Source organism: Strix aluco, chromosome Z (genome assembly GCF_031877795.1).
Source record: "Strix aluco isolate bStrAlu1 chromosome Z, bStrAlu1.hap1, whole genome shotgun sequence".
Classification (NCBI taxonomy): Eukaryota; Metazoa; Chordata; class Aves; order Strigiformes; family Strigidae; genus Strix; species Strix aluco.
Window position 1 is genome coordinate 61,604,752 of NC_133971.1, and position 140,711 is coordinate 61,745,462.

The following is a 140,711-nucleotide window of genomic DNA, read 5'->3' on the forward strand; positions in this document are numbered from 1 at the left end:
TGCACCCTGATGCAGCTCGGGGTTTTGCAGCAGAGTGCTACATGCTGGCATTCGGTGGGGCAGCAGAAGCACGCCAGACCTAGATGTTCTTGGGGGCATGCAAGCACAGAGCTGGAGGCAGTGGAAGAGTCAGAGTTTTGGAAGAGTCAGAGAGGAAATCTGACCTGGAAAAGTTGGTGGGTGTCAGACACAGTTCGGCTCCATGAAGAAGCAAGGGGGGCTTTCAGCTTGAAAGCTCTCTGGCTGCACCCCCACCATGCCATTCTCTGCTTTCAAGGGAGGCAGCCTGGGGACGCATGTAGAAAGCCAGTAAGTGTACAGCACTAGGAGAGATCAGAACAACATACTTTCATCCTGTTGGAGTTCTTTTGTTGCTTTTGACAACAGTACAAATACCTTATGGCTACAGGGCACATGTCGGGGATACATCACAGCAACGTTGGCACATTTTTTTCAAGTGAAAAGCAGTTTACCCAGGTACAAGGTGGATCCCTTGAAATCTTTCCATCAGGCCTTTCCTTGCTCAAATGTGTGGGAACCACAGGGTGATGTTTTCTGGAGCACCCCTTGCAAAAGCTGGGACTCGCCACACTAAAGTGCAAAGTCAGGCAACTCACCTGGTGTGTTGATAGTTTAGTGCCAGTAATAATAACCGCATCCAGTACTTTGCAGACTGAGCAGTGCTGGCTCTAGCACATTATCAACAATGTAATTTCTAGCCTTAAAACTCGGGACTATTTCTTGCTTTCATTACTCAAGGAATAATCTTGAACTCAAAATACTTTGTTATAGTTTTGGTAAATCCTTTGGTTTTCAGTACCCTTGTCCCTCCTCTTTAGCTTTGTTGTAATATGACATATTCATGCTTAGTAATTTCTGTGTTAGTGAATTCTTTAAATCATACATAAAGAATTCAAACACAATCAGAGAAGAACTTGAATATTTCATATTAAATCTAACTGGTTTATGATTTCTTACATAGTGAAATTAATAAGGAGCCTTGGCCACTGCTGTATAATTTATGTTATGCTTAAACAGGAAAACAGGGGCTAGTGCTTAGATTTGTTTGAAGTTCTGCTTTCCTTTTCTCACCAGGCAGGATGAAAGGCACTGCCAGAGCAGAGCTAACCTCCACCCTCAATCCAAGCAGCCCCTATTTTTGTTTATTGTGGGTAACAACAGATTTAAGAATAGTTAACACTATGTACTGACCATGGGCAAATGGCCACAATCTGCCTGATTCTTTGTCTTTATTTATGTCTTTCCTAACTATTTTGTCTGCTAATCTTCATGCTCTGCAGCCAGCCAGCACGTCCTGACCATTTAGTGGCAAAAAGTGCAATAAACCTCTTACCTCTGAATTTCATCTTGGGTATAAACCTTTGGATCAAACCCATAGTCTGGAGGTGTGGGAGCCTTACACATTGCTTAACATAGCAGCTATGTGAACTCAGGTGATGACTGTGGCACAAGTGACCACAAATACATCTGTCCGGTTCCACTGCTTGGTCTGAAACTGGGGTTCTGCACCGAGCTAACAGAGCAGCACATATGCTAGAGGTGTTAATTGTAATTGCAGAGATTCAGCCAGTTGTGATGTTTTTTCTAACGGCAATTCAGAACTAAACAAGCTGAAAGCAAGAATGAAGGATAAGACCAAGAAGGGATGATCTTCATAAAGGATGTGAAGCAGTCAAAGTGCTTGAGGCAACTAAAAAAGGAGTGTGACACAAAGTAATATACTGCCTTTTCTAGGAGAGGGGAATTCACCTTCCATACGTACTCACAAATTACTGGGTGACCGAATTACTTACTAGCCTTTTTGTGCTTCACTTTCCACCTAGAGAATAATAGCATGGGGCTAGGATACAAAATGTGGTCAGCTAGCACAATGATAAAAGCACTGAGGGGCACAGATAAGCACGGAATGACATACTCCAATGAGACACTGCTAGAAGTAATACCAGCAGCCAAATCTGGTGTTTTCTCACACCAATCACAGCCAAAAGGGGAACAGCAATAACCATAGTAGCATTTCACCATTCAAAGTAGGACAGTGCAAGGACTGCAGAAACTCACCAGGCCTCAAGGCATACGTGCTGAGGAAATGTGGATTAAAAATTGTACTTCAACAGGAGGTACCTGAATGGACAAGGATGGACATGGGGTTTTATCTCCCTTCTCATTTTAATGTCCTTTGGAAAAATCAGGGTTCCCAGTAGTGGAATGACAAACCTGAAAATCCCATTACATGTGAGTGGATTTGGTTTTCTTCATTTTTGTAAAGCCATTTAGATGAGAGATGGATCAGAGCAAATTTACAGGGGAAGTCTTCTAGGTTTGGTGACCCAGCGAATCTACAGTTCGTTGCCCACAAAGCTCAATTCTTCAGTAGATGTCCTCTGCCTTTAGCGTATGAATGATCTCTCCTTCATCTTGCTGGAGCTTGAGTCAGTTGCCTCCACCATGATTTCAGCCTCCAGAATTTTTCAAGTCAAACTCCTTAATGCTTGAATCAAGTGGATATTTAAACACCACAGAGTCAAGAAATAAGCCCTGATGAGTCAGAGGGAAAAGACTGCTCCTTTGATTGATCACATCTGTGACTCAAAGCCAAGTGCACATTCAAACAAGTTAAACTGTCCCCAGGGCTCATAAAACACCATGCCATGCCTTTTGTGGTTTGCATCAAAGTCACACCAGCCTCTGAAAGCCAAGCAGTCTGCAGATCAAAAGGATTAGTATTTATTACTACTGAATGTACATGGCCGAAGCCCCTGCCCTGGAGAGTTTGCACTTTGATAGCATAGTCAGAACTGGCATGCACACATGCAGCTCCAGCCTTAGTCTGCTTCAGGGGAAGCTGAGGGTGAAACCTCCATGGCTCTTGGGCACAGAGGCAGATAATGGCAGGGGTGTGCTGGAGCTGGCACCACAGCCTCCAGGTAGCTCCTACATTCAGGACCGGACCCTTCTCTGTAATCATGAGAGGCTCAGCCCCAGACTGCATGATCAGCACATGTGAGCCCCTGCAGGAGTTCTGCAGCTCCTAACGCTTGTCAAGGAGGCCCTGTCAGTCAGACTGCACACTGAGCTAAACATCACGATATATCTGATGAACCACAAGCACAGCAAGAGCCCAGAGGGCTGCAAAATACCTCTAGGGACTTGTTTGTGCCAGATCTCTTAGACAGTTCAAGAGGAATTAGCTAAATATGTGAATCAAATTGCTGTGGGATTTAAAAAAGGGATTCAGCTTGCCTCACTCCAGAAGCTAGGCTGCATGGAGGCCACCCTGCCTCTGAACTGGGGTGCCCACAGAGGTGTTCAGTGCAGTGCAGCTCACCCATTTTAAAGCAGAGTTACCTCACTTGAGGGGTGGCTATATAGTCAAGCCCTTTGTGGTGGCATCAGCTCCCGTGGGGAAGTGGAGCAACCTTGAGTCACAGTGGAGCTCAACCATTATGTTCCTGAAAAGCAGTTCCACCCAATGCATGCTGTGGCTCCAAAGGTTGGTCAACTCATCTTACCTTCTTGACTGTGTACTGACAAACCCTAAGAGAAGTTGATGAGAGACCAAATGAAAAGTTAGTGAACAAGCAGGTCAGTATAAATGAAGGGTGCCCATCCCGACAGGCAGATACATATCCTGGAAACAATGCAATGGTTCCCAGTCTTCACACAAGAGGCAGTGGAAGTGCTGTGGTTGCGAGACTTAAGCAGCAGATTGACTAGGAAGCCAATGTCTCAAACTCCCCAGCTCCAGTGCTTCTGACAGCTGCCTGTGGTGTCAACCGGAGGGAGTTCAGTACCCCAGGCTGCAGAAGGGCAGCGTAGGTCACTGAAGTGAAGTCCCAGAGCCTCAGAGAAGCCGTCACAGATGGAGCTCCCAGGGAGGCTGAAGCTGGACCAGAAGCACATGCCTTGCTGGCTGGCTGGGCCCTTTGCTGAAGAGGGTTTCCCATCCACCTGCAGAAATTCCCTTTATATCATTGTAGCCCAACATTTTCAGTCTCTCCAGTACCTTCACTGCACTCAGAGGGTTACCTGCTCACCTGCAGGTGAACGAGCAGCTAGGTGTTATGTACCATAAGCAGCTGCCTCCATGGCTTCACAGTTCTTCTCCGCTCCCAAAGTTGGAAGTTCAAGCCCCAAAACAGATCCAACAAGGAATGGTCAGAAAACTAGCCTGCAAGAATTTTGGAGAGAAAAAGAAAGCAGCAGCAAAGGAAAACAAAGCTCTTCAAGGTTTCAATGTACCGGGTCCCCATCATCTGCCTACATTTTGCCCACACACAGTTTAATCAGCGTGCTGGGGAGCCTGGCTCTCTGCCAACAGGAATGCGGATTCTGACAATTTGTCTAAAGTGCAGTCAGAAATTGCAGCTAAACAGAAAGAGAGCAGGTTTGGGGTTTTTTTGGTTTTTTTTTTTTTGGTGTGTGTATATGGGCTTTTTTCCCCCAAAAAACAATTACAACTTCTAACTGCCGCCCACACCTCAGTTGCCTGAGAAACGCAGCAGCGTGGGTATGGTTGTGGTAATAGGGACTCGTACACAGTGCTTGCTATCACTGGCTGGCTGCAAGGCCTCCCCCTGTCCCAGCAGGATGTTTTAACCCAAACATGGAGAGTATTCCTGCCCCAGGCACAGCCTACTGCAAGTTCCTGCCATGGTGAGCTTCTCTTTGGGAGAAGCCAAGGGTGCAGTAATTGGTGTCTTTATTACTCCAGTGATTATGCTGGTAATGGCCCTGGCTCCATGCACCCCAGTCTCAGTACTTGTACTTAAGGGGTGCCCAGCACAGTTGAGCTCGGGATGGGATGGGATGGGAAGTGGTGTGCACCAAGAGCTGGTTATCACACAGGCACTTCTGACTTGATGGGAGCATTCTCTACACCCACCCTCACAAGTAGCATTCCCATCATCACCTTGATCAAAACCACTTCTCAAATGACAGGGCATGTCTCTGTGCTGAAGACTGTACCCACAACAAGTGTCCAAAGACACCCATCTTAGTTAACCAGTCCTAGCTGGATCTACCCTGAAAACAGAAAGCATGCTTTTTTACACTGGGTAGCTGGGCAGAGAGGAGAAGGTTGCTCAAGCTGACTAAAAATACCTTCCCAAATTGGTGACAAAGCATCTCTACTGCACACTTCTGAGCTCAGCATCAAAAGGTGAGGCAGATCAGAAAGATGATTTCTGGCTGAACAAGGACATTTTATTGGGGGCGAGAAAACAACCAACCACGCATCCACCCAAACCCACGTATTTTGAACAATCTCTGTATAGTGGTGAGGGGAAAATGGGCTTCAGCTTGGTTTGGGGTTTTTTTTTGGGCTACTCCCCACCCAGCAGACAGCGCACAGACCCAGGAATGATGCTGCCTTCCAAGCTACAAAGTACAGGAAGGACTATTTATCTTCGCGACCTCTGAGCAGTTTTCCCTGAAGGCCATCACACAGCATGCTCTCCTGACCCCACGGCAGCCCTGACAGTGTTCAGAGAGCCTCTGCAAACAATGGGGGAGCGAGAACTTTTCAGCAAAAGAGCACTTGGACAAAGGGAGGCTTTAGGCAACCTTCACAGGTGGCTACTCCTTTCTTATTAATGGATTGTCTTTTTCAAGTGATAACTGAATCTGTGTACTGTTCAGTTGTCTCCCACGTTTTTTCTTTGCAGTCTTGTTCAGTTTTCTTCTTGCCTCCAGTTTTCAAACAGTTCCTGGTTGTTCTCCTCTTGGGCAAACCCTCCTTGCCATTTTTTTCCACAGAGTTTTCAGTCCCTGGTGCTATATGCTGCTTTATTTTGCAGTCTTCTAGCGATCTGTGCAGTACATTTCACCTACATTTCAAGACTGCTCAGATAAAGGTCCACCAGTGCCTTTACACATGCAGATAAGTACTGTCTGTTCTTTAGGAAAAACATGATGCTTTTGCACTATAAAAGTCTGTCCCTGAGATTTTAATTCACAGATATCGCTTTCCCAGTATGTCCTTTTGACTGTTAGTTTTGCATTCTCAAGACTCATCCTTTTTAACTTGTGGCTTGTGGTCACTGGCAGAGCTCCTGAATAACTGAAATATTTTAAAATATTCGTACAAACATCCTTGCAGTTGTCTAAGTCATTAAACTTATGGCTGAAGCAAGCTAAGACTAGATAAGAACTGTCCTGGAGCCTTTCTCCCTATGTAACTTATTTCAGGAATAAACTACTGATACAGAGAAATGATTACTTAAGACTTATTTACTTATTTACTTATAGAAAACTGCTTAGCAACTTATTTCCTTACTTATAACAAGTTACAGTATTACTTATAGTATTTTTAAATATTGTTAAGAATCCCGCTTGCCCAGACTGTTCTGTGGAATTTTACCAAGGACTACTGTGTTCATCAAAACAAAGTGGTTTACTGTGAAAATCTACCAAGAACTGCAGTGTTCAGCAAAATAATTATGTTTTTGTCCTTGAAGAACAGGTGTAGTCTAACTAGTTGGGCCTCAGTAATGAGTAAAGATAGCCATATACGGATTGTAGGATGAGTAAACCGGCTGAAAAATATTTTTGTGGTTCAAGAAATTGGCTAAGAGAATCTGCACATGCTCCAAGGGAAAAACAAGGTGAGAAAGACTACGAGCCTTCCTCCCGAAGACGCCCCCCAGGAGGCAATGCGCAGGTGCAAAGATAACATAAACTGCTGACAGCAGCCTTTTGAACTAACCCAGCCTTACTCATGCATATGTATATTTGTGTTATGCAATCCAATGAATATGTATATCCACACTCTATAAGTTTTTGGTAAAAAGTGCTGTGGGTGTGCAAGCTTTGTGGAGAAATCCCCTTGCACCCCAGTCGGAGTAAAACATACCTGCTTTATAACTCTATTTCGAGTTGTAGAGTCTTTTTTCCGCAAATCACTACCTTCACTTAGATTGCAAGATCAAGATGTAACTGATTTAGGAAACTACAGTGTTTAGTGATTAGGCAACACATAGCTAAGAAACTGATAAATCTATTAAGTAATCAATGTACTGATTATCAAATAAACACGCTGCTATTGCTAATCTGAAATTATACTATTTTCCACCCTATTACACACAATTATAAAGCTGTTTATCTAACAAGCTTGAATTTTATGAATCACACACATCTACTATTCACTTACAAATCCACTGCCTTTCCCTCCCTACATGACCTATCACCAGGGTGGAAAGGTACCCCTCCATAACCCGCTCTCTCACCCCAAGTTTTTCAGACACAGACCTGATTGAAAGCCCAATGGGGAGTCCCACCAGCTCAGGTTTGCAAGTCAGCATCACTGTCATCTGTAGGCACCTGCACTTCACCTTTCGGAAGATTCTCCTGTCCTTTTTCTACCTTCTGTCCTTATTTTCTACCTCATTGATTACCTTATTTTCTGTATCATCGTTTCTATTTCTGGAACAACCTTTTTGCCACCCTTGTACCCCTTTCTCTGTCCAAGCTCCTCCCTAAGACACAACATGTCCCTTACTACTTTCTCCTTGCTGGCCCAATTTAGCAACATCTGTACCAAAGTCTGGTGTTTCCAAAGTTGTTACTGGGGCAATCTCAACCTTATACATTATTACTGATACATCCTGCCTGGGTACAGGGAGCCAAAAACTTCCTACAATTTCCTACTTTATAATAGCAACACATTACCTTACTGAGTCTCCAAGGCAAATCAGCCTACTTAGCCTTGATTCCACCACCTCATTCCTGTTAAGCTCATCTTCGAGCCTTGTTGTCAAGAGCAAAACAAAGACTCACATCATATATGTACCCAATCCACCCAAAAACTAGCTGTAGAATTGGTCCAGAAGAGATGCCCTAAAATGAATAGGACCATGACAACAAACTCAGCATGGTAGCTAGCTGTTGTGCAGTAGTTTATGTTTTCTAGGATAGCCCTTTTTCTGGGAGAAATGGCTAGTATAGTGGCTAGCATAAATTCTTTTGAGAAACATCAGTTTAGCAACAAACATGGGAAGAAAGAGCTGGAACATATGATGGCCTGACAGACGAAAACCTGGGTCATAATCATATCATTCCCCTTTAAGCTCTACCTTAAAAGCTACTGGGTATTTTTGCCCTTTCCTTGCCATTTAGGAGGCCGCATCAGTACATTAGTGCTCTGCTGGGTAAGAACTTTCTTCCCATTTCTAATCTAGAGATACCCATAACAATTTCAGACCAAGTTGGGCTAAGTCACTCTCTCATGCTACATTATTTATAAATAGTCAGAGAGATTTGTAGCTTCTGTAGACTGTGGAGGTTTCACCTGCATACACAAGCTAGCCCTTTCAGTCTCCCTTGATAATTATATTCTGTACTTGAAAACTTGAACTGAAAATGGAAAATGAAGAGAATATAAATGCATCTGTCTTTCACTTTGCACCTGTTCTGTCATTTTGTTATAGTTTAATGCATTGTGAGCAACATGACGTGATTAATGATTCCAACCAGAAAACCACCAGAAAATGCTCAGCGTTGGCTTTGTCAGCTAGGAAGATAGGAAAAGATGTGGTGATCAGCATGGACATTAACATTCAGACACAATTAAAACATTAATTTGGGCTTAGAGGAGCATTTAATACATCTTTGTAAAACATTCCCACCCATCCTCACCACCATTTTTAATCTTTTCATAAAAGATGTACTAATCCAGGAGCATGCATTGGAACCAAAAAGCCTGAGTACTTTGAAGTAACCAGGATGGAGCAGCAATGAAAAAATCTGACATCCGTTGGCATAGTGTGAAAAAAAGCACATAACTGTCTCAAGTGCTGGAGGTCTTGCCATTCATCTAAAGGCAACATGCTCAGTCTCTAGGAAAAAATGTAAAGAAACAATCATCACAAGATGGTCTAACATTCACAGAGATCTTGGTAAGAAAAAACATGTCTTTGCTACTATTGTCTCCAAATACAAGCTCCCCGTCCTGTTGTAAAGCTTCTCCAAGCCTCACCTGGTATTGGACATGTCCAACACTATGTCTATTTGCCCTGTTACTCATTTTCCACACAGTATCCTATCCTCCCACACTGAGCCATATCCAACCCAAGAAATGCAAGCACAAGGATGTTTGCTTTGTTTGTTGTACCGCCTGTTTCCTCTCACTTTGGATAGCCACCATTTCTTACTCACTCCCACCTCTTGTCTTTCAGCACTCCCCTTTTACTTTAGTGTCTGACTTTTCTGCCTCTCATGGGTCTTTGCTTCCCATCCACTAGGCCAACAGCAATTCCCAACTTTGAGAGTGCCTTCATCAAACAAACTACCTCATAAGAATTTTGAGGTCAACTCTCAATCATTTCTGAACAGCTGTTTGCTGCAGCCTCCCTCTTCCAACCCCTGTGCTGATAAAACCATTTTTAATCAGTTCATTCTCTTCTCGATGTCTCTTCACAGCTAAGTAGTTGTAAGTCTGAAGGCTACACACCCTGTAACAGCCCAGAGGGGAAGTCATCTCTTGCAGAGGTGCAAAGGGTTCACAGCTGACACAGGTTCCAGCTGCCCTCATATTGTGCATGCAGTACCACTGGGTCCATCAGTTACCCCAACCACACGCCTCCTTGTGCTTCCTTCAGTAATGACCATTTACTATATATTTGTGTGGGGCTGCACTGGTCTCTGCCCTGGTATTCAGGTTCAGTCTGTTTCTGTCATGGAGACAGTACATGCACCTTCCAGCTCAGGAAACCTTCAAACTGCTGACCGCCAGATGTCAGAAGGGTGCGCTGGGGAAAGGGCTGCACGACTAATTGGTCTGTACCTTCCGGGAGCGGGACACGCAGAGGCTGCTGTATGAGCTGGTAAAGCCACCTTCATGTTCTTAGTCAAAGGAAACAACAGTAAGGGCTCTAATGAAAACCATTCAACTGCAGAAGATGAAATACGTTTGGTTTATTTCTTTCTAAAGTTTGTACATATACATATATCATTATACATATGTAAGATCCTTCACTAGGGTTGCTTGATTTCAATTACATAAAAATTATTGGGAAGCTTGCAGGCTCTTTGTTGCCCGTAAGCAACATTTATTCCAACTTATAAAAACACAGAAGAACAGAGTTATAGTCAGGAACATGGACACAAGAGAGAAGTCTATATCTCACAGTTTCAATACATCAAAGGCAAATTATTTGTCTGTATACTGTAGGCTTACTTTATCAGCAATGATAAAATAGAGGAAAATATTTATATACAGTCACCTCAAGTGAAAAATAAAGCAATGTAAACTTAAATTCCAAAATATTATTTTAAATGATATAACAATATCCCCAAAAGTCCTTCTTCCAAGGGAAGAGGACTGATTAAGTGCCTTCATTTATCAGGAAATTATCATTCTAGTACCAGTTACATGAAGCAGAATAAGGGAGAGCATCCTGTGGTACCTGTAGAAAAGATTGACAACTCTGCTTCAGGAAAGCATCTCTGTGTAAGCAAGTATACGTTTGAGTCCTTATGGACATTGGCAGCACGTGGAAACATCTCCCATGAACCAGGGCTTGACTCTGACCACTTGACCACTGAGTAGTATGCTTTTCTGGCCATGCATGTTCCATGGGACAAAACAGGGTGCCCTGGTGGTAGGATAGCCTCAAACCTGAGACTGTGACCATCCCAAGTCAGAGCAGCAAGTTTCCCGCTGCTGGAAAAAATTTAGTGATTACCTCAATGCTATTTCACAGCAAACCAAGAAGTTACCACAAAGCAGTGAGATTGGGACTGCATCTCTAGTGTGTTGCATGAAAAACACTCCAGTGATTCAGTGATGAGATTAGAACAAGTTCAAGGTTATCAGAAAGAAGGTAAGAAGGTTCCTACACTTGTCAAAAGGGATAGGAGGCCACCCAGAGGAAAGGTCTCACAAGGACTGCTGTCAGGCTACACACATGTGCAAAATGTTTTTCTGCATTACCACTACCAAGAGTTACAGTTCCCATATGGATACCACGCAACAATAACTGAAAATTCAGTCCCCTTTCTCAGGCTAAGGGAAAACAACACTGCAACCGCTCAGGAGGGCAAATGACTCTTCCTAACTGAGACTCTGAGTGAGACAGTGCTTACCCTCATCTTACCAATATATCACCATGAGACGCAGGTAACCCAAAGGTGAAGTTCAGCACTTGAAAAAGAATTACAGCTCACCCAAAGCAAGGTGATGGGGATGTCCCTCTTTGTTTCATCCCGAGCTGCGGTCCACCCACATCTCAGTCCTGCAAGACACAATCACTCTGGCCATGGTCCAGTGAAGTACAAAGGCATGGCTTCACTGGGGTTGCTGAAGTGCTTCAACATAACTGCATGATAACAGTTTTTTGACTCCAGGTTAAGAATCCCACCCTCAGGCTTTGCTCTCCCCTTCCAGGGATAATATAGATAATGCTAGTGTTACAGTGACTAGAGTGCAATAGAAAAACCCACTGGGTTTCCTTATGTCTTTTTACTTAGATCAGCAACTTGTTAAAAGATTGTTTAAGCCTCCCAAGGGAAACCTCTGGGAGGTAGAGAAGATGGCCAAGAGATATTTCAGCCCTGCTGCTCTTTTCCCTGCTGATGAGCCAGACATTCTTCTGGAAATCTGTACAGTTGCAGAAATAAACCCTCACTACTGCTGTACGGCTGTATCTGCAGGAGACATCACAGGCACCTGTCCTGGTTGGACACTTTTGGACATGATGTCCCCCTGGTGAATTTTAACAGAGCGAGGTCGACATTTTCAGAAGTAAAGCTGTGTATTAGATCCCCAGAGTGTGATTTTCAGAAGAAGTCAGCACGGATGCTCCTGGTGCAGGCATCGGCTGACATCAACAGGGAGAGTTAGCCCAGTGTTAAACTAGCAGAAAATCCCACCCAGTAATCTTTGTTTAGAATCTCAAATATATACCTTTGCCTTCAACGTGCAGAACAACAGGCAGCCCATGGTGGACAACACACGGAGATCAAGGCAGCTCAAGGGATACCCTAAATCTGAGAAAGCTCTGACGACTGTTTAACCTAATTTGAGAACAACTAGAACAACAAGCATCCTAACAAAGTTTGCAGCTGCTGAAGTGCTTTGACCAAAATAAGCCTCAGAAAAGAACAGCAGGCTTTGGAGTGCTGAGCCACAGAAGCCATACTATACCTATGAAATACATACACACATCTATAGGTATCACTTAAACACGTTCACCAAGTAATGTAAGTCTCCGATGGTACCTCATGCAAAGAGTAATGATTTTAAAGTTTTCCAGCTGCCAAAAACCTCTGTTCTTTTAGCCAAGTTATAATCCCAGCCTCGAGTAAGAGGACATAATTGTCATCAATATGTACAAATTTTTAAAAAACGCACAGCATACCCCTGTTCTCATCCTACAGTCTTTCAGAATTTGACAGCACTGAGCATGAGGCTTTCATAAGCATGTAAGTGATTTAAGACTTGTACCACTGATAGAGTTTGCCCTGTGCAGTGACACAGACTAGATATCATCGATCTCCCTTCTCTCAGCAAGAGGCTCAGGGGAGTCAGAGGATTTTGTGTCAAACAAGTCTCCACGGCAGCTTGACTAGCTGCTCTGTGGTTACACCAGGATATTCACTTGGTCCAAGATGAAGCTGAAACCTCACCTGCTTAGGCAAAAAGCATCTGGTTGTGCTGGTCTCATTTAGGTGAGTTACACAGAGGATCACTTCCATAGAGTGGCTACTCAATGCAATGGTTTATGTCAGAGAAAAATCCTGCCCTTGTAGTTTGTAGCTATGCAAAGATTGGAAGTGTTAGGTACTTCTTCTTGGTCCAAATAAACCTCTGGCCTGTACCTCAGTTGATTCCCAGCACACATTTAACAGCAGATACCACAGGAGGTTCCCCACTGTTTAAACATTTCTAATTTTGACTGAGTAGTTCGTTGTTCAAAGGGGAGGACAGAGAATGCTTTGGGATGGCCTAAATTTGCTCCTCCTGACCATGGGACCAAAGTCAGGTCAATGGTGTGGCATTTAGGAAAGCTGTTGCTTGCATTTGCTAAGGGAAGTGCTCTAATAATTAAAATACAGCCTCAATGCAGCTAACAAAACAGATGAGCAAGGTACCTTCTCTCAGGCAGGGCTGAGCCTACCTCCTTTCACTGTTCAACTGGATGTTGCCAACAGGAGGGCAGATACTCCCACATGGCACCTGGACACACTTCCCTGGAACCTGTCCTTGCTCTTGCTTAAACAATGGGATGGATAGTTCCTCAAACACAAAGTGTAGGTGGAAAAGGAAGCCAGCATTTCTAATTACCCCCAGCACTGAGGCAATGCTTGAGCACACAGTCGCCAACAGGTGACCAGACATTGAGGGTGGCACTGGCTTTCTGACCTACCTTCCTACAGTATCTATGCCCTGTGCACTGGTGCTCAGCTTAGGTGATATCATTTCTCTGGAGGCTGACAAAGCCTATTCTTGCTGGAGCAGATGTTCAGGTCCCACAGAGTGATGCTCCAGGTGAAGCAGCTCACTATACTACACCTATGCTGCTGGGAGAGCACTCGGAGAGAGGAGAGGCCAGGCATACTGCTTCTATATGCACTAAAAATATCCTCTAAAAAGCACAAGCTGGAGAGCAGCTCTTTCAAAGAAATTTCTGAGACAGCTTCTTTGGTTCACCCCTCTAGGAAGCCTAGATATTGGATGCTGGGAACACATGCTGGGGAGCTCTGGTCATACTCTGGAGAGAAATGTGGAGTTCATAACTGCCCTCTCAAAGCAGATGTGATGTCCCAGAGCCTGAGTAAAGCAATACTGGGGAAAGTTTAAACAAGCATCAAGCTGGAAGATTGCTTGAGATTAGGTGTGTATACTGCCTTTGCCCTGCAAAAGTAGCCAGTGTTTCCGACAAGCTGGATACCATCTCTCTGTGATTGGGAGACACTGGTTGAAAATGGTTTTGGTTTGGTTTTGGTTGGTTGGTTTGTTGGTTTTGTTTTTTTGTTTTGTTTTTTTTTTTTATACAGCTCCCCAAAAGGCTGCAAAATGTATGGCCTGATTTGGAAAGTACCCAACTCTTTGCAAAACAGCATTTCATAGTTTTGTCACAGCATGGGTTGCCTCTGCCTCCAAGACTTTTGGAAAGGAGACTAGGAATGTCACAAGTGTCTGGTCTGAGGGTGGGACGGGGGACCTTGCGTCCCTGCAGCATAATGCTAAAGGATCATGGCAGTCAAACTCTGTCTCGCACTTCCCAGCTATAACTGTAGCTGGAAACACAGGATACCAATAAGCAGAATGAAAAAGCTGTTCACAGGGTTATCCATTCAATGCAGTGCTGCTTCAGAGCAGGTTTTCTCATGGCAAGATGGGACAGTCAAATTTTCTGGATTTCTGCAAGCATGGAAGGAAAGAGACCTGTTATACAGAAGCAGCTGAGGTGCTAAGATGACAGACAGGAGCAGCTTGACAGAAAAGGAGGAGGAACTGTCAGACTAACTGTGATAAGGCCAAAATTGATTTAGGGATGGAGAATGCAGACATGGTAAGCGGTACACCGTATGCAGAGAAAAGCCTTCCTCACTTTCAAGAACGTTGCCATGCAATGCTTCCAGAAGCACAGTGATAACCCTGCCACCTTTGACTTTCTCCACTGCCACAACCACCACCTCACTGAAGGGGCTGCTCTAATCAAGCAAGAACCTCACTCCCCCACTGGAGAAAGGCAAAAACATTGGCTCTTTCATGCCAGAAGAATAATCAGCCTTGTTACCAGAAGGCACTGGAGCTGTGAAAAAATCACTGAACGATTCTGGTCTCTGGAGGTCTGCTGGTCCGAACTCCTGCTCAAACCAGGGCTGCGCTGAGCAGTGTTCTCCAGGAGAGCCCCCAGATGTGGACAGACCACACCCTGGGAACAGGCAGGATCAGAGGGGAAGCACTTAAGGGATGAGCTTAGAAAGCCCTTAGAAAGCTTCTGGTAACCATTTACAAGTGGCTGGCTACAGATGAAAAACTGTCTGAGTCGGCGTTGCAGCTGAACAGCATTTCCCCACAGCTCCGCTACATTAATCACTCTGCTGACTGAGTTATCTCTCTACATCAATTAAAGACACAACATAAATACTGGATTTAAAAGCTGTAGTCATGTTCACTGGTCTGTGCGTGATTTATCTGCAAGAGGCACACAGATACACAGCCAGCCCAGAGAGTCTCTTTCGCAGCCATTACCGAACAAAAACCATCTCAACCAGACCCCTGCATCCTGCTGACTCACAGAGGAGACTGTGGTTTTGACTTCAGAAGAGTTTCTCACCTGCTTCGGCTGCTGAGTGGGGAGAGGGGAAGGCAATTTTGTCCTTCTCCCTCACCCCTCTGCTGTCAGATGCAGACCAAGTGAGGTCCTCTCCTGCCTCTCCTCCCTCAACCAGGGAGAGGAGATGGTCCAACCCCTGCAGGGTGAGCAACCAGCAAAGCTTCAGAGCAGGATGGGATCCTCCAGGACCTCTATTTGCATCTTGAGAGGGGGGATGCAAGGAGCCATTGGTCCCATCCTGCTCCCCTCCTTACATCCCCACCTCTCAACACACAGGCAGAGGTTTCGCCTGAGTGACAGTTGCATGCTGCAGCAGGGAGGATGACAAGGAACGATGACACCTCCCTGCATCACCAAGGCAAAAGCTGGCTTGCACACACATATGCTCACAGTGGTCTGACAGTAACCTCCGGAAAGCTACAGGCTGCTTCACTGGCATTGAGTTCAGGTGCATGGTGGGTCTCAGAGGAGGGCTGAAAACCAGCAGAATATACTTACACATTGCAACAGGAGCTCCTGAGTCACTGAGGTCAAGCACTGATCTCTGATAAAGGCAAACATTTCAGCAAAGAAAGGCATGGTACCAGGTACCAAGCTATCTGGCCAGACTCTCAGTGGTGCCACCCAGGAAGATGCATCGCTGAGACCTCCTGGGAACCTGCCCCCACCCTTTACAAGAGCATCGAGAGGAAAAAAAAGCAAATTACAGTACTGCTTAGTAGATGATCCTATCCCAAGGGAGTTCAGGAGCCTTAGGCGTTCACAACAGGATCACATTTTTCTCTCAGCCTCCAAAATACATGTTTTCACATGGGTGCCTGAGATGCCTGGAATTTGTAAAGCAATGGAGTAAAATGGCATTAATTAATACTTAAGCAGAATCTGGCAAATTCTCAGTAAACTAATCTGCATGCCTCAGCAGTCTCACCAAGAGTACTCCAAGCTCAACAAATGTTTAATGACTAAAAACCACAGTGAAAAACTGTATTTGCTAACCCCAGATGAGACTTAAAGAATAATCCATTTACAAGTATACATGGAAATGGAGAATAAATAATGAAAAATGAAAAAAAAAAAACCCTATGATTTTTACAGTTCACTTTTTAACTTTTCCTATTGCTTAAAATCATCTCCTCTGCAATGACTTTGAGGAGGAATTATCCAGTTTCTGTGTCAAAGATGGGAAATGTATTTTACAGGAATAATTTCTTTTTGAGCTCAGCGATTTAACTGCAGTCTACATCAACTAGAATATTTTAAAAGCCGGGGGAAAAAGTTAAATGTCACCTCTTTGCCTTTTAAAGCACTGCACTCCATAATCACAAGAGGTTTGCTGGGCATGTTCCAGACTGCCTTCAAAAACCTCACCAAGACAACCCTGCCCTGACAGCCAAGCAGGGCTTATTTACAAATCTGCATTTTTTTTTTTTTGTTTCTGTTGCATGCTTCCTAACACCATTATCTAAGACAGGACAAGTTTTCTTTGTCAAACGCGCATTTGGCATTCCCCAAATGAATTTCTTCTTCTGTCTCTTCTGCTTGTTTGTTTTAAACCACCAGAGCATGATGAACAGCTGCAGGGATCTCCTCGCTTTTTTCCCCCCCATGAACTGTTGATCTACAGCACTTAGATTAATTCAAACAATCCCTCTCAATGAACACTATCATGCACCTGTCTACACTGAGTCTCCTAACACAGCATGCTGCACATCACTTGGCTCCAGCAGCAGAAGGCATCTCTCTTCTTCAGGAAGAAGACTGAACATTTGCTCCACTGTAAGTAAGCATGTACAACTTCTGAAACCCCAGTGCTTGGGAAGCGCTGACAGTTTCTATTCTATTCTCTGCAGCTTTTAGCAATGTTGCCAGGGTTAAGGGCCAACCTCCTGACTTCTAGCATGGAGTGGCCACTCTCAGTAGTAGATGCCAGATGTGTGTGCATCCCAACATCACACATGGGAAGAGTTCCACCTAGTTTTGCTGCTGAGCTGCAACTGCAAGGTTTGATTTGGTTCAACACCTCCCGGCATCTAAGAGCACATCATCTTTGTTACAGCCAACGGTGAGCACAACACTGGGAAAGCTGTCGCACAGTGGTTCTCGGTGGGGAAGGCAAGTCACACGGTGCCTGTTAAGGTCCTTCTCTCTTTGATCACTCTCTGTCCTGCCCACTGAACTGGCAGTTCAGTAATCTAGATTAATTGACTTGGACCCTTCAGGAAGTCTGGGAGAGCACAAATCTAGTCAGGTGGTATTTTTTTTTGATGTGTGGCCCTTTGACTATTTGGGCTGGAAACACCAGCACATTTCTAAACAGTCCTTGCACTGATCTTGACGTTTCTTTATGCATTAAGAATTACATCCATCAGGAAGGCTGCCCTGTGCCAGCCACAAAGATAATGGCAACAAACAGTTTTCAACTGGTCCTCAACATTACCTCCCAAGGTGCTCTGCAGGAAAGGCCAGTTTGGCTGTACTACTCCACTTAGGGGAAAGGCAAGGCGAAATGCGAGAGATATCCAAGCTCACCCAGAGGGCCAGTATCAAATCTGAGATTAAAACCCAGGGTGTTAAGGAACAGATGAGCCAGCACATTCTGCAGAGCCACAGTGCCACCCAGGCAAGAGAGGCTAGGAAGCAGAAAAATGATTTCTACATCATTCTTTCTACTCCCTGTGCCTGAAGACTTCTGGCCACCCTGAGGGTCTGTGGCACAAACAGGGGGCTTTCAGGTATGGAAAGCTCTACTCATGGTGGTCTCTCCCTGTCCTGAGCTCCCCTCTGAAAGCCTGGTGCAAGGTACGCAGGAGCTGCAAGGTGGACTGGTTCCCTGTGGGTGGAAGGTAGGACCTGTCAAAGCTGAGGCTGCCTTGTGCTGGCCTCCAGGCATGGAGTAGCCAGGACAGCATCAGACTGGCCCGCAGCAAGGACACATATGTCCTTTCTCTGGTCTGCACCAGCCTCTTCCACCTATATGTGAGCTAAAGCAGGAAAATGGAGAGCTAAGGACAATCCCTTCCTGAAGAGAAAAAGCAAAGTGCTTTTTGTCACTAGCAGAGAAATTGCAAACACCTATCTGTGCACACCAACAAGGAAACTCCTGGAAGGGGGAGCATCAGGGCACGATACATCATCAGGCTCTATATAGCAGCGAAGTGAGAGCGTATGGTTAAAAATTACACAGAGGCCCTTTGTCTTTAAAATACAGTGCTAATGGCTGGCATCTACAGCAGCATCCTCTACCAATACATTTAAAGACTAGGTAGTCATTACAGCTGGGTAATCCCCTAATCTCCCTGACTGCAGAAACAGCACAGGTTTGGATACCCCCCAGCCTGCTAACTCAGGAAAAGACTCTTTGCTTGGAAGGAAGCAAACAAATTATTCCAATGCTGTCATCCCAGCACTGCCACAGGTTTCCAGGTTTCATTCCTTCGTGCTCATAAGTCCAGGGTCAATGCAACAGTGACTATTTACTGTAGCACCCACTGCTAAGTACCATTGTCAGGAAACCAGTATTCCCAGCACCCTAGGCTCTAGTCAGCCTTCTGCACCTGCCCTTTTGCACAGCTTTTCGCACAGCTACAGCTTGCATTCACAGCACTGCAGCATTTGTCCAGTTACTTTTCCCACCTACCACGTAAATAAAGTGACAAGTGACTTGAGAGATGAAAGCCACGTGCCGATGGGAGGAGATAAACGGGGAAGAGACAGAATATACATCACAGCGCTCTACCCCTTCCCCAGCTCCTTTAAAAACAGAACAACACAAAAAAGTCCCGATGCTTCAATTGCTAAATGATAAATTAACAAAGCAAAGCAAAGCAGGAGCAAAGACATCTCCCACAATCTGCACAGAAACAGCAAAATATACAATAGAAAATGTCACTAACACCCCATTCAGGCAGATGCACTTATTTTTCATGAATGACAGGTAATTAAATGGAAAAATTTTGACCACCAGTACTTTCCTGCATGGCTGTTCCCCTAGTTGTCATTTCCATCCTAAGTGACCTTCTGCTTAATGCTGGGTGTTTCTGGCCTGTAGTCCTTCCTCTCCGAGACATTGCGCTTCACCTTGGCACTAACTGGAGACTCCTGATTCAATGAGGGACTCGAGTGGGATTTCTTCAGTCCTGGCACATCGTTCTCTCCTCCGTTCAGCAGCTCCTTCGCCCCTTCTTTCAGGAGGCCAACATAAATCTCATAGCGATTTTTCTGGGAAATGAAAAGAAAGGCCTGAATCAGTCTGGAAGAGATTCTGCAGAAGCACTTGAGAGACCATCTGGGTAACTGAATGGCTTCTGCTGGCCTTGAAAGCCAGGAACCTTATATGGATGTGAACAATGGTGCCTGATGTGGACATGAACAATGGTGGCTAATGTAAATTACACTGCAAAAAGGCAGGCTGAGCTCAGGGGTGCTGTGCAATTAGAGGCACTCAGTTCTGCAGCACACAAACCCCAGCGTGCTGCTGAACGGTGGCTCCCAGCTAGTAGGAGTGCATGGTGATTTCCAAGTAACAACACCAAGTGAGAGCTTGCTGACCTGAGTGATGCTGAGTCATATTCTGTGCTCACACATATTGAGATGTTATGTGCCCCACACAGGCATGGAGATCAAAGTGCAGTAAACTAAGGGACAACAAAAATCCTGCTCTGGTTGGCTACAGCTCTCCCCTGCAACCCTCCACTCCCACCAGCAGGTCCTGCTTGCTTTGCTTCAAGCTCACCACAAAGAAACAAAGCAGGGTCCTGCTAAGCTAAGACTCTACCAGCTTGGCCACCACTGAGCCCATAAGAGAATGGTCTGCAAGGTCAGACCTTAACAAAAAGGAGCAGATGAGAGGGCTATGACAGTAGCATGGCATGTTCCCCTGACAGGGCCACTCATGGTGAACGATGTCCAGAACCTTCTATTTTTCCAATTGGAAAAAGTTCACTTTCACTGTGCCCCATGCTCACAAGTTCACTTTCACTGTGCCCCATGCTCACTTGCTCTGTTCCTTGTCTGGAGTGGAGCTTTCCTTCTCCAACAGGAATATTTCACTCTGTGTGCCACAATAACATTTTCTGCACAGAACATCTTGGTAACCAACAAAATAAGGGTACATTAACAGAAGATGCCTGCAGGGCCTCAAAAACAGAAGCCAGGGCAAGAGGACCTGAAAACAGAGCAACCCACCTCCCAGGATTTTTTTAATAACCTCCCCCTGACACATCCACTGAAGATGTGGTGCAGGCATTGTAATTAAGGTGACCTCAGTCAGCTGGGGGCCCAGGGAAGGATGACATAAACAACCATACTGATTGTTATATTTCAAAGTGGCAAAATAGCTGCCAAGCTATTATGTTCCTGACAGAGGAAGAAGTGCTTAAGAAAAATTCTTCCAGTTTATAACAAAATAATAAAGTTCTGGTAATAACACTTATTTGAGGGCAGGAAGTCAAAAAGCTTGGTAACTGCTTCAAAGTTAGAATATAAACCAAAAAAAAGAGAGAATGTGACTGGGTTTCTGAAAAGTCCTGTGAATAAACAAAACTTCATAGAGGAGGATCATAAAAGAATCCACCTAAAAATTAAATTAAAAAGTATTCTTATCAATTCCATATCTGGAGCTTCAGCTCCACAATGTGCGAAAGAAACACATGAAGCAGGTATGATGTGTCATTCAATAAAAAAGGAAATGGAGAACTAGCAAGCACAACCCTGATGATGATGCACTGGGCTGATGAATGATTCATCACACAGCAAACGGGACACCTCTGCAAAAGAGAAGACAAATCAGTGCTCTAAGCCTGGGATCATCAAGGGAGAGAGGGATTTCACTGCCATACGGACTTCTGCTTTCTGTTGGTCCAGTAAACACCATCAGGGTCACAAAACCAAGCAATCAGAATGGCAATCCAGGACCAGTTTCTACCCTGCATGTCTGCCAATGGTCATTTGCCCTGCACTTTGTTGGCCCATCATTTCTATCACAATCAAGCAATGCATTTAGAAGTGTCTATTTTGATTTCAACTGCAACAAACTTGCTTTTAGTGATCTAACTAGGTATTGAAGCTGGTGAAAATTTTTCCTTAAAATAAATTAATCTGGAAAATTCTGTCAAGAAAGTAAAACCACAGAAGTTAAAACCATTGAAAAACTTCTACAACATTATCTTCGAAGAATGGAGAGGAGATGAGGTAGCTACGCATCAAATTTCTAGCTTCACCTCTCACCTGACAACATTCAAAAGATCTCCCTCAGACAGCAAGCAAGGATAAATGTTCCTTCCTTTATGTCTACAAGCAAAGGCACCATCAAGAATAAATGTTCCTGGCTGCATTCCTGAACAAGGACTAGGCACTTCCTGGTTCATCTCCCCTGAGAAGGAAACACCTCATTTGTCTTTCATCAGGAATAAGAACGAAGGGAATGCCAGTGGGTGAACAAAAAGGAATTACAAGGGCCTACAGAAATCTGGCTTCCTTCCTAATGGGACTATGCCGCTTCCTTTGGGACTTGCACGCCCTTTTAGTGTGGTTCTGGAGATGTATCAGCATGTACACAGATGCAAGGTCTGGTCTGCAGTCTCAGCCTGAAAGAGCCAAGTACAAAATACTGCCTCACCTGCCTCTTGCCCTTTTCCTTTGACCCCATGCAGCAAGGTCTGTCACCAGCTCCTGCCTGACCCTGACAGTGTATTGTTCTGAAGGGAAGGTGAGGAAACCCCAAAACCAGGGGAACGTTTCCATTAAGGATTTTCATATAGCTCACTTTTTTTTCTTTTAAACTACCTATTGATAGTTCAATATGGCCTGCAAAATCTGTGCTAAGTGTGAAGGTAACACAGCATTGCACAGCAGCATCTTGAATCACCATCTCTCGCACACAACTGAAGTTGGCACCACCATGTGCCTGCTCAGACAGGCATTCCTGCAGTGCTGATCACGCATCTGAACTGCAGAGTACAACTGCTGTTCAAAGGTCTCACTAGGGAAGAAGACGTCTTTTGTTTCCTGTGCTCTGCTGGTTCTACTTTGTACTGAGGTACCTGAGGAACATTTCTCTAAAAACCGCCATGATAAAGTTGACAGAAAACAGAACGAACCCACAACAATCTCCTCCTCCATCAGTCTTCCTACAATCTTCCAACAGCTCAGACCTACATTTCATCCTAAGTCATCATACTTCTAGAAGTGATAGAAAATAAACTTTGTGTCAGGGATCCAAAGCCAAGAAACTCTTTGCTCCCTCAAGTTGCACAAGACCCCTTACAGAGTGAAAGTGTGTGGCCTGCTCTGTACATCCGAGTGCTGTGTTAAAAACTGACATTGTGCCATTGAACGCAACCCTTTGATCTCAACGGTTCAGCCAGTTTCCAAACCCCCTTACTGTCGAATTCTTAGTCCACATTTTATCAGCATGATTTCCTGCTCATAAAGCCAAGCTGACTACTCACAATCACCTTCCTGTCTTTAATGTGTTTGGAAGTGATTTCCAGGAGAATTTGCTCCATCACCTTCCCATGGACAGTGAAGCAGCTGACCAGCCTGTAGTTCCCTGGACCTTACTTCTTGCCTTTCTTGAAGACAGAAATAACACTGCTCTCCTCCAGCCCTCAGGGGCCTCCCCTGATCATCATGACCTGTCAAAGGTAATTAAGGGAGGCCTCACAATGATCATCCAGATCATCCAGTTCCCTCAGCACTCATGGGTGCATCCCATCAGATCTCACAGACTTGTGTATGTCCAGTGTAAATATTCCCTTACTTGATCATCCTTCACCAAAGGGTAAGTCTTCCTTGCTCCAGATTTTCCCACTGTGCTCATGTATTTGTGACTGATGAAGGCTGGTCTTACTAATAGAGACCCAGAAAAAAAAAGCCATTGAGTACCCTGGCCTTTCTCAGCTCTTAGTGACCAGGTCTCCTGTCCCATTATGGGCTGCAACTAGGCCCATATTTTCCCTGGCTGTACTGCTGCTAACATACCTGTAGAAACCTTTCTTCTTGCCCTTCACATCTTCTGCCACCACAAAATGAAATATGGCTTTCCTAAATGTGATCCTACATCCTCGGACAGTATCTCTATTCCTCGTGTGTCACCTGTCACTGCTTCCACCTCCTGCACACTTCCTTTTTATGGTGGAGCTTTGCCAGGAGCAACTTGTTCATCCAAGAAGGCCATCAGCCATCTTTGTTTGGTTTCTTGCTTGTCAGGATGAACCATTCCTGAGCTTAAAGGAGGTGATCCTTGAAAAGTGACCACTCTCTCAAAGCCATCTACCCACCAACCCCATATCTAATAGGATTCTTCTAAGCAGTTCCCTGAACAGGCCAAAGTCAGCTCTCGTGAATTTCAGGGTTGTGATCCTACATTTTACTCTGACCCCTCCTTTCAACATCATGAAGTCCAACATCTTGTGGTCACTGCTGCCATGGCTGCCCCTGACCTTCATATCCCCAACCAGTTCTTCCTAGTTTATAAGTGAGAGGTCCAGCAAAGTGCCTCTACTTGTATGCTACTTGGTCACCTGTGTTAGGAAGTTGTCAACGAACTCCAGAAATGTCCTGGATTGCCCTTTTCCTGCTCATCCTGACGTCCAGCTCACTGGTACACAACACAAATGGCTCTGATGAGGCATGTCTATGACAATAATTTTAGAAAAGCAGTTCCTTCAGAACATACCAATGGAAGACAATAATCATGATCTGCATTACTGTAGAATGAAGTCATTCCTTAAAGATTGAGGTGTCAACACACTAGGCAACACATAGTCTTATAAGACAGTTTCTGCCTGAAGACCTTATCATCTCTTCAAATAGATATATCAGGCAAGGACAGAGGGACACATTTTTACCCTCTATTTTACAGACGAGGAGCCAAAGGTCACAGGAAGTCCTTATCAGAAAGAGCCACATCCCAGCTTCTGGGATTGCTGTGACATATCTAACAAGAACATATTACTCAGTGAAGTAAGGTGAAAAATGTAAAACTTAAGGACTGTACCCCAAGCATAAGACCATTTGACACATCCACACCCAAAAACTAAAAGTAATAATGTTTCCCATACATACTTCAAACTCCAGATAGTGGTCCTTCAGTTTGTAATCATCTACTTCCTTGCCTTTAAGCTTCTTGTCAGGAGGATAGGACCGATGTTCAGCAAGCTCAGTGGAGATCTGCTTCAGCTTAGCTTCATGGGACTTCAGCTGTTCATCCTTCAGAAACACATTAGGCACTTAAGTGACAGAATCTAAAATATTTGGTAAGCAAAGGAAAATAGAGAGAACCCTGTGCAATAGTAGTTTCTTTTTCTTTCTCTCTTTCTCTCCTTCTTTAACTAATTCTAATTAATTAGATTATGTCTGTTATCACAGAGCTCTGTCCCCAACAGGTCTCTTGAAGGCACCCAAGCAAAGTGGCCAAGTTTGCAGAAAAACTCAGCAGCTAGCAGATGCCACCGGGAAGGATAGCAAACCTGTCATCCCTTGCCTTGTTGAGAGCAATGGAAGCAGCGTGCTGCAGAGCATTACTGACAACATGACACTTCTGCTCTAATAGATTTTTTGGCAAATTAAGGCTGCTGCACATGCAGTCAGACCAAGGACTGAACGAGACAGGCAAAGACCCTGCCTCAGGTCTTTGCAATGTAAAAGTAGTCCCTTCCAGATCAGAAAGGGCATGGAGTAAGGGCCCTTCCTTCCGTTTCTGCACTGCCAAACACACTCTGGTCTGTGGTTTCCATTTGTTCAGAATAATACAATACATCTAGAAGAGGAAGGGCTGTCCAGTCCCCAAAAGGTATTTCATTTTGCTAAGCTGTTACCAGCTTTTATCCCACTGTGTAGTTGGACAAAGTGAGGAGATGCTACTCTCCCTTTCTAGGCAATTTCCTTTATCATAATCCCAGGCCCACTCACTTCCTCCCGTCCATCTGTCAGCTAACCTTCCCTCAGCTCAGAAGGTTTCCAGCTCCTGCAGCATGGCCTTCTGGCCATTTCTAGGCTTGGATCTAAAATTATGTTTGAATTAGGCAAGTCTAAAATATAGACATGATCATGCAGATCTCAGTGACTTAGCCAGAGTTGTAACAGCAGGTAGTACCCAACTCAGCTCCTGCGTATGTACCTAGCCTTAGAGGAGGGGACAGCTGCCAGTAGTTGTCCCCCACTGGCATGGCTGCGCAGCTTGGAGCTTCAAGCCTAGCTTGGACATGCCTGCACTGCACTGTGAGTCACACCAGGGCTGAGCCTTCCAGCTCACTGAGCTGGAACGGTGGAAAGGAGCAGAAAAGGGGAAAGCTTCTACAGAGAATTACAGTTGAGCCCCAGCTAATCTTGTGTTTCAACTCTTTTGCAAGAGAACTGAAGAAAGAAACATGTGGGATAATTTGCCTCCGCCTGTACATGGGTAGGGCTCAAACCACTCACTATTGGCTGCCAAAAATTCTTGTTGCTGTTAGTAACTACCCTGGATCTGCTTGCTCTATTAGAGTGCCCAATCACTCTTTACACTGTGCTGAATCCCTGGTCCCAATGACATTCTGTTGCAGTGAATTCTACAGCCTGATGACAGGATGTCTTTGAGCAGCTATTAATTTGGCACTTGTAATTTCCAGGGCAGCAGCCCTTTGGAGCTTTTGTGTGTGCATGAACAATCTCAGGAAAAAAAAAAAAATCCAACCTAGTAGATCTTTTCTAGACTCCTTGTTCCTTTATATATAGCTTTGTTACATCCCTCTTTGGTTGGACTAACCAAGATCAGACACTGATCTGCTTTTGAAAGCAAACTTGGTACAATGATCTTGCACAACCTGTCATGTCTAACCTCTCCCCCTCGCACATGTTAGGTTCTCACTGCATCCCGACTTCTACCTGACCAGGAACAGGCTCTCTGAAGAAGTACTGTCCATCAGCCCACAAAATCCTAAACAGCAACCACAGGGATTTGACAATTCATATTTTTCTGCCTGTCAAATGAGAAGCAGCCTGCTGGCAGCTTTTTCATACTGACAGATGAAAGCAGACATGTTTCTGCTTGCCTTTGAAATTATCTGCTTTGAACACTTAACATTCTTCTTCCTTAGCTAAAACAGCTTATTTTATTTCACTTTTCGGGTCTCCCCTTCTTTAAGACACAAACCACAGGGCTGTGTTCTATTTTTTTCCTTTCCACCTTAAACAGAAACAATGAGAATAGGAAATAACATGCTAAATGGAACAATCACACACAACAATGATGAGTAAAAAAAACTTTGTTTGGTGACTGAGGGTAAATTATTCAAGCTCCATCCAGTATTTCAAAGATGGTATGCACAAGGGAAAGGTAAAACCACGAGGATGAAAAGTTAGTATTATTCTGTATGAGACATGTTTTAAACTTTAATCCAGAATAGAAGATGGAAAGTCAATCACCACTTTGTAAGAAGAAGGGCTACTGCCACAGAGAGGGAAAAGCAGGGGCGACATAAAAAACCACCCCCTTAGAGAAATGCAGATTATGAGATAGTGGTTTCTAAGGAGTGTTGCTAAGCTGTGAAGATGGTGAAAAAATGAAGCAATCCAGCATAGGCAGATGACTTTAAAAGCTACAGGAGGTTACCTGTAAAGTATATACCTAGGATTGGGATCTATCACCTCTGTCACTTTGTCTACATGATCAATGCAATCAATACCATGTTCCTGACAGTGCAGGAGGAATTGCAGGCATGCATCACAGCTCCCAAAGTACACAGAGCTATTGGCACAAGCATCAGACACAGTCAGTCTGAAACAAGCAGAATTATGTGTTTTTTCGTGCTAGAAGTAGTAGAGCTGTGAAACTCCCTACCACAGGGTGTTGTGGAAGCTAAAAGCTTGTGTGATCACAAGGGGAGACCAAAGACATTCAGGTAAGAAACAAGTTTATAAGTATACATTAAACAGGAAATCCCTCAGCAGATAAAGGTTCAAGTCTGGAGAAATATATTGATGCTTGCCCGATGCATCAGCTTTCCCCTTTTATCACCCCAATAAGCCAGAGACCAGGACTATATCCATTTCTTCTGAAATGAGTGGCAACAAACACTCAAATTCAAAAAAAACACCAGTCAGACAATATTTGAAATGTCCTCTGCAGAGCCATAACTGCAGGATGAAAACTCTGTATCTGGTACTAGGAACATTGGTGATTGTTTCTTTTCTTCAAAAATATAAAACAATTACTTCCAAATCTGCTTCTTCTCTTCTGCCACTTCAAATCTTGCATCAGGAAACAAGCAAAGATTCACTGTGCAAGCCTACTTTTCCTAGGAATGCTAATGGTGATAGCCACAAAACAATGCCAAGGAGTACTGTCCCGTCTCTAGCCAGCCACAGAAATTGCTATCACCTACCCTCTATATAAAAACAACTCACCTGAGATAGCTTCGTTGTAGTGGCTGGCAGGAGTGGGCGACTAAATTTCTTCTGAGAGCCAATTGCTGCTGGAAATGGTGGTGCAGAGAAGACAGCAGCCACACAGTTAATCTTATTGATCCAGGTCTGCATTTCTTCTTGGCTCCTGTAGAAGAAACACGTATTAAGCACCTGTTGACTCAACGTCCTCTACCTCTTTTCCACCGCTTAAATGGCATTTTAAAAGCGAGAATAATCAGAACTGGACAAGTCTTAGAGTCTGCTCAGTCTTCTGGTCTGTCTTTGCAAGCGGTTACTGTCAGGTATCTCAGTCACAGGCTGGCTTGTGATTAGGTCCATAACTCACCCTAGCACGCATCTTTTCCTAATCCAATCCAAATGACACAGGTGACACAGCCAACCAATGCCCTGATTCAGACATATCCTAAGGTCTCAGCTGTGCTGGACACCACAGATCTCTAGGACGTTTCACATAGATCTCAGTAGAAAAGGGCTCATGCACAAGACTGATGCACAGGTTTTTAAGTCACAAACAAAAGGTAGGTCATCTGTTCTGTCTGGATATCACAGCCTGAAGAACTTAACCAAATTATTCTTGCATTAAGTAGTAATTTTGTTTCTGACCAAAGCGTATCTTCTAGAATCCGTCTAGGACCCGATGACATCAGGAGACAGACAATCCAAGACTGCCTTTGGTCATTTGTTTCAATGATTAATCACCCTGACTGTTAAAAGTTTGTGCCTTGTTTCCAAACTGAATTTCCTGGAGCTTCAGCTTCCAGCTGCTGCATCTTGTTATGCCTTTCTCAGCTAGATTAAAAAGCCTCTTAAAACCTGGTGTTTCTTTCTCATGAACTACTTGTGCACTCTAATCAAATCACCACTTATTTCTCGTCAAATAAACAGATTGAACTTCTTAAGCCTCTGCTTTAACCTGTCCAAGCATGAATTTACCCCTCCTTCAGTACTGTTTTCTTTCCTCAACAACTGGCACAAATCAGAAGAGAGCACTTACTGGGCTTGGAAAAGCAGGACCCTCCAATCTGCTGTTTTAAGCTTCAGGACATTGGGTTTCTTCTCATAGTCTGTTGCCTTGGATGCTAGTGCATGATGCACACTAACTGCATTCTTCAGATCTTCCTCCGACAAAGCTTTTTCTGGCTTATATTCATCCTGCAGGAGTTAACAGGGGAAAATGGCATCTTATTTCTCCATGTGCTACTCCCTTTTCCTTTAATCCAGGGAAAACCCTTGTTCCATAGTCATGAATAGTATTAAAGTATTATGAACTGAATGCAACCTGACTTGAGCAGTTGCAGTTTCCACTACCTTTAACATCTTTTCCTTTCTCTTTCTTGATCTCTTTGCAAGGGAGAGAACTAGTTCCACTACCTGCTTGACAGGAAGAGGAGTAAACAGGGAGTATTTGACTATCATAATAGCTGTTGCCTATTTGTCTTCATTTCAGGAATCCTTGATGGCCAGCTTTCCACCTCCACTGCTCAGCTGCTGGTTCCTGCTTGGGTTCCCATCCTCCACGGCTCAATTTTTATTTTTCTCAAACAACTACCTTTGTATGTCCTCCTAGGTAAGTCCTCACATAGTACAGAAGCCTCCTTACCAGTCTCCACAGAGCAAATACAGCAACCTCCTTTAAATCTCTCTGCTCAGGGTCTGCAAATGGCAAGCACAGGACTGTTCAGGTTTTTGACACAACAACAGTACCACTCCTAACACCAAATGACAAAACCAGCGAGTCAAACTCTGTGTTGCAAGTGTCAGCTTCGGAGCAGTCTTCGATCTCCTGAGTGACAGAAACTGGATGAGGGCACAATCATGGTGTAGCCAAAAGTTCAGTTTAAAGCCAACCTGATTATAAATGGCTTGGGAAAGACAGGAGCTTTTTCAGGAAAAGTCACTTGCCAGCAATTCTGCATAAACAACATTTCTGAAGGAGAGGCCAAAGCAGCCTGCAATTGATTCCATTTCTCACCCTTAGTACATCACAGAAATCAGTCTCATCTGAAACACCCCCAAGGTGGGGGTGGGGGGGCAGCAGGGGCAGGAGCTGAAGGCATCTGTGCTCTCAGCCAGGCTGGGTTTGGTCAGGGCTCTCCAGGATGTTTCAACAGATGGAGAGTCACCAGCTGTGGTGACCACTTCCCAGAAGGGAAGACAAAGTGTCCTGCTCCTCTGCCATATCTCATCCTTCCTCACAGAGGTCCAGCTAGTGCAGGTCCAGAACTTACTGCTGCTCAGACACTTCATCAGAGGAGATGCAGCTAATCAGCAATACTGTCACAGCACCACCTCCACTTCAGGCCAGACAAGGGCACAACCGACCACAGATCTGACAGGCCTAGCAGAAAGGCAGAACACTGCCACACAGATGACCAAAGGGTAGCCTTCAACCTAAACATCTGTGACATAAGGGGTTTACAAGGTCTGGTAGCGAGCGAAGCCAAATGTCCTTCCTCTCTCATACCTTGAGTCACAGCAAGCTTTGAAGGAATCTCCATATCATGACGGACTTTCCCTACTCCCACTTATATCATTCTCTAAACCTTCTTCAAGGAAGATTTGGGAAAGTCCGTAGTCAAATGACAAGAACTGGAGGAGGCTGTCCAACATCTGGCCCAGCCCAATCTTGAATATGGAGGAAGCAAGCCCCTAGGTCAAGCCCCTTCCTTCATGACTTCAAAAGCTAATTTTTTGGTGGTAGTTTGGGGGGAAATGACTGGCTCCACTTCCAGGGAGACTGGGAAAACTTCAGGGCCAGGAAATTAATTTAGACAGGCCTCAGAAACATGGTATTCTGGCTTTCCTCAAATTACTGCCTAGAGACAATGTAAGCGATCGCCTTGCCTGTTGTCTCCCAGCTTCCTCTGGGAGATACATCCAAAGTCCACAACCTGCTCTGGTGTCTAAACCTGTTCCAGAAGAATTCCACATTTGGGCAGTCTCAGAGGCAGTCCTGTCTGAGAACCCCTCCTTACTGACAGAGAGCGTTCATGATAATCCTTGCTAATCCCATTGGATCAGCTGGCTGCAATCTATCCTGACAGCTGGGGGTCTGACAGCTTCCTCACTGATCAGCATACCGGAAATGTCTCCACACAGTTGGCCAGCCTCAGAGAAGGCTGGAAGGACATGAATGTGCTGTCAAAATTCCTCCTCTAAGGCCTCCAACTCTTTTCAACTGGAGGGAATGCAAGAGGAGCAGGAACATCTGTACCTCCTACGCCATCAAGGACAGCACATGTTCTAACGTGCTGGTGTCAGCGTGGAGGTTGAGCTGAAATGGAAGGCACCTCACTAAGATTAGACCAAGACAGTGGCAATATATGAAGAGCCAGAAAGGAACTGTCACCTCTCTGTCAACTGAAGGCTAATGTGAGTGTTGCACACAATGCAATGACATGCTGAATTCATCCTTCTCAGACTCCCAGAGAATGACTTTCCCACATCATGCTGACCCAGAGTCAGCATGTTTCTAAATCTGTTTTTGATAGACCAGAGAATGGCATTTGGCTTTTTATCAATCAATGTACCGTGGGTGGATATCTCCACTCAGTTGCATGTGATGGCTGCAAAATTCTCTTTCAGAAAGTCTCGTCATCGAACACGTTACATCATTCTAGCCTTTCTCTCTTTTCTTTTAATATTTTAATAGAGGAAGCACATTTAAGAGAAGTTCTACAAAAATATCCGAAAGCCCACAAGGATATGAAGTGCCACATCAAAGAGCAAAGATGTTGCAAACCTCACAGAAGAGTTTGAACAAAACACGAAGGTCCGTAGCCTGCAGTGCTTACCCAGAAGCAATTTCTAGCAAGGAAGCAAGTTCAGCCTTACATTCTCTCCTTATAAACCTCTCTTCTGTATGCAAATCACATCCCACATCAGTCTAGTGAACAGACATTCTGTCAAGCTGCTACTTTGCTATTTCCTCCTGCTATGAACAGAGGGCAGGAAATTAACCTTGACCTGAGGATGTCCAGAGACAGGGCCAACATCCCAAACATGTCAAACCTCTCAATTTATGTAATACTATGCAGGCCTGTTTAGTTGACTAATTGTGAATGTTTCCACTGAGCCCCTCCAGTGGCCTCTCTGCTCACTCAGAAACCATCTCTCTTAAATCACTCATTTAAAAATAAAACAGTATGCAGCACAGGAATTAGCACTGGAACATTTCCAATGGAAAAAAATAAAGTAAAATGTGGGCACGGAGACACGATTGCCCAGATAAACTCCCCAGTAAATCTCAAATGACCACTATTTACACAGCACTCTCATACATGGACTTTGACAGCAAAACAAGGAGAGCTGAACTGGTGTGCAAACAGAATGACAGAAGAACTGGAATCACACTGCCCACTGTGGGAATCACAGCTGCTACAAATAAGTATCACAATAGTGTCTTAAGGGAACAGCTGAGTTACAGATAAATACAGAAAGCAATAGCGCAGCGGTTTGTACATGTGTTTGTGTGTACACAGTACCTAGAACAGCGAGATTTCTCTCTCCCCTGCCTGAATAGCACTCAGGGCAATGAAACCCACCATCACAGATGTTACCTCCACAGATATATAGATAATATACAGATAATGAGAGAAAGAGGGAAAATGTATGTGTGCATTTATGAATGTACCCTGCCCTACAGCACTCCATAACCAGGAGATAAGGCAAACAGAAGCAAGGAAAACCCTTGCCCATGACTACTGTCAGACCTATGCATTTCTTCAAAGCAATCAAACTGTTCTAAAATGCTCCTGAATTTTCTGAAGTTAGGATAATTTCAGTTTCCTGGCATATTGCAAAAGGAAACAACAGCTCAGCGACTTTTACTACAACAGCTTGGTCTAGCTGTGTATTTTAAAAGCTTGGCACCCTCAGTTTCTGCAATACCACATCCCTAAGAGCAAAGTTTATTTCAGGGCTGATGCAAAGCCCTAATGGACCTTCTGGAATTGAAGAGAAATCAGAGGATGTTTCACAGCTGCAGCATGAGGCATTGTGGCTGAGCAGGGTCCGGAGGCACATTGGGGAGGTTCACAAGCCCATCACTCTGGAAATGAGTCACTTCCCATCAGGGTTCTCTGTCAACCTTTTACAGCACTAAAGTAAAAGTCTTGCTTGTCACTGTGCTACAGTAAGATGGCTTCGGTGCAAGTGTCTTCAGGACCAAGTGGGAGAGGGCAGTTTTGCAGAGTAAACACCCTGTAATCACTAAACTCAAGTGCTGTGACAAGTCCAAGGTGTGCAAATAACAAACAAGAACAAGAACAGCAATGTATTTAATTTTGCAAAGGTTCAGTCTGATGTGAAATTACTCTGTTGCTCTCCAACGGATGGAGGGTGAGAGTGGGGGAAGCACCATTCTGTAGAAAATTTGCATGCTATATCAGCATCTCTACATTTTGTCAAACAGAAAGTTTTTTAAACCAATATGCTTAAAAGTATTTAATTAAGACTCTAAAATAGACCATATCTCTATTTCTTCCCCTTGAAAGCTCATTAATCCTCCCTAAAAGATCAAATAAGAAATTCATGTGTTATTAACTTCTTACTTCTTAGGGAACCACGCAGTCTTTTCAGGAGAACACTAAAGATGATCTATTTCGGAAATCAAAGCAGGTGACCCCATTTCACCCAGGAAAGGGCAAGTACAAACCTGTCATGAACGCCACTTTAGTAAAATCTGAACCTGCTACCAGCAAGAGGACCAGAGGGAAGGCTCAGCTGCAATTCAGCAGACTTGTTTCTAGTCTCTTGCACTGGCTTTGAGCATGTCACATCCAACTTTCAGCCCAAATCTTCCATCCTGACTGCAGATTGTTTTGTTTGTTTCAGGATTTCAGCCCTCTCATAAAGGTACTGCACCCAGAGCATCCACCTTGTCTCTCTTCTCAGAGACTATCCAGGCTGGATCCAATGAAACTAACAACTTCAGAAAGCCACAGCAGGGGAGGAGGAAATGGCAGTATGCACTCGAACTTGCACTCTCGATATTTGCAAAACACAGTGGAAATGTTAAAAGGCTTTCAAAGGAGCATAGTTGTACAATATAGGACAGCCTGGACAAACACTACCTACTTCATGAATATTCCACCTACAGTGGGGGGGCAAAAAGCCTTAACAATCTACTTAGCTGCTACCATTTACTTGATTTTGACAGTTCTCACTCATATGTTGTATTTCATGTTCCAAGAATATGGTTAAAACAGTACTATAATATATTTAAGTTTGCACCAAAAAGACTTGAATGGTTTCAGATGACATATTTTTTTAGACTTCTCGCTGTCAGGGAGCAAAGTTTGTCAGAAATCAGTGTCTCATCTTGCTTGGGGCAGGGGGTGGGGGGAAGTATCCTTTTATCCTTCAATTTTGCTGTGGAGCAGAAGCTGCAGATCACTACCAAGGCCAAGCTGCCATTCAATTGTTTTGCAGATGGTCTTGCAGGCATTGCAGAAAAGTATACTATGAAAAGATGGAAAAGGAGGACAGTGTTACAGAAGGGAAAGTCATATGTATGAAATGAAATGTTAAAAAGCAGCCTAGAGGAATGTGTGCAAGACAGAGATGTCTTTGCTGGTGAAGCTGGCTATTTTTTCAGCCATGAGTGACAGCAATGGTATGAACTGGAACTGATAGTGTGCATATGTGGATGGGGACAATGGAACTGATCTTGAAATTGTGAAAAGGGGAAGGGTGTCAATGAAAGGATTCATGCCTGAATGTGTATGTAAACAGGGTGGGGGGGGCAAAGAGAGCAGCTACAACCATGTGTCAGAGGGAAAGGAGCCGGAGGTAGGCTGTGAGAGCAGAGAAGATGCCTGCCTGCTGCACTATCTCTGTTTAATTAGTTTCCAAAAGACACTGATTTCCCCTACCTTCTGCAAGTACAGGACCGTTCCCTTCAGCACAGCATAAAAGGTTTTCCAGCCTCTCTTTCCCCGGGGAGCTGCAAAGAAAGCGAATGAAAACCCATTTAAATTGGATCCATTTTTACACTTTGTCTAGGCAACAGGAGAGCTACATTAGTCCCATGTTAAACCTCCTTTGTACTCTCCTTTTCAAAGGACAATGCAACTCAGCACAGTGCCTGCACATACCTACTGTGTGAGAGCATAATAAAACAACCCTGACGACAGCCCTGGACTGGATCAGAAGGGACTAGCAGCAGTGCAGAAAGCAGGGCAGAGAGATCCAGTCTTTGTGCTCTTGCAGGCAGGCACACACTGCCCCTACACAGTTAGGTCTGAGCTCTGCACCATGGCAGTTTTCAGAAGGAAACGCCCTTTCTCCATGCCGCAGCAGTCTGGCAGGCACTGCTCAGGACCAATGGGACACTGCTCAAAAAGCAGTGCATCTCAAGAGCATCCTTCACCCTTGTCACTGCTGCACACCTGAGTTGGCACTGAGTGGTCAGATGGCTTCTTAGTCCCTTCCCCTCTTCCTGCAACCACAGGGGAAGCCAAAGAAGAGAAAGGAGAGGAGAACCAAACAAAATCCTAAGAAACAAAAAAAAAACCCCACACCTCAAGAAACCTGCAGTAAGTTAGAAACTGAAGAATGCAACAGAGACAACATATCCAGCCCACAAATTCCTAGAAACAAGCAGTGGGGAAAAAAAAGAAAAAAGAAAACAAAAGAAAAGGGGATTCAGCATGAAGGTTCAGTTTGAAATTCAGCTGCAATAGAGGAACAGAAGGCATAGGCTGTACAGTCACAGTGCCAGAGACTAGAAGCCTACATCTAAGATCACTCTCCACCAAGCACACACCACTGACCAGCATCCACTTGGCTCTATAATGAAATCAATAATCCATGCACAACTAAAGCATCATGCTATAAAAGGCATCCCATTCTGATCTGAAGACAGCAAGCGATGGTAAAGAGGTTATCAGTCCTTGCTCCAGAGGTTAATCATTCTAAACACACGTGAAGGGCCTTATTTCTCATCAGCATCTGTTCAGTTCAGCTTCCAGCTATTGGTCCCTGTTACACCCTTCTCCTCTAGACTGCCTAAGTGCTTTAGCCCTCTGTACTCCTTCCTGAGAAAATACATATAGCATGCTAGCACATCACTTCAATATCAATTCCGCACAAGCTGATCTCTGCCCTGCAACAACTTCATTAGGAAATGAAATACGAAAAGGTCTAACTAACTTCCAAAAATTGAGTTTCATTTTACTTGCAACTGGAAGTCAGAATGTAACTTTTTCAAGAGCTGTACGACAGTGAGAGACAGACCTCTAAGATGCACAGGAAATTTCCAAAAACATGCCCAAATTACATTACTCAAAAAAGATTATCCCCCAAATGCCAGCATCCAGTGTTCTGAATAATGAGCAATTCTGATTACTTATCATTAAAGAAATAAGTTAATAAAGGCAACTAGATACAGTTACTTATTAAGGTTAAATAAATGGAAGTTTAATAGAGGAACCTATTCAGAGCATCCAGTCATCACAAAGAATGAGGTCAGTTTGATTTCAACATCTCTGTTTGGATTTAGTTGTCCAGCTGTCAGCCTCCAGCTTGAAAACCGCAACCTCCAATTGTAACATCTAAAATATACTAGCAAAACACACAAACACCAAAGAGCTTAGCCCAGCTAAGAGAGTTGCAGTTACCCAAAAACCACCACAAAGTCAGACTTTGCCTTCAGGATTCAGCCAAACAGTGAGAACCACAAGTAGGTGATCATCACAACAATTGGGGAAAATACAGATGCTCTGAGTAGTCTGCTTCCAAGATCAATAGTAAACAAACAAATGAAGATATTCCATCAACAAAACACACAGACAAATCAGAGGCCTTCGAAAATTAGTGCACCACAAACAGAAGTAGGACAAGAAGAGGATAATTTAAGTAGGAGACGCAGCAGGATTATTACAAAAAAGGGGCAGGGAGGAACTGCATTGAATAAATCTAGCTGCTACCAAAAGCTGCTGAAGTTCACTGGGTATGTGACCCGAGGCTGGGAAAGTAGGGAAGGGAACAGTTACAGCATCTTCCAAGAAGAGATAAATAACAGCCTTCCTTTAAAGACAGACCCAGGGGGGAGGGAAGATTTAAAACAATCTGGTGTCACATAAGGAAAAAGAGAATTATCAAACTACTATGCAACAGCTACTATAATTCACTTGAAATTGTTTTCTCTTCTGTAAACCATGAGATTCATTTTCTTCTAGCACAAAAGATTAACATTGCTTTGCTGTATCACATTACTTATTATGCCCGTGCATTAGAGCTGCTGCAAATGGGACTGAACATTGTAAATCCTGGCCTAATAGTGAGAGTGTGATAATCCAATTGCTGCGTTGTTTGTTATTGCTGCAATTTCCCCTAATGAAGCAGCACTATTTGCCTTGAGAAGCACATGGGCTCATTGTAAGTAGCAATATGCAGAGATAACAAGAAAATGAGATGCTAAGGGTGAAAGATACTCACTTTTCTTTCCATCCATATCTGCATGGATTTTCCGAGCCAGAAATCCAGTTTTATACACAGCAGCATTGGGGTCATGAGGGATGTCCAGAAACGGGTTATTTGAGTTGCCAATTCGACTGACAGCCTTCGTCTGGCTTCCATTATCCTTTTCATCTGTACCATCTGAGTGAGACTTTTTTTTCTCCTCTTCATCCCTTAAAAAAGCAGTGAAAACCAATCATGAGCAAGGGGCTGACCAGCAAAGTTTCATTTCAGGAATTCTTGCACACTCCTTGTCAAAACACACTTCTGTCTTTATAGAGGGCCCTATTTAGGGAGAAACCTAGATATATATCAAAATATAGTTGGATTATAGCAAAGCTTCAGTTCACCTAGCTCACCCAGCAATTTCAAAAAAGCCCATGTTGCTCTTTTACAGTCTCAAAAGGCAGGATTTCAAGAGTGTTCTGTGTCCTCCAACCTCACCTATTTTTAATTCTACCTGAGTGCTAAAATGGGAAATATTTGCCTGTTGGGCTCTCCTGAAAAATCTCCAGTTTCTTCATGAGTTCACATGTAGATGAAAAGAATTAAATTACTACAGATCACTGTGGCTTACCCCTTAACTTAGCACACAAAATACAGACTCTACCTACTTCTCCTTATTTTCCTCCGCAGACTAGCGTAGAAGTAGTAATTTAAAAATAAAAACTACACTGGGTGAATTATGTTATCTGTATTTTAGAAACAAAATGCTGCTCAAAATGTTACTTATTAGGGTAATGTATTCAACACAGCTCTTGGGGACAACAATGCAACCCATTTCAGCAAGTCACAAGCATTGCCTAACTGACAAATGCCTTTTTACTAGTCATAGCCAAAGGCAAAAAGGACCAGGCAAACTAGTAAACAAAGGGTGTCCATCACAAGAGTAGGATGGTTTTCAGAGAACAGGCCACTAATCTGAGTGGATGGTATATCTGGACAAACCACAGTTAGTGTCAGATTACAGAGCAGCCCTGGGTCCTTTGAAGTCCTCACACATTCCCCTCCAGGTGACTGGGAAAGGTATGTCAGGGAGGATGAAGGCTGTCATTGGAAAGTCATGGTAGCAATGCTTGTCCTAAAACCAGCACCTCATTAAAAAAAAAAATCATTATCACTTGAGTAATGATAGCTAATAGCAGGGGTGGACTTCAAACTGCTGCGTCTCACCTGACCCAAGATGATCAGCAGAGAAAGCAAGCTGAGGCAGACCTTCCAATCACGTGCATGCATTTAAACGCATGTATCGGATGAGGATTAGCAGGGCATAGGTCAGTCCAAAAAGCTCCTTTTGGGACACACTGCAACCATGTCTGCTTATGGGAATAACCATCCAAAGAAATGTCCTCCAAGAGCTGCAGGCTAGAGCCATAGTCTGTGTTATCCTGATCTCTGCTGAAATGGTCTTCTAGGGAATAACTTAGTCTGAGGACATACAACAATAATAAGGTGGTTTGACAACACGGAAACCAAATCCAGAGACACGGAGACTATATTAGTGAACTCAGCAGCACCAGGGAATGTTCCCAGGCATTTGACTTTGATCACCTCATTCTACTTTGTGCTTGGCATGGTCTCAGCCCAGCACACTCCCAAACAATTTCCAGACACCGTTTAGGAATCAGCACAGTCAAGGACCAACCCAACAGGCAGTACAAAGGCAAGTATCTTCTTTCAGAGAATAAGACTTTTCAACAGTATGGATACAGATGCCACACATCAACATTGGGCCTGAGAGTCACACAAAGGTGCCAGACAGTAACAGTTGTAGAGATATAGCCAAGGTGGTGCACCATACCTTCATGGTGTTGCCTTATTAAGAGGAACAAAACTTTTACCCGAAGATCTGATTCCTGCAACTGAGAGCAGTCCTTGCATTTTTCAGCCTATCAATATGTGTTTTCCCACTCCAGAACAGAGCGCTGCAAAAAGTTTTTGTTGCTCAAAGCATGCTTTGATTGAAGCCCTCTCCCAACTGAAAAAGTGTATGAATTTCTGTCAGTTTTGATTGTCCCCACCCTTCCTGTGTCTGCCTCACTTCCTAGCTGCTGGCAAGTCTGGACCATTGTGTGACACATGTTTTAGATATATGTTCATTCCAGGAGCAAATTCTCTCAATACAAGTCTGTGATACGTAATCCAGACTAAAATCTCTCAGAGGACACAAGCACTCGGGCTGATTTGTCACACAGAAGTGCCTTGTGAATTCTGGGATCTCAGCCAAGGACACAGTGGATATCTCCTTGTCAGCAGAGACCTACTGCAACCAGTGCCCTTATCCAAGCAGACACAGGTATTGTGATAAGCAATCCTGGGGATCCTGGACACCACTAGTGTTGGGGGCAGTGCTATCAAATTCAGCATCTCTGGGGCAACTATTAAACAAGAATTCTTTAAAAGACAGACAGGGCAGACAAGGACAAAATGGCATCTGTTGTCATGACTGCTAGTAGCACTGAACAAACCTTTAATTGGTCCTTTAATCTGTCATTGAAAATGGGACATCCTTAAGACTCAGAAGACTCAGGCACCTGTGAGAGTGGAGTGCTCTGACAAGATGCATTAGGTCAAGATGCACAAGCCAATCTGTAAGACGCAATGAAAGGAATCAGAGGGGCAAAGCAGACTCATTACAGAGAATGAGAAACGGATGAACAGCTGAGAAAACAGAACTAAAAGGAGCCTCCATCTTCCTCTGATCTTGAGTATGAAGCCCCAGTGGAAATAAAACCAAGAGATCCGGGACTTACTTCACCAAATACTCCATGTTGTTTCAGTGGTCAAGCGTAAGAAGAAAGGACGATTGGGAGGAGTTTCAAAGCAGCAAACAGTTCACATATTAGCCTTTGCTTACATACCTACCAAAGCTGGCTGAATAGATAGGTCCTGGATAGGATGTAACAATTTGACCTTACTCCTCACTAGCCTTTTGGATATGGTTGCAAGAAGGAAGAGCTGCAGAAAATTCAGCTGACTTCTGTATACATACACCTGAAAACTGGTCTTTGTTTGAAACCCTATCCTGTGAGGGACGCAACTACCTCCTCATCCTCAGATGGCTCTCACAGATGATTCAACTCCTGTAACATCCCCAGCATGAAGGCCTTCAGTGATGCAGGGATAAGAGTCAGTGGGTGGTGTCTCTGTGCAGGTATGTTAAGAGTCATGGATCTAGTGTTACACAGGCAGAGCTCAGGTCCTTATCAGGGGCAGGCTCAGTGCCTTTCTATTTGGTACAGAAAATAGCACAATCTTTCTGCCTTTGTGGAAAAAAAAAAAAAGAACATGTTGGTTCCAACACACCTTTCAGTAGCAAGACATCATAATGAGGGTCCACTTAGGTTTGCAGAAGTCTTAAGAGATTTTCTGTCTTTGATCAGCAGAGGGAGATCATTGCTGGTCTGGGTCTGGAAGCGATTTCTCTGGTGACCCCTCTCTGTGATGACTGAAAGGGGCTGATGGCTGTGAACGCTCTTGTAGAAGGGATGGATGGAAAATGGGACCTACTAGTGTCTCTGCTCTGCAGGGTACTAGCGACAGGAAAATGCTATCACCTGTACAGTTTCTCCAAGACTCTGCTTATGATGTGATATTTGCAAGGTTTCCCAAAACAAGGAGCTTCAGTTCCACCTCCCTTAGCTTGTTTCTTTGGAAAAGGACCTGCAGACAGAGCAGTAACCAGGGCACTGGCTGCCCATGAAAACCAGCACACCAAGGCCAGGATCTGCTTGCTCTATCCCTTGAAGACACAGCATTGAAACAGCAATGTTTTCCTTCCCAAATGCATGATCACTGGCAACCAGAAAGAGTTTGCCTCTTATTCTTAAACATGCAAATTTGAAAAACATACAAAAATGCAGATGTTGCCATTTTGGTGAAGAAATATATTTTTGCCTCTCCCCAAAAAGACACTATAGAAGAAAGTCCCTTTTTTGTCTTCTGGGAGAATACCACTATCCAGTTCTCTCAGTAACAAAAACATTTTTGTATGCTCTATGGTCTGATTTGAGGCTCTGCCTTGGAAAACTTGAAGTCACTAAGCTGGGAAGGTAGAAAATAGAAAACTTATACGACATGGCAAAAGGCTGGGTTTATCCATTTTAAAAATAGCATTTAAAAAAATATTCAGATTTGTAACATATAATGATATGAATCTGTGGAACTGATAGCATCTGTATTAGGAAACTGAACTGAGAAACCAGTGGACAGAAGTTTTGGCATCTTTCCCAAAGGGAGGAGAGAAGAAAGGAGAGCCAGGTGATTACCACCTGACTCCTCTCTAAAACCAATCATGAAGTTGCAAACAGGAAACATCCTAGAACTTGGAAGACAAAGAGTTAATTATAATGGGGAAACATTTCTCAGTTTGACCTAGAAAAAGGTGAGCTTCAGCACAGAGGTCATTATAGCCACCCTGGTCTCAGTGTCACAGTTTGCCACAGGAAACACAGAAAGGATTTGGCAGCAGCCCTTTCCCACCATCACTGTCTCAGAAAGACCTATTTTGGTTTGGCTGGAAGGAGAAGATTTTTCAGTGCAGTCCAGAAAAACAAAAAAGAATATACCATGTCCATGTTTAAACTTCTCTGAAAAGAAAACTGTATCATTAACTAGTCAAAAAACAAGTGATTCTCCAGAAAACTGCACTGTCCTGCTGAGAGAAAGCTTTCAGGATACAGCTAGCTCAAATGCAGCCATTTGATATTTGCAATCTTGTAAGCAGCGCTTTGGGATTTCATATGTTCATTCTAGATCACCATTCAGCCTATTTTAAGATGATGATTTTGTTATTCCTGTCACCTTCAACAGGAATTAGACATAATATTACAACAACAATAATGTTCACCACCACATTTCCATGTAGACATCATGAGAACAAAACATATTTAGCTCTGGCGCCTTTGAAATCAAACTCATTTTTCTTCTTCAGTTTAAAGCTGGTGATGCCCAGTGCAAAAGTCAAAGGACGAGAAACATCTACAAAACCTGGGCCATAACATTACAGACAACAGGACTGAAGGGATGTTAAGAGGTCAACTAATCCATGTCTACCTTTAAGGCTGGATCCACTCTTCCTAACCCATTCTGGACAGAACGGCCAGTTCACAAAAACCTACAGTGAAAGCACTTCCACAGCTCGTCCAAACAAATCTATGTCCTGGTTTAAAAGGTTTATTGCTAGAAAGCTTTTTTCAATGTTGAACCCAAACTTCCCTTGTTCCAAATTTAAGCCCATTTACAATGGGTGTGAAGAGTAATGCACACTTCTCTGCAACAGCCTTGACACATTGGAAAAAATACACTCAGGTCCCTCTCCTCAGTGCTCCCTTTTCCGACTAAACAAACCCAACTCAATCACACCGCTCATGTTCACAGGATCTTGAATTCATTTCATGTATGGGTAGCATCAGGGTTGAAGAACAGGAGTTCACCATTCGACTATGAAAAAATTTCATGGAAATATCAAGTCCCTTAGGGAAATTTAAACAGCATGAAAAATTACAACACAATTATTGGAGCTACATGCACTCCTGGGGTGGTTCCAGTGACCTCAGCATACTGAAAACAGGATGCATTGGACTAACTGGATGAAACAGTACGTGGCTTCACTGCAGTCAGTAGGAACTTCTGTCAAGGACTTCAGTGAGGTCCAATCACTACTTAGTACTTCACTTGCTGTTCAAAGAAATGAACCACAGTCCAAGAGACATGAGAGAACTAGAACTGTAAGCAGCAGAGAGAAAATATGGAATGGGACAAAAGACAGAATAATCATATTTCTCATGGTTAGTTTTCCCATACTGCTTTTATCTTTTCTCCCAGGACACTGAACAACAAGGCAGGCAAGAAGAAATGGCAAGCAAAGTAAATGGCAAGCCAAGTAAATGGTAGAATATCTTCTGGCTGTTCTATTGTGAAAAGTAACCAAAAGACTTCGGGGGTGCAGTGCAAAGTAAGGAGTGTGCATTCAGGACCCCACATTCACCAGTTGAGGGTAAATTCCAGGTCAGGTCTGTTTATTTTACAGATCATGGTACATGATTTGCTTTTAACCTTTTGGAGAACTTGAACCTGGAACTACTGCAGAAGAAGAACTGTAATGCAATTTTCTCTTCCAGAGCTGTACTCATGCTTCCCGGTTCATAAAGTATAAACGAATACTACTATTGAAAGTCTCCAGAGCACATCGACTGATTAAGGTGCCACTTCTCTTGACTACAAGATTGAAGTCAGTAGTAGCCATTTTTTCTGTGGGCTTTGGATCAGACTGTAATTCTACTGTAAATGGACAGCAAACTATTTAGGACCACACACACAGCTCGTAACTAGGAAGATAAGGATCGTGTAGCAGTCTTTCTCCATCTTACTCATCACTGTTATCCTCCCCTGCCTATGGACTTATTGCCAGTCGTTAATCCACCAAATAATGTACTGCCAGAGCAGCTCTTAAACTGTTGCTCAGCTCATAAAGAGAGAGTCTTAGATCCTCAAAGGGATTCTGGCTGAGGGAAAAGCATTCCTTCAAGGTGCCAGCATCCCAAGGGAGCTTATGCTGAGTTTTGCAGCCCTATTTTCACCTTTGCCTTACCTCCCACTCTTCCCCTGCCAACTGCATCAGAGAAGCAAAGGGATACTCTTTGGAAAGGAGAGAGGATCGTCCTCAGTTCCATCACAGAAAAACTGACGATGTCCCCTTCCTATCAACCCTTCTCTGCAGATCACAACAGCAGAGCAAGAGAGTGATGTGCTTCCTCCCTCTAGCTCAGGCAGTCCTGGGGCTCCTTGGGTTGATTACTTTACACCAAGCACACATCTCTGTGAAAGTGAAGAGAAACATTTTCACACTCCCTTTTCCAGCCAGCGCTCTCAGTCCTAAAAGTAAAGGCACAATCTCTTTGATTATGCCCAGAATGAGCTTTCTTTCTCAGCATTGAAAGTAATTGTCACATCAGTCCCAGCTATATGTCTGAGCTTCAGACTGGAATGGACAATTGGCCCCTTTGAGCATTCTGCTAGGACAAGGTGGCTTTACACCCACATCCCAAAGCCTTATTTAAGAATTCTGATTTCTTCCTCTTCCAGCCTGCTTGCAATTTTTCCCCAAACAATTCATTAGCAAGGGACATGGACTGGACTATGTAAATGTCGAAGCAGTTACTACCTAGACAGAAGCAAGCTATCTCATAAATCTCCTTGACTGAAGCTCATGGGAGCATAGCCAGGCCTGAGTCAGTTCCCACCTGGAGGCTGCCCAAGTGTATTAGACACGGTATGGTCTCTTGGCAAGAGCTGGAGGAAAATTCTGACATCGAGAAAGTCACATAATGGATTCTGCTAGATCTAAAGTACCTATGAGAGAGTGTCTTGCAAACAGGTCTGGTGTTGTGACACATAAGATTAACACATCTTCCAGGTCCAAGACACAGGCTGGGAAAATGTCACCCACCATGCTTCTTATGAGGCTCATCTGAGATGGCACTTGGTGATTCCTCTGAGCAGCACACCTTCCTCACTACTTTGACATTATCTAACACACTTCTGAACAGGGGCTGCAATCCCAGTTGAGACCAGCAGCCCTTTTAAGTGAGGTCGCACACCCTGACAAGAAATTCCTTGTTTTAAGTTCATCATCTGCAACTGAAAATCAGAAGCCAATGAGCCTGCAAGATCTATGGCAGTTGTTAGGACTTCTAGCACAAAAAGTGCAGGAGCATCCATCCCAGACACACATTGTTCTCAAGAAAGGTGAGGTTTCAGATATATAAATCCACACAGGTAAACATCTTGTACAGCCAAAAGAGATGAAAGACATCTTTCTTTTATTTTACACCAAAATCTACTGTCCTGCAAGCAGCAAAATCTAAAGCAGACCCTTCTGCTGGCATACCTAGACCACATGAAACCTGAGCACAGAGAAATGTCAATTTAACACAATCAGAAATTAAAGCTCTTTCTTGCCTGCAGTATTTCCATGGTTAACAAGTGTTAGCCTGTCGAAAGCAGCAAAGGACAGGGGGAAATATCAGACTTTGTCCAATTGATCATCTTTCATATTAGGTTGTTGTCAAGTTATCCATAGTTAATCAGGAGACAAACCAAGACAATAAACCAACATCAAGAAACTCAATCCAAGATGTGTGTTTCTATTCAGTGGTTCTGACATAATGTACCAAAAGATAAAGAGAGAAGTCAACTTCTGTTTTATTTATGCAGTCATAGAACAATGGAGGATTTAATTTCTCTCTTTTCAGCTGAAGTTTCCTACTAAATGAAACATCCTCTTTCCTTACAAATGCAGTTGGCTCCTATCATTAACAAGTCCCCTTGTTGGAGAAACAGATGAGGCAGTATTGCCAGGTCATTCATTAACAGAAAAGAAAACTCATTACGTACACTGGCTGTCTTCTAGAGGCTTTGGAGCCCACTCAGATGGTGACATAGGAGGTATAAACAGATTACTACACAGGTACTACTTTTAAACTCCTAATTTTAATTTCTACACAGTATACTTACACTGCCCATTCCAGCTTCTCATTCTTGATTGAGTTGTAGAGGGCCTGCAAAGGGAGAGAAATGAGATGGGATTATTGTCTGACCCCTGCTACATATACATTAATATGTTGAGAAAAATTACCTAGCTAATACCAGCAAGTGAGCTGTCTCTGATCAAGGAAGTACCATATATGCTGATGGTAACACTGTAGTCTTGAGCAGAAATCTCATCTAAGGAAAAATTATCAGAATGCAGGGTTTGAGATTACAGTAATTTTCTCAAACAGGTTTTTGGGTTTTGTGGTTTGGGTTTTTTTAAAATAACCCTGTTAGGTCTGCAAAAGCTACAAGACTACAGCCTTGAAATTCAAGGTGAAACTTAATTCCTGATAGTGCAATTTTTTTGTCACTGACTTTAACGGGGCCAAGAGTTCACTATATGGGCTTACCTTTAAAACTATGCCAGAATAGCTACTCAAAGCCCCTGAGCCTCACAGACACCTGAATGCTTTCCCAGTCACACACCCAAACATAAACACATTCTAAGTGCAAACCAGAAAATGAACAATAAGCAGCTTTCGTGCTTGAAGATCAATGTCTTGGTCTGCTGCCTGCTAACATTGTTACTCTTTCAATTCATAGGAAAAATGTCAGTAGGTTTGACAGCAAAGGTCACAATTTGGTTGTTGATACCAGCCTGCAAAGAAAAGGGTCTGGAGCTGACTTAAGCCTGGGTGGACATCAGACAGTTGGGATGGATTTCTTTTGAGAGGAAGTAGATACATCACTTGAATACGTGTGTCTGATTTCAGCCCTCCAGCAGCTGATGCATACAATGGATAAATGCCTGCTATTACTACAAGCTAATGGAGTTCTTCAAATAGGCCACTTCTCTCAAGTGAAGTATTTTGGTATGGAATGTCCCTGATTCTCGCACTTATAATCCACATTTGTAATTTACCTTATATACATAGATAGATTTACTCCCTCTGGCACATAACTCCTACACAGCCTCAAAATATGTTAACGTGTAGAAGAACTGTTGATGCACATGATTACCAAAAAGTAGCACATCAAGTATGAACAAGCCTGAAAAATCACATACTATAATAGCTATAACACACTCAACAGAAACATTAGCATTTAAATAGCTTTAACTCTGACCCAAAACAAAAATAATCTGGAAAACTGAAGAGTTGAAACTAGTCTTGTGCACATGCCACAGATGAACTTGCAATGAGAATCCCATGAGCATATCCCACTGCTGATCCTGTGATCCACTGGCTCCTTTCCAAATCTTGTACAGTTTATTTGAAGATCCTTAATATTCAGCTCTGTGAAAATCTGGTTTGATTGAACCAAACACAAGCAGATCAAACATACTGGTACAACTCACCCTCACACTGATGCTACACATGCAGCAACTTTTAGTTACAGTGTACCATAAAAGTAGGTTTCTCAGAGCAACAGAACAGATATGACCACCAGGAGGAATCATCCCACATCCTACCCATACTGAGCTAGCAGAGAGAGGTCCCCACCACTCAACAGGGCTTTGCTGTGCTACTCACAGCAATATGATGAAATGTTTCCAGCTCTGGAGTTTTGACTGTCTATTTCTATGTATCTTATCTTCTTCACACTTGTATAATGAGCTCTGATCCAAAGGAAAACAGCCAAAAGTGAAGGGAAGGGCATTGCTGGAAGTTTGTAGGCACTTTCCTTAATTTTCAGGTGAGAGTTACCAATAGATTTTAAGACCACCCTGCAGGAAGAAAGCAAAAGAAAAGGCTAACATTTCTCCTACCATGCAGCAAGCAGTTCAGCAGAATTAGACACACCTCCGTTTTTCTGCACAAGCTGATGTTGACACTGGGGTCACTCAATATTTTTTATTAGAAGCCACTATGTTTCTAACGATTTGGCCAAAGCCCTCCTCTTATTGTTTTAATCTGTCCTTTTCTTCCTACTATGATTCAAATACGCTCTTACATGTTGAGCCAGAAACTACTTCCAAATATGAAGCAAAGAGGATGCATTTTTTCCGCAGCTGCCTCCCCATTTTTTCAGAAGCAGCATTTTTTTCCCCCACTGGTTGGAGCTTTTGAAACATAGCAAAAACCTGGCCTGGGGTATCAGAAATGCCTTATGCTGCTCTCTGGCCCAAATGCTTACAAGATTGGGTCATGACCTCTGAAAATTAACACTTGCCCTGTGCAGTACTGCTTTTTATAGGCCTTTGCTGCTATGGAAGTCTCTAGGGATCACTGCAGCCAAAGAGCAGGACACACAAAAGCAGCACTCCAGATTGGTGCCTGAACAACAAATGCCCCAGGCTTTTGCCTTGTGGAAAGTGGCATGTGTTTGTCCTGATCTTTACTAATGAGCCAGACTTCATCTTCCTTCTTTAGGGAATAAAAGACACCAACCCAGTCATATGGCATACATCTGACAAAGGACACAGTGTTCCTCACAGAGCATCAAATACAGCCTCACAGAAAGTCTCTGCTATTTACAAAAAAAGAAAGAAACCCCTAGAGAGTATCCACAGTCTGGGCAACTGTATACAGGGCATGTTTGGTGTGTCTGTGGAGGATGTTCAGTGAGACCTCAGTGAGAGGAAGTTCAGTGAGACCTCTCAAGGGATGGAGATACTTGAGCTCTCATGCCTGGCTTCCAGCCCACCTCTGTCAGAGACTGCTGCCAGGCTGTGCACTCACCACTGGACTCAACAGCCTTTCAGAGCTGCTTTACGTTCCTTCTCCAAACAATTTACACTTTTAACATTTTCCTGATACCTACTGGGCTCTCACATGATCTGGAGAAGAAAAATTTCCTCCTCTCTTTATTTGCAACCAGTAAAAGACGTGTACAGTCCAGCACCTGCTCTATCATTTATTTCATGGCTGTTTCCCAAGGCCCTGATTCAGACAGCAGCTCTTCAGCAGACATTTCTCCAGAGTATGATTAAACCAAACAAACTTGGAGACAACCAGTTAAATGCTTCACTAAATTGCAACAAAGCTCATCAGAGGTTATGGTAGGGACATGACTTCCACTGTACTTAACTAGCTGCAAGGACAGGTTTTATTAACTCATGTTTTCTCTCTGGGGGGGGGGGAAAAAAAAGCTCTCATTTACAGTACTCCTACAGTTTGACAACAGTAACAGCTTCTTACCTGCTAGCCTGGGAAGATTTTGGCAAATTTGCTACCTAAGCCAGAAAACTGGAGGCTGGACCACAGCGGGGAATGCCAGAACAATGCAGTCACGGGTCTCATCTTCCAAGCTGGACCGATACCACTTGGAAAGGGGAGAGACTTTCTATCTCTTTTGGCACCCAAGGCTACTGTAGGCAGGATCCAAATCTCCAGCTACCGACTACTCAGCAGTGTCTGCCTTCACTGCTTCAACTCAAGCTCTGTTACCCAGACTGCAAAAACCTACTCCTTAAAGCTTTCCTCTTCCTGAGAATTGCTGATCTCTGGGTCCACCACACCTGAGGCCCAGCACTGCTCTCAGTTTCTTTGAGAAACAAATGCCTTTTTGAAGGGAGAATAAAAGAAATTACCTATTGCATAAAACAAAATAGCAGGCAACATCTTAGACACCTTCCTTATTTTAACTCCAGTGCTGTTTCCTACAGCTTCAATTTGACCCTTAGCAGACTGCAGTGTAAAAAAAAAATGGAATTTGTTACATGTTTGTGGGATTTATATTTTTTCATAACCTAGGCAAGAAACTTTCCTTTCTGAGTAGAAGCCTGTAACTCTAAGAAGATGCTGAATTCCATCCCCATTTTCCTTTTGGTAAGCAGGTAGGTCAACTAAAAGTGCAGATTTTCACATGCTCTCACCAGTTGGTACTTGCATTCCAACTGGAAAAAGAAGCAAAACTATGCAGCAAGTGCCTCTGAAAACTTCTGTTGATTCTACAAAGCTGCCAAGAAAAAAAAGGTGTCTCAGCACCCCTCACCTCCCTCAAAACCTTGTCACATGCACAAACCACTGGACCCATTTAAAAAGGCTGCTCTTGGCACCTGCTGACTATGCTGCCTCTACATGCAGAAGCAGTGAACAAAAGAAAGGCACAAACAGGTGTGCACACAGGGACATAACAAATTACCCAGATACCTTGGTAAATCATTTAGGTGGCAAGTCAGCACAGGGTCCCCAAAGCCTGGCCAGCAGAATGCAGGTTGTTGAAGAGGTCCTGTGGCACTGTGCAAGTCCTTCACTTGAAAAGCAACACAGGACTGGCTCTTGAAACAGACTACTACTGACTTTACGCACACACTAGCCCATCCAGAAAAGCCTGCCAAGAGACAAAGGAATACACGGCAGGTATTTCTTATACCTGCTCCGTGCACAAGAGAAGGAGCCAGAAATGCCTGCTGTAAGCAGGTGAACAGGCAAAACCAAAACAGAGAGCCAGCAGGGATGACCCAGTCTGCCTTCTCCCATTTTTATTTCCCAGGCTCTCTGCTCATACCCAGTTCCACCCTGATTTCTGAAGTTGTCATGGGGGGAATGACCATCTGACCATTACAAGAGATACCCCGGGTGGCTTTTGCAGCCCCCAGCACAGGGATGCACTTGTACTCTCTGACCCAGGCCCCTGCCACCCTACTCCTGCAGCCACAGTCAGAATCAGTCTCTCTGTCTGGGGACATTTCTTCTTCACCTATAGCTGGTAGCAGCACAGCAGATCCTAGGCAGCCAAGGAAGCCCCAGTCACACCTCTGGGCAAAGATGTGCTCAGTCAGAAGTTCAGCACCTCCCCCAGTCACTCACCACCCATCCATTGGCTCTGCCCCTGGGACAACAGCAGTCAGCCAGGCACCAGTCCAGCTCCCACTGTACGTGGTTTATTAGAGGGGAGAAAAACAACAAAAGTAGCAGAACTCTACCAAAATAAAACAGGTTACAGAGGCAACAGATATGAGACATCGCAGGTGTCTGCATGCAGTCCTGATAGGTGTTAACGTGCCTTTGGACCAGCGTGTGTGTCTGTGTCATTGCTTTCTGCCAGGTTTGGATAAGGTGCAATACATTGTTATATACCACTCCCACTTTGCTGTTTAGGTGACTACCTGAACGTTGACTCTTCCCCAGAACTGTTGCTTCAATACAGATCCATACTGCTCCACCACCTCCTATTCGTCACCCTCCCCCAAAACCCAGATCTTGAAATTTTCTCCTGTCCTCATGCACGGATCTGTAACACCTGGCAAGGTGAGGATGAAGGCTCTGATCACTGAGTGCATATAGTTCCTTGTCAGTCTCAAAGCCCACATGCCCCTGATGTCTTGCACATTTTCCCCCTTCTGACAAGGATGCAGCAAGGATACCAGAGTAGTACCCCAAGAAGCCTGTGCATTAGTGCACAGCACAGCATGTCTGCTGGTATCAGTCTCAATTTCAAATTCCACTGGTTTGTACAACAAACGCTCTTCTAACAAGCCAGCATACATTATTCATAAAACAGCTCAGAGCTGTTCAGCAGCATATGGAACCGATGAATGTTGTTTTGGTGTGGGTGGAGATAGGGTTGATAGGAATGTTTTAGGGGGAAGGAAAGGAGATCATTTCACCCAGGGAATTTCAAGTGCGTCACCAACTGGAGGAGAACATTTCTAAGAGAAACTCCTCTGTTAAAAATCTGGTTTGTCAGGGGGAGAAAGAAAAAAAGAAGGAAAGATTGTGCCAGATACATCATCATAAAACAGAAAAGGGTGGTTAGCTGGGGCTCCTGAGAGCCAAGAAATTAATGCCACACAAGATATGTGTCCTCTGTAAAATCGATACATGGGGGTTGCTCAAAAAGATTTGTTCTGTACTTGCTGGAGTTTCATCACTGTTATTGGTAAAGGCAGCATACTGAATTATTATGGGTGCACAGAGAAAAGACTAGAGAAGTGTTTTTTGATAGTGGAGCACCTACACAGCCTATTTCAGAAATTGTTTTATTGGCCCTGCGCATTTGCAGGCAGGATAGGCACAGGCACTCTGCAATTCAGTCCATGATTGTAGGAAAACAGGCTGTCAGGAGGAGAGACTCCTGAGCACGCTGGGTCACACGGATCATCTTAAGGTCCTCTGACTCACCTTGCAGGCAACTTGGGTTTGAGCCTACTTTCCAGAGAACAACGGACAATGGTAGATCAATTCACAGTCTCTTTTTCCCAGGTTCTCCTGCTGGCCTGAGGCCTGCCTGTAATACACATCCAGGATGCATCACCCTAGTGGAGCCTCTATACATACATGTGCATGCTTGTATACATGTGTGCACAGAAGCACTACCTGATATTCTTTACAGAGATGGTAGGTCCTTGGGCTCTAAATGTAGATGTAATTTGTAATTACATCTTTGATGCTGGCAGCAGGCAGACCTCATATGCAAGGCACCATGTTGGTGCTTTGTTCATACTGACTAGACCATAAGGATATATAATACTCACTAGCTCAGCAAAATAGGCTGAGTCATGTTAAATGCAAAGTATCAGAGGAGTATGTTTCTGAGGCACAAATGGGTTAAACCTGTCTGCTGTCCTAAGTCAGCTGAAGCTGTCACAGAAACAGGTCTTGAGCATTTTAATTACTTTGTATGGGGAGCAGATAAAATACAAAGCAGTCCGGACACAAAGGGCAAAACATCCACAGAAATATGGAAGAGGACAAGACTACAAATCAAGCCCTGCTTGAGACTGAGAGGACCTACGGGGCACCACTGCCCAGAAGGCCCAGCCTAGAACTTAAAGACATTTCATGAGAGGTGACACACAGTCACACACACAGACTTATACTGATAAAAAGTATCCCTGCTGCACTACACATTGGCAACAACTTCCAGGTCTCTTCCACCAACAAAAGTACAGAAGAGCTAAAGCTCAAATATAAATCAGTTCTCTAAATCAGTGACATCTTAGCAAAATAGAGGGGCAGACAAAGAACAGAAGGGGGAAAGACAGGGCTGCCCAAAATCACAAGACAATCAGTGGCATGCAGGGATCTTCTCAGTCCTCCCTAACACAGCTTTTACAGGTCTTAGATGCTCCACAGATACAAATGCCTTGTATGAAATAAGAAAACAGTACTACAAGCGAAAACAAAGCTGCAGTATGCTTCCCAACTTACTGAGCTAGTCAGGAGAAGTAGGTATCTCTCACACAAAAACCTACAGCACTCTGGAGGCAGAAATGTGAATCCCACAGAGGGATGAACACAGACCATTCATTACTGCAGTTGCTAACTGTGTCAGACACCATCCCTGGGAGAAAGTCCCTGCCCTGAGGACATTACACCATGCATAGACAGCAGACACAAAACCTGGGAGAGAGAACAGAGGTACAGAGATTAAGTGATTCACCCAATGTCAAAAGCGCCAAATTTCCACCATATGCAGAGACTTTTCATACATAAAACCTCCTAGGGAATATCATGCAATTATTCCCATGCCTAGGGTGAAAGTGATCACAACAGCAGGGTCGCAGAGCACCTGCAAGATGCAGCCTTTACTTTAGCATTTGCTGGAGTAGCAGATACTGCATCAGCAACAGCCCAAGAATGATGGTCATGCTATTTCTCTGCCACAACCTTAGCAGTACGCTATTTCTTAGTTATGGTCAACAAGGCCCTCAGAAGAGAGGTTCCTGAAATTGGACTGAATAAAATATTTATTTATATTTGCACTACTCTGCCATTAAAGATCTGCAGCTGAGGCTCTGAAATATCGTAAAACCTGTAAGCTGGCAGAGAGTGATGTGCTAGGAACTACTGTGCAGCATTGGGATCTTTTCACCATAGCAGAGGAGGTGTCTCTCAGGACAGATATGAGATTAAGGGAAGGGACAAGTACAGGAAGATTCATGTATGTACCCACTTCTTTGCATGCACACAAACACAAGACATGGTTAAATGCCTTTAGCTGACACTCCGAAATATTTCAGCCTCATTCAACACACCTTTGCAAATGGTTGCATCTTCTAATTCCAAGCCAGAATCAATTTGCAATAGGAATGAAATTAGAGCCATATTTGGTCACTGCATAAAGTTCATCTAACCCTTGGAGGCATGAAGCACCTTTGGGAGGGAGACAGCTATTAAAGCTCTTGCCAGGGGTTCCCAGGTGCCTCTCAGTTATTGAGGGGGAGTGAGGAATGAGGAAAGAAGAGATACTGCATGGAGTGGGGGGTTGTTTGCCTCGGAATCAAACAACTGGGCTGGGCCAGGAGAGGAGATGCTGCACACAGCCACTGTAGCAGCTGGGCATAGCCCATGCTACCAACAGCTACAATACACTAATGTATTCCTATAAACACGCAAATGATGCCTTCTTAATAAATACTTGATAGCAATATTTAATCATGCATGCAAGTGAGATGATATTTTTACCTAGCACCCACACCCACTAAACCACAGAGCTGTAGAGAATGAGCAAAAACTGTTTTTCTATGGAAAACCATTCCCGTTAAACGGATAATCCCAAGGACATCACTTGCCAACTCTGGCACTTTTCCCGAGAGCAGAGCTCCAATTAGCATTCTCACTAGGAAGTTTTCACTGTTTACTATTGCACTAATCTCAGTGACAACGCATTCCTCCAAGACCCAATCACTACCACACACCAGACCTTTTTCTCCTTCATGTCTCTCCTCAGGAAAAAAATGTCTAGATTTGACCTGACCTGTGATCAACGCAGATCCTCCAAAGCCCTTAATTCCTCCAGAGCGTAACCTTTTCAACACTACCACCTCCAATCCTAGCCAAGAGAAGCACTATGAATATTTAGTTATTTACCTTGCTTTCTTTAGTAGAAAACTCAGAGGAGTTGGAGATTTTCATAGATTTTGACCGATGGGACTGCCGCCAGAGAGATTCTTCTCGAGAGTATTTCACCGAACCTGTGGCTCTCACCCGGACTTTGCTGGTGCTCTGAACACTGTTAACTCCGATCATTTCCAAAAGTGAGCGTATGGGACGGGGAAGAAGAAAGCTAATGGCACTTTCCAATCCCCTGCAGAGGAATTGAAAAAGGTTATGTCTGGAGAGCCCAGGCTCAAGCAGTCAGTATTTGCTTAAAGCGCACTAGGCTATTTTCTCCAGCATCTTCAGGCACACTGTTCCAAGCATTGCTCACGTCATGGGGAGGGAAGAAAAAGAAGAGGCTGATAGAAACTCCTCCCCTGCTCCACTCCCCTCTCCAGCATGGACTCCCCCTTCATACACACCAACAGCGAGAACAAGAGAGGTGGAGAGAAAGATGCTGGAACAAATGCCAGCAGATCAAGAAAGAGATTCATTTTTCAGCTCACACAGCCACGCTTCTCTGCCTGCAACAGCCTGCCATGCTCATTAGCGCCTGCAGTAACAAAGGACACCATAAAAAGAGTCTTCAGTCACCTGCCAGATACAGGCTTCTGGATTTGAGAAATACCGATGGATTCCCAAAGCACTGAAGACACAAGTGAACTCCCACAGCACCGTAACAGTTCTGGCAAGACCCTGAGAGATGCCCCAGCAAATTTCCACAACTCTAAGCATTTGCACTCATTAGCCAGAGTCCTTGGGGTGCCTTCCTAGGGGGCAAGTGAGAGCAAGACCACTTTCATGCAGTAAGAGGGGCTTAGGGGAAAAGAGATGACTTTCCCAGGGTGACCAGTGCAAACCAGTGGCAGAGCTGTGAGCAAGCAGCAGGGAACCCATCTTCCGTCTCAGCATCCAGGAGAGCTGTAGCTGTACTCCTCCATGAGCCAACCGCACGCTCCAGTGGCTGACCCCACAAGTGATGCTGCTCCTGAGCGGCACCCTGTTCCTCCCCTGCAGGAAACCCACACCGCCTGGGGTGGGGTGTCATGGCCCACGCATGCCAGCGGCACCACTCCAACCCACAGGAGCCCGGCTCTGCGGGTCAGGCACAGTCCCAGCGCCTGGAGCTGCTCTCCCCTGCGCAGGGGGCGAGGGGAGGCCGACATCAATGGCAGCCGGCGCTCTTACCAGGGGTGAACGCGCTATGTAGGAGAAAAGAGATGTTTACCTCAGTGTTGCAAAAGCACCATCATTTCTGGCTCCTGGAGACCCAGAGCGCAGCAGACTGTGCATTGCCATGGCAACCTGCTCCGACGCGAGAGAGATCCCTCTCTGCTCTGCTAGACAAGGGGTTGGGCAGCGGCCGGCAGACACCAGGGCAGGTGGAGCCGCTGTGCAAGCATCAAGGCAGAAGCAGACAACGGGGACATCATCCTGAACTCAGAAGAGGCACACGGCTTGTGCAGAGACAGCACGAGGAGCTGGAAGACTGTGCAGCACAGGGACCTCACCGCGAGCTAACACCTGGGTCAGCAGCCTGACATCTGTCAGTCCACCAGGCAGGGCAAGGCCAACAGCAGCAGGGTCGCAGTCTGGGAGGACACCAGAGCCCCTCATCCCACTTCCACCACGACACACAGGGAGCTGCAAGTCTGCGCACATGGCCAGGGACAAGGGGTTGCTGCCATGGCATGCCGACACAAACGTCCCGCCGAAAGCTGGGTGAAGGGGCTCCCGCCCCCATTCGTGCCCAAGCCCCATTCAGTGTCAGCTGAGCCATGTTAAAGCAGAGCAAGAGTTTGCTCACCCTACGCCATGTGCGCAACAGCACCCACAAGTAGATAAGCAGATGAACTGAGTGGGGTCTTCCCCTGTTTACACCTTCCCAGCCTCTTGCAATCAGGGATTTATGTCCTTAGACAGGAAATGGCTAGACAGCCACATTATGGTCCTAGGTGCATTTTTGCTCATAAAAGACACTGCTGTCTCCCCAGTATGCAGCAGCCCTTCAGTCAGCAGTCACCCTTTGCTCATGTTACCCCCAAGCATGCTACAGGTGCAAATCGTTCCCACAGATTGCATTAGGTGTAGACCACACTGAAGTACAACTGTCAGTGGAACAGGGAAAAAGGAACCTAAATATCAATATAAAAAATTGATCCTGGTGTGACAAACTTCTGATTCCCCACAGAACCTGCCTCCGTCCTGCTTGAGGTACAGACTACTTCCCACCTGGCAAACTAGCAAAATGCATTTTCATTTCTACAACAGTCAAGTCTAGCAAGCCCACCCCTACCTCACACATTAAGATCAATTCTCAGACATGCTCCAACTTTTTTTACACAAACCTCTCACTGGTAGGGGGTCCCTGAAGGAACAGAGGACCCTCTTTCTCTGGCAACAAGCAACTGCATGCTCTCAGTTACTTGTGCCACTTCCCAGAAAAGGTTTTATGTTCCTTAACCCATCTGAAATTATCCACTGCTAGTGGAAAAGCTTTTCAAAGAAGATCTCTTCTTAGAGGAAATTTTCACTGCAATCAAATGTAGCTCCAGATGAGTTAAGCAGCAGGTCCTGACAGGTGCTACATAAATGGCCACAAATCACGCCCTATCCTAGCAGCCCCCTGCCTAGAAGATTATTCTTACTCTCAGATTTGAAAGGCCACCTCCCCAAGCACCCTCAACACCTATGAAATAATTATATTCCCTAAATATCACATGCAGACCTAGGCTAATGTGAATTACATTGAGTAATTTCATTATTAAACACAAGCTAGACTGAATCACAGCAACATTTCTCGTCTGTTCCCACAGCACCATTGCCACTGCCTAAGTGTGGCAGTTCTCCACCTAGCATCCTCTGAGCTGAGGTTAGCAGATCCTCAGGCAGGACAGGAACCTTAATTCATGAGGGAACAGGTCTGGTTCAGCTGTAACCAGGCAGCAGTCCAAAATGCCAAGGGTGACAGGCTACATCTTGTTCTTTTTTTTTTTTTTCTCCAATGGAGTATGGAAAATACTTCTCAGCTCACACTCTCTGAGAAAGCCTCCTGAGATCAAACTTTTGAAGCCTTAAATGTCTTCAGCTCAGATTTCATCGGTGTCTCTGATTTTCATCTGCAAGTGATAATACAATCTTGTACTCCTGACTGAGCCAGTAGCCCCATGTACACAGTGACTGTCTTCTTCTGGGGAAAGACCACTCTTCAATATTAGAGAAGTCCCACCATTTTAGAAATTAGCATGCACACAGGATTGATTTCTGTCTGTAACTGAGCAACACGGATTCCTGAGGGAGAAGTGTGTTGTTAACATAAATAGAGGGACAGAAAGGATTTTTTTTTTCAAGAGGGGCTGAAATGGCTGTGCAATACCAGAAAAATCAAAGCTGTCCACTCCCAGGGGACCCTCCAGGTGTGTTGAGAAGCCATGATCTGCCCCTTGATCACCGGCCAGCAAAGAGGCAGTGGGAAAGGGGCAGAATGAAGATATTCAGTCAGTATTTAGTCTGAACAGCCCAGTGACACCACTGGGGTGACCAAAAGGATGGTGACCCTATTTATAGACAGTCCCTCCAGCAGCTCTGAGGAGCAAACTGTAAACCATCAGGAGAATTTCAAACTTTGGGACAAAACAAATGCAGGATGGGAAAACCAGAGACTCTTCTATTCCTTCCACCTCAGCCTTTTAAAGCCACCCAAAAGCATTTCACCTGTCACAGGCACTATGGCAGACTACATCACCCATAGAGGAAACAAGCAGCCATTCCAACTTGCTGTGCAATAAGCTCCTTCCCATCTCTTCCTCCCACCAGCCAAATTTTCCTGGGAGCCCAAACATAATCAGTCCTTGCTTGGTCCTCCTAACATCATTCAGCAAACTAACAACACAAGAAGAAAATCTGCAGAATTCAAAGTGAAATTCAATATTGGCTTTTAGGGAACAAACCAAAAGACTTATGTCTGAAGAACTCCAATGTCCTCACACAAAGCCACAAGAATCCATTAGCATCCTTCAGGCCTGATCCCAGTGACAATGATAGCACCACCAAAGCCAACAAAATACATAAACACACACACATCAATTACCTAAAATATACTCTCAAGAGCCAATAACGTAGCACAGAAAAGCAGCACCATTTAATGCTGCTATTAAATACTGTTTGTTAAATAAACAACATTAAATCTTTCCTTAGATTGCTCTCCTCCTTCCTTCATCCTTGTTTTTTTCTTCTCCCAAAAATGGACCTGGAGGGTAAAGTTAATTCTGGTGGATAAGCTACTCATACACGATGGCTACAGAACTATAGCTCAGCAACTGATCAACTCTAACATTAGTGAACTGGCAGTCCTGTGATATTAAGATAATGATTTTTGAGGTCTGCTGACCAGGGGGAGCTGACAGTCAAGATTAAATCTCAATGTCTCCAACTGTCATCCCTGTAAACAGCAGAAATACTAGAGCAATCATTTCATGTCTATGCGCATAAGCCACCAGGTCAACAGGAACCCTAATAGGGATGGTGGGAGAATGACAGATATTGACATAAAATTTCAAAATTATTAACCAAAAGTATCCACTTAGATTTCCCCATAAGAGACTCCTATTCTCCACCAACCATAGTACATTATTACATTTATGGATGTGCTAGGTTTTACCAGCAAAAAAATCTGTTGACGTCCTCAAGAAAGAATCTTTCATTTTCTTATGATGTATATTGTAGTATATACACCTGTTGCCATGGGGTCTGAAGGAATCCCTGAAGATGACTCTGTTTCTCTTACAATATGGAAAGTAATCCTTACAATGGAAAGCGGTCAGATTACTACAGCCCAGAAAGCTATCCCACGTCAGCTAGGCTGTAGTAGCTGCACCTCAACAATGAAGAAAAGCACATCAACTCAGCACCAGGAAAACACAAGCATTGCTCCTATGACCCCATGAGGGCAACTGTTTTACTTTACATGAGAAGCAGGCTGAAAGCACATCTACAACCAGCTGGCCTGTGGTCACAGACAAAAGTCTGTTTTACATCAGTAAGCCCCTAAAAGCAAGCAAATTGACAAAACCGTATTGCCTGGTGGAAGACCAAATCAATGCTGGTATCACTGTACCTCTCTGGGATTCATGCTGCATCTTGAGCCAAAAGAAATCACTCCTAAGGTAAATGCCCTGCTGAGAGTGGTGGAAGACCACACGTTTAATGAAAACAAGCTCTTTGATAATAACAGGGATGCAAAGAAACCATGCCCCCTTTATCCTGATGAGGATTGCACGTGAAGAGTTGCCACCACCCGTTTTCGTTTTCCTTGCAGCATATCTGAAAACAGCTCTGTGTCACAAACTAGCTGTTGCATTTCCTGCACTACAGTCTCCAGGGGAAAAAGTTTCTTCTCTTGCATTCCTCCTTTTAGGGACTATTGAAAGGGCTCAAACCAACGAATTTCTGATTGAGACTAAACTGTGATGCATGAAAGTTTTGCTTGTGTTTGTTTCCCAAGGGCTCCTCAACTGCTTTCCCTAGGCCTCTTTGTCTGTTTGGACAAGAGTAAAACACTCCCTGTATAACTCACTGACAGCAGACTCAAAGCCCTCAGTGGGCACTTGGGCAAACTAAGATGGGGGAACAAAAGGACAGAGACCCTATCTAGGGAGGATGATCTCATGATTTAGGAAGGCGACACCTGGACTTTACTTCACAGCGCACGCTCTGTAAAGAGGGTCAACTAGCGAACACCGTGAAGAAGACCACTTACTTCTTCCCTTGACCACCAAAGACCCTCACCCTATTTTCACCACGCATGCTCGGACTATGGAAATGAATTCCGGGAACTCATCATCGTAAGACACCTCTTTCCAGGAAATTTAATGAAAGTGTATGGTTTGTGTGTATGTAAACTGATGTCCCTTGCTAGTTCTGGGGAGCCCTTATGGTGGAGAATCCCCAGGGCAACGACAGCGCTGCTGATAAAGAATACCTGCTTAACAGTTACATTGGATTCTGGCTGTTGAGTCAATTTCTTCCTTTCACTACCATCTACTGTCAACAGAGTTGCCAGAAATTAAGTGAGACATAGAGTAGGCACCACCTAACACAGACCACCGAGTTCCTTAAGTTAAAGCTGCCAAACATAGCTACAGAAAACAGTAGCATCTCAAACAAATCTATAAAAAGCACCAAAACTCCAAAATTCTGCACGTATGTGGCAGAAACGTACAAGGAGATGAACAAAGCACTGGTGCAAAGCCTACCAACTCAGATCAACTGCAAACAATCAATGCCTCTGTCATTGCAGTGAGCATGCCTGGAGCCAACACCACCAAAATAAACCCCTCACCACCTAGCACTCCCCCAGACATGTGCATAACGAAGAAAAACAACCAGCTTTCAATGGTTCAGACAGCAAACACAACAACACGAAGAAGAAAGGGGGGGGAGAGGAAAGAAAGAAAAGAAGTAAGGGACTGGAGGAGGAGGAAGGAAGCGGGGGAGGTCAGCAAGCGCGGGGGGGGGAGGTCAGCTAGCGGGGGGGGGGCGGCAGCGGCAAGCAGGGGGGGGCGGCGGCAAGCGGGGGGGGGGGCGGCGGCAAGCGGGGGGGGGGCGGCGGCAAGCGGGGGGGGGCAGGAAGCAATGGGGGAGGGGCAGGAAGCAATGGGGGAGGGGCAGGAAGCAATGGGGGGGGTGGGGTAAGCAATCGGGGGGGTTAGGGAAGGGAATTGAGTCCACTCTTAGAACTACACAGGGTTTGACATGGGTGTTGTCTTCACTTGCAAGCATTACACCATGGAAGGAGCAGCTCCAGGGTGAAAAATAGGCATAACCTTTCACATCCCTTTCCTCCACAAATGCATGTACCTATGGAATGATGTCCAGCTGTCTTGCCCCAAAACCAGGAGAAATCCTTCCTAACTCTCACAAGTCCTGCCAGAACCCAATCCACCAGCAGGGCAGAAAAGCAGTGTCTTGGATTTGCCCCATGTTTGTACCAAGATCTTTCGAACACTTCATCACCCAAGGAAGCACGACCTTGGAAGGAAACTGAATGTTCTATTTAACATCACAGGAAAGGAGTACAAAAAAAAAAAAATCAACAGGAAAGGAGTAAAAAAAAAAAAATTAATAAAAATTCAATGAGCAACCCAGTGCTCCTGCTTGAAAGAAAACAGTGTAACTAGGTCAGAGAGAAAACAGTCCAATATCATTTGAAAAGAGTGGCGACAAACAGAAGGAAGGAGTACCAAAGATTTATACAGCAATAATTCTAAAACTGTTGGAAGTAATGTCTTCTCCTCTTCTCTGTCTTTTTTGTTGTTTTTTAAATATGGTATAAATTATATTCCTACTCCTCCTTCCCTCGAGTTGCAGCACAGAACTTAAATTTCAAGCAGATCAGTGGGTGGAAGATCAAAGAATGTTTTTCAGAATTTGTTTTCTACCTACATGTAAGTGGGAGTAATATGTCATAGGGACCAAAATGTATGTGTGACATTGTATTAGAGATTTCCCAGCTTGGAAAGAGCCCAATGTTCCTCTTTCAAAGTGACACAGCACATCATTCCTGGAGACCACCAGTCTGTATCCTCCACACTGACAGCAGAAGAAATGGGAAGCTCTGAACAGTGCCATTTGTCCTTGGGAGCTGCTAAGCATTCCAGTTAAACCAGGGGACAACTGTCAGCCTTGGCTATCTGACGGACCGGAGAAGCTAAAGATCAAATGATTCATTTGCCTGATAAACCTGACAAGTCACTACAGAGACCTTGACTCCACAGATGAAAATTAACCCCCAAACATTCACTAGAAGCCTGGTATTGAGCCACATATTGCAGCTAGTACTAATGGAAATTCTTAGCTGACTCTGCTTGGGTTTCACTCCTTGCTGAAACAAAAGCCTCATGGGCTAGGTGAGATCTTTTGAATAACAATTGGAACTCAAAGAGATGAAAGTTTGGAGGAGCAAATATAATTCAGAGAAATGCAGATCATGAAAGCAGAGATAGGCCCATCCTGAAATGCCTGCTTCCTAGCAAGATAAGCAAACCCTAGTACCACCCCTAAAACATTCAGAGTAGTCCTGATTCCTGGATGAACATTACAAAACGTCGTGTTTTAAGCCTTTTCTAAAATCCTACCTTCCCTGCTCAGGCACAAAGAGCTGGTGAGGAACATTAGGCTTTTGCTATTATCTTATGTTGCTTTCCTTGACACAATACCTGGGCTTATTTCACTTGAGAGATGTGCATAGATTTCAGACTTTTCTCTTTATATGCATTGAAGCAGGTTCCTGGAACGCAAAATATTCATTATTCGTAGGACCCAAGGCAATGCACACACCATAATAACCTGGTTTAATTCACAGTTCTGCACAGGCATGCTTTAACTGGTTATTACTCTTAGACAGGACAAATGACAACACGCAAAAAATCTCAACCCAAAGACAGCAAAGGTTATCACAGCAGGAAGGTCCTTGCTGAGGATGGAGGGGAGCAAAGAGAAGCCGGGTGTTCCCTTCAGTCACTATGGCTCTGTGGTTCTTCGGAGAGTGAAAGGAAAGTATGCTTCTGCAAGCAACTGTTTAAGACAAGGATTAATGGTTTTATCTTGTGTTCCCTGACTTTTATACTGCCATATTAGACTTTGTTGTCTCCTAGCAGCTGAAAGGGGCCTTCAGTAACAGATCTTTCATTTCAAACAGATAAGAAATGACTGCCCCAGAAACATTATCCCAACAGTAGTATTTTAACAGGAAAACCTTCATTTTGGGGGAAAACAAGGAAGCAGGCTCTTTAACTGAGCAGAGCTCTGGCTTCTTCAGTGGAGCAGAGATACATGCTCCCCTCCACCCCCTCCTCTGGCCACAGCTGCAGGTTGCTCCAGCAGTCAGTGCCCTCCTGGGCCACTTCTGCCACCCTGCCACAGCTCCTGCCTCCCCAAATTCATTAGGCTCCTGTCTCCATTCAGCAGCAGCAAGAAGGTGGGAACTCCTTGCCAAAAAGCCTCAGACTTGAAACAGAAGAAGTGCAGAGAGTGCAGATGAGAGCAATTAGGGCGTACACAGCAGTCCGATTAGTGTGATTTCCTCTGCGTAAATGGGGGGGAGAGTTAGCTACCAGATGCTTACTCCCTTCTCTCTGCTAAATACCTGAAATGATTGGAATGGATGAAGCAAGATGACAGTAATTCTCTTTAAATTGAGTGTTTGCTTTGAAGGGCTTTTAAAGGGGGAAAAAAGAAAAAGAGAGAGAGAGAGGAGGCAGAAAGACAGTGGAAAAAAAAAAAAAAAAGTCCTTAAAGTGCAGGGAACTGACACGAAAATAAGATAAACCATACCTTGCAGCTTTTTTAGGAAATTGCATATTCCAGCAATTCTGATCAAGAATTCAGATCATTTAGGAAATTAAGGAGGACTAGTTCATCAGAAGAGTTCAGCACCAGCAACTCCCACTTAATTTGGTCACTTCATTACAGTGCTTTTCCAGGAAATAAAGACCTAGCCAAAAAACAGCCTTTGAGAAAAAGCAGATCTTTTACACAGGACTGGCATCTTATCTCCATCAGCAGCCCCTGCCAGGATGGTTCTAGTCAAGTCCCCGTGGAGCATCCCAGGTCCCTCAGCATGATGGAGAGGCTCCCTGACAGCACGATGCATTAGCAAAGAGCTACCACCTCCTACCAGAAGACACACAGCTAAGTATGATCCCTTCACATCCAGTGTTTATGTCATGGGGTAGCACAGTCACCAGAGTTAGCCCACATTACAGGTTGGGTGATGCCCTGGACTCCATGAATGAGGCACCTTGGACACTGCAGATGCAGAGGACATTAATGTATGCAGGACAACATGGGCAGGTGGTACTTAGCGATCAGCCTAACAACAGAGTACCCTTCTGAGGATAGTGCCTAACAAAAGAGGAATCTTTTTCCTCAGAGATAGACTCCCTGCAGGCTCTCTGTGGGCTGGGGCAGACATTTTCTCTCCTTGCATAAGAAAAGCCTTGTCATGCCACCCTGCTGCAGTGGAGTCTCACACACCTTGCCACAAGGTGACAAAGAGGAACACAGTGGCCAGCACTGTACCAGCACTTCATTCATGGGGACTGCACTGCCTGCAGGAAATGAAGCAAGCATGCATGGCCAAGTTAGGCTCTTTCCAAGCCAATCTCCTCCTCTTCTTATTCCAGACAATCTCATGAAGCCCAGCTTTGAAGGTGGTTATGGTCACATAATGCAAACCCAGAGTACCATCAGTGAAGGTGGTATCACTGCACGAAATTAAAGCTGGTGTGAGCAGAAGAGGAAGGAACCAGCCTGCAGATAAGCTGCTCCTACACCGAAGTCATGAGGTTCCTTACATTGCCCCAGACTGATTTAGTTTCCCTTCCAAGTACAGAGACCCTAGCCATGGCCTCCCTTTTTACAGGAATAAACGAACAATGGTCTGGTCGTGATTCTCTTAGCCTAACAACCCACAGGTTGGACTTAACTTGTTTTAACTGTTTCTGGTTTGTTCAGCTCACTCTCACGGTGATGCTGCATCTCTCCTCCAACTTCCCTCATCAGGTGCAGAAGCATCTGCAGCAGCTAATCTGGGATATCAGGTATATCTGCTCTGAGGAGATGAGTGCTGCAGCTGAATCCCTTCGTGTATCTCAGTCCCAGTAAACCTGTCACTCATCCACACCTGTAAAAGCTGGTAGCTGTGTGATTCACCATAAGCCTTAGGAGTGAGCACTGACCCATCCACAGCAGAGTAAGTACTGCTGCACTAACTAGAACATGGGCAGTTACAAGTCTTGGTATTTAGCACTCCCTCCAGGACAAAGGGACCTTTGATACAGGAAAGTATAAGATCAAGGCTGAAATTCAGGATCACATTGCCTGATCACAGTTTGATACAATACAAAATTATTTGTGTGCTTGGAGTGTGACAGCTCAGAGTCCAAAGACAGAGTTTCAGAAAGTTTTCTTGCTTTGGAAAAATTTTACTTTCAATAACCTTAATCTGCCTGGATTTAACAGACCTGACTCACCTTCTACATGAGCCAGACCCACAGAGATAGATGTTCCTGATTTATACCAGATAAGAGAATCACAGCTTGTGATGCTGGTTCTCATTTATAAGGAATTTGCCCCAGTTTGAAGGCATACAGGAACCCTGCAGTAAGTATAAACTACCACTCTCAGGTCAGCATGCACTGACAGTACGTAACTGGAAATCAGGCTACTGTCTCCACATCTAGTCTTTACTAGCAGTCAATGGCAGACTAATGGGATGTGTGACAGATGGTCAAACCTGGAGCTAAAATGGAATAAAAGGGAAGGTACATATATCTGCCTGCCTGGCAAAGCACTGAATATAGGAATACTGCAAGCAGATCCCATGGGGAGAACCACACTTATAATCACAGTTTGACATATTTGCCGTTATGGCTCCCAACTTTAAAAGCAACTTCAGATCTGACAAAAGGAATGAGGAAAAAGAGAGAGAGATGAATCTTTGTGCAGATGAGTGTACAAAAGTGAAACTCCTTTCAGTGTTAATGAACAGACAGAAGACACAAGGTGAGCAAGATCATATTAGCATTTCTCATTTCCATCTCTAGCCAGAGCAGAATCTGTGTTCTCAAAGCACTACCAGTGACACACAGAGAATCATGTCCTGAAGGCTTTGTGGTGTTTACCAAAGCATCTTTATTGCTGGGAAAAAAAACTTAATAAAACAAAGAGATCGCTCACTCATGGAAGCAGAGAGAAAGGAGCAACCAGCTCTCATGTTGGAAGTTTTCTGAGGCTGATCACACAGAATACAGACGTGCCCCTCCTCACATGTATTGATGTCTCCCCTTGAAGGGCTATTTTTCTATCCAGACAAAAGAAACACACAGGGCCACACTGTGCACTCAGTGGCACTAAGAATGATAGGATTGACTGAAGGCAATGTTTGATTTCTGCCTGTCAGCTGACTGTCCTGGATAGTGCAAGCAGTATTTGCACCCTTGACTCTGTGAATTGGGTCCATGGTAAATGCTGCAGAGAGCTTCCCAAACCCTGGGTGAACGCTACCTGCAAAGATATGAGCACTTGCTAAGACCTCCCTGGTCTTCTTTCCCCTCCAGCACCACTCAGCTTCGCTTCAGGGTCTGGTGGAGTTGCAGAGCTTCTTACAGGGGTGCAGCAGAGCCACAAGGGGAACGCAGAAAGACTGGAGAGGCAGAAAAGCCCACTTGCTTCCCCACGGGTGTGGGTTACTCACCAGTGGGTGCTGAGGACCTCACTCCCACAGGGGCACACTGCCACCCTGTGGAAATGGTCCTTCCTCTCACAGACAGCTGGGGAAGGACACATGGAGATGCCTCACAGCCTCACAGATGCTCATTAGCTACAATCCTAATGCACCGACAAGCCATATGCACTTTGGCACTGTGCTGAAGCAGGGCTCTGTGAATTTGATTTATTGAAACTAATACAAATTTAATTTCTGCTAAGTCTTTGTAATTACATATCTAGTGGTAAAGTGGCTGCTGCAGACACAGTGATGTAGCTACTGAAATGCATCATTACTGCCACTCACTCCACTCACCCTCCACTAAAACAAGGGGCAGATCATCAGCAAATCTTCAGACAAGCCAGATGAGAGACTGAGGCTGGGTGCCACCTCTGTCCCCAAGACATCAGAGCAGCATGCAGAAAAGGGCAGAAAGTCTCAAACGAGGCAGGACACCAACTCCAGGCTTCTTCCATCCTGCTACATACAAAAAATCCCAAGCCCTGGTGCTTGCTTTGAGTGGGCTGGTGAAGAGCCAGGCAGCCTTAGCATTATCAGCTCAGTACTAAACACCAAGATACAGCCCTGACTGCGTAATCCTGTCAGCCAGAAAAGAAAACAGCAGTTGAGCACCAGTGGATATCTCTCATCAATACGCTCAGAAGGTTATTTAAACACAGTCTGGAGACCTTTTTATTCAATAAGGGCTGTAATTAGCCTGCAAATTAATCTCAACACATCTCTCTACGGCAGACTGAGAAATGAGATTCCTTGGGAAAAAGAAAAAAAATAAAGCATTGCTGCTGACAGATGAATACTCCATATCCAGATTTAAAAAATAAAGACATTAAATCTCAAAACCAAGGGGATTGAGTTTATATTCCTAACTCCTTAGTAAGAACTGAGGCAGGAGGGCCCAACAAAAAGCTCCCTGAAGAGGCTGGAGAAATGGAAGAAACTACCAATACTAGAAACCAAAGTCTGCCACTTGAAACTATGCAGGTACATCTGTATTTCATAATGGGCCTGAAAAAACCCACAGAAGAGATAGCAATTCTTTTGATTTACTTTGGTAGGCTTTGGGTCAGCTCTCAGATGCAGCAACCTCTCATTTTTATTTCCATTACCAAAAAAAATTATGAACTCTAGTGTATGCGTTCCTATCTTCATTCAAACAGACTGCTGTTTCATGCCAGCAATCAGACAAAAGCGAAAGGAAACATACTCATTATTACTGACAATGAAACAAGTTTTATCCTGCTCAGCCACTTTCTCTGTTCTTCAGATTTAACTCCTGGCACAAACTTAATGAACAAAACCTGAAGCAAAGCAGCCTGTGCCAGACAACACATTCTAATCTGAAATTACATCTCCTGCTCTAATATGAAAAACCAAATCACCTTTGATGAAAAAACACACACACCTTCCAGATACACAGAGCTCAGGATTAGCCCTTACATACTCAATAGTCAGAACCAACTGGCTGCTTCTGTCTGCTTTAATCAGGGGACAGCACTCTGGGACGGCATGACCACATGACCTTGTAAGACACACAGCTCTGGAGCTGGCCCTACTGAAGTTCAGTCTTGCCTCTCTGTGTTGTAGAGAGTCTCAATCACAATCAAGTGAAGGAAAGAGGGAAAACAACAGAATAAACACTATATATATGTTCTGGGAGGAAAAACACGCCCATTACTTGTTGTGTTTGACAATTAAGATTCAGAAAATGCAAGCAGGGTGTTCTGTTTTGAACCTCCTCTCACTAAAAATGAAACCCATGTTCTGCAGTTCATTCCTTACCTTCAACAGCCCTTTCGGGAAGTCTTTGCCATCGTTCATCCCCTGGAGGTTAGCAATGAACTCTTGGCAGGTCATCTTCTTCCCAATGTTCTGGAAGGGATAGCAGAGAAACACAGCATCATATTCACACTGCTTTCCAAAATTACGTAAATAAGACACATCAGATGAATTGCATCTCCCTGCTCTCATTTAAGCCCAGCACTAAGAAGGCATTCACAAGACTACTCAAGAGACAAGCATCCTTGTGTGAATACAATCAGAAATGGAAAGTGCATTTGGACCCCAAGTCTCACATACCCATCTGAAAAGAAAAACAGCTAAATACTGGAGAGTAGTGAAGAGGCTGATGATGAAGCTCCCTGGTATCTGCATGGTGCTTTACACCCCCACATCTCCAGAGGCTCTACCAGCCTCTGATGGAAAAGCTCTAACTTGACCCTGCTGTGGTGCATAAGGAAAAAGAGCCAACTGAGACCCTTTCCAGACCTTTCTCTTATGATTTACAATGCTTCCTTCCAGTAGCAACTGCCCTGAGTAAGATGCCCAGGAACAGCCATTATCTTTCCTGATTCACAGGCTGAGGCTGCCTTGACATTTCCATAGGATTGCTCTCTTTTCTCTCTTTCTGTCTAATTCTCAGACTGAAAGTTGCCCAACTGAGCCACAAACAGAAAAGGAACAGCTTTGTTCATGTAGGACCCAAACTGCTCCATTTGGACGCTTGAGTCTGCCCTAAATGCTCTTGAATCCCAGTCTCCATCACCCCTCAAAGAAGGTGTCTGTACTCAGTCCCCTGGGTGCTAGAAGTCCCACACATGGCATGTGTGGAGCCTTGTGAGCAGGCAGCAATAACAACAATGAGTTGCTGAAAAAGGAACCCAGAGAGATCTGAGAAAAGGGAAGCAGCCTGGGATGAGCTATGAAGCATGGTAAAGGCAGAGGGAAAACAGGGACCTGTGATGACCCCTTTGGGGACACAACTGCTGCCAGTCAGCAGAAGGGGGTGAAGATGTGAAGATGACTTCTCCATGGTCATAGTATGCCTTAGCTTTGTGTAAGAGCTTTGTGCGCAGTGACTTGAGTTAGGAGCTAGAGTCCAAGTTAACACAGGAATGGAGCCCAAAGAAGGGCACCAGTTGGTAATACAGGTCATTCAATGTTACAGTTATATGACAGCTTGGACTGCACATTATCTACTTCCCTTCCATAACGTATGATTGGGGAGAGATGGAAAACCAGCAAACCCTTACTGTCAGCCTCATCTAGCCACAAAGGGAGATCCCGCAGCCTGTGGCCAGCACAGACTAGCAAAAAGAAGGCAGGCAGGAACACTGGAACGATGCACTGCTTCCCACATCAAGAAGGCTCCTGACAACACAGTCTGTCTGTAATTCTGGCTCTCTGGTTGCTAAGCTTCCAGAACACACCTCATAATTGCAGTCTTTGGGTGCAGGCTGGAGCTGTTCTCGTAGACTTGCAAATGCTTTCCTTCCTCCCTGTGACAGACTTCAGCCTGCTTCTGTTTGTTTCCTCTACGCAGCAGTTCACAGCTTCCCCATGCTGACCAAAACCAAGAGCAGTGTGGCTCATTCACCCACTGAGAACTAGCATTGCAGAGGAATGGCTGTTTTGCTCCAGGACCAAAGATAGTATCTCCACACAGTGCCACACAGGTTCCAGAAGTGACTGGCAGTCTAGAGATACCTTAAAAGTCTCTAGCATCACAGTCTGGGGGATGACCTCCCTGCAGAGAAGTGAGCATGCATCTCCAAGACACAGCTAGCAAAAATGACTTGGTTACAGAGAGAATGAAATGTGGCAAGATGGGAATTAAGGGATAAGTAAGAGTTTGTCTACAAGAGTTATGGAAAAGCGTGAACTGAAGGCAGAGCAGCTGCACTACAGCCCTGCAAGCATTTCAGCTTATTGTGAAATAAAAGTGCCCACACTTATGATCAGTATGTCAGCAACAAATGGAGCTCAGTGTAGGCAAGCCCTGTGACTCATTTGCTTCCTGTTCCAGCAGAATTATGGTAAGGATGGGTCAGAGCATTATCTTTATTAGGAAACAGGCAATTAGTATATTATCTGCAAGGGGCTGCATTCCAAATCAACAATGCCCAACTTACCACCTATGTGGAAAATGCAAAGCAGTAAGAAGACCACCAAAATTACAGGAAATCAGAGAGAGAGAGAGGGGGGAGGGTGGGGAGAGAGAGAGAGAGAGATTGAGAAAAGACACATGCTGGAGTCTGGAAAACATTACAGCTGCATACACATAACAACACACTAACAACTGCCAGTAGGATAAGCCTCCAAAGCTACACACTGCAACAGTCAGAGTCATCCTAGCTTCAGCTTCAAATCAACAGCAGCAATGATGGATCAGTCAGATTGTTTACTCCAGTACCTAATGAAGACAGTAGGGCCCACTAAAGCATCACAGGGAGCGACAGGAAACGCTGTCAGGCTCATGCACAACCATTTAGTTTCCCTCCCTGGACTGCAAGGCCAGGCAGGCTGGAGAGCAGGTGCCCCAGGCTGCTTATTGCTCTGGGGAGAGGGATACCTGTGGAGGCTCTCAGGTGTGCTCAAGAGAAGCAGTGTATGCAAAGAGGCACACAGGGCATGTTCCTGTACCTCCACTCACCCTCCTGTGCAACTGATGGGCTCCTCAGTTCGAAAAGGCTCAGCCTCCAGAGAAATAAACTCTTTGCAACTCCCTCCCCGCCCCCCCCCGCCCCTTCTACAATTTTCAGACAAAGGTATTCAATTAATGGGAGGTGGTTGTCAAAACCCCTGGGGAAGCACTCACAAGCTTCAGCTTTACTACCTGCAGCTACAGCAAAGCTGCACCCACAGGGCCAAGCAGCTCTTGGAGACAGACCCGTGGAGCCTCCATCTCTTGCTGCCCAATCCTCCATCCTTGCTGCATAAGAGCTCCCAACTGAGGCCCTCCTGGAAGAGCCTCTAGTGTCCTCTCAGCCAGAGAGAAGCCCTAGAGCCACCAGACTGAAGCCACTGCTCCTGCATGCTATCATGCCGTGCTCCCTCTGTTTTCCCCACTCCATGCTGACTACAGGACAGAGGAAGCCTCCCATCAGCATGGGAATACCATGCATAGCAAGTGCATTGCACCATGGGTGCTGAAACACACGTCTGAGGGCTGCTGGCATCCCATACCTTAGATGACTAAGAGAACTCAAATTGGAATACTACTTGTCCCTAGGCAGGCAGTGGGGAGAGATATGCAGTGGGGGAACACAGGGCTCCCACTCAGGATGCCCACGTCCCTCCCCTGCTCTCTCGGTTCTGGGCACACCTGTTATTACCCTGGCCCAGAAGAACTCTGGTTCCACCAGATCTCCCCCCTGCAACTGGATGCCTGCAAACATCACCTTCCCCTTGTGACCTTCCCAGCACCTCCTCAGCTCCCTTCCTTCTTCTGCCTTCCCAAGTGTTTTTACATACTGGAAAGGGGAAGCCAGTCCCAATGACAGCTTCCTGGCCAGGGCCAGCTGCTGTAACCAGGGAAAGATGGGAAGCACACCAGAAAGACAGAGGCCTGCGAACAAGGACACATTATGGCAAAGGCATACACAACTGATCTGGGCATGCTGGAAAGCCCTGCCCACGACAACAGCCTGGGAGTGCAGCCTTCTCACTGTCTTCTGTCTGCTTTTGGAGCATGCAACAAGCAAGGGGACTCTGCTGCCAGAAGACCACTGCCTCCAAGCACAGTGTCGACAGGAGCAGTCTACACAAAGCTGTGCATACTCACATGGCCATGCAGGTCTGTGTTCAGCAGCATCATGGCACAAGTGAGACAGTGAACTCCATCTGCAGAAAGAGACATAACCAGAGTCACATGCAAACCCATGACTGGACCTTTAAGCACAGCTGAAAGTGAGCTCCATTGCCTAATTGAGTCTGCTCCCTTCATCAGAATCTGTTTTATCAAGAAATACACATAATTAATTAAATGAATAGTGAAGGCATCCGACAGCTGCCAACCCAGAACAGCCTTTCTTTCACCTTTTAATGAGTGTCAAAACTATCCTGCAGCACCCAAGGATGAGGCAAACTAGACAGGAAACCATGCTGTCACCCTTTGCTTGGTAATACCAATACCACAGCCTAAATCAACTCCCTCTTCATTTATTTCAGGGCAGAAAGGGAAGAGTAAAATACACGCATTCTTGTGCGCAAAGTGGATACAACACAGCATCCTGGTTTCCTCCTCTGACCCTCTCCTCATTCAGGGCTCAATTAGACTCAATCTTGGAGAACTTCAGTCAGCCATTTATGCTGTCTTGGCTCCATATTGGGTTGAGAGCGCTCCAATGACTTCTAAAGTAGTCCTGAAGCAAAGACCATCAACAATGAGCCAGAAGAGACAGATTTTATCCCTAGCTCCGTTCCTGGAGTCACTGTGGCAGACCTGGGAAAGTCAGTGTAGACTGTCATTTGCAAAAGCAGACACCAATTTCATAGTCCTCATTTTTCAGGCATCCCTTTCAAAACCCAAAGCGTATTGGCTCTGCACAAATCCAAATGAAGGCGACAGTGCCCATGGTGCCACCTATCACCTCTGAAAATCCAAATGCCTCTAGTCAGTTTCCAAACATTAGGAACATATTAGGAGAAATATTTTCTCCATTCTCTTGTTCATAAACACATGGTGCCACCTTCCCTTCTCTCACAGAGGTTCATAAAGACACAAAGTCATCTATGAGACAGGCACACACTGCAGGGAGACGTATGTCAAAAGTCTTTGTAGCCAAGTCCAGATAATGACTACACACAGGACCCTCTGTGCTGTGAAGGAGGAGGAATGGGGGAAGAGGATAGGTATATCTCACACTCGGTGTGACTACCACAGGTTTAAATCTGTGCAGGATGAAGCCATTACGAAAACATGTTCCCCAAGGTAAGGACCATATTTTCTTACAATGTTTGTGTAGTCCTTAGCATCCAAGCAATGTGGCCAAACTGTAGCAGAGCATGAAATGAGAGAAGAACTATTATCACTAGAAGTAGTAAGTCTGAAGCAGCTTGAAATTGGGGTTGTGGTGCTCCAGTTCAGCTCTATGCATTTCTCTAGAGTAGTCTGCTCTCTCATTTCCAAACTGCAAATGCATCCAGAGGATGGAAAAGGGAAAGGGGAAGGGAAAAGAGAAAGGCAGATGCAATCCTGGATTTCCATTGAAAGGAACAACCACCATATTTCTGCAGTGTAGCACTCGACTGCTGACTGCAGAAGTACAGCATGAAAATTACATAAAATCCTGGGCAAAGTCTGCAGGACTCACTTTAATCTAAATGCCTACTCTGGCTCAGAAGTGGCAATATCCCTCCTGCACCCTGGACTAGAATAAGGCTGCCACATCAACATGCAAGTCATTATTTCAGTCTGGACATGACACACCTACTCTGACTGCCTGCAGTGTCTTGAAACAAGAAAGGCCTTAGGAAGAGAACAGAGATAGCGTGAGAGCAGATCCTGTCTTACTGCTATCTATTCCACTTCCCCGGCATTCCAGACAGTAAAGCTGAACAGGCACAAAGTGGACAAACATCGCCTCACTGCAATGGGGGCAGGTCACAAAGCAAGGGGTAAGGAAGTGTGGCAGTAACTCCAAGTGTAGCAGCTCCTTTCACTTACACTTGAGACTGGCACAACTTAGCCAGTGGTTTTTTTTTTTTTCTTGCTCTCCTCCCTTTCTCAGTGTGTGATCAGCCGCGCTGCAACTACAGGGCTGCATGCCTCTGCCTCTGCCGGTGTGGCTGAACGCAGCTGCTATGCCAGTGGACAGTTTGTCTTCTTCTCCAATGTCAACTTTCTTGGGTTTGATCTGTGTGCTTGTTTGTTTCCCCCATCCATTTCCAAAATGACAGTAAATATTGGCAAGGAGGCAGCACTCTGGCTGAGGTTAGCTAGTCAAGATGAAACCATGCCAGGGACTGGATACAGCACCCAAAATTCACCCCCACAACTGGCAAGAACTGGCATGCCTGCTGCCAGTGCATGCAGAGACACAAGCACTGAATGGTGCACGGAAAGCAAAAAGCGTCTTTTACTTGAAATGGGACCTATTCTTGTCCACATGCATCTAGCCAGACTATAGGTACCCACACACACTGGAAGTCAGATAGACCAGAAACCACCACTGAGGACATTCAAATCTGGAGATACCACAACTGAGGATCTACACTGAGGAGACCTGTCCTGGTTTCAGCAGGGGTAGAGTTAATTTTCTTCCTAGAAGCTGGTGCAGTGCTGTGTTTTGGATTTAGTGTGAGAATAATGTTGATAACACACTGGTGTTTTAGTTGTTGCTCTTAAGGAGTTTTCAGTTTCCCATGCTCTGCCAGCAAGCAGATGTACAAGCAGCTGGGAGAGAGCATGGCCAGGACAGCTGACCCCAACTAGCCAAAGGGATATTCCATACCATGGAACGTCATGCTCGGTATTGAAACTGGGGGGGGGCAGGAATCGCTGCTTGGGCATGGGTCAGCAAGCGGTGGGCAATTGGGAGCTCACCCTGGGAGCAGGGAGGAGTGAGTGAGGAAGCAGTTGCATGGTGCTTAGCTGCTGGCTGGGGTTAAACCACAGCAAGGCCTAAACACCTTTCCTGACAGGGAATAAATACAGACATTTCACTGCCTTAACATGATTATGTGTGGAGAACATGGAGGGTTGCAGTGCTCACCACAGGGAGTCTCTAAAGTGTGGCACAGCAGTTACACACCTCCAGTTCCCAAGCATGCGCCATACATGGTATTGAAGGCAAGAATGAAGGAAAAGGGAGACAACCAAAGACCTGTGTATCAGAAACAAAGTTACCTTGAGAAGAAATGGTGTTTGGGTTGCACTGGTAGTATCTGCTGGAGAAATGAATTAAAACTCTCTCTCGTTCCTGAGTTTCTCCGATAAGTGAAAAGGCTTTAAAGAAACTCCTAAAAGAAGAGCAGAAAAAGGTGAAATTAAAGTCATAAATCTCTTTTTGCCTCACGCAGCACACAGAGCAAAGCACACTTCACAGCAAGAAGTACATAAACGCACACCAGACATTTGGTTCCAAGAAACCTTTCTAGGAAAATGCATTATTACCCTGTGTGCAGTTAATCCCAACATTATAGTAAACGAAGCAGGAGTTAAATTACCACCGGTCTTAGCCACGGAATACACAAACTAATAAGCAATTACACCGGTTGAAAGAGCTGTTCCTATTTCTAATATTTGGGGAAGGAACTGGAGCAGGTGCTGTTTATGCATGACAGACATCCAGGGTGTTCTCTGTCCTTTTCTAATTGTCTGTCACTCTTGCACCTTTTAACTTTACACTCATTAGTATTCTTATCCAAATCAGAGGAGCTACTCCAGGTGAAGTCAAGCAGGTGTACTGCAGACTCAGAGCCCACACCAAACATGCAGTCCTCCTTCTGGAGCATCAGAGCTCACCTATCAGAGCGGCCAGGACCACACCAGTCACCTTGCAGAGGGCAGTATGACTACCCGATCTGCAGAAAACAAATGGGGAAGAGGACAGAAGTGTCACAACATCTTACACTGAGCTTCAACACCAGGAGGAGCAACCTGGCCCTCCTGGGTTCCTGCTCATGACAGTCCAGGGTGCAGGGCTGGTGCACACCTGGGCATGCTTGCTAGACACAGCCAGCAAGACTGCACAAAGACGTGGGACACACATCTTCCACTCTTCATCCAATATTTAACCACTCTGCCTCTTAAACACACTGCTACTCTTCCTGCTAGAAAAACTCGCCTCGCAGCCAAAGTAGAACTTCTGCATTTCCCCAAATCCCCACATCCCGGAGCCAAGAGATGACCTCAGAGGTATCAGCCTATGCTCATTTGCCAGGTTGCTTCTAAGGAAAGCCTGAAAACACAAACCTTCTGGGTCTGAAGTACAAAAGGAGTGCTTAATAGACAATTTTTAAATATCCTGTGAAACTGAAACTAAGACCAGATTTGAGAGGCATGGAATACGTTGCTGGAACATTCACGTCTATCTACTCTGGACAAATAAACTTTAAATTTTTCTCTTTAACGTAAGGTCATAGACAGGTTGTACTTGCAATGATCTCACACCCATATGCAGTATGACCTGGCTGGTAATAAATTTCACATGTAATGCATTGCAAATAACCCAATTCACAAGTAGATAAAACTAAGTCTTTGCAGAATTTATCTTCCTTTCCTACCTCATGCCGCCATGGCACATTTTGACAACTAGCCATCTTTCCTCCTCCTTCTCCAGCTCGGGCTCTTTCCAGCAACACCGCCTGCCCATGCCAGGCACCACTGACCTACACTCCCTCCTCCTCTTCAGAACCTTTACTGCCCCTGGAAGCTACTTCAGAGAGGTAACTGATGAAACAACATTTGGTAAATAAGCAAGGCAGGTTCCTCGCTCTCAGAGCATGATGGTGCAGCTGAGGGCCACAGGGGCAACTTTCTGCCCACAGGGAGCACCAGGATGGACTCTGAGAGGGGCTGGAGCAGCAGTCTCACCTCCTTCCCTTCTGCGGTCCTGTGGAGGATATGAGAGATGCATCTGGGAGATGCATGGGCAACGTGGGTCCAGGGTGTGGAAGCAGAGCAGGATGATGAAGGAACAACCCTCCCCATGTCCCAGACTTGCCACTGACAGCAATATGCACGGACCAACAGCCTCCCACAGCCTGGGAGTGTGAGTCTGGGCTGCCACCATGGACTCCAAAATGTTTAACAAACTGCAGCTTGTCAGCTAGCCAGCAGCGACAGGGCAGTTACTGATTGGTCTCTCCAAGTGTGAGGCAACATGCCTCAGCTCCCCCAGGCTTCAGGACAACGCTCTGTCCCTGGCCTCTGTTGCACACTCAGGGCGTGCAACCAGCAGTCACTGCAGCAACTCCTGGCATGTCTATGTCCCATGAGTCAGAGCATATTTTAAAGAAGGTCATGACTATTAATATTAACAGGAGATCTACTGGGAGCAGAGACCTCCTAAAATACATGTCACAAAGCAATTAGGTGTTGGATTTCACAATTTAAAAGTTGGGTATATTTAGCATCACACTTCAGGGTTACTAAAACCCAGAATGAGCACCAGCGCTCCCACCATCCCGGCTGCTCCTGCCTGAGTGGGTGCTCCAGCTCAGCTCCACTGCCCCTACCACTGGAGCAGGTGGCTCGCTCTTCTGCAGGCACGCTTCCTTTCCACTGCCTTTGGCAGGCAGGACTCTGGGCTTTCCTTGGGGTCTGCCACGGTCTCCTGGAGTCAGCCCCCTGGAAACGCATTTGCAAGGCAACTGGCCAGTGCCTGTGGGCCTCCTGGTTTTGTATCATTAGAAAAACACAATAACCCACTTGAGTAACCTCAGCCAGATGACTTAAACTGGCTTTAAATCCCTTTAAACACCCAAACACCAACAACCGTGCTAACAGGCCACTGCTACACCAACTTGATGTTTTGCCTCCTAAGAAAAAAAAATACTGAAAACAAACATTGTTGAGGCTTAATTCCAGTGCAAAAAGGAAGCAAAATTGAAAGGCTGGGTTTTTAAACACCCATGCTGTCAGCTACCAAGTTCAACAGCATTTTCCATGTGGAAGCTTTTGTTGTTCTGCACTTTTTTGGATGCCTCAGAGGAACACAGCGAGGGAGGCTGCTAAGCACATCAAACCCTGATCCTGGCTTTTTGCACTGCAGCCAGGCAGTGCAAGCTCTGAAAGACATCAGCCAAAATATCTGTGCGGCTCAACTGGGAGCAACACCTTCATTCACCAGCAGCACCAGACAGACTACATGTTCCCTGTTTACTGAGTGACTGGTCATTTTCCTCCATCTCCTCCACACCAAGGACCATCTCTAAGCAGGTCCACCCAAACATTTCCTTCTCCAGGAAATGCGATCACTCCAATAGCACTCTAGAGTATGGCAGCATACCAAGCCAAACAGAAGAGAAAAGCTTCATCCCAAAAATGCATCACATCCCTCTCTTCACCCCCTTATGCCCCCACAGGGCAACCACTTCAATCAGGACAACACAGCAAACAGCACTAGTACTATAACAAAAACATAAGGTCTGCAAACGGCCATGTACCTGAGCGAGTAGTCCAGCGTCATGCCTGTGAAGTCAAAAAACTTAAGGTATTCTTCAGCCACAAGCTTGCTGAATTCGTTGCTTTAAACAAACAAATAAAAAAGTAAAGGTTATCATTCACGAGTGAACTCCTCCAGAACCAGCAAGAAGAACGATGTGGCCAAAGGCCTCATATCAGCACATACTTTTTACCCAAATGCTTTGCCACATCAGAGCGTTTGAATCTGTCCAGATGGTAGAGGCGCTTAGCCAGACGCCTGGCTGCTTCCAAATTGCTGCTGTTGCCATTGCTGAGATCGTGGCCAAGGGCTCCAGTGGCATCTTTCTCCTGAAGTTCACTGCTCTCCATGGCAGCACTGGAGTCTAACACTGTACTCTGCAGTTCAGCATTCCTACGAGATGGAAAGAATATGGAGAGAAGAAAAATCAGATTACGTTACAGTTTCAAGAATTCCTCTTAGAAAAAAGGCAATTAATGGTACAGAGGCAAAATTGCACAGTATAGCAAATTCCACTTAATTGAAGGAGCTGTGTACAACAGGGACGTTTATTTAGCAGTCATCAGAGGTTAAGAGAGTTAAACATGGAGTCCCAAATATGGGCTTTCCAGCCCAGAAACACATTCTGCTCTGCACTCACCTTCTGAGTGTGCTGAGCGTCCACAACTTGTGTTTGCTATTGTGTTTGCTATTATCAGCCTACAATTGCACCTGACAACACTGGCTCCTCATTTGCTTCTTGCATTAGTATCTTTTAACCCAGTCATTTTCTTGGCTTGAAGGGGTCCCTGTAAAAGTAGGCCATTAGCCATTTTCCAGGATAAAATGCAGCAAGCAAGCCAGGGTGTTCAGTAGCTCCAAGCTGACTCAGCACAAGTCCCTTCCTCATTCTTTCCCAGTCATCCTGGAAGCAATACAACTCCCCAAACGTAAAATAACATCCTCAGAAGCCTCAGTGGCTTCCGTGCCACCCATAAGCAGCAGGCATTCCACGGGGAGGCACTGCTAGAAAAAGCAGGACTTAGAGCAAGGAACTCAGTTTGGGGAATGGGAGAAAGACACAAGCCACCCAGGGCCTTCTGGAGAATTGTTTGCTTTCCTCCCTTGTGGTGGCAATCATTTCCTTCACCAGCTGCTCAAAGTCAGGGTTTTCAGCATGGCAATACCAGGGCAATTTACATAAATCGTGCATTTATAGATTCCTCCCACCCCTACTACAGTAGGAAAGCTCTGGCTGAGCTGTGCTCCTGCTTTGCTTCTCCCCTCAACGAGGTAAGAGCCCTCCACCCCAGAAAGCACACCCCCACATACACATCCCTGCACACAGGCAGGCTTTTAACTTTGGAAAAGCTTTTCTCTGACACTGGCATAAAAATTCTTGCAAAATCTCATCTCTGTGTGTGTGCATGAAAGCATTTCTATTTTAAAAAAATACTATACAGAAATTCTCTCCACTAAATCCTTGTTTACACAGGGCTAATGAATGATCAACATGGGTCACGCACAGGGCAGATGAGTGGAATGAGTTAAATGTGATTTTAAACACAACACTTCAACATACCACGGTTTCATACACCACTGTAATCTTCGGGCTTGACAAGCCACAGTTAGAACAACCCATCATTGCGCTCCAGTAACAATTATCTAGCCATCTACTGAAGCGTCTGCTAGGCACTTATTAACCCTTTAAAGATGAGATTTTTCATATAACGTGAGCTTAAAATAAAAATCTTTGATATTCTGCATGCCTCCTTTCACACAAATCATCACCTGTGCCCTACCTCTCTTCCCATACATGGTTTAAGAGAAGGAGGTACACAGTGCTCCTACAGGAAGGATACTTGCCCATTCCACCTCTGCTTTCATCCTCCTAGTGCTGCTAGAACACCAAAAGTATCACACTTTCCACACCGTGGGTACAACTTTTTTTATCAAGTATCTGGGGAAAACAGACATTTAACCTGTTCCTAACAGTACTGGGGATTTGATTTTGCATATATTTCAGCATAAATAATAAGGTGCTACAACAAAAGGGTCTCGGTCTCAGTGCTCTAGTAGGGAATTAATACTGTAAATACAATTCCAACAGCATTACCATCACTGACCACCAGCTACCCTAGAAAACAAACAAACAAAAAAACCTCCTGAAATGGGAATGTCTGAAATTCTCTAAATTTGGTCTGCTTCAAACTTCTGAAGAAAGCAAATTCCAGAGTCCTCTGACACACCCCCCAAACAACGCCTTGTCCATTCATCAGGCACAACTGGTTTCAAAGTCCCAGCTCTAACAATTGACAAGAGCAAAGAATAACCAGGTGAGCTAACACATCTACAGAGCCTTCCTTGTACAAACGCTTCAAAAGCCATGTCAACTTGCAGAGCCTCACTCATAAATCACAGCCCTGTTTCACCACTGCTCTTTATTAAAGCCAATATTTAGAGCCCTGAAAGATGGCCAAAGCTGACAAGAAACATCTGCACCCTGCTAGGAACCAGTAAACCATGAGAGTCAACGTTACTGCAAACCACTGTAAGTTTAGAAAGGAAGTTCCAGCATCTGCCACATAGTGAAATAAACAGTACGGTGGCTCCCAGCTTCTGTTTTGCCTCTTGGAGCAGCAGCTGGGATGTGAAGGAGGAACACCCAGCAAGGAGAGCCTGTTCTTTCCCCTGGTTGCCAAAACTAGCCGACAGGGCTGCATAAGAAACCTTATCTCAGACCTTCCTGATTTAAAAATTCATCCTGACGGGGTTTCCCTGTACATGTATCAGGCCAAAGAATATGGGATGCTTCCTTCAGTTATTCTGACAGTTAATTAGTTTATTACTTAATAAGTACAAGAAGGAAATCAAATCAAATCAACAATATAGTCTGTCTGTAACAGAAGCATCTGTTCAGGGAGAATACCAGAAGTAAGACTTCAGTTCTCAAGTCTTTTAGGTGGTGAGAAGACTCAGTGCCCATGTCACTGAAAGCTTAGGAAATGCAGACACCCTGTGCATGATTACTACAAGCCGCCTTCTGGACAGGTCAGTTTAGCAGGGTCTGCAGGGTGTTACTCAGGGGAAAGGCTGATATCTCTTCTTACCTTCAAGTCTTTCTAGGTGCACCATTTTCCTTCCATGGCTCAGTTTCCCCAGCTGCTAAACACAGATAGTAATACTTGCACCCATCTGTAAAGTACTTATAATGGACTCTAATCAAGGACTAGGAGCAACCAAGGCTGCAAACAGGTCTGTCTTCTGCAGTCTACAGTTTCTACACATAGAGTCCACAGCAGCATTACCAGCTAAACAGAGCCAAGAAAAGGGCTTTGTGATGCAGAGCAAGACTGGACATGGATTTCACATGCAGCTTTACTCTTTATCACATAAAAATGAGAAACCTACACTGACAAAAGTGGGCTGAAAATTTCATAATTATATTCCCCCTAATCCTGGATTCAAGGCCAAAAGGGACTGTAACAATACTACTGGTAATTGCCTGTACAGCAGCACCTCTTACATTAATCTCTGCTATCAGAAAACACAGAAAACAGAAGCTACAAAAAACCAGACCCCTTTGGTCTCACAGCATGTGAGCTGTGGCCAGAAACCAGGTCCTTAGACCTTTTCATTTCTGTCCCCAGCAATGCACTCCTGACAGATCCTCCCTCTTTCTGCCAAAGCATCCTCAGGTTCACAGTGAATGCACAGAGGCTGTGACCACCATATCCAGCAGAAAATACAGCAATTCAATAAACAGCTACTATGGTAAATTCAGTACCTTCTACCAGCAGCAGCTGCCCCTCCACACTCACAGATGAAACATGGGCAGACTGTAACATCTGTAAAGCTGATATCCCATAACATACCATAACAGCTAGGCACAGTCTGAAACATTATAGTGTTTTCTTCGCTTATTCCATTATCAACTAGGTCTACAGTGATTTAGCTCCCAATGCCAAGGTATCTCAATTGCGTCATGCTCAGAACTTAGCACACTCGATCTGTTTAAGAATATTCTAGATTCACTTATTCCCACCGCCCCCCCAACCTGGGTTTCACCAAAACTGAAACCATCCACAGCAACTATGGTTGGTGAATGGCTGCAACTTCCAGTCAAAAACAGAGCAAGACCAGTTAATAGTAAGGATACAGACACCTCATATCTCAGTGGTCCACTCACCCAGCCTACAAGGCTGCAACTGGTAATCTCAGCATAAGTACCTGCAGTTTCAGGTGCCTTAAACCTTGGAATGAATCTTCATTTTTTAGCCAATCCACAGAGAAAACATTATCTGTTTTGTCCCAAGGAAGAAAAACATGTTCCATTCTGCTTTATGGAAGAAGAGCTCAGATTCCACACAGAGCTACTGTCCCAGCCACTAACAAGGAGATGATGTTTGGAGTTGACACTGAGTGGCAGGGTGTGATGACTCAGCCTAAGTGCTGTCCTCATCCCAGCCACGTCAGCGATCCCAATTTGCCCCTGCTTGCAGCTCTTGCCAGTCTGAAGCGTAGAATACACTCTGTGGCACATGGTCTCCCCTGGATGCACATGGGACAATTCCCCAAGGAACGCTAACCTGGCATGCATGTCTGGAGGGAGTGCACTGGATGCACTGATTTCAGGGGGAGCTTGAATGAGACAGGGCTGGGACCTTCCCAGGTCTTTTTCGAAAGAGAAGAGAAGGAAACAGGAGGAAAACGAATCTTTTCTCTCAAATAAATCTGCATGCCTTTAACATCAGCTTTACTTTAAGGCAAGCTAAGCCAGGCATTTGCCAGCAAAGTCCATCACAGCAAAATGCAGCAGTGATTAAAAATAAGGAAGGGTGGGGAGGCATTCTGGTGCGCTAAAGCTAGGGCCAGAACAAATGTTGTTTTCATCAGGAGTACAACATCCACCAGGGAGTCATGGTGGGGCTGATAATCACCCCCTGCAGCACTGTGCTGCCCTGGTGTTTTAAATGCCTTCACTCCCGTCCGCCTTCTCCTCCTGGACACCATCCCCTCAACCATAACCATCAACTCTGGCTGTGAAAAGCACACTCTATTTCTAATTCAACAGCACCTCAGCAGCAGCTCTCACCTCACAGTGTGGCAGGGACATCAGAAGGGCAGAAGCACTTGGATGCCCCTGACATTAGCCTGGACTGCTGGGGGGAGAAGACCTCCCCCTCTGCAAGAAGTCCTGCCCTGAGAGAACGAATCCCTGCCTCACAACCCTTCAGAGAGCCGTGAACACTCAGCCTGTGATACCCTTCCACGTTTAAGAGATGACCAGAAACGATCATTGGCACAGGTTTAATTTTGTTTCAAGAGAGCCGAAAAGCCACGCTTGAACAGTCTGGCTCTAAAAGGAGTAGCCCCCACCAGAGAAAGCAAAGAAATCCCAGCAGCCGTGGGACGTGATGAGTCAGTTCCTGCTGCAAACAACCAGCCACACAGACAGCTGGGAACAGCTCGGCTGCAGCTTTGCTGTAGCTCTGAACCAGCTTCTTCAGGGCCAGGAGAGAGCAAGCACAAAATCAAGTCAAGCAAAGATTTACCTTGCCAGTTACCTCCAACTCGAAGGCTCTTCCAAGATACAACCGTAGGAAGGGGAGAAAAATAATAAAAATAAAAATAATGCCCTTTCCTAGCTGATGACTCACTGTGCTATTTTACTCCAAATGGTTTAATCAGCTTTGAAGTCCTACATATGGATTCTCTTCAAAGACATGCTTTGAAGTAGATGCCTCTTTGAGGACTGACACAGCTGCACTTTGCTGCAACTCGATTCAGTGGGTGTCTCATGAGCACAGCATCAGTCAGGACACATGAAGGAAGGATGGTTTCTACAACCCAGAGTACTCACCGAGGATCCATTAAAAAGTACCTCAGCCCTGTCACATCACACATAGAGGGGCAAAGTAGAAAATAAACAAACAAGCCCTGTAATCTCCTACTGGTTATCAATAAAATGCATATGCGAAGTCAACTTCAGGGACTGAAATGCATGTTGCTGCTTAAAAATAACCTCTTGCTCCCTACAATCATCTGCCTTTTTCTTTGATTAAAAGAATTCCCACCGATCGGAAGTAGGGAGCTAACAGCTAAAGCGTTCAGAAAATGCCATTTCTGGTAGGCTTGCATAGGAGCAAATGCAAACACTATCATTATGGGATCACAGCATTAGGACAAGAAGCCTCACCACACACAGGGACAGGATTGCAGCCCTTAACAAGAGACAGCACGTCCTTTACTACACAGATATGCTGGCCTGTTGCCACCTGAAGTACAAATGTTTTGCTAAAAATACTTCAGATCTGATTCCCTTTCAACCTCAGGCTCCTTACGTCACTGTGGCGGGGGTTAGCAATCACAAAGAGACTCTCACCACAGTAATGCCCCCATCCCTGGAAAGTGAAAACGTAGCCCTTGCCACAGAGGGTGTCCAAGGGCTGCCTCCACAACAGCGATTTCTGACAGATGCACTGACACATCCAACAGACCAGTCTACACATCATGATAGTCACACACTCAGGATCTGGCCCACCTGCCCCAAGACCTGAGCAAAAACCAGACCCAAAGAGTGCATTGTCCACCCATGACCTTGCTCAGAAAACACTCAGACCCTAAATGTTTCAGGACCTCTTGGGCTCTCTTCCCTGAGTCCACCCACCCCCCCACATGCTGAGGGTGCCAAGAGCCATCCCCTTGCTCAGCACCAGAGTGACATTTCCCCATGAGAGTCCTGCAGGGTCCTCCAGGACAGAAGCAAATCTGGGAAGACAGCAGAGTACTTCCCCCATCACTTGGGCTTGGTTTAACTGTTTGGAGACTGCTCCAGGGAGTGCCTATTAACAGGCAGCTGGTCCAGGTGGTCCTCCCTGGCAGTGAGCAAACAGAAGCATAAAAATATGGGTGTTAAGGCTTCCTTGCAGATGTGCAGATGGAGTGTTTCAGCGCTAGCAGCAGTATCGCATAGGAGCTTTACGTTGCAACCATGCAGCAAAATGAACTGCCTGTCATCAAAAAGAATAGTTAATAATAATATAATAAAAATAATAAAAGAGTTCCACAATAAAGAAAGAACAACCACCAACCAACCCCCAGCTCACCCAGCTGTGTTAGCAAGGAGTCTGCATGATACGTGCCCTGTTCTTCTCCACCAGTGCCTCTGCATCACATCCGAAGCTATACGTGCCTCTACACTGCCCTGCCAGCCACCAGGCTCTGCCTCTCTCTATCCCAACAGACAGACAGAGGAAGAGAGTTAACACTCAATAACGTGGAGTGGGGCTTGACTGGCAGACAGTCCTGGCTAATGGATGAGACGGCAGGCTGCACTCTGGGACCAACTCAGAGCTCACAGAGATGCCTCGATTTCAGTGAATGAAGGCTTCCTGACCTAAATGGCTTTGACTTTAATGGAGATATGCCAACAGATGCCAGCTTAGAAGCTGAGCTGCTGACAGCTTTATACTGAGGCACTTTGTGCAGCAAACCGATCAGCTGCTCCCCCCCTTTTTTTTTTTTGTTTTCTTTTCTGTCTCTGTCAGCTCCTGGATTTTTGTTTTGTTTGTTTTATTTTCAGATGAGGCTGGGAACCGAAGAGGGGAGAAGTCAGCAGCCCTTTTTCCCCTAAAACAAGTTTATTTAGGAACTAAAAGCAGTTTTACAAACTGTCACTAAACTGGTGTTGCAAGCACCTCATTAGCCAGAGCAAAGGCAAACTCACATGCTGTGTTTCCAGAGCCTTGATAAAGCAATGTCACCTTCCTATAGGGAATCAGTGCGGCTTAACATTTTTGAAGTTACTAAACTGTGCAATAAAGGGGCAAATCCTCAGTTGCAAAAATGCTACCAGTTTCAGAAATTCACCTGCAGATTGTGCCACTTCATCTATCCCTGGATTTAACATATCCATGCCAGCATATTGTGCTTAATAGGGGCTCAACAACTGACAGCTGTAGTAGCCCATGTGCAGGCAAATGGGCTCTAGCATGTGTTTGCTTCCTCCCGTGCTGCACATGCTTTGGACACATTCACTCTTCTAGGACTACCATCAGCGGCATCCTCTGAATAACCTTCCTTATCCTGGGCATATGAATGGCAGCAAATACAAAGTACTACCTTCTGACAGTCCTAGCTCTCCTAGGTCCCAGAGGCTGTAAGCAGCTGAGACATGTCTGAAGGCCAAAAAACGCCTGCTTGGGAACACAGGGATCTCAGCAGATTTCATGCCAAATGAAAAAATTCAACCAGGTCAAAAAGTAAGTCTTCAAGGGGAAAAAAAGTTCTACCAGACTGCTGTTGGACAGACTAATAAAATGAATGAATGAAGGTTATGTGTTAGGTATGTAAGTACTGAGTCTCATACCTACACTGAAAATCAAATACAAGCTACCTTGGACAAAAAAAAAACCCAAACAACAGAGTGTGAACTGAAAACCAGAAGTATAGCTGGCATGCAGGATACTGATAAACTGGGAGGAAACTTAGGGAATCAACCTGGAGAAAGGGATCAAAACAGGTTTATTTGCCAGTAAAGTTTATTGTCTCAAAGAAGGAATAAGCAGAGTGCCAACTAAGAAACTACTGGAAATGACCCATACAAAGAAGAAAGAAAACAACTATGGGCACTACTATGAGAGGCCCAAACTAAGAGTAACCTGGCAGCCATTGGGAGATGCAGTCTACATTCTTGTGCATTTATTCTGAGAACCGCCAGATTGCTTTAGAGAGTTTGTTTTTTCCCCCCCTTGAATTACAAAATAATACATATGTGACTAAATCTGTGTTTGCATCTCTAGGGGGAAAAAAAAAACCACAAAACCAGGACTTGCAAAATTTGCTGAGCACCAGCAGTTCTTTGAAGATGATGGCAGGTGGCAAATATTTAGCATTTTTGAGGATTAGGAGCTGCAATGCAGATTTTTTTTTTTTTCTCTCCTGATTTAGAAAAATCTTGGGCGATGTTCTACCAACAGAGGCCACACCTTCTAAGACAACTCAGGAAAAGAAATGCCTGAAGTTTTTTGGGCTTTTTTAATTTCTCGTTCTGACTGTAGCACACAAGGGAAGAGGGAATGGGAAGTCTGCTATAAATAATGCAGAAAAAAGAAAGTTTAAAATAAATTCTGTCTTTAAAGTCTGAAAGTTCAAAAGAAATGATCACTAAGAAAATGTTATACTTCACTTCTAGACACACCGATGCTCACTGTATACATAGCAAAGAGTACTCACTTTTCCCTCAGGTATATCTTACTGCTTTGGAAATACATCCCCTTCCTCCTACTCTGATTTGCTGTAAATGATTACACTAAGTTCAGGCAATGCAAACTCAGGCTTGACGTCTGGGTAGCACCTTGCAAACAGTCTTCCTTATTGCCTCTGCAAGTAAGACTAAACTTCCATATGCTAGGGCTGAACCTTACTCTGTCTCAACACAATGGACTGGCACGAGAAGGGGGAAACATAGTACCTGGGGTGCAGGTGTGACAGCAGGGACTGCATGCCCTGCAGGGATAACACGGGGGGAAGGGGACCCAATGCAGCCCAAATGCAGTATCTTTATTGCCACGGCAAAGCTTCATTACACTAGCAACCTGTGGCTCAGCACATTTCATGGGGACCCCATGGTGCCCAGCAAGGCTGCTCCTCAGCTCTGAAACCTCACACACTCCCCCACCTCCCCTAGTTCTCTCACACCCACCTGGGGAAACTTAAGGCTACTTCAGCTGCAGAAATTTGTTCTTCACCCAAAGGGATGATCATTACATACCTAAGAAAGAGATTAAGCCCCCCAAAAGACACCAAGAGTTGGAACCGTTCCCAAAGGAAGAAAAGCTGCATGCCCTTCTCCCCCAAGCATCCCTCCTCCACTGGTGAGACACAAAGTGCACCTAAGCTGTGCTAGGAAAGGACAATTTGCAAAAGCAAGCCAACTTGTCCTGCAGGAAAAGCCAGGGGCGAGCTGACATGCCCCTGGCCTAAGGAAGCATGGCAGGTGGCTGTCAGAGTGGATACCTCACAGGGTTCTTCCCAGGACTTACTGCGTTTAATCACGGCCAGCAGCTGATAGGGAGGACAGCAGGGATGAAACATCCACACACCCAGGAGCCCACAGGAACTTGCAGCCTACAAGCCTCTAATAATTTACTTTTTTTCCTCCTTTTTTTTTTCAATTCTGAAGGCATGTGACTGGCCTTCACATACCAGAGCTGACCCCTCCCAGAGCCAGCGATTTCCTAAGAGCAGAGAAGGATGTTACCCTCCCGCTTATTCATTACAGAACTACCCTTCCTTGCCGTTACGCATTAAAACCTCACGCCATCTAGGGTCCGCATATCAGTTACACTCAGGGTCCCTCCAGAGAGATGTAGAAGGTGCTGTGGTACTCAGCTACCTGCTATGAGGAGGGCATGGCCTTGGGGAGCACCGGCTCCTCCTTTCCTAATTGGCACACGGCTTTCAATTTCCAGGTGTAAACCATTAACTCTTTGATCTCGCATCCACCCTCCCCTTCTGTACCGGACCGTGAAGAACTGCTAGTATTTCACACTCTGTTCCCCCATAAATTAGTACTGGTACATGGAAGTGTACTCTCTCCCCATGCACTCCCCCACATATTTTTTCATGTCACTGAAGCACTACAGCACAGGGAACTGTTAAGGTTTTGATTTCAGTTTTTGTTTGCTTGGGTTCGCAGTGCGGTTTCTGGAAAAGGGGTGGTTATGCTTCTTGTTGTGCCGCCCTGCAACGTCGCACTGCTTTGCTCCCAAGCCCTCCGCGCCCCAAATTCCCCCGCTTGGCTTTGCACTTGCCACTGTTCACACGCGGAGGCCCCATACCTGCCTACAGGACGGGGTCCTCTACTGCTCTCCTGCCTGCACCGCTCCCCGGGACCGCACGCCCGAGGGTGGGCAGGGGAGCTGCAAGGGGGAGCCGCGGCTCCGCAGCGGGCACAGGGACCTCCGGTGGCTCCGCGCTGTATCGCAGCGAAGCTGCCGCCTGAGCTCCGGCCGGCGGCTGCGGGATGCAGGGCCTCGAGCGCGGCCTGGGCCGGGCGGAGCGGGGTGCGGGCCGTCCCCACCGCGTCCCCCGGCAGAGCTGCAGCACTTCGGCGGGTGCCCTCGATGCTCTGCAGCGCCAGGCTGGCGCGGGGAACCACCGCCCCAACGCAGCCACGGGTGTGCGGCACTACAGCGAACAAGGACACGCAGCAGAAGGCACGAAGGTGCCTTGCTACAGTGGCTACCGCTCACTTACCATACACGTGGGCTTTCGGGTGAAAAAACAAATCTGGGATTGCTTCAGGCAATACAACCACGCATGGAAACTCTTAGAAATAGTACCCATGGCTCAGGCGACTATTTCTGGTTAACCTGAGTATCACAGTGACACACCATCCTGATCCCTCTGTGAATAAATCCCATGCAGACCCCAGCATGCACACAGTGCTCCTCACCCACACACTGTAACACCATGATTTGTTGCTGCCTCCAACAATATAGCATACACAATCTATCAGTCACCTGTACCCTGGTGCAATACAACATGATACTGGAATATCATGGGGGGGGTGTTTAATATGGTTATTGTCCAGAGGTGGGTACATTCATGGCTGGCTGTACTGCTGCAGCTACACTCTGTACTGGCACCTACCTTAACAGAGTGAGCCCCTAAACAGGGCTCGTCCCTAAAGAGCCCTCCAGACTACAACATCAGAGCTTCCTAACAAACCCACTGTCGGGGACAATTTTTTTTTTTTTTTTAATTAAGGGGGAAAAAGAAGAATTTTAAAATCCTCTGTTGGTTTATCACTATGGCTACAAATGTAAACTAAAATCAACTCCTAAGGAAATCCACACTAGGCATGCACCTAAACTGTCTAAGCATTATCTAAGCACACCTTGTCTTAGTGGTGAACTTCTGTCTTGATGAGCCAGGGTGGACCTTACTTGACAATACTTTTTAGATACCAGATGCTGCACCTATGGGGTAACAGAATCAGGGTCTACATGTACTGCTTGTCCTCGATTGCCCAGTCTTACGGCAATCTCTGGTTTCAGTACAAGTAAGGAGCTGTAAGTGTCAGGACTGACCTCAGTTTCCGGCTACCTACTGGTTGTAGCAGATTAGCAGTCACTCACTGCCTATCGGCACCAAGCAGCTCAGGGCCCTACAAGATTTAAACACCTTTTTTCCAGTAGGACTGATGGAAAAAACATTCTAAACTGCTAAGTCCTTCTGCCTGTTCTTTTAAGGGCAAACTGTACCTTAATCCATAAAGTTAGCAAAACTACTTCTCCTCAAAGGACTTAACTTTCACACTAGCACTAAAGAAATAGAACAGGTAGAAGCCCTCCCGCAACTGACTCCCAGGAAAGCTCAGAGTAGGTTAGTCCCATCTAAGGGAGTAGTCTAAGGACTCTTAGATAATGTTCTGTCCCTGGAGGATGGAGACCCGAGGCACCTTTGTCACTGACAAGGTCCCTCACCCCTCCGCGGATTACTGCTTTTGACTCAACCCCCCACTTTGCCTGTTGCTGCCTTTCACTCTCCCCACCCTCTTTGACAACACACAAGGAGGAAAGTTTGCTCATAGACTAAGTTTCTACAACTATCACAGTATTTTCTGAACACTTAGCCTAGTTTTTGCTTCTCACATGAGTCTTCTTTTAATAGGTTTTCTTATCTCTCCCTTTACCTAAACAGAAATTATTAACATTTTTGCAATGCTCCCTCCTCTCTCAATCAGTAACTAGTGCACAGATGAAAGAAGCAGCTAACAGTCTCTAATCCCATGAATTAGGAGCAAAACCTTGTCCCAACTGAAGTAAACAGCAAAACTCCTACTGACTTCAAGAGAGGAAAAGCTATGCCCAGAGACACACCTTTAACACCCAAATCACGAACTGCACTTGGACAACTCATCCACGTGCACAAGGTGTTGCTGTTCCTAAAACTGCTGCTAACAAATTCAGGTATCACTGAGGCTGAACAAGGTTCACCTGTAACTCCTCAAGGGACAGGTCACAGAGATGCGACAACAGTAGCCAGCCTTGTATCACCTACAAAACTTTCAGAAAGTATATTTGCACTTTTCAAATGAACAGCAGTTTTGGATTACTCAGTTCTCTCCCGCAGCTCACTCTGTTACACTGGAAAGTGTTCTGTGTAGAAAAAATGCAGTGTTGAAAGAGGCAAAACTACACTCTGCAACAGTCACTGAAGTAAACAGACAGCAGGGAAAAATCAGCAGGCACACAGAAAGCCCACCCGCTGCTTTTACCTTTCCAAACGAGGGACTTCCGTTACGTCTCCTCTGAAGAATGTTTCACTTACATCCCTTAAGCCATTGGCGATGCCTTCACTGCAGGCCTTCACCTCCCCATCAGGGGAAAGCTGCAGGACATCAGGCTGCCCCAAGGCTGACGTCCGATCTAAAAACTGGCTGCCCTCCTTCATGCGCTGCTGGATCATGGGAGTGAGTGGCATCTCAAAGCTGAAGTAGCTATCGGGCTCTGAGTACAATGTCTCCAGCGACTCTGCGCTGTAGTATAAAGATGCATTGTCTAGGATGTTTTCGAACTGTGAGCTGTACAGATCAGTGGAGACATCGGAGTGCCTCTGCCCAAGGACATCTTCATATCCTCCTGTGGCTGCTTCCCCCTCCTCCATCATCCTGAAAATGAATCAGAACAGCTCGTTTCAGCTATGGCACAAGGTTTAGACCTCTGAGTGAACCTCCTCGCCTTGCACCTTTGCAAACAGAAAGGTCAAATGTGGCTTGGTGCAGGAGAGGACACTGTGGGTAAAATGCTAGTTTCTCCTTGCAACACCTCCGTTCATGACTGGCACCATCTCCCTCTCTGGTGACATAAAAAGAAACAATCTTCTGGGTAAAGAGGGGGGTGGGGGGAAAGCCTAATATTGTCTAACAGATAACATCAGCTGCTTATGTGCAAAGGAGAAGAGCACTCACAAATGCGTAAGGTCGCAGCTAGCACCACTCCCATACCAGAGGCTGCACAGGTCAGAGATATGCACCCAGATGGAGCCTCTGCCTCCAGAGGACAGTTTGCTGGCTCTTCAGTCCTAGGGCTGGGATCTTCGGCAAAAGGCTCGAGGAAATCCCTCCAAAACGCAAAGGGAAGCAAATGCAATTAAAAACCTGGAGCCAGAAGAACGAGATTTGAAGGAGAAAAACTTGGCCTGCTTGCAGATGCACAGGGGAGGGTGTAGCATCCCCCTGCAGAGAGTTGTCTTCTCTGCTGCACCAAACAATGCGCAGCTTCTCATGGCACGTGCCCAGTGTCAAAGCTGCCCACCCGAGCAATCCCACACGCTAGCCAAAGCAAAACTCTATGGATCCCAAGGTGCAGAGGCAGGAGCCTTGCAGAGATCCTGCTGTTTCAGCAGCAAAAACCCCACCAGGTAAGAGTGGGCACGGTTTGCTCAGAGTGTGCCGGTGGGACCCTTTGCTTTGTCAGAGATGTGCATCAGGAAAGAAAAGTGAGCAAATTGGGATGCTCTTGTAAAAAGCAGCACACAATTTTTACAATATATATAGCTAAAATTATATAAACACAGGTAGGTAGATTATATAGAAAGCACATTACAGCATTTACCCTCTTATAACACACAAGGCTCCAGGTGAAATGTCTTTATTATCCAACTTCTCAGAGGTGCTCGCACTGTTCTTGCACGAACTCTGTCTGAAACCAGAAAATCTGGCCAGGCGCATATGGCCAGGCCTGCATGCTGCTTATATTTAGTAACATGCCATGTCCAGATACCAACTACACCTGCTACAGATGCTTTGTCATACAGCTGTTACTCTACAAACAGTAAGAGACATCTTATTTCCAAACCTGACACAGATTTCAAACTTCAGCAATGGGGTGTGGACAGGTTTCAGCCTCAACTTCATGCACTAGACACCACCACCAGGCACAAACTGCTACCATTGCCACCACGCCACAGGCAGCCTGCAAACATTCACTGTTTGCCATTAACTCCTAAAGGGGTAAGCAGAAGCCACGTACTTGGGATGAGAGAAACCGCGCCTGCCCCCTGCACCCCACCAAGCACCATCTCACCTGCCCTGGCCTCTGGCTAGTACAGCTGTCTCCTCCTCGTCACGGTTGTTCTTGTCCTTCACAAAAACTTCATCCTGCCCACTTTCATTGAGCAGCGCTAGAGGAGTGGCTCCAGAGGCAGTGGGTCCCAGCCTTGGGTCGTCACAGGCCTCACTCCAAGCACTGTCCAGCAAGGAGACCAAGCCTGGGGAGACCATCAGTGGTGCAGGGTAGCTGGACGTTTTGGGGAACGCCTTCCTCTCCACAGACACAGTCTCCAGCAGCGAGTGCTTCTTCCTTCTCTGCTCCTCGGCTTTTTGCAGCCATAAAATCTCCACCCCTTGAAATTCTACATGTTTGCTCACAGCTGCCTCTTTAGAGAGCCTCCTCTCAGGACCCATTTGCATTTTGCCTTGACTGTACGCTGAAAACTCCTCAAAATGCGCCCACCCCTCCACTCTGCTGGCTGCTTCCAGGTTTGTCACAGATGGTCTATGACAGCTTGTCTCCTGCGCTATGTGGACCTCCTCAGCTTTATTACTGATGGCTTGCAAGGACTCGGACTGCTTTTCTCCAGTCCATATTGCAGCCAGATCTTTCTCTATGATCAAATGCATTTTTTCCTCAGCTGTTCGTTCAGATGGAAGAGGCATGTCTGAGGGTTTTTCTCGGCCTGCTGGAACTGGTTCTCTGGCTGCCTTCACATTCTGGCTGCCAGTAACGCTCTTTTTTTCCATTTGGGTCTCTGAATCAAGAGAAGTATTTGTTCTCTCTTGCACCTTTGTTGCTTCCAACCCTCCAGAGCTTTTTGTAATCTCTGGCAAGTTACTCGCAAGTTGCAAACGTTCTGGGCCATGCAGCTGCGCTGCCCCAGTGTCAGGTCTCAAATTGTCTGCAGGAGTTGCACGCTGAGGAAGTGGCCTGCCAGATACCGGGTGGTGACTGTCCCGTCTTTCTGGACTGCGTGTCACAGGCTCTGCTGCGCACGGCAATGAAGCCCTTCGCACGTCTCTGCTTGGCTCTACAGTGCCGTACTCTGGAAATTCATTGATGATGGTATGAGGGAGCAAAGTGCTGCTTCCATGGCCACTACCTGCAAAAAAAAAAAAAAAGAGTGGGTCTATCTACTGCATGCATAAGTAAAAAGTCTGGCCTTCCTTCCCAGCCCTCTTCTAACAGAGTTAACTATGCTCTCCTCTGCAGGGAAAACACTGTTCAGTTTAACTCATTTCTGCATACTGTCACACTGCAGTTATCCAGAGCTGGTCCTTTCATACAGGAGTTTTTGGGCAGCCCTACTTTGGGAGTGTGCACTGCCAAGGGGTGAATGCCAGAAATGTCTGCTACACTTTAGAAAGGGTCCCAGTGGCCCACAAACAGTCTGAGGCCACAGGCCAGGCGCAAAGGCTGAAGAAAACAGATATTCAGGCGTTTGACATCCATCCACAGCATGCGCATACACCTTGGTTTTATTTTTTTAAAAAAAAGGTTTTGGGCCATTTTCACTCGTAAAGATGAAACACTGGAAAGATAATCAGTTACTCCCCATTTATTCTACAGCCTTGACAAAACCAATTAGCTAAATTACAAAGCAGTTAATGAGCAATTCAACCTTCTGCCAGCCCTAACAACTCAGGTAACAACTCAGGTTGCTGTGATGTACGCATACCGAGCAGTTCACATTTTCTGTTGCAGCAAATCCACCTACCCCTCCCCGTGCTGCTTTTCCAACTGATCTAAACAAAGCAGGAGTGAAAACAAATGGTCCCATCTTCCAAGCGCCAAGCACCCAGTGGCTCCCATTGTTGTGGGGTAACAGAGAACCAGCTGTCCTCAGAGGGACCTCATGGATGACACAATGACAGATATTTGGCCACCTTATACTACCCCAAGGAGGAACGGAGCTTTTGAAAACAAAAAATGGCAACAGCTGCATTCGCTGCACCCTTATGGAAAAAACTGGCCTGGAGTATAACAGTGCTTTAAAACAAACAATGGGGGGGCCAGATCCAAACACCTACTGTGAAAAATGTCAGGGGTGACAGCTCTGAAACCAGACACCAACTTGCATTCAGACACTCTGCCCTGCTCGAGGTGCATCTCTAGGCATTGCATTGCAAACTGATCCCCATCTCCACTCCTAGCAGGCTGGACACAAGCCATTTCTGAGGGGGAAGCCGTGTAGCTGTGGTTAATGATAGGCTGAGTTGAAGGTGAAAGGGAGGATAATTTAATGAGAGCTCAGCACTGCACTAATGGGGCTATCTATCCGCCTGTGGTTCATAAAGATGAGAAGCAGCTCACACCTGCCAGCTCACTATCTAGTATACCTAGCTACAGGGTAAATCCGGCACACTGCGCGTGCTGCAGGATCAAAGTGACAGACTTCTGCACTTTGGCCACAACAACCCCAGCAGCGCTACAGGCTTGGGGAGGAGTGGCTGGAGAGCTGCCAGTCAGAGAGGGACCTGGGGGTGTTGACTGACAGCCAGCTGAACATGAGCCAGCAGTGTGCCCAGGTGGCCAAGAAGGCCAATGGCACCCTGGCTTGTATCAGCAATAGCGTGGCCAGCAGGGACATGGAAGGGATCTTATCCCTGTACTCAGCACTGGTGAGGCCGCACCTCGATTCCTGTGTTCAGTTTTGGGCCCCTCACTACAAAAAGGACATTGAATTGCCCGAGCGTGTCCAGAGAAGGGCAACAAAGCTGGTGAAGGGTCTGGAGCACATGTCGTACGAGGAGTGGCTGAGGGAACTGGGGTTGTTTAGTGTGGAGAAGAGGAGGCTGAGGGGAGACCTCATCGCCCTCTACAACTACCTGACAGGAGGTTGCAGAGAGCTGGGGATGAGTCTCTTTAACCAAGTAGTAAGTGATAGGACAAGAGGTAATGACCTCAAGTTGTGTCATGGAAGGTTTAGACTGGATATTAGGAAGCATTTCTTTACAGAACGGGTTGTTAGGCGTTGGAATGGGCTGCCCAGGGACGTGGTGGAGTCCCCATCCCTGGAGGTATTTAAGGGTCGGGTTGACATAGCGCTGAGGGATATGGTGTAGTTGGGAACTGTCAGTGTTGGGTTAATGGTTGGACTAGATGATCTTCAAGGTCTTTTCCAACCTAGACAATTCTGTGATTCTGTCACTCGCACCATGCCAAACCACTGTCTCTTCCCCAGTAGGTTCTCTAGGTATCTCCATGCTGTTGATTTAATTACTCCATAATAAAACTTCAGTGGGTCAGGTTTCACCTACATGACTTGGTTTCTGTTGAGGACAGTGACTGGACAAAGCAGGGACCTTTTCTCTACTGCAAGTTCCCAGGGATCTGTGAGGAGTATGGATGCTCTTGCCCACTTCTGCATCACCAGCCTGCCTTCACAGCAGGGTTTCCAACACACAGGTGTGGGTGCACTGGAAGAATCTGAAGAAGAGTGCCCCATGTGAGCATTTCCAAGCATGGTGCTTTTTCTGCATGTCCGAAGCCCCAGAAAAACAGTCCCCTTTGCATACAATTCAGCCACACAGTGCTTGAGTGCACCCCAAGCCTACCCACTTCCTGGCACAGGCACCAGGTTGCCACTGGGAAACACCACCACAGACTCATGGATGAGAACAATGCGGTGTGGCTGTAATGTCCCTACACCTGCACCAGGACTAGCCCAAGCCAGCAAAAGGCCCTGACTCCCCACCCTGCAGCCCTGGTCTGCTTTAACACAGCAGCATTAGCGCTTGCTGCTCTGTCAGCATGTGTCCAGAGATAGGACTGTTTAAGAGAGAAGAACTGCCAATAGGAAGCCCATCACTATAGATGCTAATGTAAACCCTTCTCAGTAGACACAGCTTCACCTATAGCAACTCTCGGTTTGCAGACCTGCAAGCAGGAGGTGTCCCAGCTGGGATTGCCTCATGCCCCCAGCACTGAAGGGCAGTGCTTGGCCATGCCACCGCCTGAGGCTCATGCTCTGGCCACATCCCGAAGAAAGGCAATGCATAGTGCCCCAGGAGCTGGGATTCCCTGCATCTCCCTCCAACCCATGCACCCCCACCTCACTGGAAGGAAGCCTGGAGCATTGACCCCCTGGCCCCCCTGTGGGGCTGGGATGCAGCCAGTGTGTGCTGGAAGCCAAGCCCTGAAAAGGCACTGCACACAGACCCTGCCAAGGGGCCAGGCTCATCTCTGCTAAATGCTATCTTAGCTTCTGGACTGACATGACAGAAACAGAGGTGGCCTTATTTCTGGGGTGAATGCTAAATGTACTGCTGCCATGTCCCCACCTGCCACCGACAGCCACTTGCTGATGGCACTAAGCAATCCCGAGCAAGTTTCAGACTTACTTCTCCTCCTGAACTTCATCCCAAGCAAACCTGATGCTCTGGCAAGCCCAGCAAACTCCAGGAGAGGTACACATACAGAGCACAAACATGCATATATGGGCACAGAGAGATGTGCAGGAGGAGGAAGCATGCACACAGGTACTCCTCTCTGCCATGCTTGCAAGCTGTGTTTCACCTGGACAAGAGAGGAGCACTTTCACGGTAGAAATTTAAGGTCTTTTCTACAGTGAGGCACCAGCAGCCCTGCTCTGGAAGGACTGCTGCTGCTACTGTATGTGAGCATAAGTCAGCAGGATTCAAGCCTTCGCAGCACCCTGCAGGAACATTGCCTTATTTGCTGCCTGATTTAAAAAAATACACATATGGCACCAAAGCTGCAGTGTGTCCCCACTACTTTAGGTACCACCATACACGTGACTGCCAAGCTCTCTACTTCTTGTGGTAAACCACCACCAGTTGTCCCCCACTCCTAAAAGGTGCAAAGCCTGTCCCTTTGCTCAGAGAGCTACTTCAGGTACCAGTGCCTAGAGGAGCTTGAGCTCTTTAAGAGAAACTCCTCCCTTATTCCCATCCACCACCACAGCATCATGTCTTGCTGCAGCTACTGGTATATCCTGTCCAACCCCATCCCCCAATATGACTGCATTACAAACAAGGCTAGAAAGGCAACAACAAAATTTAAGGACCGCACTGAAGAAGAGCAGGGAAAAAAAATACCCATCACCAAACAAACAAAGAAAGGACACACACTCTCAGGTAACACCAATTTCTACTTTGCATTGAAGGTGGCTTCTTTCAACAAAGAAAAAAAAATAAACAGATAAAAAGCTAAAATAGAAAGGGGGTAAGTGGCTAGAAAACTGAGACCGGGCAAATATAACCTAACAGCAGTTGGCAGACTTTCTGATGACTAGACGTTGAAAGAATTCATGACTTAAATCAGGCACAGATATATTTCATAGGTAAATAACCATTCCATGTCAAGCAAGCTTGTCTACAGCATAATAAAAGGAAATTCTAGGAAGCAAAACACAAGTTATAAGCATAGGCAGACATTTTGTTTACAGGTACATTTTACAAAAGAATGGTGTGAGTGTCTCTCTCTATACAGTATATATATATATATATATAAAGCCAGCTCGAGAAATTAGATATATTTGCTTGAACAGTCTCCTTACTCACAGAGGTTACTGTAGCTCCAGCAGTTACCCATTGGTCAAAGAAATGAAATGCACAGATCATCAGTTTATCTACAGCGGTATCAGCTAATTCAATTGCTGCTGTTCTAGTCAACGGGAATCAAAATAGTTTCAAATTTCCTGGCAGCTTCTGCCCTGCACTGCACACAATGATGTAAATGGATGCTTTCTGAGTATTATGAAACTGATGGGGGAACTGCAGTCTCATTCAGTCTATCGCAGGAGCTAAGGAGTCCACCTTGGCAGCTTGCAGGGGGGAAAAAAAATTTCCTCCAGCAAGGCTGCCTGACGGTATGCCAGGGAGACGCCTGTGCTTAGCTGCGGTTTATTATAACCATGTCCGTAAGGGAAGAAACGGGCAGAATGGCGATGCTGAGAATCGTGTGCTGGATTCAGAGCGCGGGGTGCCTGACAGCGTTTCGGCATTACTGAGCTGAAAGGTTTCACAAAGCAGCCCAGTCATCTTGCCTTTTATTTCTCTGCAGCTTCTTATGCTGATCACAAACAGCACATGGTAAGCCTGCATGCAGCATCACACCAGTTATGCTTTCTTGGTACCAGCATTTCTTGCCATTATTTGTAAAAGGCAAATTAGGGCAAATAAAAACAATGCATGAGTTGAGAGGAAACAAATCTCTAGGTGACAGAACTTAACAAAAAAATCGCAGGATTTATGGCATTATATCATTATTGCAGTCTTCCAGAGAGGGGGGTCACACATGTCTCCTCGTCCTGCACTTCCTCGAGTTACAACTTCTGTGGCAACTAAAACTATTCTGATTTATAGAGCAGTTCCTGCACACGCCAAGACAGAGCAGCCTCCCCCTATGAGAGAGGAGGGATTCTGCACAATCACTGGCAGCCTTGTGCAGCAGCCCTTTTTCCAAATGATGTCATTCTCTGTGCTTCGATAGGTGCTGCCTGGCCAGCGGAGGTCCTTCGTTAGTCAAAGCCAGAGGATTAGCATAATGCAAGCACCGTGCTTTTGTAACTGGGCTGCAAACGTCCGCGCCAGACTGGGCTCAGGGTTTTCTGCAGCTTGCAGCCACTCCAGGCTTTTGGGCAGTTTGCTTGCCCCGGGGAAGTGGAGTCAGGCCTTCACCCTTACGAAGTTACATCAGTATTATGTAAAAACAAGTTGGTGGAAACAAGAAAGCTGAGTGAAAGCGGAGGGGGGAACAGAGAGAAGAGGTAGGGGAGAGTTGCCTAGAAAATAAGCCCTGGTTAAATGCCTCTTCAGCCTTAGCAAACACACAGGGAACGTGGAGGGGACCAGAGATATGGCAGAGCCTATGCAGAAAAAGCGACCATGTTGGCTGAGATCCTTCACCCCAAAGAGACAAGCAGAGGGGGTCCCTGCTGCAGCAGCAGGTTTCACACAGACCCAGTAGCACGCACAGGCAGCGTGTGCCTTGCACTCACCGTGCTTGAACAGCCAAGCTACGGTGCGGCAGCTGGTGGCTCAGGGTTACCCAGAAATTAGAGTGACCTGTTCAGGGAAGAAAGTAATCAATCCCCTTGCAAGCACTCGGGGCAGAGTGTCGCTCAGGAAATCCCACAACACACAGCTTACTGCACAATGGAAGAGGTTATCAGAGAAGTACTGCTCACTGCTGCTCCTGCATAGTTCCCTAATTCTGGGTTTTTTGGACTGTGTTAGGTGAACCTTCAGTCTGCCACTGGACAGCCATGTCCAGACTAGGTAAATTCATCACAAATCTCTCTGCTAGCCAAGTCCCAGTACCTGGAGTCTGGTGGTGATATGATGCCCGAGTTGTCACAGCTTGAAAAACAGAGAGTGAGAAAAGCTGCTAGGTTAAGAATGTAAATCCTATCCATAAAGAAACCAAACAGCAAGTAGAATACCTGTGTCACTGTCTGTCTGAGTGTGTGTGTGGTTTTTTTACAATAGCAAAGCTTCTAATCCTGCTCCTGCGGAAAGCCTTAGGTAAGCAATGCTGTGACTCAGTTGTGTATTCTTTTCCCCTCAGATTTTAACTATTTCCCAGTGGTAAACAGGGTTTGGGAACAGTTGCATAACCCCAACTACACAGAACTAAGAGTTTTCCAGAGAGTCCCGCACCTTTCCCCCAGCTGTGGGAAGCATGGCACCTTGGCAGCTCATAGGCCTACAGTGAGCTCAGAACAAGACAAAGTCCAAAACTAATATGCAGCACATGCTGAGAGGCTTTAGTGTGAGGGATTATCCACTACAAATTGCTGTATGGGCCACAGATGGTCAGTGAGATAGCTAGGTCCCAAGAGCCATTACCCTAGAAAGCAACGGGGTAGAGTGAAACAGCTGCTAGCATGAGCAGGAACAGGAGGGAATACAAAGGGAGTATTTAGGCTCCTTATCCTGATGTGAAAGTGCTGGTGAATCTTACTATATTTAATGCATTTTTCTTCTTTAAAGCCCTACCCCCTGGAATGATGTGGCTGCGAGAGTCTCCAAGTTTTGGCTTAAGACTAATGTTTGGAAATCTTAAACCCAAAATTCAAAAGACAGATCCAAAAAGACTATGATTTTTTTTATTTTTCCACTGATGTGATTTAGAAGGAAAGTGGCTAGCAGGTGAATTTCCAAGTGTAGATACACAGAGTGATAGCAAGAATTACTTTAAATGCTCCCTAAGAGCCTTCAGCTGAAAGAGCAAACTTCTGGAGCAGTGGCAGCCCACAGCTGCTTTGACACTTGCAGCATGTCAAAGACTTTACAGCCTCTCTGAAACCACTTGTACTTAATGTCACATGTTTAAAATGCTGTCTTTTTAAAGAATCTATTTAAAACCCTCCAAAAGTCCTACAAATAGAAAGATCTCTTCAGATAAAAAATATATTGCCAGACTCTGAGCAAAGAACAATAGCTTAAAAACCTTACACTGCTACTCACAGACCTCAGAAACTCTGGATCTTTGCAACAGCTGCTGAAGAAACTAGGCACTTCCGCAGAAAAGGATGTCCTTTACTGCATTTCACGTCTCAGGACCAATTAGCCAGGCCAAGAGAAAGCTTGCTAAGCAGTCCTCAAAGCACCCCAGGAGCTGGGTATCGAGGTATGCGCCCAGCTAAAACAAAAATAGGGCACAGAGGGACATGTGCATCTCCCAGGCTCCGAGTACGTGCTGCTAGAGGTGCAGCTGGACATTTCAGGGTAACTTTTCAGCAAGCTTGAACGGTGAATGAGATTCCATTCCTCAGGAAGCTGGACAGAGATAAATAAACAACACAGGGGTCTAGAGCAGAAGGCACTTGTTAAAGCAATGAACTGCAAACAGGAAAAATACTTGCTGTACCCTGTGTTACAGGTTTTCAGTGCAATACTGGGCCAGAACTGCACCTACCCACATAATTTTAATTAAACGCCTTCTCCATGTTCATTATCAAGCCATCTCCAGTGCAGGATAACATCCATCTTTTTCTTCACAGAGCTTCAGAGATGAATTGAGGGTACAGCACGATAGAGGGCTTGTGTTGGTGTGCTGCCTGTCTCACCAGGTGACGGGACTGAAGTGAAGGAGAGGAGCCCATGGTGACAAGCAAAAATGCAACTGTGCCTCACCATACCTGCCTAGAGCCAGACAAGTCAGCTGGCTGAGCCTCTCTGGTTGTGCCCACTGACCTGGATGCATCATTCTCTGTCTGCCTGACTGAAGGGTTGGCCCAACTGCCTCTGGGAAAGTGTTTCTAGGCCCTGCCAGCTTCAGCAGAGCTCAGCGTGTGACATGTGTGCTCAGAGCATTTGAAGTGGCCAGACACCACCAATGGGCTGCCAGCATCATCAGGACCCCATATATTTGTGCACTCAATCAGCATAGCTCTCAGCATTGGCTGACAGCCCACAGACAGGGAGGTAATTACTGCCTTAACTCTGTCATTTCCTAACTTCTGAGTGTTTAATTCTGCACCTTTGAAAAACAATAAACAAACAGCCCATGTTTTAAGGATTATTTGCACTAAACCCTTGGCCTTCAAACAATTCCATTGTTTACCAAGTCAAGGATGTGGTAATCTCCTCCCTGCAGCCGTAGGTTATGATAACTTGAACTATCCAGCTTTCAAGTGCAGGTCACAAGACATCCAATTTCCTCCTGTGGAGCAAGGGACTTAGCATAATGCCTCACACCCCTTTAGTTTTCCTTTCCCTGGGAATGGAAACCCAGACATCCATCACACTACACCTGATGGCTGTGGAGCGTGCCCTGGCTTTGCCCAGCCCTGGAAAGTGGGATTTCATTCAAAGGGAAAGACGGAAGGACAGCTCCACCTTATGCAGCCGAGATGCAGAGCACAGTGCAACCTGTCCTCCTTCACCAGCATTTAATTTTTCCATATGCGCATATGTCAGATGTACTCTTCTGGCAGCACTGTAAGAGCTTGCTGCTCCTCAGAACATCCAAGCAGTTGTTCAAAATCACCTTACAAGAAGGGGTTTACTCCACCTTGGAGTGGAAGTGGAGCAATCAGCATGGTGGGTCAACATGCTGGTGCTAGAAAAGTAATCACTTTCTAGTGCTCACAAACTCAACTGGAAAAGTATCTTTTAATACAGTACCTCTGGAGACTTAAAGCTAAAATGTTAACCTTCTCTTTACATCATTGCCATCCAGCAACACCACATATGAGAGATATCTATGAAAAAAATGTATGGATTACACACTACTATTTAAGAACTCCTGCGGGTCTTCAGTGTGTTCACAAAATGCCGTGGGACACCAGAAACAAACAAACAAAAACCTGATAGAGACAAGCAGGCACAACAGGACCATGGATTTTAATTAAGTGGGGTGGGGCACCACAGGTCTGAGCTTTCCAGCCTTGTGTCCTTGGTGAATGTTGCAGGACATACCCTTAAATACACATCTGACATCATACCTATCCTCACAGACTCTGTCCACCGTAATTAAGCAAAATGAATTTGAAAATCAGGCAGTCCTTCAACCCTCAGAAAATGCAGGTTTGCACCCTTTCTGGAAAGCCAAGCTGCAGAGGAAGATACCAGACCAGGGAGCCCGGACTTTCAGGACTGCCTGGAGATGGAAAGGGCAAAAGATGAAAATATGACAAAGGGTGATGCATCAAAATGGAAAGCGATGCAGTTGAAGCACTGGGCAAGACTACAGTCAGCAATCTGTGCTACTGTGAGAATGATGCAACATGTGAGTGACTGTGGTCCAAGGGCAGTTTTTAGAGTGAGGATCAGGAAGGTGTCACATCCATGCAGCGTAAGGAGGATGCAGCAGAGCTAGACACACATGACTTGAAGCAACACAAGAGAAAGCAAGCAAGGCAGAAGAGCAAAGGACAACCTAGTAAGTTTGTGATACTCATTATACAAAAAGTTACTCGGTTATTTTCTTAAGGATGTTTAAATCAGAATCATAGAACCGTGAAAAGGCTTTGCTTGGAAAAAAAAAAGCAGCCATTGTTTGCTTCCTTTGCTCCTGAAACAAGTGAAAGAAATTCTACAGTAAAAGCAATAATTTCCATGATTCAGGTTCAGGAATGCATATGTTGCGTGGGTTAAAGTATGGATTTTGGTTTTTTTCATGTGTCAGCTCTGGCACTGTTTGACCCCTTGCAGAGGTGATTCAGCACACATTGTCAGGAAGTAAACCTTTTTTTTAGAATTTTTTTTTTGCATTGTTTTGGGTTTTTTTATTACTCAGTTTTTGCTGGCTTGAGTTCGCTAAGAAAACTGATGAGCACAAGAACTATCATGAGACAATCCGTGGCAGCGTGCGGCTGGGACCATCCCTTTTGGCAGAAGCAAGTTGTTAAATGAGCTCAGTTGCCTCATGACACCTCACTGTACACAAAACAGCAAGTGACAGGCCTTCCAAAAAGCTATTTGTTTCACCAGAAATTCAAAAACAAGCTTCTTTGAGCAGCTGTTGGGAAAGACTAGATTTGTATAGCAACCCAGGGACTATTTGTACAGGGCTTTTTTGTGAAGGATGAGATTAAACCCTCTGTTACACAGGAGGGGTGAAAGCCTTCTCCTCCTAGAAGCATCAGAGAAAAGGCCGTAAGAGTCTTAAGAAGCTATTTTCTTCCTAACAACTGTCTTGGATTTATTTTCTCATATAACAGAAATTATGGGATACTTGGCTTTCATGTTTACTTAAGCAATTATTTTGTAGCATCCCCCTCTTTTTTCCCCAAGGAAGCAGTTTTTAGGACTAAGTCATGTTGTCAGGAATTTTTAAAAATGTTTGTTATTTATATGTATTAACTGCAAACTCATAAAAATCAGTACTCTGTAGTGTGCCCAAGCCTCAAGGTAATGCTGGTCAATAGAGATCACCATTTCCATGGCCAGTTCCAGAGAAGGGTATGTTTCCATATACAACAAGCACCTTTATGTCAACAAGGCAGAGAAGACGTCTTGTCTAACCCAACCAAATTCAGTGTTTAAAAAACATTTTCTTTTGCTGGAAGGCAGAAGACTGGGATTTTGCTGAGGAAGGCGGCCAGGCGGCTCAGGGGCACATGACCACACGTGGTGTATCCTCCTCGCTCCCACAAGCAGGGCTTTGCAGGGAGACATACGGCCCTGAGCTCCTTCCTGATACGATGAGGGTCCTGGGGGCCTGGACCGGCTTCTGCTCTGATGATCCATCCAGGGCAGGAGGATAGGCAGCGGAGAGGGAGAGGGAGAGGGAGAGGGAGGGGGAGGGGGAGAGGGAGAGGGAGAGGAGGGAGAGGGAGAGGAGAGCTCAGCGATCACAGATATCCCAGATAAAAACAGACTGAGGACAGCAAAGGAAAGAAATGAGGAGGCAGTGTTTCTAATGTGGCAGCTTTATTAGCATTTGAGTGTCATTGATGAACACCTCTTCTACAGGCATCTAACTCTTTTTTTCCCCTCTTTTCACCTGTGAAAATGACCACAAGCTTCAACCTGTAAGGTAAAAATCAGCACAGCAGCTTATTAACAAAGTCTGCCATCTCCCATCTAAGCCAACAGAAGTGATTGCTAGTCACCCCCAATTATTATTCCTTTTTTGTGAACTGGCTTGTCCAATGCAAGTATTTTAGTACCCAATTAAAAAATTCATACCCTCAACAAGATCCAGCAGGGCTTCTCAGTAATATAGTTGTGGTTGAAAGGGAAAGAATAAACTGGGATGCAGAAGTAACTAAGCTGTTCAGCAGCTTACATGTTATCTTCTCAGTTTCTGAGCCCAGCCAAGGCACAGGTGAACTGCTTTGGGTTAGATAAATTAAAGTTCAGCTTTACTGCTGACGGTGACAAGCTGTTCTCTCGATCAAGTTTAAACACCAGTACCTCTCCTGGCCCTGCCCCCATCACTTGCTTGCTTGAAATCTTTTATACTTTGACCCACGAAAAGCACGCCTTCTTTCTTTTAAAGGCAACTTTCAAAAGTAGCAGGTTGGTTTGGATTTTTGGTGGTGTTTTTTCCCCCCCCAATTAACACAGAGAAGGACAGAGAGACCTTCAGGCATAGTCGCTTCCCCCCAAAACATATGTCATGACACATTTGACATATATCAAACCAAAGGAAGCCAGGATTTGATGCACAGAGCCCTGGGTTTGTACTACTGTGCCCTCAGTCGCCCCATCCTCATCCATCTCCAGTTAATAAGCAGTTAAAACCTGCTCACTTGAAGAAAAAATGTAGAAGGGGCAGCACCACTCTCATTTATCCACTGCAGTCAAACACCTTCCTGGAGGAGAAGGATGCATTTGTCTGTACAGCATGAAGCCAGTCTGGGTAGGCACAATGTCACTCAGTTTTTGGGTACAATTCACAAATGTTATGTGTTAGCCACAGTTAAATATTTGGAAACTCTCCCCTGAAGTCACTCCCATTTCATTAATTGTTAGCCCCTAATGGTAGTTTCTGATTAATAAAGGAATAGGAGATTCAGAAACAAGGCAAGAAGCAGCACAGGAAAAATACAGGAAAATACACACATAAGCCAGTGTATCTGGCTTATTCTTTGCTGCCCTTCATTTTAGGGCTCAGTTCTCAGTCAGCTCAGAATGCCCATCACATTTGATAATTGTTTTGGTTAATAATAACAATAGATTCACTTGGATTTATTAGACACAGCGTACTTTATTTAATGCCAATCTCTGGAAATGTACTAATGCCTGCTGACAGTGCTTTCACATTGTGCCTCTCCAAACAAGAAATGAGGTCATTGTGATTCATGTAATAATCCTATACACATTTTGTGGCAATTTGTAAAAGTTTTTAAAATTCCTAAATGAGGATATTTTGGTTGTTTTGGTTTTTTGCCCCCTGACTCTGCAATTAGGATTTCCCAAGTGAAAGACCAAACTTCAGAAAATCCAGGGAGAAACTGTTTACTCACTTTCCAGATATCAGTTCTGCTTTTTTTTTTCTTGCTTTCTTTTTTTCCCTTTCCTTTTCTTACTGAAGTGGAGGAGCCTGCACAGCTTGTTTCTGTACAAATTGCTGCCCTTCTCTGGCAAGAAGGGAGTCTTCTTTAATTAAAAGTGACATTCCAGAAAGTTTGCAATTAGCAAGGATCAAGGTGTAAAGAGAACAGCCTGAGGAAATACTTTTGCAAAGAGGGCAGGGATTGTTGATAATTACAACAAGGCAAGAGAATTAGGTATAGTAACTACATTTATTTTCTTCTAAGCTTGGGATGTGAAAAGGTAGAAAACGCCCTGTACTTACAAGAAAAGAACAGAAACAAGACTGATCCTTAGGCATAACATTAGGTACTGCACCTGGATTTCTTGAATTACTAACTACAGAGGACAGAGCCATTCAGGTACCACCTCAAGTATCTAAATTAAAATCTTATTTACCTCTAGCTACAGGAAGAGCAGCATGCAGACCACGAAGGGCATTCCTGGAAGGACCTCCAGGCAGAGATGGCCATGTTTCAGCATGTGCAATTGCAAAAAACGTGGCTGAAATGACTCTGCTGCAGAGAAGTGCTGGGACTCCCTCTGCCAACGTGCCTCTGGCACACAAGTCCCTGCTATCACATCAAGGTAGCCCAGGTGAGCCAAAGAGAAAGGGGAGGGCATAAGACAGGGAGCTGTTGTCATTTTCTAGGGCCAAACCAGCAGGCTGCTTTGGTCTGGTGTTTGCACTGTGGTCCAGGGAAGGGTGGTGTAGCACAGCGAGCGAGCCCTCATGGGGTCATTAGGGAGCAGCTTCTGCGAAACTTTCCTGAGTGGCTTAAGAATTTTTTTTTTTTTTTTTGCACACAATAGTAATAAATAGCGCTTACCCCTTTCTGAAGGCTTCTCTTCTTCCAAACCAAGTAAAAATTCATATTTGGCCTTGACAACAGTCTGGGTGTGAGCTGATACATCATTATCCCACACAAGTCCTTCTGCCTGTAGAGTCAAAATAAACACAGCTTATCTACCTTTTAGTGAAAAAACAGCAGCAGGAACATGAATTCCCTTCAGGTGTGCTGTCAGGTAGGATTTTCAAAGCGTTCATCTAACTCTATTGCCACCAAGATCAACCAGAGCATACATGGGCCAACTCAGAGGGCTTCTGAAGAGTTCACCTCTCTGTCTAAGAACACAAGCATTTCAGTATTAAGCAGTGATGTTAGAGCACCCAACCCCTCACATCTTTAGCCTGCTTACCCACTCTAAGGCCAGCAATACTGGGCAACCATCTCAGTAGGTAACTTAGGGTTAAAAATGCCTAGGGAATAGTATCAGAAATAGTAAAGTTGAGTATGGATGTCACAAAACTGGGATCCATGGGAAACCATAAATGGGGCAGGCTGTTTCTTTGGGAGGAGACGGGTGGAGAAAGGGAGGAGCAAGGGCTACAACAAGATGATCAGAAGTAAGAAAAAGGATAATAAAGTAAGCAAACATGGTGAGTGCTGTCTGAGGGTCTGTGCTGCGTAGCCCACACCTGACCACCACTGTTTAGATTAGGACAATAGCTGAACCTGTTTTCATGACCATACCACCACATAAATCAAACCTGCCTCCATGGCCAGGAGGTGGGGAGGGGGCACAAGGTGGTTTCCCCAGCTAGCAGGGGGGATGGATGGACAGACGGATCAAGCATCCCAGTGGCACCCAGGCCTGGTGCCACCAGCACCTTCCCACTGCTTCCTACTCGTAAGAGAAGTAAAGGTCCAGTTTCTCAGAGGAGAGAAAGGCTGCAGGACTAAGATTAAAATTAGTTTTTTGAAAAGGTGGGGACAAATCAAATCTCCAAGATAAAGCACACACCAGCAATAAACTGTAGTGCAAAAATTGTCTGCAGTCACCATTAAGTTTCTTCCCAGCTGGGCAAGACAGAGCCCATAATTCTTCTGTCTGAAGTGACAGATGAAATAAATCATTAACTCTATAAATTCTTCAGTGACCTTTATATTCATACCCTACGTTTAAGGCAGCCAATTGTTAACTGTATAGCAGGTCATTGCATGGTTCACATTGGCAAAAAACCTCAGCTTACAAAAACACTCTTAAAAAAAAAGAAGCCAGATGGAACATTCTCCCCCCTGGGACAATAATAACTTTTATGCATTTCCACCAAATACTTTAGGGTAAGCATCAGCTACAAACAGAAATTCAAAATACAGGAGACACGTAATTCACAGGAACACATGGTCAAGGCTCTTTAATCAGAGGTGGATGAAATCACAAATCCATACACTCCTCCAAGGCCAGCTCTCCAACAATTACATTTTCTTCCAAGAGCACACTGACAACTATCTTGCTCCATGCCCTAGAACTGTTTTGCTCCAGGTTTTTCGGGCCTTCTAGCCCCATTTCTTCTCCTACCTTTCTGCATTGCACCAGTTCTGCAGGATTTAGTCCAACACACCTCTGTAATAAGTGGGCAGTAGATCTTATGCAGGGGTCTTGGATATATTTATTTACTGTTCACTGGTCCAACTATTCATCACTAGGGCTCCAATGAGTACTTTGACAGACCTGCTAACACCAGACTACCAAATACTTTGGGAAAAATATGATGGAAGAAATGAAAGGCTTTCTAGCACAAAGATCACTATCATGAGCATGATGAAACAAACTTGGAGGAAGCCTCCATGTTTCCCCTGCTTTTACAGGGCTGCATTCATTTGCAGGAGGGCGGGCAGGAAGGGCTAGAAAAGGAACAGCTGGACCCAGAACACAGAGGAGGAGGCTCTTGGTCTGCAACAGCCTTGACAGGAGTAGCTTACGGAGCCAAACAAAAATTCAGCCTACCCAGATGGATGTGAAGGGATGGGAAAGCTAAACAACTAGCTGATGCCAAATCCCACTCACAGATGAATTAAATGGAAAATAAAATGGACAGAGCCGTCCAGTTCCTGAGCAGCCAGGAATTTCTGATCTACACACCTCCAGGACACAGCATCTCCATCCCTCAGCACTGTTTTTCAAGGCTTCACAGGCATCTGCTGCACTGAGCTTCCCTGCCAGCAAACACATTTCTCAAGGGTCTGTATTTGCCTGTACCTTACCGTAAAGCAATGAAGAAGAGTCCAGTTCATAGCACCCTCTGTATCATCCAGTAAGAGGCAGAAATTAATGGTTAAATTCATGGTTTTTCAGTGTACAGGGCAGCATTTATCAGAGTTAGGTGCCTAAGCGGAGACTGCAAGACCCTGACATCTGAAAGGGATAACTTGATTTTCAGAAGTGCTCAGCGCTGCTGATGAGAATTGCAGATACTGACTTGTGCAAGGGAAACAGCTGAACCTAACATCTATTTAGGTCACTATATTTTAGAGCACTATAAGGATGTGTAAAGGTAAAGCAGTTCAGAACCTCCAGATCCAGGCTTAAGGATAAATTTATGATATTTCATCCAAACAAGAGATATTAAAAAGAGAAAGCAAGAGGGGAAGAGAATGTGGATGCTATGAGGTCAGATACGGATTTTAGACTACTGCTTTACTGTAGTCCTTCCTTAGAGACAGAAAAACAAAACAAAACAAAACCCAGAAAATCAGAGAGAACATGTGCTCTCCTCTTCTTCTTTCAATCTGCCACTCACCCAAACCTTGCAAAAGTCATCGTGCCCTGAAACCAGGAGCCCTGAGAAGGGCTAGACAAACGTTCATGGTGCTTTCCAAGCTGCGTTAGCAAGGATTAAATACAAGCAAGATTGGAAGGGATATAAAACTCCTCCTTAAGCATTCTCCCTCAGCTCAAGGGCAAAGACATCTGCATCCAGGTCAACTCATTTCATAATTGCTTCCCCCAGAGGGCTTTAACCACCACCCTTGATGCATCTGGTGTTTGTGACTGCTGGAGAGGGTGATGCTCACTCAGAGCATCAATTCCCTTAAATCAGTCCAGCTGTACACACATTTCTCATGAGCCACATTCACACTGTTTTTCAGTCTGATTACAACCTGGGTAGAGCGGCAGCAAGTTCCTGCCCATCCATTCACCACTCTTGCAGTGCCTTGTGCCCATTTGCACATGTTTGATCACACCCACTTCTCTGGGTCATGGGTCTTGGTCAGTGTCACATTCCACTCAGATGAGGGAGACAAGTGACTCAGATTCATAAATCCCCAGTGGAGTGGACAACGGTTAGACAAGTCTCCACAGGGGCACCCCCTCCAGTTGCATCCTGTGTTATTCGGGCAGCCTTATCAGCTTCGACCTCCACACTATCCACCCCATGACTATAGTTTCGTTACTTGCGAGTGTTTGAGACATTCCTTAGTTTGGAGGGCCTCCACTCCCCCCACTACCCTTTATCTCTTTCTCAGGCAGTTTTTCTCAGTCCATGTTTCTTGCAGGCCTATTTTCACAAGTCGTCTCACAGTCGGGAGCTGGGGAGGCTGCATTTGCCTCTTGGGTGAATTCTGTGTAACATTCATGAGTCTGCGTTAGCTTGGACATAGCAGTCCTCACCCCTCAGACCTCCTGCCAACACACCAGTTTCTGTTGACCTTGCACAAGATATTGGCACAGGTCAACAGGGGTCCCACCTTGCTGGGCTTTTGTGCCTTGCTGAGGGAGCAGAGATTGTTTAGGATGTGCCCATGGCACTCGTGGTTTCAGGCACAAGAAGTGAAGCTGCTGCATCCATGTCTCAGCGCTAAACTGAACAGCAGTCCGACGCTAAGACCTCAGGGGTCCTGCTCCTCCAGCGGGAGCTGCCAAGGACAGACAAGTTAGCCCAGCTCAAAGCCTGCACACTGCCTCTGCTCTGCTGCCGTCTGAAGGTGTGAACTGGACCAGAGAGTCACTAGCTGCAAGGAGAAACCATTGCCACAATTAATCCCTGAGAGGTGGCTTTAGGCAGGCCCCCGATGAGAGCTGGCTGCTGCCTTTCCTGAAGCACAATGTCTCTGGATGAATTTGATTTCAACTCCTGTCATGAGCTCCCCTCAAACTGCCCCCTAAAAATCCCAGTGGTTTCTGGATAGGCATGGTGAGTCATCTAAGCCTGAAGAAAACACTTCTCCTTTCTTCATGGAAGGAAAGCACCGAAGCAATCCTCTTCTGAATTTAATTGAGGTCCTGGTTGTGGCCTTTTTTGGGACAGGGCCAGGCTGTTTTCTTATTGGGGCTTTTTTTCTTTTTTAATAACTACATCACGTAGAGCATTAATTGACGAATATCAAAGTCTTGTTCTCTCACCACCATTTCCAGCTGAGCTGACAGGAGAGCTGGGCTCCATCTCTGTGGGTCTCAGTGGAAGACGACATTGTCCATGGCTGCTGGGACATGGAATGGGTCAGTCTGAGCACAAAGAGCCCATGTCTCCTGAAGCATTCACACTTAAGGTCATGTGTTTTCTTCAAAAAACATCTAATAAGGAGGAAGTGTTCAAAGGACCAGATGATTAACTGGCAAATGTCAGTCTGGAGTTTCTCAGACCCCCTGAGAGGACAGATGCAGTTAGACAGACTGACTCCTCACGGGAGACCTGGGAAAATGGTGCTTGGGAAAAAGCAGAATGGGATAGGTGCCCAAGCTTGAGCCTTCAGGGAGCAAGGGCAGCTGAAATGCTGGACAGCAGGAAACTAGTCATGTTAAAGGAAAGCATTAGCAGGAAGTAGTCTAAGGCCCTTTCATGAAGGGCTGTAAGCTGGGACAGAGAGGTCCAAGTGTCCCCAGGGGGACCCCTGCAAGCTTTCTTAATAAAACCCAGGCACTCTACTCCCAGAAAGAAATGTTATTCCAATTCTTCCAGGCTTATGGGAAAATCTGGAGGGAACTCGCTAGTTGGGGTGGGGGTCTCCACAGCTAAGCCATACCATGAGGCAGCCTCAGGGGAGGCCCCAGTTTTGCACACTTTTGCATGTGCACAGCTCCTTTTCCCAGAGCTGACCACCCTTCCCTGTGGTTGCACAGCTGATGGGTGCCAGTTCCCTGCCAGCAGGCAACAGCCCCTGTGCCAGTGGCACAGTGCTTTCTGGGCAGATGCTGCAGCAGCTGCCACAGAGCCATCAGCGCTACCACAAGGAAGCAGGAAAAAGCCTCTGCAGGATGCCTGTAAAGCACAACCAACTATGGAGGACTTCACAGCCACACCTGGACCATTTCTAAACCCAAGCTGTGTTTTTTCCATTCTCATTGCTTCACCAACATCTCAAGCAGCAAAAAAAGCCAAATGCCTCTTGGCAGCCTAACATATACCCTGATACAGTGAGTTTATGCTCTCAAGAGGAGTTTAAACATTTACCTTCATCTTGTCTTCTGTACCCCAGGAGTTTCCTCAGAGACTGACAGAAACACAGTTAACTGGTGATGGAGCTAGCTTCAAAAAAAAAAAAAAAAAGAGGCAGGAATGATGGATAGAAGATTTCCACATATTTACAACCTTCTACAGCAAGTTCCCAGCAGAGCAAAAGGACCATGATGTGAGTCAAGAAGCAACGCCATGGTCAGTTCTTTACAGAATCACATACTGAGAGCTCTGCCTTTGCTGTCATGGACAGACAACCCCCCAACAGCCTGGAACAACTAGTGGCCGGTCCTTGTTTTTAAGCTGTTACCATTCCTGTGTGGGTGTGAGCTTAGCAAGCCTCACTGCTTTTGACAAGTCATACTAATTGTTCTGAAAAGACTATTTCTGTTGAGCTGTTCTTAAGTCACTTCCCTAAATAACAGAATGAAATGCAGAAAGCTGGAGTTAAAATAAACTTGCTAGCTGGTGAAAGCTAGTGTGTCAACAGCACAGAGAGAGCACACTGCCGGTGCTCACAAAAAGACCGCTAGCAAGGTTTGTAGTTTTTACTTCCATGTGACCTCATACACCATGTTTGTGTTTTCCTCACACACACACCCACATGCTAATTTCTTTTTTTAAATTCTTAAATTAAAGCATTAGTAAAATAGATTAAGACTCAAAAGAATGGGGAGTTTTGCATGGCTAAATCTCAGCTGGAGCTGCCAAAAGTTAATGCCAGCAAAGGTTTCGGAAGAGAAGAAATCTCAGCTTGGGTTTTAAACTAATTCCTAACTATTAGGAGTTGCAGGGAGATGTCCTGAGAGCCAGAAGGTGGCAGAGGAAAGAAATGGCTTCTGTGAAGGCGTTGCCTATAGTCATTGTCCAGCAGCGAAGTTTGGACTATAGAAAGGGATAACCAAGTCAGCTAGGACTTTTCAGCTGAGGGAAAGAGGCAGCTGAGAGACACGTGGCAGACATGCATGCAGTCATAAGAGGTCTGAAAAAGGTAAAGAGCAATCCATGATTCACCTCCTCTTTTAATACAACAGCCAGAGAACATCAAAAGAAGGTATCAGGAGTCAGCATCACACCAAAGAGGAAATGGTTTCTCATACAGTTTGCAGTCAAAACCACAGACCTCCCTGAAAAGCAATGTCATGGAAACCAAAATCCTACAGGAGCTGAAAAGGAGGGTAAACAAGCTCAAGAGATACAAACTCACAACATACATAAAAATCACATCCTTGTCATGAAGCTCCAAGCTGAACTCTTCCCAGGCATCTGCTGACATCCACGACCATGTACATGTTCCTGGGCTAAACTGACCCTGGGTCCAAACCAGTGCAGCCAGATACTCTTACCTGTTCACCAGGCTTTGGCATGGCCCTGGACTGGGCAGATCTCAGGCTTGGTACTGTCCAGCCAGCTCCACTCCTCAGTCCTCACCACAACGTGCCCTACACCTTCACCCCGGAGGATTCACCAGAAGGCACTGAGGCACTACTGGCTTCCTGTGCTGCTCCCAGCGATGCGGGATGTGTTTACCAGAAGCAGCCTCCCAGGAAGCGGTCAGGCTGGAGAGCGCAAAACTGAAAGGTTGCAGATACCAGTCAGAGCTGTTCTCTCCACTCAAAGGCAGATTTCACAAAAGTTCAGTGTCTGATGAGAGGCTCAATTCAGAAATGAAGCAAAAGAGTCACTGCTTAGAAAAAGGCATGGGGACAGTGACAAAAAAGGGATGCCTTAGCAGCAGTCTCATTGTCTTGTTTTACACCTGCACTTAAGTTTTTCTCCCCCTGAAGAAATGTTTGCTTCATTGTTTGATTGAAGTTGTTAGGAAGCAGTCAGCTGTTATACTGAATTAAATGCTTTTTATTATGCATAGGCTGACACTGTCTGAGCTGTAACTGTGTGAATGTGAACAGCATATTAATTCAAAGTCTGTATGATTAAGCTTTACCATTAAAGGTCACTCAGCATTTTGCATTTGCCAAGTCAGTGATTTTTGATGTGTGCTGTATGGACCTCTGGATGTCTATGCATTATTTCTAAGGTACGTGCAAAAATCCACGCAAGCCCATTAAGAGGTAGGCTTCAGCTCACTGCATGAACCACCATGTTCTTAGATATAAAATGGAAAGATAGTAAAAAAGATCCAAAACTTCTAATAAAGCCACAGGGCAAGTATTTTTCCTGAGTTATGTCAAACAGCATTGGGATGGGGACCTGATTTAAGAAAAATTGCACAAAGACAGCATCTTTTATTCAGAGAATTCAGTGGTGCATGTACTAGACATCTTGCATTTACTTCTTTTGTTCAATCTGTTCAGAGTATATTTAGCAAACTCTCAGACTGCTTCTTTTCAACAGGTAGTATGCTTCCATCATCTTTAGGTATCTCAGACGGCAGAACAATGACTACACGTCTGCCCCACACAGATTTGAACTCCTTGGAAGCTAAAATTTGGATATGCCTAAGTGCCTCATGAGCCTGCCATAAGTTACCTCTGTATCTTTAAGCAACTAAATTCTTTCCAAAACCAAATCCAACACCTGCTGAGACTTGAGAACTTGCAGGGTGCATCCTTTCCCATGTGGTGTATATTCTCCGTGTCCTTGGCAGTATGGATGACAGTAAAGAAGGACGAAATTGGGAGAGCTCATCTTCCTTTTTCAAATCAGTATTACAAACATGGTTTAATATAATATCCCAAAGTGATTAAAATATATTTGCACCTCAATTTCAGTGAACAGTAAAAAAACCCTAAACAAACCCACATCGAAAACCAAAACCACTCTACAGAAGAGCAAATGGAAGAATTTACATTTGCAAAGGTGTAAAAAACCACATTTCCTCTGTGGCAAGGGCAAACTGCAGAGCTACAACACAGCAACAGAGCATGCAAAAAGGGGTACTCCCTCTAACTCAGCTCACTGACTCTGCATGATTATTTCATATCACATATTTCAATTGATTTTACAGTTTCACCCAAATTGCTCTTTCTGAGTCTTAACTAGATTTAACAGAAGCTTTTCAGATCAGAAATTTGACTGAAGTTTGATCTGAGCCATCTTCTCCCTGGCACAATTAAGGCAGAAGCTAGAAGACACGGAACAAATTTCACGTAAGCCTCCTGGTGTGCAAGCGCTGGGGGACTGAAAAGATGTTGCAAGAGCAGACTGTTTCCTTGTTAAGAAAGTGCAAGTTAAGGAGTGCCAGCACCAGCATCCTAGGGCATCTGTGGCCCTGCAAACTGTCAGGAGCCACTAGACAGTTTCAGCTGTGCAGGAAGGCAGAGGACAACCAAAGGTGATACATCCCCCACAAGCAGCATAACGCAGGCCAGCTGGCACTAATGGCCCATTGGTGAAGAAGTTAATGCTTCTTTTTTCTTCATTAGACCACTGCAAGTCCACACACAAGAAAGCTGATGAAAACCAGAACTCACTGGTACTAGAATTTGTTTTCTTTTGAGAAAAGGACTTTCCTGGTAAGGGTTCTTACGTTAATGCTGATATGCAGCCAGATCCCAGGCTTAAGTGCAGCTTGCCATCACACTTGGCATTTGTTCAGATGCAGTTATTACCCCAATAAGACTTCCTGTTTGAAAACTGTTGTAAAAAAATAATGAGTACATTTTGGAGATAAGCCACCTCTTCCAATGTGCCATTTCATGCTAAGAAGAGAAAGCAAGACCCATTCATTGCTTCTGCAAAAAGGGAGGCTTGCACTGCGTCATCTGTGCCGTTTGGATTGTTTTCTTACTGCTTCCAAACTACTGTATAACAGACTCAAGATGATGCCCGCTTGTTCACTCCTTTCACCAGGTGTCAAAAAAATTGCCATGGCTGCGATGTGAAGCCTGTGGCAAGCATGACAGCGACCAGCATGCTTCTGCCTTGGCAGCCCATCCTCAAAAGCCAGCTTCAGCCTGTTCTCCTTAGGCTTAGCCCAGCAGTTACGGCACTGAAAATCTTTTCATACAGTTAGGAAGGCAAGCCACAGCAAACACCATGCACTTCCCACAGCCAGAGCTGGTGGCTGAGGCACTTGGTGGAAGTGGAAATGCAGAGCTCCTGCTCTGATGGACAGCTTGATCCCTGACAGACAGCTTGCTCCAGTGCTCCGGCAGGTTTGCTTGCTTAGAGCATCCAGGAAGTACAATCAATTCAGGCTTCAAGAGCTCCTCTGACTCCTGACTGAACCCTGTACCAGCTGGCACCCAGAGGTCCAGGTCTCACTCCACCCTGTTTTTAAGCCCCATCCACAACCTGCCTTGCTCATCTCTGTAATGCAGAGAATAAAAGCTTGGATGTATTAGCATCCCAGGAGTCTGTGGTCTCTGACAGGAGCTGGCACAACAGCAAGAGGCATCTCAGAGCGAGGATGGGCTGTGCTCAGAAAAAGCACCTGGAAGCATACTACAGAAGCATCCTTCAAAAAGTGCCGTTCCTGAGAGGAACAGGACACTTACGGCCAGACTGAAAGTATCGGGCAGACACTTAGATCTGGTCTCAAATAGTTTTTTCATCCCACGGAAGTGTACAATTTCTACACACACACACACACACACACACACACCCCATCTCGGTGCAAACAGGAAAAAAGGACTGGAAACAGCCTCTGTTACCATGGGTGCTAGAGGACAGGAATCCCTTCAGAAAGAGATTCAGATGTTTAAGACACAGATTGCTCAAGACCTAAACTTGTCCATCTGTGGCCCAGCTTTCTCTGCATGTTAACAATGTGGAGGAGCTCTCTATCACACATACACCCTCTAAGCCAAACTTCCAAAGGGAAGGACCCACACACAGTTTTACAACCCACTGGGATGCAATGAACCCTTCCAGGCCACAGAGCAGGTGCAGGTGGGAGAACCAAACTGTGAACTCCCTGCTCCACGAGAAGCCAACTTTCCATCAGGAACTGGCTGCAGAGAAACATCCCTCCAAGGAGAATGGTTGGCATATGTCACTGAGCCCAGGGATACCACTCCCACCTCTCCAGGCCGAGCCCACAAACCTCACACCAACCAACTCTACCAGCTGCTGCACCCTGGGGATCACCAGCGCCCATGTTGCAAAGCTGATGTGGAGCAGGATACTCTGGCTGGTGGCTGACCCAGCCTCAACTGGAGCACAGCAGCTTTGCAGATGGCCCTCCAGTACCCTAGGGACCCACCTAATCTTACTCTCCAGATGCTACCTCCCCCCTCATTTCCTTGGGCTCCCTTCCCTAAGCCACTACATTGTGCTAAATTATCTTTAAACCAGCACCCAGCAGTACCCCAAGCTCCTGTTCTCTCTCAGGACCCTTGCAACTAAACAGAGAAACTCCGAAAACAAATACATGCAATGCCTCAGAAAAATCACCCCAGCTCCCAGGTCTGCCAGCCCGTCTCTCCATGGAGCAGGGATTGTTCCAAGCAATCAACTCTGCTGCATGTGCAAGGACAGTTTACCAGTCACAGCCAAAGCATCCTTTCTCTGCACTGATGGCCACATGCGGGGTGTGACTTGTGCAACCTTGACCGCCAGCCCCAACACTGAAGCTCCCAACACTTGGCTCAGAGCACACCCATGGAAGACAACCACTGGTCTGCAGAGATGCTCCGTGGCACTGGTCCATGGTACTCCAGCAGACAGACTGCCTCTTCATCCCACAGGAATCAAACCGCAAACCACCTCTTAAATCAATGCTGCAAAACCAAATACCAAACTTTCCTGGTAAGATGGGCAAGAATAGAAAGGACCATTTCAAGGGGCAGGCAGGAAGGGGAAATACCCCGAATGACATCCAGGTTTTTCAGCCATGCAGCTTGACAACAGCGAAGAAATTCTTGCTGAAAAAAACACTAGCATGTTCATTAGGATCCTCACTGCTCTTTTCCTTCTCACTTTCATGACATAGAAACGGCAGTAGTAAATCTAATAACCTGCTCAAGCACCAATAACACAAGAGGACCCCTTTCACACAGGTAAGTTCTAGGAGGATTTTATGTATCAAGAAGTCCTAATCAACTGTTGAAGAGAGCAGCACCTAAGTTTCTTGGAATTGTTTTTAACATTACCACTACCATAGAGGATTTTCTTACACTCTTTTCTGGAATGAACCGAGCCTGTAATTGAAGGGAAGCATTTGCACAGGATCTCCTACATGGTTTAACTTCACCTTCTCTCCCACCAAAGGCATACTCCAAAATCAGCGTGTCTATAGCCAAACTCTCAGTCTGTGTAAATCAACGAAGCTAGGTCAGATTCACAGCTAGCGTTAAACTGGTAACATCTGCTGAAACACATCAACTAAGGTTATGACTGATGAAAAAGCATTTGGAGTAGAAAAAGGTTTCTTTCTGCTAGCTAAACCAGACAGGCTTGGATCATTCTCAGCAGCCTATTACAACTCTTCAAACGCTGAGTGCGCAACCACCAGTTTCATTAGAAATATTGCATTTGACTTTTTCTCTCTGTTTTAATGGCGCTATGCACAGACAGAATTAAAGTGTGACTGAAGCTGCAAAAGCAGCAGTAATTGCAGTTGCTTATTACACACCCAAACCACTTCAATAACACATAGATGTGCTCTGTGTGACAATGTACTATCACCCTGTGGGAGCCAGGTAATTGTTGTTTATGGCATGGAAATACTGCATCTATATGGGAAGTCAGCATCTTCAGTGAGTTTGAGTGAAGTTCAAGCTCATTACAACTCTATGTTTACGTTCCCTTTGAAAAGCGTAGCTCCAGTCCCCAGTAGCAAGGACGAAGATAACACAGTTGCACAGGAGCATTCCTGTATACGTTTAATGTTCTAAAACTTTACACCTTTGGTGAATTCATCTCAACCCCACTCCTTCCCAGAAAGCACAATACTACTCAACCAGATACTGGCTTCTTCACAACATCTCATTTAATTCCAGAATTTGGTATGAGCTTGTCAGTGCAACAACAGTGCTGATTTGTTACGCAGACAAGTTATACAGAGACAGAAGCAAAACCAACCGTACAGAATGCGGGTTGGGGGTCCCAGCCTCGGGGTGATGGTCCCAGTGCAGACTCCCTGGTGCAGTTGGTGTCCCTGGGGATCTAGCTGTAATGAGCGCAGAAGCGGGCTCTGAGCTTTCTTTCCCTCAGGGAAGTGTGAAAGAAAGAGAAGAAAAGGAAGGAGAAAAAAGGGAAAAGAAAGAAGAAAAAGGGAAAAAACGAGGAAAAAAAGAGAAAGAAAAAAGGTAAAAAGGAAAAAAAGGAAGAAGTAAACGAGTAAAAGGGGATAGGCGAAAAGAAAAAAAATGAAAAGGAACAAGAGAAGAGAGAAATGGAAATAAGGAAAAAGGAAAAGGAGGAAAACGGAAGAGAAGAAAATGAAAGGAAAAAAAAGGTAAAAGTACATGAAAGAATAAAGTGCCCTGGGCTAAGCGCACCCCCCGCACCCGCACGGGCACACGCCGCCCCTTACCGCACCGCCGGCTCCTTCCATCTCCCATCGCCGGCCGCAGCGGATCGCAGCCGCCCTCCCGCAAGGCCGAGCCGAGCCGAGTTGAACCGAGCCGAGCCGAGCCGGCCCGCAGCGCCGGCGGCGGAGCCGGGCACCGCGGCGGCGGGCGGCCCCAGCGCGGTGGGCGCGGCGGGCGCGGGAGCGGCGCGGCCCGGTCGGCGGGGCCGGGCCGGGCCCTGCGGGGCGGGGCGGGGGCGGGCCGGGGCTCGGCCGGGGCGCGGCGGGCTGCGCGGCACGGGAGGGAGGGCGAGACGGCGCGCCGAAGGGAAGGGGAACAGCACCACGTGCCACTCAAAAAGATCGGGGGAAAAAAAAAGGCATTATTTCAGGATTAGCAAAGCGACGGAGTGAAAAACACAGCCCAGACCGCGTGCGCACGGCAACGGCGCTGGGGAGGGACACGGCCACAGCCCGCGGGGGCCAGGACATGTCGTACTCTGCTCTGCTGCTGAGTCCCGTCAATGCGCTGAAAAAAAACAACCCAAAACCCGAAAGCGTTTTCCAGCCCTGGGGCTTTCCTTTGCAACCCGACTTCAAAAGCAAAAGAGCACTGATGTCTTTGGAGTAACCCTATGTAAACATTCAAAACTGATTTTTCATTTTTTTTTCACAGTTCACTGGAAGTTCTCACGTTTCTGAGCACACAGTCACATTGTTAGGATTTCTCTAACCAGGAAATCTGCAAGTTGTCCTTTTCAATAAAAGCAGGGTTTCCCCATTGGAAGCTGTGCTTTAGAGTATTAGCTACACAAGTATCTGACAGACTGGAGAAAGAAGGATGTTAGTTTCTGTAGTTTCAGCGTATTTGCATTTTGTTCAGTAGCAGCTGAAAGCGCTCTTTTTTTAACCCACCAAAACTGAGGATAGGCTTTCTGGAGCAATCTGGAGCAAGGACCGGGACTCGCTAAACACTATGTTTGCTCCTTCCCCTGCACTGGAAAACAAAGCTGCATGTTAGGTGGAAGGCAAGGTTGTTCCAGATGCTTTGCTGTTCTGAAAGGTTTTGGACAGTCCTGGTGGTGGAAGTGCATCACCATGAAGTCACTGACGTAAACATACCACAGCCAGACACAGCAGCATCTCTGTGGCTGAGGAGAAAGCGTAGCCCTGCCTTGTTCCCCATCAGCCTCCTGGCTCACCACCAGAGCCACGCTCCCTGCCAGCACAGGGTGACCTCAGCCTTTCAGTTCTCCAGCATTAAAAAAAAAAATAAATCCATTTCTGGCAGGATAAAGGTAAGTCCAAGCATGAAGCATGATGCACCCTGTCCTGGAGCTTTCCCTGTTCGGCAGTAAGACAGGGGTGTCAGCACCATCCCTGGGCTCTTCCAGCTCGTCTGGAGGCTCCACCCAGCAGCATCTCCCCATGTTCCTCCCAGTAGAGCTATGGCACGCAGAGCTCATGCTTTTCCTCCTAACCCAAACCTCGTCTTTCTCACTACCTCCAGCTCTGTACTTACCCAAGCAGTGGTCCTTCTGCTTTCCACCCATGCCACCCTGCAGGAGACTGCACTGACTCCATCATCTGGGTGCCTCAGGCCTGATGTACCCTGTATTTCAGAGGGCATGCTGCTCTTTCCCTACAACTTCCCCTCTCCCCATCCCTCCCACCAGCTCTCCAGCACTGCAAGCTGTGCTTACCCACACATCCCAGGAGCAGCACAGGATCTACCTCCTGCCCTGCTCAGCAGCCCTCCAATCCAGTCATTTCTGTCCTCTGGGAACAGTCAGATGAAAACCTGGCTTTCCATCCCCCAAAATGACTGACTGGCATGGGTCCCAAAGAGGTCCCTGTGCAGGCCCACAGGCACTGGTTTGTCTGCCTCTGCCCCGTGTGCCGGTGCTGAGCCCAGCACCCATGGGAGCTGCATGTCACTGTGATGCAGCCCCTTGCCCATCTATCCATGGCTGATGCACCTGCAGTGCCCCAGCGGGGCAGAGTGAAGGTCTTCGCCCGTCTCCTCCAGCCAGGGCTGCAATGCCAATCACATTTTGGCCCCAGCAGGGTTTTGTCCCATCTGTTTCAGGCACCTCTGAGGCCCCAGAAGCCGGTGCAGGGGCACAGGCTGCAGATTCCCCATCTGTGCCACATCTGAGCTGGCTAATACAGTGGAAAAAGAAACCACCCAGTGCCTGGGTCTCTAAGGAGTTGATGTGTTCTGCCTCCCTCCTCCCTGGCTGGGCTGAGGTAACGCCACTGCGGGTCAGGAAGCAGCTAGGAGCAAAACCCGGGTTTGAGGGGAGGGCTGGTGCTGCCCCTTTGCAAGGCAGCTGTCCATCACCTGGCCGTAGGCACCTAGGTGGCAGCTGCGGCTGCTGCACTCCAATTTGGTTTTTTTTCCCGTATTTGTGTTGAGTTGAGAAGAATTTGACCTTTTCTCTCTGACCCAGACAGCTGGCCTGAGTCACCCAGACATTTTGGCTGCTGAGAATATGCTCTGTGCTGTAGGACTGGGAAAGGAGAACATTTGCTAGAGGATGATCCTGCAAGCCGCTGCCACGCTGGCATCTAGTTGGTTTGCTTCACTGCAAAGAAGGGTGATGGGGTTTGGCACCACACATCCTGAGATTTGCACAAGGGAAGGTGGTATTTCTTACACCATCAGTCATCATTTTCTGCATGAGGGCCACATTAAATCCCAAAGCATTACTGTGAAGCGGCAATCAGCAAAGAGATGGGGTGAGTTTAGTGCAGTTATGAAGGTAATCTCTATTTTTTTGTCGAAAGGATTGATTTACATTTCCAGTTAGTTACATCCAAAAAATGATTGCAGCAAAAGCTGACACAAAAACTGGTGGCTTACTAAATAGTTATGAGGGCTTTTCACAGCTACAGAGCACTCTGAATTGCTTAAGAATTTAAGTTCAAGCATACAACATGTATTTTAACACAGCCCAACCTAGAATAAAATAAAAAGAAAAGACAGAGGGAGGCACCCAGCAGTCAGCCTCTGTGAAGATGGCAAACAGTCAGCTCCGCAGGAATGTTCAGCCTGGTTCAGTGGCTAAACTGCTGCAAATGCCCTGGCCAAGGGCAGTGATGATAGGGAGTAGGGAGCCAACACCAGGCAGGTGACCCGGCTGTGGCCTGGGCACTGGGCTGAGGTTCCACTAGGCAAACAGGGCACAGGAAACCAGAGGCGCCATCAGAAGCTGCTGGCCGTGGCAGATAGCAGTGTGAAAGCACCACAAGGAATGGCTGGATCTCACAAGTGGTGAGGCCAGTGGTGCTCTGGTAATCCTATCAGCTGAGCTTGCCTAGGTAACGGTATAGAAAATACCAAGTTTGGGTATGTCATGTAGCAAAACTGGGACCCAAGGCAAAAAAGCAATTATGGTGAATTGCTTGCTTGCAAGGTGACTTGGGTGGAAAAGAGGAGGTCAAGAAACAGGAAAATGGGTAAAAGTTATGCAGTGTCAAGGGGCTGCCAATCACCAGATCACACTCGATCACCAGAGTGGGAGCAGGGCAGCAAACCAAACCTATTTTTCTGACCACACCACATGGATCAAACCTGCCTCTGGTCACAATGTGGGGCCACAGGGTGCTTTCCCTTACCAGCAGGGCAGCACCTGGGTGAATGCATGGATTGAGCATCACAGGATTGCTGTGTCAGTGCATGTTCCAGGCAGCTGGCACCAGCCTTCTCCCATCACTTCATAAGACAAGTATTAATTGTCTAGGTCAAAAATTCACAGCTCAAAACACTTTGTCTCACCACCCCACCCCTCAGGAAAAAAAAAAAAAAAAAAAGTGTTTGCAATCAGTGGTTTATAAAGAATAACCAATGCATAAACTCTGTAATCTTTTGCCTGTAAAGGTGTTCTTTTGCTCATTATTCTCCTCTCACAAGGAGATGAGTACAAGAAATTCACTTCCAATTTATTTCTCCTCATTCAAAAGGCAGAAAACCACATGTAAGCCATCATCTAGGTACTTGCCAGAAAATGGCTCAGGACATTGCATTTCAAATCAAATAGAGATTCTCTCTTTCCATGAAGGAGAAGGCGGCTAGCAATAAAAAAAAAAAAAAAAAAAAACCAACCAGAAACACCATTATCCACAGATGGAAAGACTGAGTTAATAATTTACTGGATTTTCCTCTGTGTCTGAATTTTTCTGGACACAGCCAGGAAAACATTTTTTTTCTTGTTTTACTCTGAAAAACAGAGTCACCATCACAACCCTTTCTTTCTGAATTAAGTGTGGAAAAGTAGCTGCAACAGCACAAGGGAAACAGCAGATTTGGAGGTAAGGTGCAGACTAGAAAAGAACTGGGCTATGTGTAAAGAGGGTAGCCTTTCTATTTTCTTAAGAAGAGTCAGATAGCACTAATAAATCATTATAGTAATGCTCAGGGTGACAGCCACAGCAGGAAATGGGTTAATGCACGCATGGGCTAGTTAGCTGGCATTGCTGTGAGAAGGGGTATGCTGCAAGGGGTGCCAGTGTCATTGTTCTTCACATGGTTCTTTCCTCACAGGTTGTCAGGTTGTATTGGCCTCACACCCAAACCTCCTGGAAACTTCCCTTTTAGGGTTTAACTGACTCCCTCCCTCATTCTCTAGAGTTTTGCCGTGCCCAGGACTCCAGGAAACAGAATTTCTCCAGACCCTCCATCTCTTGTCTCCAGAGATTTCACTTCACTGCCTCCTCCATCTGACATGTTCCTTGGGAGGAAAGGAAATGACCGACATTCCCTGCCTAGGGAGTCCTGTAAAAGGCCAAATTTAGAGCATGTGGTGGAAAATCTCAGAGGCTTGTTATTCACCCATCAGACTTCGGCGATCTCCGATTTGATATCAACAAATATTGATAACAACAGGACTTCACAGCACAGGTACTTCCCCTGCTGGGTGGGTCTTTAGAAATCTCCTTATTAGCCCAAGCCAAACTGAAGGACACAGAAAACCCTGCTGAATGTCCCTCCTTTGCAAGGTTCATGGTTACCTCCCAGGTCTCTGCTGTCACCTCCTCTCTTAAACTTTGCCTTTCCCAATCTCTAGCAAATCTCTCTTTTCAGCCTCCTCTTTAGCAAAGGGCCACAGGGTCCTGAAATCAGCCCATCTGCACTGGGTACAACCTTCTGAGCAGACCACCAGTGACAGCCAAGAGCACCATCTCCTCCCCAGCAAACAGCCACAGCTCCTGGGAGTTTGTGAGGGACAGAGGAGCCCACAGCAGGGACAGGTCATTAAATCTTTTCCTTGCTGACTCCCTCCAAAAGTGGCAGCCCCATGCAGCATTCATGCTGTCACCTAGGGGCCGTACTAAAAGTTCTCCAGAGTGAAGAACCGAAGGAAGGGTCCCAGCCAGGTTGAGATTGGCCATGTTCTCCCCAAGCAAGTGGGACAAAAGTGACAGAGAAATAGTTACTCCTGAGCTGCCAAGTCCTACTCAGTTCTGCTCCTGCTGCTCACCAGCCCTAAGAGTGCAACCCAGCCATCTCTCTGGGTGGGGGAAAGTGCTCCATCCTGCTTCTGACACAGAAGGTGGCCAGGTCTAGGAGTCCTGTATGCTCCAGCAACAGGAACGCCAGCAGTGGAGGCAGGGAAAAGCAAATTTCAGCCAGTTCCCAGGAGCTCAGTGTTGTTTCTGTGGCTGGATCTGTGCTAATGAGGGAGGTTTCTAGGCATCAAATCACCAAGACTCCTTCCCTTCCCCCAACTTGTCACATAAAGGATAAAGGAGAGAATCACAGGTTGGTTTATCTGCAGTGTCATCCATTAGGCAAGGGGGGTTTTGGCCTTTGGGAGGATATGAGGCAAGGGGCATTTTCACTGCCTTCTAGCACAGAGCACACATCACACCAGCATCATCAGCCTCACAAGTCAATCTGACACACACAGCTCCTCAGCTCTGTCCCAGAGGAAACAGAGGATACAGAGGTACATTCTGCCTAGCAGAAAAGCAAAGGAAGAATATAAGGAGAGATCTTCCTCTCTCAGACTGAAGCACCCAGCCATACATTCATCAAGTCAACAGTGCTTTGTTGAATCAATCAATCAAAGGCCATCTCAAAATAAGTCTGTAAAATGTCTGTCTAAGAGTGGTTACTCTTAGGGGTCTTTCTCTCAAGAGCCTTATCTGCCCTAGGCTCAGTGATTCCTCTGCTGTCCTTGCCTTGTGCCGGGGTATGGTAACCAGGTGGATTCACTAGCAAAGTAGCCCACCTAGACTAACAACCACAAGAAGAAAGAGTGTTTTGCATAAGCATCAGTAGAGGTGTTCAGAAGTGCACTCAATCAAATGCACAGGTGAGGGAAGCACACAGTATCTGAGCAGAACAGAAGGGCTCCAGATGGTCTTTTCCCCTCCTGAATAACATATGTGATTCTACAGAACGGTATCCTTTCTAGAGAAACCTTGGCCAGTCTCACATAAATCATTCTGGTCTTGATCTCCAAAAGGAGATGCCAAATACTGCAACTGTATGGTATGCTATGATCAAGGGAAGCATACATTTCAAGCCAAGATACTGTGGCTTTGTGTTTTCGGCTTCCTTAGACACTGGAATCCTCCTGTAAAGTCCCCCTGTACAATTTTCCGCTTTTCATGTGGGTCTTCTTTCTCCTACTACAGATTGTTCAGACTGAGCTGAGACTGCACAGCAGATATCAAGCCAGTGAGATGTGAGGGGAAGTGAACATTTATGCAATGGCCCTTTTATTTTGCCACGGTAAAGAGCAGCTTTTTACAGCACTATGAGTGCCTGGAAAACCTGAGTCAGAGGAGGACTGCTGTGGCTACAAGTACCACTGCACTGACATGCAACAAGCAGCCTTCGAAGTCAGGCAGATGTAAGGCACATCACCCCACTGTCCTCCCCAAAATGAAATCATTATGGCCTGTAACTCTGGCACATTCATACAGCAGCCACTGCCTGAAATGCTGCAGCCAAAAAGGGAATCAACACGGCTGAGAAAATAAGTACTAACAAGATCTCCTTCCTCTGCTCAAAAAAGCTGCAATGGGTATTGACAACAAACAGCTGGAAACGGCCAGGTGCATCCATATCCCTCCCCAGCTCTCCCCGGACAGTGAGCACGCCATCAGTCACAAACGACAGGTGGAAGATTAAATGCTGACAGTTAAGCACATCTCATTGGGACAAAATAAGCCCAGCCAAAGTGAGCAGATCGACACCAACTTTGGTTGGAAGTGGAAGGTCTCTGTAGGTAGGTCTCTTGGCAGATTTTTTGAACAAAAGAAGACACTGTTCGTTCCCACAGCAGAGAACAGGAGCCAAAGCTGAAAAAGACTCCAGCTGGAGGTATCATATGTCCGGCAGGAGCGTGACACCAGAGACAACCACTCTCCTGGTGCAACGCCATGGTAACAGCCATGGTTTGCAGCACGGAACACTGTATTGCCAGGCTGGTTCCCTGAGCAGCCTATCACACAAGGCGGCTGCACAGCCTCCTGGGCTAACATCAGCTTTGAAAGGTCATCTGAAGAGATGGAAAACCCTAGGGGAGAAAGAGCCCTGAGGTGCTTGGGAGGACAGAGTGAGAAGGGAGGCATAGCTTTGCATCAAGTGACAGGGAGTGTATGCCTGGCATTACCCACTGAAGCTGTGGGTAGAAAATGGGCTACCAGCAGAAGACTCCTGTCCCCTCTTCTCATGTAGATATCCTAGTTTCCTGCTTCTCTCCAAAGCAGGACTCCTGACCTCCTTTCAAGCTCTTCCTCTCTCTCTCTTTCCTCCCCAAATGACCACCTCAGCATGCATCCTCTAAATTTCCACCCTCTCACCTGACTTCCTCACAACCAGCCGCACCTCTTGCTCCTCACAGCCCTGGCCTCCTACAGCACTCAAACCCAGATCCCCACACAAGAGATATCAATCCCCCTGCCCTTCTGCTATTTACTGCTGCTGTCCCCTCGGGGAAGGGTCCCAGCCCCACTGCCGTACATCCCCTGTCTCATGCTCCCCACCTTCCCAGCTATCATTTATCTTATTATTGTGCTTTCCCCGGCTGATTTTTCATTCCCACCCTGCCCCTGGGCAGGGACCAACCCTTAGTCAGTGAGACGGACATACACACTCAACATTCAGCATTGCCTGAAGCATCAGGAAAGCTGTAGGAAGTTCCCACACACCCCACTCTTGTTCCTGCCCATCATCTGGAAGGTGTCAAATGCCACATCTAGCCAAGCCCACCCTGTGCAAACAGAATGCTCTAGCCAAGAAGCATCATTTTCCATTTGAGCTTTTTTCCTACATTTTTATGCCAAATCAATTGCTGCTATTACCTTTGCTTCCCTCACCCTTCAACTCTGCCTTATTTTTCCATCAGCAACTGGATATAACAGCTTCTGCCTTCTCTGTGCTATAGCCCTCAGCATTAGTTTTCATAATTTCCATACACCTTACTCCTCACTCTAGATAACTCTACTAAATGCCAGGCTAGCAGGATTTTACTCCTTATTAGGCTAGCCAGGCTAGCAGGCTCCCTTATTTCCAGGAAATTCCTCACCAGGAATGCAGAAAGCATGAAATGAACAATACAATACTCTAGCATGGACATCCAGTCTCCTGCAAAGGGGATTTTATCTGAACAACTGAGGGCATTAGTGGGCACTGCCTGCCATTTCCTATTCTCTGTCACTCACCATGTGGATCCAGAATCTACAGGCAAAACAGATGTGCTGCTCCTGACTCCCTCAAATCCAAAAATCCTTCTTCTATTCCTGAAAGCTTGATCTTTTTTTTTCTTCAGTATCATACTGACTTTTTACAACTCCATCAGACCAGCTTTACAATTCCATAGCTATCTCGATCAAATCCAAGTCCAAATTCAGCCCAAGGGAAAAAGCCACTCACTCCCACAACTATGTGTTATGATCCTTCACAATTCTCTTCCACTTACACTTTTAAATTAGGATGCTAGATTTTTGATAGCTGGTGCAGAAGCAACATGTTGTTTTCTTTCCTTTCCTTGATGTCAGAAAGACTCATCTCCTGGCTTGAAGAGCTTGCTGGATTCCTGTTTTCTGAGAGAAGCAGAAGATGAAGAGGTATGTATGGTGATGAAGGGATAACTATCTGAGGCAGTTGTGGGAGATACAGGTTTGGTTCAAAGCCTTCTGGAGTGGGTGGAAAGCTATCACTGACTGCTTTAGCCTTGGGAGTCTCCCTTGGTTCTAAAAGTTTTAGGTTCTTCATAAACTTTGGACTTTTTAGTCTGATTCTGATCATGCTGAGCACATTCAACCTTTACTGCTTTGAGCAGTAGTGGCAAACAGTCCGCTGTGCTCAGGATAAGGCTGTTGTGCAAGTGTTTTGAAGTGCAGGACAAACAGTTCTTAATTATAGTTTTTCATACTGACAGACTTCTCTGAAGTCCATGATGCACACTCATGAATTAATCCTCCTACATCACCTGTCACAAAGGCAAACACTAGCCATCTGACTTCTCAAACAACCAAGGTAGAGAAGTTAAATTACATGATCAAACCACAGATGAAAGTGAGTGTTACAGTCAATATGAAAAGGCTGCTCTTTGCATGGCAATAAACCAGATGTCTTTCAGCTTGGCGCCTCTCAGTCCCTACTAAACACATGGTTCAGTCCCACTGAAGATAATGCACATGGGTCGGGGCAATCCCAAGCACAAATACAGGCTGCATGACGAGTGGATTGAGAGCAGCCCTGCAGAGAAGGACTTGGGGGTGTTAATGGATGGAAAACTGACTATGAGCCAGCAATGTGCACTCACAGCCCAGAAAGCCAACCGTATCCTGGGCTGCATCCAGAGAAGTGTGGCCAGCAGGTCGAGGGAGGTGATTCTCCCTCTCTACTCTGCTCTCATGAGACCCCACCTGGGGTACTGTGTTCAGCTCCGGGGTCCCAGTATAAGAAGGACACAGACCTTCTCAAGTCCAGAGGAAGGGCATGAAGATGATGAGGGTGCTGGAGCACCTCCCCTATGAGGACAGGCTGAGAGAGTTGGGGTTGTTCAGCCTGGAGAAGAGAAGGCTCTGGGGAGACCTTCTAGCAGCCTTCCAGTACTTAAAGGGGACCTAAAGGAAAGATGGGGAGGGACTCTTTGTCAGGGAGTATAGTGATAAGATGAGGGGTAACAGTTTTAAACTGAAAGAGGGTAGATTTAGATTAGATGTAAGGAAGAAATTCTTCACTGTGAGTGTGGTGAGATACTGGAACAGGTTGCCCAGAGAAGTTGTGGCTGCCACCTCCCTGAAGTGTTCAAGGCCAGGTTGGACAGGGTTTTGAGCAGCCTGGTCTAGTGGAAGGTGTCCCTGCCCATGACAGAGGTGTTGGAACTAGATGATCTTTAAGGTTCCTTCCAACCCAAACCATTCTATGATTCTATAATAATCACATACATTAAATTAGGAAAGCACGCAACTGCTTTATAAAACTGGGACCCAAATATTTCAGGTTCATGTTCACATTTTTAGATGCTGGTCAAGCACAGTGCTGAAGCATAAGCTCCAGTGCATTTACCACATCTGAAGTGGCCACAAGATAGTCAGCCAGTCCAGCTGCCTCAGAAGTGAGCTCTGCTGAATTGAGCTCTCTAGGAGGGCCTGAATTTCCCTAAGGGCCTGAGTGCCCTGAGGCACTCAAGTTTGTCCCTCCTTCCTCCTGCTTGAATGACGAACACCTTTCAATCAGTCATGTCAGATTAATAAACCTGACTCACATCTTGGATTTGGGTTTGAGGGGATTATCTGAGTTGGATGGGAGATTTTTTTCCTCGTCTTGCAAGTCAGTATTTGCCAATGTGTTAGTAGCTCCCTTGATACCAACATCTGTTTTCTGTAGGTAAAATATAAAGGTTCAGCTTTTCCGAAGAACTCCTCATGCAGCAGTTTTTTAGACACACCTATAGGAGGCAGATGGATTTGCACTGAAGGTTAGCAACAGCCAAGAGAACAATGGAAAACCTTCTACTTCTCATAATGGGAATGTGATTATTGCTAAAATAACTTGCTTAAATAATGGCTTTGATCTCCAAAGAAAACAAATACTGCAGGCTCATTATGACACAAAACTACCATATTATCTGGTGGCATGACAGGAATCCTTTCTACATTTCCTAGATCCTCCCTGCATTTCCTGCAGGGAATGCATTTTTGGAATGCAACATGAACATTGCAAAGGCAATCTTTGTATCAAGACTATGGGCCTCAAGCTATACAGCTGCACTTGATGCAGCCTGACGATTTGCAGGTACCTCACCAAGGGTCTCTTCTGGATATAGAACATTGAAACACATGAAAAGAAGCATTGTGCTGTGTGCACTGAGGTAACCTGGCAAAAAAAGATTGCCAAAGATCCTTTCTTTTTTCTCTTTAGAAAGCCATGTTTGAATTCAATAAAGCCCAAAGATCTCTGGGATCCAAGGGATACTTCACAAGAATTGGCACGGGCTGGGCATAGACTGCAGCAATTTACTTTGACCAATATGTGTGGCTGGAGACCTAGTAGAGGAACATAGTGGAAGTAGTGAACAGATCAACATCATCTGTCTTAACAGCCACCACAAGCATGGGTTTTCCTATAGATCAAAGCCCATAGAAGGTCTAGTGGATAGTAGTATGCACACCACACAACTGTCTATGATTAATGAATCTCAAGCCACCAAGTTCTTCTCTAAAGATGGCAAGACAAGCCACCAGTCAAAAACTCACCCCATAGACTGGAATCAACCTTAGAGGATGTAATTGAAATTATATTGCAGTGACAGACTGGACAACTATGGGGAAAACTCATATCCTTGGAGTAGGCTGGAGAAGAAAAGTCATCCTGAAGAACACAGTGGAATGCTTTCAAAGACCAGAGCATATTGCAGTAAGTAAGATACAGTACAGACCACCCATAACTATTAATATAACTACTGTTTACCCTGTGGTACAGACCAAAATGTGCAGAATGCTTTCTAAGCATTGCTCTTTACCCAAAAAGTTCCCAGTTCAATCCCAGTGATTTTTTTTTAAAAGCTGATGTTTTGCTATGAATCACACAAGGAGGCTAATAAAGGTGTCCTGGAAGGCAACACTTTGTACTGAGATTCTGTGGTTCCCCCCTGGCCATATCCTTCAGCCCATCACCTTAGCTCCTCACTCTAGTCCCAAAAGAAGGCGTCATCACAGATGGGGACCTTCCTTCCTGAGTCCTTCTGAACTCAGTCCCATCCTTCAGCCACAAAGGCGTCTTCATCTCCTGTGCCCACAGACTGCAGAAGTTGTATTGAGGGCCATGCTGAACATTGGATCAATGAGTATTCAATCAGACCAGCATGGGCAGGGATTTTATATTCAGTGTGGCCCCCCAAGGAGTTTGCTGGATTTGCCCCCCTGGTTTCTGAGGTCAAGGCTTTCTCTTGAGTGCCTGACTTGACTAACTCACAGGCAGCAACAATTTGATTAAACAGTGCTTGTTTTAGCCTGGTTGTCTAAAGAGAACAAGAGCTTACGGGGTTATGCTACCTGTTATCTGTTTGTTCATCTGTCTGCTTCCCATAATATCTTTCAAACCAGTCAGCTAATTTTAAAAATGCTAATCTAGCCCATACCAGCTGTGTGAATGCATGAACACCATTCTAACCATCCCTATTATTTTCAGGCCTGGGTATCCTACTTCCTCCCAGGCAATCTTTTCAAGTGTTTCACTACTTTAACAAGTGGAAAACATCTAAATTTCCCTTCCTGTAATTTCAGCCTGCTGCTTTTATCTTATCCACCATGGCCAGAGAGAACAGATTACACCTTTCTCTCCTGAAGCACTCTTGTAATTACATGAAAAAGGATCATATGACTCCCGAGTTGCCTCTTCTCTAAATTAAAACAACCCCGGCTTTTGTTCAGCATTCCTTGCAAGTCCTGCTGCCTGTGTAACTTGTTTGTATTGAGACAGGCCTACCTGCTGGACAAAGCAAAAATGCAAGCCTACTTTCTCATTAGAACTCAGCAGTGATTACAGCAGCTACCTGTCACCAAGTGTGAAGCAAATGTTCTGGGCTTATAGACCATATATTTTTGGGATCCAGAGCTAGAAATACCTAGATTCAAACCCAAGTTCTGCTGCTTCCAGTCTGTCTGGTCCTAGGGAAACTGAATCCCAGTTCACACCTCCTTCACTTGACAGACAGGTCCAGAAATAACAATTTACTTAACTTAGCATAGCACGAACAAGGTAATATAAATCGGAGATTGTGCAGATGTTGTAAAGTCTGGTGGAAGAGCTCACTGTTATGACAGACTTCTACGTGAATAGGTGTTCTCTTAAAAGCTATTTTAAAAATTTTGTTCTGAAATACTTCAGGTGTCTTTAAAATTCAAAGTTCTTCAAGAGTGACAACATCAAAATGATGGGATATCAGTAGCTTCCAAGTAAATGTGGGGAAGTGCAGGACTTCAGAATACCAGGAATCTCATGGGTAAGTATTGATATTTGAAGCCCTCCAAGTGAATGATTAAACCGATTTGCCTAACATTGCTGTGACCCACAGTTTTCCTAGTATCAAGCTGTCTGAGCCTGCTGGGAGGATTCTCTCTATAGTAGCTGTATTCCTTCTTCCTAGAAGATGATTACAAGTATCAGAATGCCTTCTGGTTCAGGCTGGTCTTTTTATTTTTATATCACTCCAGGACAGAGCCACATGGAATCACTCAAATGTTTACTGGTAATCCTTTTCCTCCAGACTGAAACTTTCTACACAATCACCTTCCTTTAGTTATACTGGCCAAGACTGTATCAGAGCTTCATACGGAGTTTTATAGGCTTCCTAACTTAAAAAGAGAAGGATTTAGTTTGTCCTGGTTTTAATACACTAAATTATAAGAGACATCTCTCTGCAATAACAATCACAGAGAGCACCATTTCAGAGCATTTTCTGAAATAGTGTAGGCATATTAAAAGACTTGTTTTTACTCTTTATTGAAAGAATGAGTCCCACATGGGTAAATGTAAGCAAGCAAAAAGAACCCTGTATTTTGTTGTAGAAGGGAGTGGACACTGATGTAAGTTACAATCTCCAAGTGAGCCAAGCCCACTTGCAAACATTCCTCACATTGCACGTCCACTCAATTTCATATCTGTCTACCTGCAGTTTATTCAGGCACTACAGTTGTTCCTGTGTGGCAGCAGGAGTGCTAAGGTGTATCTCACAGCTCTTGCTGCCTACTGTCACTCCAGGGATTGCTTTGAGGAGCACAGTGGAAGAACTTGTCTGTTCTGCTCCCAGCCTCCATCTTCTTAGCTCAACGGTTTATTTAACTGAGCTATACCCTGTTCAGCACGTTCAACCTGTGTTAACCACAGCTCACTCACAGGTAGATGAAGTAGTCCAGCCTTCAGCTGTGCTCACTGCACCAGGATTCAGATTGGAACGACAGAGAAGGTGATGACACCATGCTGGACAGATGGAGAGGTAGTTGACAAGTAGTGCTGCAAATTTCCCATGTGTGATTAGCACAGACCTGCAGCTCATAACCCTAAGAAGCAGCAGTGACTCCTGAATTCTGGCAAGAGACATTGTCTAACAGGGGAACTTCTCATCTTGCAGTACCAAGAAAAGCAAGTTTTCCAGAGCTTGAGGGAAGAGCAACTAAGGAAGAAACAGAGGCCTATTATCAGTACTCATTTCAATGCCACTCCAAGCAAAGGAAGCTTTAAAAGAGGTTGTTTATGGAGACTGGAATAAGGGACAACTTTTCCAGGCAAGTGGGACAAGACTATTTTTCTACAGGAAAGAGATGTTTAAGGAATGCATCAGTAATTAGGAAGGTGAGTTACTGGAGTTGGTAACTCAGCCTTGCTTAGAAATCTCATTATTTTGGGCTTTTCATTGATGAAAAATCCTTCAGGACTTAATCCCAAACTCAGGAGTGGAATTAGGGCAGAGGAGCTTGCTCACAACAGAAGAGCAACAAGACTTGCTGCCTTGAACCACAAGGAGGCCAAGCACAGCCACCACAGAGTTCCTTTCATTAACACAGCCATTGGGACTTCTGCTGCAGGCTGCATGGGTCAACGTCATAAGGAGTGTTACTGGTATTACAGTGGGTCACAGATAAGGAGATAAAGAATAAAAATACCTAGAAATTACATGCTTACTATGTGCCTTGTTCTCCACTCAGGTTAACAAGGTCCACAGTAAATCAGCAATGTTCTCCTTCCACATTGGGCATTGCAGGGGTCAGGCTCAGCAAGGCAGCATGGGGAAAAGGGGCTAGCGGGTCAGTCAGGGCTTCTCACTGGCACAAGCACAGCACCAAGACAATATGAGGGGATGCATCTTTCAGAGTGGCCTGCTTGTGTTCATCTTGGATCCAAGGTGGGAAAAGGTAAAAGAAATCACCCAAGAAAGGGAAGTGGTCCCTATTAGCCTCCTGTCCTCTCTTGTACCTGCACAGGACCTTGTCTTTTCTGCACCTCTGGGCTGGGGCTGGCATGGGACTGCAAGGTAAGGTGCTTCCTCCAGGTAGCTGCTTGTGTTGGACTCCATCTTCCTTCATAGAAATCTGGTGGGTACTTCTGCTTGTCTCCTTCATCATATAAGGCCTCAGACAAATTAGGAGACACAGTATTGTTCCATCCTCTGCTGAAATCATCCCAGATTTCTCCAAGTTAAACATGGCCAGGTCTGTGTGTAGAAGACCAAGTAGAAGACCCAGAAAATACCTGCCCAAGGAATGGTGGAGTGGCCCTGAAAGATTTATCTCTGCCACCTGGCTTTACAGGCTTTCATACTAGAGAAATTAGAGCCTTCCTGGAAGCAATACTTAGTTCCCATCTTATACTCACTTCTCTGCAATCAAATCTGGCTTCAGAACACAAGTGCAACCTTGGCTAAATCCTAAAGAAAATCTCACTCTGACCTCCAGAAGAGAGCTTATTGTATACAGAAGAGCAAAGCAAGTAAGAGAAGGCTGTAGAGAATTTTAACTTAGGAAAGAGGGTCTGGGTATTTTATCAGCATCCTTTCAGGTCTTAATTTTTTTGGGGAAAATGTTAATTGAGCTAGTTAGTACCTGTGAAATGAAAAGTCAACCCAGCTAGGTCTTCCTTGTGTAAGCCTTCATATGTATACTCATGGTGCTGCCTTTCCATGCTCTTTGTAGCACAGACCTCCCAGTTCTCAGCTGCATCATGCTTGAAAAACCCACAGTGGCAGAAGCTACCTTATGTCACCCTGTCTGTGAAAACATGTAAGCAGAGCATTCATTTTTTGCTGAATTAACTAAAACAGGATTGACTAAAAGGAATATTTCACTCTCAAATTTTAAAAATATCGTTCACAAAGCACAAGTAGATATTCTGAGAGGAACAACTGCAATTACAGCAGCCAAGAAATATGCACAAGCAATTAATACAGTCTTTAAGTACTTTAAATATAATCTGCCTGCTTGTAGAAAAGATTTTTTTTTAAATCAGAGGTTTGGAATAAAAACATTTTACTATACAAAAATGATTGGAGGATTTCAGTGTGTGGGTTATCTTTAACATGTCCCTTCTTCCGGAATCATTAAACCATTACAGATTTCCCAGGGGGAAAAAAAAAAAAAAAGGAAAAATCCATTCCCCAAGCTTCTCAGAAATATATCTTCCAAAAAAAGAACAGGGAACACATCTGAATGTTTTGTTTTGAACTTAATTCAGACAGACACAGTGGCCTGTTACCTGGTTTGTGCTACAGCTACTTGCAAGATGAAAGGAGAACATTTTGATACAGTAAAATTTATCTCCTCCTAGTCCTGATATAAACAATGACACAATGCGTCATGACATCAAACATCAGGACTAAATGTTTTTAAAAATCAGGTGGCATGAAGCAGCTCTCTAATTCCGTTCCAGGTAGCCATAAGCACCAGCTCTGCCCTTTATCTCTGTACTGTGCTGCTCTGAAAGGCTACAGTCTCTCAGCCAGGCCAAGACAGCTGATGGATTCTACCCTGGTGTGGTCAGGGGCTGTATCAAACGTCAGCACATATTCAGGTGTGGAATAGATAAGAGTGGATAGCACAGACCTGCTTCCCAGAGAGATCAAGAGGTATGTTGCTCTCCCACTGCCTTCTCCAGCGAAGTAAAAACATGAAACCAACTTTCTCAATGCTCATTCACTGCCTAGTAGGGCACCTGAACATGGCTCTCGTTCAGGCATGTGCTCAGGCCCTGGGTACAGACCACTAATGTGACTCTTACAGCTGGTAAACACATTGATGACACTATTTCTTGTACCTATTCTCATCATTGCCACACAATAAATATTTATATACAATGCAGATTGTTTTCATGAGAGGAGGAATGCAAACTGGCTAGGAAAAACAGGGAAGAAAATACTGACTTTGAATAAGCTGTTATTCAGATTTTCATATGGAACAGCTGAGAGAATGGAAACCAGAAGATATTTACGTGTTTTGGCCTACTGGGAACATACCAAGAGGCTGCATTACATTCAGGAATGTTGCTTTGTGTGCAAACCAGGAAATCACTTGTTTCTTGCTCACCCAGCAGCAGAACTAGAGAGAGGAAGGGCAGCAGTCAAGACGAGAGACACAACAGGGTATTACACTTACACTAAACATGCTTATTCCACACCTTTCTCAAGCCTATCAATGATACTGCATTATGTAATGGAAACCCTACTGCCATTGAAAATGGTGAGTTACACCCTTCTGTGCTTTTGAAAATCGCCTGAGGAAGGAATTTAAGCTGAAGGATTTACAGAGAAATGGAAGGAAATTTTCTTCATGCAATAGGAAAATGAAAGCTGTGATTCACAAATGGGAACATCCCCGCTAGCAGAGGAGTAAGTACTGTCCTTTCTCATTTTCCAAAACTCTGAGTCACTTTCCCTGTGTTTAAGCAAACATCACAAATAAAGTGTATTCTTGAAAGCATTAAGGTACAGATGGTTACCTTTCTTTCATTATCATCATCTCCACCTAGAGTACAAAGGAAATAAAAAAATCCTATCCAGTGCTTGCCCACACTCACAAGTCACATACAGATCAGATTAAAAGTGTTTTCTGTTTCATGGGAAAATGAAAATGGATTAAAATGTTGCATGAAGGGAGTACAACACATAAATGCACTAATGCACACAAATCACCTTCTTGCATTTTGCCTTCATGGAGCTTTGGCTTCCATCGGTAACAAAAGTTTTCAATAAAACCATTTCAACTCAGGCAGCTCTGGCAGTCACAGCTACATAAATTGAAAATTTAATTTGATTCATCATTTCAGTACCAAAATTAAAACTTCCCATCAAAAAGCATTTGTAATAGATACTATCCACTATGGTTTCTTCTACAAGATCAATGCTGTCATTCCCAGATGTCCAATGCCATCTGTGAGCTGTGATATTTACGCTTGTGAAGCACAGCTCCTGTTTACCATTCTGCATGTTGGTAGACAGACCTGTGAGTGGCAGGCAAGAGTTGGAGGTACATCCTCCCACTTCACCACTGGCTCCGCCACAACCGCGTGGAAAGGATATACCCCTGGACTTCTAGAAGAACATGAATGAGAAAATACTAGGGGATATGGTGAATCCAAGTTCCAGGCAAAAATGCAGAGCTGAAAGAACAGCCTTGTCAACGAATTTTATCTTAGCCGCTTCCTTAGCTCCACTCATAAGCAGTTTTCTCAAATTTAATTGCTGTATAAAATATTTTACTGAATTGTTTCAGGAAATAATTTCAGGCCTTCACGAGTTCCAGTGCAGTTTGTTGTACATTTTAGCTCTGCACTGTGTTGAACTGTTTTGCTCAAATATGAAAGTCATGTTCACCTTTCTATTCACTGACTCACAAAAGAAATATAAAATCAAAGATTTTTCTTGACTAGTCAGGTTAGCAAGAACAAAACCTGCTTTTTATGACTACTCAACTCCAATTTTGGCTTGTGTGATCATTCCTGATGAGAAAGTGAACACAGGAAAAGTTCAAACAATAAAAATAAACGTTTTTTAAAATGAGAAGGAATATTCCAGCTCAACATGGCTATGAACAACATTACTTCATCCATATAATAAGAAAACCAAAGGAGAACCTTAAATATTTCAGCGTTTGCCATCTCATTCCCTGCCTTCATCTGAAATAAAATTTGTTCATATATGAAGAAAAACAAACCAGCAATAGCTGCATCAGTAATCACACTTCATGTGTGCTTATGCTGTAGAAACTATGACAATTATTCATGCCATATTGCAAAAACATTTCAGCATGTACCATGCTCAGTTATTCTGATATAAAAAATGTTAACCAATACCACTTGCAAATAAACATATAACATATATGCTGTGCACACGCTTCATTGTTTCCACACCACTCTTTTAATGTGTTTGTTAGAACTACTTTT

General features: G+C 45.4%; 1 protein-coding gene across 8 annotated transcripts; it reads right to left on the reverse strand.

Annotated features, from left to right (window-relative positions):
- Positions 1-9,915: 9,915 nt before the first annotated feature.
- PSD3 (pleckstrin and Sec7 domain containing 3) lies at positions 9,916-121,500 on the reverse strand. Of its 8 annotated transcripts, none has more exons than XM_074811914.1 (17): positions 121,337-121,500; positions 120,888-120,970; positions 108,485-108,593; positions 93,730-94,801; positions 91,920-92,312; positions 78,839-79,045; positions 78,654-78,734; positions 75,391-75,503; positions 72,325-72,383; positions 68,544-68,633; positions 45,690-45,733; positions 37,152-37,345; positions 34,586-34,656; positions 28,705-28,862; positions 27,690-27,834; positions 24,369-24,512; positions 9,916-19,520 (listed from the first exon to the last, which is right to left on the reverse strand). In XM_074811914.1, exons 1-17 carry the CDS (start codon positions 121,362-121,364, stop codon positions 19,308-19,310), a joined length of 3,204 nt encoding a protein of 1,067 aa, XP_074668015.1. In that variant the 5' UTR covers positions 121,365-121,500; the 3' UTR covers positions 9,916-19,307. The 8 variants fall into 8 exon arrangements, with proteins under 8 accessions (XP_074668015.1, XP_074668014.1, XP_074668016.1 ...); XM_074811913.1 differs by having other exon boundaries at positions 68,544-68,632; positions 72,321-72,383; XM_074811915.1 differs by lacking the exon at positions 120,888-120,970 and having other exon boundaries at positions 68,544-68,632; positions 72,321-72,383.
- Between the last annotated feature and the right edge of the window lie 19,211 nt (positions 121,501-140,711).

Coding starts and splice junctions, on each gene's coding strand:
- PSD3 (XM_074811913.1), bottom strand. CDS start 121,364: ATGGGAGATGGAAGGAGCCGGCGGTGCG. Junction 37,346..45,689: donor GAGAAGCTGGAATGGGCAGT/GTAAGTATACTG, acceptor TGCTTTTTTAAG/GGATGAAGAGGAGAAAAAAA. Junction 27,835..28,704: donor GTCCTGCTTTTCCAAGCCCA/GTAAGTGCTCTC, acceptor TTTCTTCTACAG/GAGCCAAGAAGAAATGCAGA.